The following is a 121,896-nucleotide window of genomic DNA, read 5'->3' as shown; positions in this document are numbered from 1 at the left end:
TGTATACACTTGCACGGATGTTGACTACATTACAGTATTAATAAACTCTGGTCATATACTGTATTTAATGTAACTGGCAATAAGGCAGCAGAGGGAAGGCTCTATATCTGCAGGCAGACTGACTAGAATGAAGCGAAGCATTCCTAAGCCTCCTCTTGTGTAGAAAAGCAAAGGACTGTGCATAGGTGCTTTGAAGTGACAAAAAAAAACAAAAAACAAAACAAAAAAAAAACCACGCTCATGCTGGGCACCTTCTAACATTCTGAAAAATCACTGATTTCTGCCAAACATCAAGACCTGAGACCGAGCATCCAAGCCTGGGAGATGATCACCCACAATCCCGCAGTGAGAGAGAGAGAAGAACCATTGGCTCAGTTGTGATCACGTGACATTCAGCATCAGGTACACCTCGTGTTACAAGACATCACTCGTTTATCAAGTTAAAATTTATTAGAAATAGTTGCTCGTCTTGCAGAACACTCACAGAACAAGTTACTTGCAATCCAAGGCTTTACTGTACCTAAGTAGTTGGCAGACAAGGCAATTTAAGGTGTTCTTTAAGAAAAGTGAGACAATTGTGGGGTTTTTTCTTGGTGTAGTAGACAGCCCTGGGTTTGCCTGCCAGGAACCCCTTTCTAGAAACAGCCCTCTCGTTCCACCCAATCCATAGGCTGCAGAAGTGGGCTACTGGCAGACATGTTTTCAGAACACCACACTATCCCTGCAGTTGATTAATCCGCAGGTTCTCCAAAGGGTATGGTGCCCGTGGTCCAGGTGGCCTTTCAGCCTCCATCCGTCCCTGACACTATGATGTAGCAGCTGAGCAGCTTGGGTAGGACTGACTGCAGAAGTGGGCCCTGACTGGCCAAGATAGTGAGCATAAACACATCCTCCTTGCCCATGAGTGGTTGACGAATGAGCACATGGTCTAAGTTGGTCTAATTAAAGTGACATTAAAGGCTTTTGTGCACCCATTGGAGGAAAAATAAATATTCTCTTTCTGTACAGTGAAGGCTGAAACTGCTAGGGTCCTTTTGCTATCAGGAAGAAAGGCAGGGAATGCACCTGACAGAAAGACGGAGGGAGGGCAAGCCAAAAGCATCACAGAGAAACTGAATGGGAGTCTGGATCAAACCAACCCCAAAGCCTTCCAATGCCATCGGACTTTTGAAATGTGGTTTAAGAAGTTCACTTCATTATTTAAGTCTGTTCGAATTGTGTTTTGTGCTGTATCCTGATCTGTAAAATTTGGTTCCATGAAGAGGGGAATTATAAGTAACAGACCCTAAAATGTGATCTTGACTAAGTGAAGTAAGTTGAGTGGAAAACAATGAGAACAATGCTATTTTATGTAATGGCAATCATAAATTAGAGTTCAGAAGATGTGCTTACCAAGATCTTAACACGAGATTTGGTAGAAAAATTCAACATGTTGGAGTGTCTTGATTGCTTATCGTAGCCTTCCGTAAGATTCCACAAGAAAGAGATGTGCTTAGGCGTTAGAGAAAGAAAATATTATTTTGCTAAAATAAAATATTAGTAAATGTCTTAATAGAGCCTGAAATTTAAGAGATCGGTGGGTTTCAAAATATGGAGTCTGATATGGTTGAAAAAGCCAAACTCTTTACTTCAGGTCAGCTGAGGAAAATCTTGCAGGAGAGACAAGCAGGGTTTAGGGAGGCATGATTCTGTCTGCCAAACATAGACAATGACTCTCCTTGCACGGATGGTTGCAGCATAACATCAGGGAACAGAGTAGCTGTCCCTCCCCATCCTAACTCATTATTCTGAATTTTCCTGGGGGCAGAAGCCTAGGCAGAAGCATGGTCATTAACCAAAGGCTAAGAATGGATGAAGGGGAACTAGAAGAAAGACAGTTCCCTATCTGAAGGCTATCGGGCTTTGGGTATAAGCCCATGACATTGACTATATTCTTGTTATATTTTCAGTAGAATTTCTGTAACTGCCACCTCGTGCTATGATGTTGAACATCTCCTGTTCATCTTTCTTTTAACTGGATCTAGTTCTGGTAAAGAGATAGTTTTGTTTGACTCACAGTCTTTGGCTTCCTGCTCTCAGTATGTTTTTTCTTTATTTGGTTGGCCTGGGTCATAATGCCTCCTCATATGAATGGGAAAATGAAAGATCCCCCTAACAAAGCTCTCTTTTTATTTTATTTTATTTTATTTTATTTTATTTTATTTTATTTTATTTTATTTTATTTTATTTTTAAAGTTTATTTATTTTGAGAGAGAGAGAGAAAGCACAAGCAGATGAGGGTCAGAGAGAAGGAGAAACAGAATCCCAACCAGGTTCTGTGCCATCAGCACAAATGCAGGTTTCCAACCCACAAACTCTGAGATCACGACCTGAGCTGAGATCAAGAGTTGGTCGCTCAACCATCTAAGCCATTCAGGCGCCCCTATTTTATTTTATTTTATTTTATTTTATTTTATTTTATTTTATTTTATTTTATTAAGAGAAAAAGAGAGTGCACACAAGCACAAGCAGGGGAGCGGGGAGGGGATGGGTGGGAAGAGAAAGAGAGAGAGAGAGAGAGAGAGAGAGAGAGAATATCTTAAGCAGGCTCCATGCTAAGCCTGGAGTCCAATTTGGAGCTCAAGCTCACAACTGTGGGATCATGACCTGAGCTGAAATCAAGAGTTAGATGCTCAGGGTACCCAGGTGGCCCAGTTGGTTAAGTGTTCGAATTCAGCTCAAGTCCTGATCTCATGGTTCATGGGTTCGAGTCCCGTGTCAGGCTCTATGCTGACAGCCTGCTTAAGATTCTGTCTCTGGCTCTCTCTGCCCCTCTCCCACTCGTGCTCTGTCTCTAAAATAAATAAACATTAAAGAAATTTTTTTTTAAAGTTAGATGCTCAACCAACAGAACCACCCAGGTACCCCCAAAAATAGCTGTCTCAAAAGTGCCTAATTTGGTCTTATTTCCTGTTGTTGTACATTTGTAACAGCTAAGGAAGCAGGTAGAATGTTTTTGCTGATGCTTATTTTTTCCCATAATTTCTATGTCTTCAGTATCCTAAGCAATTGGTTTTTAGATAATTCTAAAGTGTTCTGGGGTTCCGTGAGGTAGGAAGCCAAGATAGGATCTTCTGATCTTTGCTGATTTGTGTATTATGGGACTCGTGTAATTACTTTTTCTAAAATGATTTCCCTTTTAAAAACCAGTAATAATGTTTGAAAACTGTTGTCCTAGGCACTGGCCACAAGGATCTGTTCTTAGCTAGTAGTTGTGTTGTTATAGTTAAAAATAAAAATGAAAATGAAAAATAATAATACTAATAGTACCAGAAGGAGAGAACTGGGTAGAAGGAGGAAGTGGGGGCATCAAAACACAGGAGGGTGGGGGCACCTGGGTGACTTAGTCGGTTGAGCGTTCTACTCTGGCTCAGGTCATGATCTCGTGGTTTGTGAGTTAAAGCCTTGCATCGGGCTGTCTGCTGTCAGCACAGAGCCTGCTTTGGATCCTCTGTACCCCTCTCTCTCTGCCCCTCCCCCAGTCACACTATCTCTCAAAAATAAATAAACATTAAAAAAAAAAACAAAAAAAACCGGGGACGCCTGGGTGGCTCAGTAGGTTAGGCATTTGACTTCGGCCCAGGTCATTATCTCACAGTTGGTGGGTTCAAGCCCTGCATCGGGCTCTGTGCTGACAGCTCAGAGCCTGGAGTCTGGTTCGGCTTCTGTGTCTTCCTCTCTCTCTGCCCCTCCTCAACTCAGGTTCTGTCTCTCTCTCAAAAATAAGTAAACATCGAAAAAAAAATTTAACAAAAACGAAACCAGAGGGGGGTGTGGCCCTGTATGCAGAGAGGGGCTCATACCCAGAACAGAAGTAGCCCGCCTGGACTCTGTGTCTTCTGGGGTAGCAGCAAGGCGTGTACGTTGGCTCTCGAGGTAAGGATCAGGGAGAACAGGAGTTGCTAATACTGAGCCATTTAAGGGATTTAAAAAATTGACCTCGCAAGGACCTGAACACTGTAACTCAGGAACGGGAGAAAAACATGCAGAGAGAGAGGGTCGCCATTTCTAGAGCTCATCGGATGGTTTACTGTCATCACAGAACAAGGAGCAGAAGCCCCTCAGAGGTCACGTGGTTCAGTCTCCTCATTGGCAGACTTAATGAAAAGACTGGACTGAGGGAGGTTTCACTGTCCGCGTAGAGGCGGTCTGCAGCTGTGACAGGCGGTGATGGCCGGCCAACCCTCTACAAACGGCTGTCCTTTAAAGATAGAATCATTTGGGGGCCTTCAGAGATAACACATCAGGAACTTGATCTACCTGGTGAATTTCTTCCCCTGCTCTTTGCCCGACATATGGATTCCCTTGCACAACCTAGCGGAAGCATTCAGCAGCAAAGATATTTGGGGGAGTGATGGCTGAAAATATCTATGCATAAATTATATGTTGCTATTTTTAAAGTGAATTTGCATTAACTAGTCTCCGTCCCCTTCTTTATTGGAGAAGGCGGGTGAATTCCGTTAAGCAATATTTTGCTGTTGAATAAGAGTTCGATGTAGCCCATCTTTAACTTTCCAGATTTTCTAATGATTCCTCTCACGTATATCTACATCCTTAGGGGCTGAAGTACCGGAGGAGAGACCCTCTAATAATTGTGTATCACGTTTTAGTTCATGTGATATCATTCAATCTTTAGCGTCATCTCTCAGCGGGCAGCGAAGAAAGGCCTGTGGTAACAGAATAATCACAACAGGTTTCTGTCCACAGTGCTCCCTCACACCAGCAGTCATAATGTCAAAGCGTAACTTGCAGTTATGTTGGTGATCCTCTCACCTTGTTAGGACCATGAAAGGTGAAGCAGTTTTCCTGTGGGTTGGGGCTTTCCCTGTTGTACGTTGTTACAGCTGTGCTGAGGCACAGAGCTCAGAGACAGACGTTTTAAGGCATTCCGTAGAGCAAACCAGTCAGCCCAACATGAACAGAGAAATGGACCGAGGTCTGGTATCCATCGGCATTGCGCTCCTATGTAAAAATGATATGGGGCAATAAAAGACAGGCCATTCCTGTCTGCTGTAATAGCCTTGGGGATGAAGGACCAAAAAGATGGGCTGGAGGACCTAGGACGTGAGAAGAGTTCTGTAGGAGGGCTGAGCCCATGCAGGGCTGCCTGCAGCGATGTCTGGCTTATTCAGATGAAATTTTGACCTTCTGTAAGAACCAAAAACACCACTGAGTGGAGGCTCAGGGTCAGCCAAGTCCTGGCTTAAGACAGTCATTGGTATTTCTGTATCCTTTTCTCACCAAATCCCTCGTGAGGGAAAATGCCCAGCCTTTGAGGACATCCTACCGTGGGACCGAGGGTTATGAAATTAAAAGTGCCTATGTTTTCATTTGCAATTTGTATCTTTTCTTTTTGTTCATATACGCTTAAATAGGCTTTTTCTTTTTCTAAAGCCTGGTGCTGAAGAACGCTTCGTTTGATTCAGTCGCTTGGTGTATGAGGGAGAAGTGATTGGAGGCCTGTAAATTATTCACGGGAGCCCCCCAGAAGTCACCCCGATGCATCGCAAGTCTGAGAGATGCCACAGTAGGGGAGTGCAGAATGTGCTGGGTGACGGGTCACACTGTCACAGCTACTGCAAAAGAAAATGGGCTGTGATTTAGGCTATCAGTAGAACAGGTAATTCAGAAAATTCTGATGTAAGTAAACCTTCTTCCAGCCTCTCTATCCGCTGCGCCAAGGGTTTATCTTCATAGGCAGACATGAAGATCACCCTCTAGCTTGTAAAAGAAAGAGGAACTGAAAATAAGATGTAGGAACACAGAGCTCGTGGACACAAGAGATGACACTGACAGTCCTTTCCTGGTAATCAGCAGAAGGAAAGGCATTAGAGCCAAAGGTTTGTAGAAGCAGAAACTGCCCCTTAGATATCCTACTTACTGGCAACGATTAAAGGTAGAGACCCAGTCAGATGCTCTCAGTTCTTAGAAGGATCACTTCAGTTGAATCAATGTAAGACAAGCAGCATCCACTGACTTAAGAGAAAGGTCTGGTAGGACCTGGTATCTTGGGCTTGGCAAAATTGCCTTCCTGGGGAATGGTCCCATCTACATCAGGTGCTAAGGCCGTATGAGAAAACTCACACCCCAATCCCTTCTCTGTGGTATTTAAACAGACCTGACAGACGGGTCTGTTAGCTGTGAAAACAGCAGCAACAACAACAACACATAGGAATAAAGGTCCATAAGATCTCTGAAATAAAGTGACCGTGAGGATTGAGAGAAACAAGACCACAGTGGGTAGGCTATCGCTTTGGGTCAGGAGGGGGAAATCAAGGAAGGAGCACTTCTGTCCATGAAGTGGCAGAACTTCTGGGGGCAGGCTGACATTCCAGGGGAGGGGTTGACGGAGACAACCCCGTGTGTAGACCCATCCTGTCAACAGCAACAGGGAACAGAATTCCCTCAGGGCACCCGTGGGAGCAGAGAGGTGCATTCTAAAGTAACGACTTCCAAGAGGTATTGAAACATTCCCCAGCTCCCTGTTTGAACGCCGCCCCTGGGGCATGATGGGGTGGGGCAGGCAAGTCAGGCCCTGAGATTCCCAGCTACAGTGAGTCACATAGAAAGACTTAGAGATCAGGACAGGTTAGATCTTGCCCTGCTTGTCGCGTCACATGGGGTGCAGAGGGAGCATGGGGACCCTAGGCAGGTGGAGGGCATTATTTTGTAAATCTGAGCGGAAATAAACATCTTCGGGGACCCTTGAGATTTGGGGGTTGGGGCGAGTGGTATACTGTCTCTGTTGGAATCCAAAGATGGAAATCTAGGATGCCAGGGGTGGGAAGGGGCCAAGGCAGGCTCAAGGGGGTCCCTTCTTCACATCAACATAGACCAGGGGGCGCAAACAAGGAGAGCCGTCGTTTGTAACGCTTCATGCCGACCTGGAAACAGAACACGGCCTTCACAGGTGTTGCCACCAGGCGAGCTGCAGGCGTTCTACCACTTCCTGGACACCTGCTCTCTGCCCAGGCTTCTGCCGATAATGCCGGGGCTTTAAATCCCCTCAAAGATGGGCCGCAGGGACGCCTGGGTGGCTCAGTTGGTTAAGCAACTGACTTCGGCTCAGGTCATGATCTCACGGTTCGTGGGTTTGAGCCCCATGTCGGGCTCTGTGCTGACGGCTCAGGGCCTGGAGCCTGCTTTGGATTCTGTGTCTCCCTCTCTCTCTGCCCCCCCCCCTGCTCAGGTTCTGTTCTCTCTCTCAAAAATAAATAAACATTAACAAACAATTTAATGAAATTTTGTAAATGTCAAAAAAAATTTTTTTTAAATAATAAATCCCCACCAAGGGCTCATTTGAGACCTTGTACATACAGCCCATGACCAAGTACAGTCACTTGCGCGGTGACTCACAGGGAGGACCCGTGGAGCCTGCACCTAAGAGAGAACTGTATTTGCTGGGACATGTCCAGTAGCCAGTTGCACGGCCAGCTGAGGACCCAGCGATGTTCCCCGGCCTGTCCTGTCAGAAAGCAAGCTGGAGAATGCAGAACAGCAGGGGGGATGCATCTAGGCTAGAAGAGCAGAAGCAAGGAAGCGGCGTCAGGTTCTGAAACCCAGGATTGAAGCCAGATGCAAGATGCCAGACGAGGATACACCAAGAAGCCAGGAGTTCAGAGCCAGGAATTAAATGAACCTGACTCCACAGTTCCAGATCAAGGTGTCAAGTCAGAGGCAGGCCCTGGTGAGGAAGCATGAATGCTCAGGCAGGAGGCAGGCAGTAAACTGAGCCCACACTTTCGTCTCCACTCATCCACTCAGGATGGCTCGGGGCGCCTGGGTGGCGCAGTCGGTTAAGCGTCCAACTTCAGCCAGGTCACGATCTCGCGGTCCGTGAGTTCGAGCCCCGCGTCGGGCTCTGGGCTGATGGCTCAGAGCCTGGAGCCTGTTTCCGATTCTGTGTCTCCCTCTCTCTCTGCCCCTCCCCCGTTCATGCTCTGTCTCTCTCTGTCCCAAAAATAAATAAACGTTGAAAAAAAAAATAAAAAAAAAAAAAGAATGAAGGATGGCTTAGCCAGAAGTTGAAAGGGAACTAGAAATTCAGCTTTCCATCATCCCTTTGGTCAGGCTCATCTGTGCTGAAAGCAAAAGCAGGAATCTGGAAGTACCAGCCTGTTCCTCTTCTGCTAAAAGCCCGAACAATCAAAGGCTCTAGGCCACAGTGGGAGAACCCACAGGAGAGCCAAACAAAAGCCTGAGCTTCACCATGGTCAACATCTTTTTTTTTTTTAATTATAAAAATTTTTTTTAATTTATTTTATTCATTATTATTATTATTATTATTTTTGATAGAGAGAGAGTGGGCATGAGTAGTGGGGAGGGGCAGGAGGAGAGGGAGAAGGAGATCCTCAAGCAGGCTCCACACCCAGCAAGGAGCTTGATGCAGGGCTCCATCCCATGACCCTGGGATCATGACCTGAGCTGAAATCAAGAGCCAGGCATTCAACCAACTGAGTAACCCAGGCGCCCCCCCCCCCCAGTCAATTTCACCTTTCTTTACTTTCTGTTCTGCTATATGTGAGAAATAAACCCACTTGACCCATCAAAGGAGGGACGCAGAGACTCTGAGCACAGTGAAGAGAGGCTTAAATGAATGTTCTTGCAAGAGGGGGTGTCTGGTGGACAGACACATTCAGAGCGGTTACAGCAGGCAATTAATCTCCTAGCGTGAAGTCCCTCCTCTGATTCCTCATTGGCTGCGTACTACAGAGGTTCGGCCTTACCAGGAAGTCGCCTATGCCCATGTAAGGCCATGTAAGCCTGATTGGAGCAAATGTGCATTCCCTGAGGTGATGCAGACTTTCAGTTCTTTGGCACGTGCTCATTGCAAAGCCCGGGAAAAGTAAGCTGGCAAAATGGAGAGGGGAAGAGCCAGGAAGTAAAGTGTCTAGGGGTTTGGGACTCCATTTTGGCGAGGGAGGGGTTCCTACATATTTCCAATAGGTTGTAAACCTTTTGTTAACTAGACAGCACAGCTTTTATTTGGTGTTTCTGAAAATGAAATATTTCCCTTTTCACACTGTATTTGCCCTCCAGGGAGATCTGGTCCCTGAAAAATCTCTAAAAAGTGACACCTGTCATCATTTCTTTGTACATTATCCAAGGAAGAAGCTAAGGGCAGAGGCTGGCAGGGCAACTATATGGTGACTTGAAGAATGACAGCAAGAAAGGGCTTGATGTAAAATAGTGGGATGTAGAACATTCGATCCAAAATCCACTGTTAAACTTCACATTGAAGGAAATGTAGCTTGACTCTTATGGTCTCAATAATTATTCTCCTAAGCCCCAAATATGCTCAGACACAGTTGGGGTGATGGTATGCATACAAAGATTGAAAGACTAAATACAACAAATGTACCAACCAATTCACTAAACGTGGAAAGTTGTGTGACGTCATCCAAAAGGATGATCTGAAAGCAATGTAAAATTAAAAAGCTGACTTCTCTTCGTGTTTCACCACTAAAAGGAGTCACAGACATACACATAACCATATAAGAAGGAGCTTTCTCAAATGGCGACACTTCCCAAGAGCTTCTGGCTTACTTAAATTTGTACTAAAGACTCTAAATGTTTCTGCAATAATTTTCAAACATCACTGTCTGCATAGGCTGACCCAAGGAGTGGTGTCTGGGGACAGATATGATGACCCATTGGAGATAGTGGAGGGTGGGAGCATAATGGCCTTCAAGCTTTGAATTTCTTAACATTTAGAGAATAGTTCTTGTTATCACGCCATCTGAATATTTTCCCAAGAGTTGATGTGGTTTTCAGTTGCTGTGTTCAACTACATGCGACCTGCCATGTTATTCTGTTTTGAAAAATATAGTATTTTTAGAGTTTTCTCCCCAAAGCTCTGAAAAGTAAATATACAAAAGTTTTGGTGTTGGGTTTGATCTCTAAAAGATTTCCTTGAGTTTCCTTGTACCAGACAATAAATAATTTTAGAAAAAGGAAGTACAAATTAAAGCATGAAGCATGACTGCAAGTGTTATACACTCTGATACACTGGTTGGAAAATATATGAAAAGATATACCTAGTCATATAAAGAATTCACTTAAAATTTCATCATGAATATTGGATGCACTTCTGACTTTAAAATGGTAGCATCTTGGGGCACCTGGGTGGCTCAGTCAGTTAAGCAGCTGACTTCGGCTCAGGTCATGATCTCACAGTGCATGGGTTTGAGCCCAGTGTCGGGCTCTGTGCTGACAGCTCAGAGCCTGGAGCCCGCTTCGGATTCTGTGTCTGCCCCTCTCTCTGTCCCTCCCCCACTCATTCTCTCTCTCTCTCTCTCTCTCTCTCTCTCTCTCTCTCTCTCTCAAAAATAAACATTAAAAAAAATTTCAATGGTAGCATCTTCTGCAAACATCAATAATCCATGAAAAAAAATGTATTTCCTAAACTCTTCACCATTAATTATTATAGCCATGAAATAATTTCTTTTACTGAGGAAAGGATTACATTTGCTAGTAACTTTCTTTAAAAAAAAAAAAAAAAAGATTTTATTTTTAAGTAATCTCTTTACCTAACATGGGGCTTGAACTCACAACTCCAAGATCAAGAGTTACATGCTCCACCAACTGGGCCAGCCAGGCACCCTTTCTAGTAACTTTTATATGGTTGGTTAAAATGTCAGACCCAATGTCCTGAGTAGAGAGTTTATTTTATTTTATTTATTTGTTTGTTTATTTATTTATTTTAGGTAAGCGTCATGTCCAATGTGGGGCTTGAACTCACAACCCCGAGATCAAGAGTTATGTGGTCTACCGACCGAGCCAACCAGGTGACCTGAGAGGTTACATTAGACTTTGAGAAGTCACCCTCTCATTCAGAATCCTCCAGAGCTCTCCAGGTTTCATCCTGCTGTCCTCTCCCTCCTACACTTCTCTTCTAGGCCAACTGGTCACCTCACTGCCTCCTGGACCATCATGCGGACTCTCAGACCTTGATCTCAGGTCTCAGATACCAAGATTTTCTGACTGGAGAGCCCTTCCTTTCCCTGCCCTCTACTCCCCAAAGTCCTGAAGCAAACCAGCCTCTTAGGACAACTCATGTTCCTCCCTTTCTGGAACCTCTTCCGTACCTCCCAGCCAGCCCACCCACCATGGCATGATGCTTTATGACATAGTCTATTTCAGTTGGATGACTTGCCACCATGATAAGATGAAGCTCCCAGAGGGCCAGCGAAGTCTCGTTCTTCCTCCAACTCCCCATGGTGTCCAGCTGCGAAGCCCAGCTTTGGTGCTTAGAAGGCCCGAGTTAAAATCCTAGCTCTGTCATCTCATTTATGACTTCTCTGAACTGGCAATTATTGACACTGTGTTATGTCAGCACTGTGTTCTCCTGGGGGGGATTAGAAGTTGAGTCAGACGTAGCTACCACTTTCCAGGCCCTCAGGACTGAGATGTGTCTCCCCCCATAGCCACCATACATTCCTATGGTGAAGCCAATATTCATATATTGAAGCCTCAACACCCCATATGGCTGTATATGGAGATGGGGACTCGGAGGAGGCGATCCGGATGAAATGAAGTCCTGAGAGTGGGGCAAGGAGAGGGCGTGGTCGTGTCAGTGGAGGGGAAGCCTGAGGATGCTCTGAGTTCCCCGAGTCCCTGGCCTGGGGTCGCACCAACCTCAGCATCAAGTAAAGCTCGGGTGTTTTCCAAGAATCCAAGGTCTGCTTTCCTAAGCCTTTCAAGCTTAGGGAGCAAACAGCAGCGCTAACCTACCTTAAACAGTACTCTCAGCGTGGGCTCGCTTAGCCTCCTCTCCCCTCCACCAATTCTCCCCAGAAACTATAAATGAAATTGAAAACAGGATCATTATACCTTCAGTGGAGGCAGGGCTGAGGCCTCAAGCTTATTCTATAGAGCACGTAGTAACCTAGGACGACTGGCCCCCCACCACCTCTCACCTCCGCTATCCTACCCTCCAAGAGGGGTTGGAAATTTACGGATGGGTGGGTATTCACTGGAGTCCACCTTGACGTGACTCAGCTTTTCTCTTAGCCTCCGGGTTTTTTTTCTTTTCTTTCTTTCTTTTTTTTTTTTTAATTTTCCACCCTGTGCTAAATGAAGAAAAAAAAAATCTTCCTAAATCTCCAGTTCAAATTCCCAAAAGAGAATCTAATTTGATTTTCAACCCCCCTTTTGAAGGATGTGTTCGTGCAGGTGTCTTGACGGTCCTGCCCTCCGGAGGCAGCTGCCCTGGTCTCCCAGGCAGTGAGCTGTGGGCGGGGCCCTCTCCCTCCCAGTGGGTGGTGAGCATCCAGGTGATGAGGGACCATGAACCTGGCTGAGGACCGGGCACAAGCTAGCACCTCCCCCCACTGGTGGGATAGGCGTGACAGTCCTCAGGCACGCCTGGCTGCCCAAAAACAAAGGAAAGAAAAAACCAGTGGTTAACTGATAGGGATCACAGTGGTGCAGGCCAGGAGTCTCCATCAGTTTACAGATATCTTAGCCAATTACAAGAAAAAGCCAGTCTGGGGCCCCTGGGTGGCTCAGTCGGTTGAGCATCTGACCTCAGCCCAGGTCCTGCATGATCTCACAGTTTGTGAGCTCAAGCCCCGCATCAGACTCACTGTGGTCGGCGCGGAGCCTGCTTGGGATTCTCCATCTCCCTCTCTCTCTACCCCTCCCCTGCTTGCCTTCTCCCCAAAATAAATAAATATTAAAAAAGAAGAAGAAGAAAAGAAAAAGGCAATCTTATCAATAGCCTAATCTCCAGAAACCTAGAAGACTCTGTTTCCTGGAGCCCCTAATATCACCTTCCCCTCCATAGTGATGTGAGAACAGAGGCAAGAAGGAAAAAGCAGGTAAAATTAAATTTCCTTATAACCAGCAGCCCACTGACAAATACTTGAGGGACGTTCAGAGAACATTTCTCCAGGAACCCCCTACTGTCCTGATGTTAATGCCTTACTAGTGGAAGAACAACCTTAGCTTGACAATAGCAAGGCCTCAGGTATCTTAAGAGTCCTCTTTAGCATATCAACGTCCTTCTGGAGGCCTGTCTTTTGCCTCTCTCTCTCCCAACTCCATTAGTATACAACCAGTCACTCTTGCACCCCCAGTACACCCTTTCCTGCCCCCGGGTCCTGTCCCGATGCTGGAATAAAAATCACACTTTTTGCACCAAAGACGTCTTCAAGAATTCTTTCTTGGCCATCAGCTCTTAACCCCCATCCCTCCAAAACCCCATCACAGGCATCCGGGGACAAGCCTGGCCTGCCCATATGGGATGGAATGCCTTCAGCTGCAAGTAATAGGATATCCCAATACAAGGAACCTGAAACCCTAAGAGATTCTTTTTCTTCCCTGACAAGAGGCTGGCAGGTGGAGGTCCTGGAGCTCAGAGGGTCTGTGACCCCACGAAGACCAGGCTCTTCCCATCCTTCCCCTCTGTCAAGTGGCTTCACGGTAGTTGAATCAGCTCCATGAATATGTCCCTTGTTCAGGTCTCCCCTGGGCCCGCAGGGGGCATCTTGATGTCTCACTGATAAAAGTTGTCATAGTGCCGCTTCTGGCAAGGGTGAGTAGTTGCCATTTACAGTGTCACAGGAGCAAGCGGATGCTGATGACAGGTAGAGGGTGGTGCATTGTGGACGCAAGTATCTGCTCTCACAAGCAGACAACCGCACCAGTGCTGTGAGTGCTAGAAGAATTTGCTAAGACGCTATTTTGGATAAGTTACATAACCTCTGTGAGGCTCAGATTCCTAAATGGAAAATAGGAATCATCCCTACATGACAGAGCTGTTGTAGAGATAATGTGAAATAATATCTAAGAAAGTCTCTGCCTGTATCCCTGGCGTCCAGCAAACACACATTTGTTTCACCCTCCCCGTCACCCACGGAGGAAATATTCCATAAATACTCGCTAACCACAGAAAACACTGCTTACCTGGGATTTTATCCTCGAAAGTTGTTGGATATTCGTTGTGAAAAAATCAATTTGACGTGCCAAGTAAAAGTAAACATTAAAAAATGCAAAGGCTGGCATGCTAGGAATTAATTTAAAATGCAATTGTGCCTCACTGTATTTATAAGAAAGCTGGGTAAGTAACTACATTTAAGCATCCAACACATTTCCCCTGGATCATCTGATTGTCCATTGTCACTCTCCCTCAGGCACGGCACCTCAGAACAATCTTGAATTCGTTCCTGCCACCGGCTCATTGCTGAAATTGAAATGTTGGGGGATTTTTGTTGTTGTTTATTTAAAAGTGCGTGTTTGGTTTTTATGTTTTGTTTTGTTTTGTTTTTGTTTTGTCATCTATTGCAGAGTCTCTGGGACAGACTGGGGTCGTTTCTCATGTGAAACAAGTCAGAGTAACTGGCAGTTTCGCCTCCAGATGCTGTTCCTCATAAGAAGTTCAAGACATTGTAGTTACATCCATTTCCCCCACCTGTATCTTTGACAACATAATCGGTGGGTGCTTCTGCGGTGGATTCAATTTATTCACATTTGATTTCAAGACTCTTTATCAAATTATCCTAATTATATCACTTCCCAGATCCTTTCCCTGCCAATTATGCACAAGGCATGTGGTTTCCGTCTTTCCCCTTCAATATGTCATCAGAGGCTCCTGCTGTCTACCCGAGATTCAAGAATTCTTCCTTTTATTCAAAATTCATCTCAAAGCCCATCTCCTCCAGGAAACTCATACCTGCTAAGTGTGATGTTGTATTTGTTTCCTGGGGATGCCATAACAAATTACTACAAACTTATTTGGTGGCCTAAAACAACACAAGTTTATTCTCTCCTGGTTCTAGAGGGCAGAAGTCCAAACTTAACGTGTCACCAGCGCCAAACTCCTTCTGAAGGCTCTGGGGGAGAATCCTTCCTAGCCTCTTCCAGCTTCTGGTATTCCCATGGCATAGCATTCTTAGGCATGGGACTGTATAATCCCCATCTCTGCCCCCGTCTTCACATGGCCTTCTCTCCTGGTTGCCCGTGTCTTCCTCTTCTGTCTAATCTCCCTCTGCTTCACGCTTAGAAGGACCTGTCACGGGATTTAGGACCCACCTGGGTAATCCAGGATGGTCTCGTCTTGAGCTCCCTAAGTTAATTTTATCTGCAAAGACCCTTTTTCCAAAAAAGGGCACAAATGTTCAGGGGCAAATTTTATGTTACATACATTTTACCACGATTACAATTTTTTATTTTATTTTTTATTTTTTTGAGAGAGAGAGAGTAGGGTGCAAGTGAATGATGGCAGAGAGAGAGAGAGGGGGAGAGAGAGAGAAGCGGGGCTCACCCGATGCAGGGCTTGGGCTCGTCTGATGTGGGACTCGAACTCAAGAACCGTGAGATCATGACCTGAGCTAAAGTCAGATGCTTAATGCTGAGCCACCCAGGTGCCCTACAATTTTTTAATAAAAAAAATAATAAAATATTTTGTTAAATAATAACAAGAAAAAAAAAAAAACCAATTGTTTCCCTAAGGTCAAGCTTCTTCTCCTGAGAAGTGTACTCCTGAGAGTGCAGCCATTCACTTGCATCGCCCCTGTGGGACTTGGGGAGAAGAAGAACTGACACAAATACACTCGACTCCTGCATCTTACTGTGCCGTGAGACAAAGTCCTTTGTCTCCGAACTAGGAAGCTCGTGTCTTCTAGCAGCAATAACACCGTAACAAGCCCACTTGTTAGCTTGTGAGCCAGGTAACATCTCGGACCGCTTGCAGTTCTTGACACATACTACCGCATTTCGCTCTTACCAAGTGGAAATAAAACTGTGTGTGCTGAGCCACAGAGCCCGTGCTCCAGCCTTGGAAAATTCTGCTCACCAGTCCTTGCACATAGCTCTCAGAAAATTGTGCCTGTGATTCCTGGGGAAGACCACAGTGATGGAAGGAGGCTAAAATTAAATTTGACTCAACAAAATGTCATTATGTGCCTGCTATATGCCAGGCCCCCTCTAAGACACTGAAAAGATGACCGACAACGGATCTCATTCTGAAGGAGCTCAGTATCCAGGAGAAATGCAAACACAGGACAATACTAAAGTGTGATAATCACCAAGTCCAGAGTCAGCGTGTTAGAGGGTGGCAACTGCGGGCCAGAATCAACTGCAGACTCATGCTCTCATTCACTACGTTATGTTTCCTGAGACAGGCATTGTTTATATTGACATATGATTGCTAAAATATGAACACAAAAATGTATCATCTTTATTGATAAACGAAAGAGGAACTTTGGCAATACACTATCTGGTGATGCCCCGGTGGACAAAAGCTTGGATATATTCAAGGGATTGGGCAAGCAGTGTGGTTTCAAAGACGTTCTTGTTTACAGAGGTAAGGGCACCCTGTCGTTCATGGCATGGCATCATCTCTGCATCCCCTGGCACCTTCATTCACATCGCCCTCAAGTCCCACCTTGTCCTCCTGGAGGCAAGGTGTGAAGTTGCATAATGCAGCTGGTCTGCAGGGTTCACTGTGGTCCCACCCTACTGGTTTAAGCAAGTATGAAAACTTTTCAGCAGAACGCTGAGCAGTCAGAGGTGAAAATTACACTGAGTGCTCATCAAAAGTGCTTCTCAAATGCATGTAGTCATAAGTTACTTAACAATTAGAAAGGGAGTCACTTAAAAAAAAAAAAAAAAGAAGTGAAACAGGAGCCTGAAGAGAGCAGCTCTCAGGAATAGGCAGTACGATGCAAAAGTCATGGGCAGGGCTTGGGGGGCATCGACCGGAAAGCGCGAACTAGGGATCTGGCAGCATTTTCCAAACATCCCCTGTTATACAGACAGCAATCACAGCTGGAAAGCAGGACTGAGTCTGTCTTTAAGACTGCAAGTTCTGGTCCTTCTAGATTCCTTCCAATGCTGCTTGCAAACTGGCGGCTTCTTTCCTTAGCTCATCTCTTTCTTGCTGAACCCTGTCACATGCAGTTAAGGGTAACCAACTGACACTTTGAATATTTGGCCTCGAAATGATCTTTCTTGAGTCTAACGTATATGAGACATATTTTCTATCTTGTAAGTTACTAAACACAAGAATTTTACCCAAATGTTTTGAAAATACACAACATGGGACACCGTATTGTTTTTAGCCTTTTATGGTTTCCTTACCACTTTTCCAATCTTTGCTTCCTTCTTAATTGTAAAGCCAATAGCACACATTTAGTGTGGCAACATCCTATGTTTACAATTTTTTTTGAGAGAGAGAGAGAGAGAGAGAGAGAGAGAGAGAGGTGGGGGGAGGGGTAGAAGGAGAGAGAGAATCTTAAGCAGGCTCCACACCCAGCACAGAGCTTGATGAGGGGCTTGATCCCACGACTTGAGCTGAAGTCAAGAGTTGGAGGCTTACCTGACTGAGCCACCCAGGCATCCCATACATCCCAATTTCTGTGTCAGTTACCAATTGTCATGTAACAAAACACCACAAAATTTAGTGTCTTGAGAAAACACCACTCATTTCTCACAAGTCTACAGGTCTGCTGGGCGATTCTGCTCATCTAGGCTGAGCTCTGCTGATCTTTGCTGAGATCATGAGTGTATGTACAGAGGGCAGGTGAGCTAATGGTTGGTTCACGCTAGGATGGTCTTATCTGGACGATCCCTATCCATGGAGTCTCTTATCCTTCTGGGAGGCTATCTAGGCTTGTCTTTGTTGCAGCGGCAGGATTTTTGGGAGAAAGATTGAGAGAGAGAGAGGAATCACACAAGGCCTCTTGAGCCTAATCTTGGATCTGGCACACCATCATTTCCGTCACATTCAAATGGCCGAAGCAGGTCAAAAAGCCAGCCCAAATTCAAGGGCTTTTCCTGGAAAGAGAGCCGAAGTCATACTGCAAAGGGTATAAATACAGGGGGAGGTTAAGAATTGGGTTCATTTCTAGGGCGCCTGGGGGGCTCAGTCGGTTAAGTGTCTGACTCTTGATTTCAGCTCAGGTCATGATCTCACAGTTTGTGGGATTGAGCCCCACATCAGGACCTGAGCTAACATCCGAAGTCTGCTTGGGATTCTCTCTCTCCTTCTCTATCTGCCCGCCGACCCCCACCCAATAAATTAAAAAAACATTAAAAAAAAAGAAAAAAATCTTGCTGGTAACTTGATAATACATAAATCCAAAGGTTCATGGTTTTTTTTTTTAATCAATGGAAAATACACTTCCATTACTTCCTCAAATACAGTAGAACCTTGGTTTGTGAGCATAATTCGTTCCAGAAACATGCTTGTGATCCAAAGCACTTGTATATCAAAGCGAATTTCCCCATAAGAAATAATGGAACCTCAGATGATTAGTTCCACAACCCAAAAACATCCATATAAAAATCATTATAATACTGTAGTTTAATACAAAATAATAAAGAAAATACAAAATATAGAGAAAAATAAACAAATTAACCTGCACTTACCTTTGAAAACCTTGGTGGCTCGTATGAGGGAGACGAGAGAAGGTTATGTCACAATCACTAACAGAATCGCTGCTATCTATTGGCTCGATGGAATCTTTTTCTTTTTGTGCAACTTTAACAAGGAAGCTATTCAATGACCTAGAATGAAGCCAAGCATTCCTAAGTTTACTCTTGTATGGAGAAGCAAAGGACTGTCCACTTTAAAGTGACAAAAAATACACTAGTGCCAGTTCTGAGCACCTTCCAACACTCTGAAAAATCACTGATTTCTGCTAAATGCCGTGGCCTGAGACAGAGCCTCGGAGCATGGGAGATGATCATCCACAATCCCATAGAGAGAGACAGAAAAACCATTGGCTCAGTTGTGATCCTGTGATGTTTGGCATCACACACTACTCATATTGCAAGACATCGTTCGTTTATCAAGTTAAAAGTTTTTAGGGGCGCCTGGGTGGCTCAGTCGGTTGAGCAGTCGACTTCGGCTCAGGTCATGATCTCAGGGTCCATGAGTTCGAGCCCTGCGTCGGGCTCTGTGCTGACAGCTCAGAGCCTGGAGCGTGGTTCAGATTCTGTCTCCTCTCTCTCTCGCCCACTCATGCTCTCTCTCTCTGTCAAAAATAAGTAAACATTAAAAAAAATTTTTTTTAATTAAAGTTTGTTAGAAATGTTTGCTCATCTTGTGGAACACTTGCCGAACAAGTTACTCACAATCCAAGGTTTTAGTGTCCTATCTTCCCCCATTCTTTGCTTCTGGAACTCCTTTTTTCTCCACTATCTTCTCCCTCTGGAACTCATTCTTTGCCTCTGGAACTTTTGTGAAATGAATGCTAAATCTTTTTGTTCTATCAAGTTCGTTTCTTAACTTTAAATTTTCCATCTTTGTATTTCTCTGAACTGCATTCTGGGTTATTTCTCAGGTCTATCTTCTGATTCATTAAATCTCTTTTCAACTATATCAATAGTTTCCTCTCCTCTGAAAAAATGGGATAGGTTGGGTCCTCCACTTACTACCCTTCCAAAATGAACCTTTAGATTTCGAGCGCAAATAACATGAACTTCTTGGGCTTTTCCTTTAGTCCTGTTGTCAAATTCTCTTAATTGCCTCTTTCCATAATCTTATTATAGTATCCTACAGGATACTGTAGGTATCCTACAGTATCCTATAGTATACTACATTATAGTACCCAGAGATGAAAATAAGAGACAATATTCAAATATACCTTGAGGTTAAGTATTATGCGGTATTACTTTACAGCTAATGTGTAATCTCCTTCTAATGATAGACTGACTTATGTAAGAATTTTTTCATTGTAATTAAAAATTACTAAGTTAGTCATCTCGTATTATTTAACGGACCACAGTAACTATGTTCATTTTATCCTTGTAGTGGATGTGGCTTTACAATTTTTTTTTTATTATTGTTTTGGTCTAAAAAAAATGCACTTTACAAGCAAAAACAAGGGTTCTATATAAATCTCTGGTTATATCACCTCACACCCATAGGATTACTAGCATTACAAAAAATAGAAAATAACAAGTGTTGGTGAGGATGTAGAGAAGTACAACCCGTGTTCACTGTTGGTAGGAACATAAAATGGTTGCAGCCGCTGTGGAATACACTGTGTCAGTTCCTCAAAAAACACGAAAAATGGAATTACCAGATGATTCAGTAATTCCCCTTTTGGATATATAGCCAAAAAAACCTGAAAGCAGGGATTCAAAATGATGTTTCTCATCCGCTTTTATCGCAGCATTAGTCACAAGAGCAAGAAGCAGAAAGACCCCAAATGTCTATGGAAGGAGACCTGGAGAAACAAATGTTTATATCCATACAATGGATATTATTCAGCTTTAGAAAGAAGGAAATTCTGACCCAGGCTCCAACAAAGATGAACCCTGAGGATATTACGTTAAGTGAAGCCACCCCCAGCAGACAAATCCCCCAGGATTCCGTGTATAGGAGGTAGCGAGAGTAGCGACATTCATAGGGACAGAGGGCAGAATGCTGGCTGTCAGAGAGGAGATGGGGAGTTGTTTAGTGGCACAGCTTCAGTTTCTCAGGATGAAAGAGCTCCAGGGATTGGTGGCACAACATGAGTATACATAATACTACCAAACTACACACTTAGAAATGGCTAAGATGGTATATTTTTTATTATGTGCACTTGACCCCAATTTTTTAAAAACCAAAAAGTTATAATCGTTTAAGTAAAATAAGACCAATTATACAGCTATGGTCTGGCATCTATAATAGGAGATGAGTTAGCAGGGTAGGAAATTCTCCAGGGCCTCTAACACTAGTAGCTACTCTATGGTACTCTCTTGCCCCACGTCACTCTTGGACCTGAGATTCTGGAAGATGCCCCTTGGTTCTAATTCCCCAAACTCTGGGATTAAGTCAGGGAAAGAAGCAAACATTTTTAGAAATAGTTTCTGTACATGACAATAGGATTTAGGAATCTCCCGGGTCATCTGCAAACTTTGCCCTCCTTCAAGTGATTTACAATGGCAAACATTTGTATTATATAATACCTCAATCCTGTACTGAACAGACGTCTGGGCCAACTCCTTTCCATTCTGGGGAACAGATGTTCCCTGTTTGTCATTGTTTTCCAGCGTTTAACTGATTTTTGATGCCCTCATTTTATTTCTCCAGGATTATTTTCTTATTCTTTTTTTTTCTTTTTTCTGAGAGGTTTTTAGTCAAAGCTTCTTGCAAATCCAAATAAATATGTTTGCTGAGTTTCCTTTGCTTTGTATTTTTAAAATCTCTTCAAGAACCTTCCCGATAGGTTAGTGATGGGTCAGATACACTTGCTCCTGGTCATGATCCTGCTGGTTACCCAACTAGGTTACAGTTATCCGACTGTTCATGTTCACAGGCAAAAGCCGCAGGAAGCTCTGTGATCTACATTTGCCTTTATTCCAAAGTTTGAAGCCAGAGGCCACAAGTGACTTTCTGCCTCAGAAATAGTTGCAATTGTGAAAGATAGTATTAGATTTCCTTCATGTTTTGGCCCCTTTTTACACTTCTTACAGAACCTTAGCAGGCTCAACACCATCAGTCACAAAAGGCTGATGGGCTTTGAAATCGCTCTGCAATTTTTGTCTTTATATGCTCCACCTCAGTGCATTTTAAGGGCATAGTCTCCCTTGGGGGGCGGAATGGGGTGGGGAGGCACAAAATGCCCCCAATACCTTCTGCAAAAAAACTGACGCACACCGAAAATTTCAAGTGGCTTTTTAAAGTTCTATTTTGCTCGTTGATCAGTTTCTGATAACTATCCACTGACCGTAAAACCTTCCGGCGGTCTGGGAGGACTTTTGAACACCAACCGTTACGGGAAAGCAAAGGAAGGGCTGCTGTGTACAGACTGCGTACAGCAAATAAGAGCCCGAACGTCACCTGCCTTTTATTTGGCAATCCATGCAGCTCGTGGAAACTTCTTCATTCAGGAGGCGACGAAGAACGTTTCAGCCAGAAGACCACCCACTATGGCTTGGAGGCCTAGGTTATGACTTCTCCTTGGCGGAGCCAAAGTGGCCTACGTGACACTGTCCAGTCCCCCAGCGCCACGGACAGGATTACCCCAATTCCCCCAAGATGGTTGTTGCGCTCTGAGCGGACTGCCTGTGATGTCCTCTGAAAACAGGGGCAGCTCAGAATTTTTCTGTTAAGAGTTTTAGGCCTGCCAGTCTGTTGGAATGGGGAGGTGGGGAGGTGGGAAGCACTGTTTTGACTTTGATTTTACAGTGTATTGGAAAGACGGTTACACGAAATGGAATTGTATGTATGCGTGTATGTATGCGTGGGGGAGGCTTCTAGAAATCAGGAGCCTCGGCACGCCTATTCTTGGGTTGAAGATCCCCGCAATGGTTAAAAGCGCTTCCTAACCTGTAGAGGTGTCAAATCGCGGGGACAGCGTTCCGAAACGAAGACCCACGGATTTGGGAATCTGCGTGTTGCGGCAGAGATGAGGGGCGGAGCGGGCTCGGGTTCCAGGGGCTCGGCGCCCGCGCCCTCCCCGGGGCTCGCGACCACCCCGCGCAGCCCGTCTCCGCCTCGGCCCCTCCCCCCCGCCCCAGGCGCCGCGAGGCGTGCCCACCCCTCCCCGCCCCCGCCGCGGTGGGCGGGCCCAGGCCGGGCGGGGCTGGTGGGCGCGGCGCCCCGGCTCCTGGCTCGGAGGAGACGGCGGGCGGCACTAGGGGGAGCTGCTGGCGACGCCGCCGCGCCGGCCCCCCACGCCCGCGGCCCCGAGCGCCGCCTCCCCAGCCCGCGCCGCCGCGATGGCGGAGGACAGCGAGTCTGCGGCCAGCCAGCAGAGCCTGGAGCTGGACGACCAGGACACGTGCGGGATAGACGGGGACAATGAGGAGGAGACGGAGCACGCCAAAGGGTAGGCGCGCGGGCGGCACGGGGCGCGAGGACAGCGCGCGGCGCGGGCTGCGCCCGGACGCCGGGTCCGGGGGCGCGGGCGGGGCCGGGGCCGCTCTGAGGGGGCGGGAGGTCCCCAGGCCCGCTGAGGTCCGGCTCCCGGGGGCTCGCGGGCGGCGCGGCGGAGGCGAGGCCCGGGGTGGGCGGGGAGGCGCGGGCCCCCCGTGCGGGGACCGGCGACGCCGCTGTCACCTGCCGCGGGGCCGGCCGGCCCCTGCTCGTCCCCGCCGCCTCCTGAGCCCGGCCCCGGCCCGCGGCTGCGACGTGCGGTCCTGGCCGGTGTGCGACTCGGCGGGACCTAGGGGAGGCGCGGTCCCCGTCCCTTTGTGGCGGCCCCGTTTGTGGGAAGTCGTCCCCTTCTGTTCCTTGTCATCCTCTTCTTAAGTCCTTCTAGACCTTCCCACCCCTCCCCCAGCCGCCACCACCTCCAGAAAAAAAAAAAAAAAAAAAAAAAAAAGAGGAGCTGATGGGGGGGGGGGGCAGTGGTTTGACATTTGCGCCGGGTCGGTTGCTCGCTGGAGGCGCGGAACTGCGGAAAGTTGTGCTTCGCGGCCGCTGTCCCCTCCCGCCCCGCGCGGAGAGCCCCCGCGGACGCGCGGGTTTGCCACTGCCCGCGGGTTTGCCACTGCCCGGCGTGCCTGCAAAGCTCCGTAAAGCAGGTCCGGTCCGCTGATTTGGGCTCACGCTTGGGGCCAGCTCCCGCTGGTCTGAACAGATCCTGCTTGCAAAGCGGTGTTTGATCTCCAAAGCCAGAGGCACCAAGGATTTTAGCACCCGATCAGGTTTCCTCTGATTCCTTTTCACTGGCCGGCTCCCCTTTCTCCCCCGCAGACTAGATTTGCTCTCGCTTTGGAGAAAAGATTGCTTCCGGTTAAGGGTATTGAAGTTCTGTTTTTAGAGTCTGGGAGGGGGGAGGCGGTCATTTTAAATAAGACTGGTGTCCTTAAAGGTGGTGTTTGCATTACCCTTTTACCCCGTCGGCTTCACACTGCGCTGGTACCGAGCACTTCCTGCCGCCCCTTGGATGTGAGATTTTGCAAACCGTGGTGACTGAAGAAGTGGGTCAGCTTGAAAACATGATAGGGAGGCCTTAGACACAGATGGCTTATTTATTCAGTTCATGGAGAGGATTCTTTCAGTGATTGACGATTTAAAGTGTAAAGCATTTGCATTCTGTTTAACGTCTGCTTGGAGATTTGTTTAAGAAAAGAACTTTTACTGAGCTTTTAAGGTGTTAGAAAATATTAAAAGAGATCAAGAAAAAGAAAAGCTGACTAAATCTTTCTCCCATTTGCAAGTCGCTTTTTTTTTTTTGTAATGAATTCTTGGGTGGCGCCTCCAAGTACCGAATGTTACAATTCAAGTCTAGAATTTCTTTTTTTTAAGAGGAAAGGAAATTCTTACAGATATCTGAGCCTGAGTTCTGTTTATGCAGTGATAGAAATGTGCCTGTGATAGCTAGCTAAATATAAATTTGCTTTTGAGACAATAGCATTAGTGCTAGAATGGGCCCAGGTGCACATGGGACGGGTTACCCCAATAACTTCAGCACCTGTCCATTATCTTTCTGAGGAGACCCTGGACTTTTCTCTTCTCCGCTGTAATTTCTGTTATTAAGTCTTTGGAAGGTTTGATCTGTACCTCCTTGCCTACACAGTCCAGAACATCCATGCTACAGAGAATTATTTATCTGTGTGTCCACTGATCTGGGAAGCCGTGGCTTCCTTGGCTGTGTGAATTTCCCGGATCGGCACCCAGAGGCATCTCTCTGTCCCCTTCAGAGGTTTTCAGTCTTGTACATTCACATAGCATATATTAGCACAGTTACTCGAAATGTAGGGATGCCCACTAGACAAGTATTTTAACCAAGAACGGGTAATACAACAGCTTCTAGTGGTAAGAGATTGATATAATGGATTTTTTTTTTGGTAGTCTGTTAAATGTGAGGAGAGCAGTAAAAATTCATGTTGCTGGGCTTGTTGGACTGCTTTTTTGGGGGGTTTGAATTTCGATGGTGTGTGCCAGATTTGGGGGTACTCGTGTTTTATTTGACTTGTGTACTGATGGTATGGCTCAGTGAAACCTGGATTTTTTTCTTACATCGCTCCAGTTTGTAAATGTTAACATTTGAAAAGAGGTTTTCTCTGCTTGACCTCTTCCTTCTCTACCAGTTTAAATTAAATTACAAATAAGGAGCCTTTGGAGGAATGCGTAGGTAAACACTCTACGTTTTAATGATGAATTGTTGAAGCGGCGCCTGGCTGGCTCAGTCAGTAGAGCCTGCCACTCTTGATTTTGGGGTCTTGAGTTCGAGCCCCACGTTGGGTGTAGAGATTACTTAAGAATGATGAATTATCGCTTTGAGGCCACGAGGTATGGGTCAGTACACAAAGCAGTAATTTACTAAATACTATCCTGGTGGCCAGAAGGAATTAATTTCCTACCACTATTGAGTATGCAGTTGACGCTTGAACAACACTGGTTTGAAACGCACAGGTCTGGTTATACACGGATGTTTTTCCATAAATACAGCACACTATGCAAATATTTTGTCTCTTCCTTATGATGTTCATAATAACATTTTCTTTTTTCCAGCTGGCTTAATTGCAAGAATACCGTATATAATATATATACAAAATAGGTGTTCATTGACTGCTCATGTTATCAGTGAGGCTTCTGGTCACCACCGTGTTGTTAGTAGTTAAGTTTTGGGGGAGTCAAAAGGTATACAAAGATTTCTGACAGCGTAGGCATTTAGAACCCTAACACCCCGATGTTCAGGGGTCAGCTGTCATGTATTTACTGCTTGTTTTAGACATATTAGTTGCAACTAGAGCCTTAGATAAAAGGAAAATACCAAATTAGATTCTTTTGCACCAAAAAAATGTCTTCTTTCATTTTCATGGAATTTTCTTTATGGACTTAAAAGATCATTGCACTTTTGTGGATAATATTTCAAGCCCATGAATGAAACGTTTTATGCTCTGTGAAAAGACCAATAAAGGATTACCTAGATTGTTTAAATAACTCCCTTGTAACATATGCCTCACAATTAGGGGAAGTAACCTTGTAAAGAGCATGGAAGGAACTTGAAAACTGTCAAGCAAATTGGAAGTTCTAAAGTAATTGTGTTTGTACTGTAATTTTCTTTTTTTTTTTTTATTTATTTTTATTTTTTTATTTTTGGGACAGAGAGAGACAGAGCATGAACGGGGGAGGGGCAGAGAGAGAGGGAGACACAGAATCGGAATCAGGCTCCAGGCTCCGAGCCATCAGCCCAGGGCCCTACACAGGGCTCGAACTCACGGACCGCGAGATCGTGACCTGGCTGAAGTCGGACGCTTAACTGACTGCGCCACCCAGGCGCCCCTGTACTGTAATTTTCTTAACAAAGACTTTCTAAGTAGATGAAATTTTACTTCAGTCCAGCTTTCTATGTGAATAATTAGAAAGGGTTCAGATGACTGAACGTTTCTGTTCTACTGGGGTTGACTGCTACTAAAGAGGTTCCCTTTAGGGTGACTTCCCGTGCAGCTTTCCCAGGTGGGTTTGAGGTTAGGTAAATACTCATGGACCTTTAACACTTCTCTCCGTTTGATGCATAGGTGGTTTCTGTTACTTTCTTCAGAAGGGATTTGGGGAAACTTTGAGGACAGGGCAAATTTCACTATTTTCTCATTCTTGCCCCCTTTTTTTTTTTTCTTTTAGTTTATTTATTTTGAAAGAGAGAGGGTGCACACAGGAAGGGTAGAGAGGGAGAGAGAGAATCCTAAGCAGGCTCTGCACTGTCAGCATGGAGCTCTATGTGGGGCTCGAGCCCGCGCACTGCCATGAGATCATGACCTGAGCTGAAAGTTGGACGGTTAACCAATTGAGCCACCAGGCACCTCTGGTCCTTGCCCCATTTTATGCATCTTTTCCCCATTTGTAAAGTACACTGGGTGGTGGTAATTATCTCTTACTCGGCCTGCCACACCTCACACGAAGCATAGTTATTGGCCAGTGTTGGAGGCATTGTCACACAATTGGCCCCAAATAAAATTAGCGTTCAGGTCGGCAACAAAACCAAATCCCTTTTCTGGCTTTACCAACACCGATTTTCACAATGCAAAAAAAAAAAAAAAAAAAGGAAAGAGAAAAACATTTTCCTAGACAGATTGATGGCTTTTATCTCCTTCCCACCAAGAGCGTTTTCCTCAATATTCAGTGTGGTGGAATAGGAGGCAGCTACCAGGACTATTTACCTAGGGAGTAACATAAACATTTATGAATATACTGTTGTTGGCAGATGAATGGCCAAATTATTCCCTGAGGTAGTTACGAAATAGTTGTAGTATTTGAGGGTTATTCTGAGACATTTTTAAGACTTTTTTTTTTCTCTCCTTAGAAAAATGAAGGTCTGGTATTTGGTAAAGATTAAATCTTTGGAGTGAACAAAGAACAAAGAACGTAACCTGTCTTCTCCCACACCCCATATAGGGGGGACATTGAAGTTATTCTCTGCACAGTATTTTGTTCTTTCTGACTTTATCTGTGTATCATTGAGACCGGCTGTGGGAACTTCGTAGGATAATTCAAAGCTGCCCTTTCTGAAATCTGATCTGTTATCAACTGTGTAGATCTAAATGGAAAGGTGTGTTAACAGCTTATGCCCAAAAACTCCCTCAATTCCAGTAACAGTCTGAAATCATCAAATGTCCGCTCTGACTTGCATCTGAAATGTGATATCACTTTGGGCTCAGAACAGACTTCTTCCAGAAGTTTACCTAAACTCTGGAAAATATCAAGGTATGGGACACACTCTTCATCATGCTGAAGTTGTTTGTTAACACAAGTGTCCACACTAAATATATAGGAGTAAAAGTCAGTTGCTTAGTTGACTCAGGGAGTGGAACCAAATTCTGTACCAAGTTCAAGAAAAAGTTGGTTGATTTTTTTTTTTTTTTGTTCTTGTATTTGAAAATATGTTTCTGACTTTTATTCATTTTAAGAGTAAAATATGCAGTATTAAAAATTCAAGCAGGGGTGCCTCGGTGGCTCAGTTAGTTAAGTGTCCAACTCTTGATCTCAGCTCAGGTCTTGATCTCAGGGTCATGAGTTCAAGTCCCACTTTGGGCTCTGCAGTGGGTTTGAAGCCTACTTAAAAAAAATTCAAACAATAAAGTGTATAAAGAGTTGAAGGCGCCTGGTCATCTTATTTACTAGAGAAACCACTATTGACAGTTTAATCCGCTAACATTGTAATGTATATTAAAGAGTGCATATTTAACGTAAATGAGATCAAACTTTATGTGGACTCATTTGTTACCTTGTGTTTTTCACTGACTATTAGTGTTGTCTGCTAGAACTTTCTGCAGTGATGGGAATGTCCAATAGCTGTCACTAGCCACCTGGAAGGTGGTTAGTGTGACTAAGGAACTGAATTTTAAATTTTATTTAATTTTAATTAATTTAAATTTAAATGGCCCTTTCTCTGGACAACTCAGATCATATCCTGCTTTTGACTTCTTGAAGCTTCTCTGGTACTCAGAATATTTCTTTATTCTTCTGTTGTCTTCCCTGGATATTCGACATTTCTTCCTTCTAGCTGTATACCCTACTTTTCTTCGAAACTCTGAGAATGATCTTTAAGTTTTGAACAAGTATGTTTTTATCTGTATTTCTCTATCAATGTCAAAAATTAACCATTATCTAAAATATTCTACCAAGACAAAACGCGTAGGATATTTGACTTTTCCTTCCTTTACATGTTCTAGGTTTTGTTGGAATAGTCTGGAATTTTAATTCCATGTAGCTTTTTTATTTTTGCCCTTATATTCCATTAAAACTTTTTTAACTATTACATTATACTCACATCAATATTGTCAAAAACTTCTTAGACTTTCCTTTTTTGTTGCTTATCACTATTCCTTGTAAACCATACCTTCTTTTTTTGAGTACTTTTTCATTTTTTTTAAGTTTATTTATTTATTTTGAGAGAGACAGAGTGAGTGGGGAAGGGGCAGAGAGAGGGAGACAGAGGATCCAAAGCAGCCTCTCTGAGAGCCCCGTGCGAGGCTTGAACTCACGAACTGCGAAGAATATGACCTGAGCCGAAGCTGGACGCTCAACCAACTGGGCCATGCAGGTGCCCCTCATTTTTTTTTTATTAGAGTATGCAGATGATATATTTTCTGAATTCTTGTATGTCTGGAGATGTCTTTCTTTTGTCCTCATGCATAAACCACAGTCTGGGCATGCGTGTAATTCTGTAATAATCATTTTTCTCCAAACTCCACAAATGCTTTATTATCATCTGGCATTTAGTGGCACAGATGTTATTTCTCTGCCAATCTGCTTCCCTTTCTTGTATAGGAAACCTTACTCTTTCTTTGTTTTGAATTGCTTTTAGTCTAGAAGTTTCTAGGATTTTTCCCCTATCTTTCTATAACCTGAGGGTTTCTGCATCCTTTTACATCCTAGAATCACACTTTTCTTTAATATCTGAACACAGTGGCTCAAGCTCAGACAGGATGATTGCGGTTTCTTAGAGCCTGAGGCTTTCACGGTTCTCAGCCTGCCCATCGCTAGCTCCAAATGCTTTAGGCTCCTTTCCATTTTCTCCTCAGACCTTTGACCCTGGGTCACTTTGTTGTCTGTCATCCCCTGCCCCCAAGAACCACTAAGGTAAGGCTGTTGTGCACACCATTGACTGAGGGTTTTGTGACTAATGAGGGGGAGAGGTTTGATTATAGCGTAGGGCAGAAAACAACTTATTCGCCATCAGACATCACTGTTCACCAAAGGGATTGATTTCCTGTCCGTGCCCGTCCCTGGGCCAGGGCTTCGCACATGTTCTTGGGGGTCCTCTCTCCCCGAGTGTGTTCTCTACATCTTCCCACCTTTGCCTCCTTCTCCAAGTTCAAGGTCTGGCTAAGGTTTCCACTGAAGGTGATAATCCCTGCCAGAGGCCCTACCGCCCTTCCTGCCACAGTGAGATCTGTGGTCCTTTTCAGAAAAGGAGATCATAAACAAGGCTGACACCTCCAAACATGTCTGCAGAACATGAACGTGTGTCCACCTGTCTGCTCACCAGTAGGCTGGGCACGGACGCCGTGCTTGCAGGCTCTGATTTTTGCCATATCTGGTGCACTGAACATACTGGCGGCCTAACAAAGATTTATCAAATGGATTCAGTGGTTCTTAGTCCCCCTTGACAAATTAATTTCTAATTTAAAAAGTTTCCCCCTATGTGCATTAGGAATATGTGAAGGATTTTTTTTTTTCTCCTAATTCTCATTGAAAGGACTTGAGATGTAGAATTCTCTGTTGGGTTCTGTGCTGCAGAGGATCCGGTGTGTAAAATAATTGCTAATTTTTTGAACTTCTGGTATGTTCTTCTTACTTCGTGTATACATTTTTCTTGTTGAACCTTTGTAGCAACAGATGAGGAGAAGGGGGCTTTTCCAAGTTTATGTAACTTGTGCAGGCCACATTTCAGATTCAGATGTAGGTGTTGGGCCTCTTGCCATGTGACTGTAAACTCTCGCCTGTGCACTAAACTGCGTGGACCGTAAATCAATAAAGTAGTGATTTGTTTGATAGTGTTTCACGCTTATCTCCCTGGAGGTCAGAGATTACCAACCTGAGCACCTCTTCAGTCACTTTTCTCAAGTGTAATGAGTACAGTAAATGTCAGTGAGTTTAAAAATAAATGAATGCATTTCCTCGTTTAAAAAAATTTTGCAGCTTGATTACAGAGAGCCCTCTTGAATTTCTCTTCAGGCCCGTTAAAGGACTAATTTTAATTACAGCATCAGTGTAATTTGCAGTGAGATCTTTTTTCTTCTCTTCCTGTTTCATGGCTATCTCCTCTCCCTTCTGGACCAAATTCTGTAGCTGCCCCCCCATGGCCTCCTGCAGGCCAGCATCCTTCCCCTGGTGCCCTCTGCCTCCCAGCACTGCGATGGGTCAAGCCTCCATAGTCAGTTTACCAGAAGAAGCAAAACGTGTTCGGGAGTCTGGTGTTGAGCAGCTCCCGTGGACAGCACTGCTGGAGGAATCCACTTGAGCCTGCTGGTTCCCTCTGGTTCACACTGGTTCCCAGCTCCACAGCCTGGCTGGTTTGACACTTGAGAGGGTAGTGCTTTTGTGGGTGTTTTGGGTTCCTGTAAGTTAGGAAGTTCTTCAAGCCACAGGAGAAGATCCAATGCACACATCACCCAGCAGGCATCCCAAACAGAGGTGGGATTTTAATTGTACAGTTTCTCTTTTGTGAGCACATTGTGTTTCTGTTACTGCATCAAACACACACACACACACACACACACACACACACACACACACACACACACACACTGCGGAAATATGGGCTCCTTTATTCCCACGGCAGTGTTCGTTCACTCATGTTCAAGTTCATGTAGTACATTCCAAGAATGATGGTGATTCAGTTAATATGATAATTGCCCATAATTTCTTCATTTGGTGTTTTTGGGGCATGGGGGAGGGATACTTGCTGTTTACTATCCTTTGGGTGTTGATTAACATTTTGTAGAAACTGAAGAAAAAAACCAATGAAAGCAGAGATTTTTTTTTTTTTTTTCCAAATGAAGTTCACAGGTTGCCTGGGTGGCTCAGGTGGACTCTTGGTTTTGGCTCAGGTCATGATCTCACAGTTTGTGAGTTCAAGCCCTGCATTGGGCTCTGTGCTGACAGTGCAAAGCCTGCTTGGGATATTCTCTCTCTGTCTCTCTCAAAAATAAATAAACTTTGGAAAAAACTTGCTTTTGCAAAAGCACATCGTTGTTGTTTTTTAAATTTTTTTTTAATGTTTATTTATTTTTGAGAGAGAGAGAGAGAGACAGAGCATGAGCAGAGGAGGGGCAGAGAGATGGGGAGACACAGAATCTGAAACAGGCTCCAGGCTCTGAGCTAACAGCACAGGGCCCGTTGCGGGACTCAAACTCACAAACTGTGAGATCTTGACCTGAGCCGAGGTTGGACGTTCAACTAACTGAGCCACCCAGGTGCCCCATCACGTCGTTTTTAATAGAGAATGTCGGAATGTATCATTAGGCAAAAAGACAGTTCCTTGGTATATATCTTAAAAAATGTGATCTACTCTTCTTGTCCTGGAAATTCCTGTCATTTGGTGTCCCGGGAACATCATAGCCCTCGCTGAGTCCTGTGACACGACTGGCCTCTCCATCTTACGACTCGGTGGAGACTCATCATCGTTCACTTAGTCTGCTCTTGGGCTCTCGGTCCGCGGCTGCTAGGGGGCCCCTTCTCCCAACTCAGCTCTGTCTCCTTCCTGCCGCCTGGAGTGTTTCTGTCCTCCCTGCCGTCGGCCGCGGTGTGTGTGATGGGAAGTCACAGGTGAACCCAGCAGACGTCCTGGGGCTGGCAGAGGATAAAGTAGAGGGAGCCTGGCCCCTCTTGTCACAGGACGTCCCTGTGGGGCACACGGAGACTCCCGAGAGAGAAGTGAGCTTCTGTGCCGGATGCTCTGGGATTTGGGACGTTACCCGACACAGCCCGACCCGTGTGCTAACAAATACAGCGTTGGTGTATTAGCTGTGGCTCCGTATCCACCTTAATTTGTTAAATTAAAGAATATTTTGAATAGGTTGTTGAGCGTATGGTTGCGAGATCCAAGAGGCACAAAAGGGTGTCCCGTGGAAAGGGAGTCTCGCTCTCCTAGCTGAGTGTCCCTCTTCAGGAGCAGCTGCTGTTGCCGGCCGGTGGCCTGTCCTTGCGATGGCGTATGCCGGTCCAACATACACAGGGACACGGGTGTGCGTGTGCACGCGTGCGTGCTTACACGTGCCTGTGCAGATGGTAGCGAGCTGGACCGCTGCCGCACCTCGGTTTTCCACTTCACGGTGTGTCTCTGAAATACGGGTATCGGAGCACATAGACCAAGCTCTTTTTTAATTGTTTGAAACAATATTTTTTAAGTTTATTTATTTTCAAGAGAGAGAGAGAGAGAGAGAGCACGATCAGGGAGAGGCAGAGAGAGAGGGAGACACAGAATCTGAAAGGGGCTCCAGGCTCCGGGCTGTCAGCACAGAGCCCGACGCGGGGCTGGAACTCACGAACTGCGAGATTGTGCCCTGAGCTGAAGTCGGACGCTCAACCGACAGAGCTGCCCACGCAGGCACCCTGACCAACCTCTTTTTTTAAAAGGCTGTATGGGGGCACCTGGGTGGCTCAGTCGGTGAAGCGTCCGAGTTCAGCTCAGGTCACGATCTCACGGTCCGTGAGTTCGAGCCCCGCATCAGGCTCTATGCTGACGGCTCGGGGCCTGGAGCTGGCTTACGATTCTGTGTCTCCCTCTCTCTCTGCCCCTCCCCCGTTCATGCTCTGTCTTTCTCTGTCTCAAAAATAAAAAAAACGTTAAAAAAAAATTTTTTTTAAAGGCTGTATGTTGGGGGCATCTGGGTGGCTCAGGGTGGCTCAGTCGGTTGAGCGTCCAACTCTTGAATTCGGCTCGGATCATGATCCCAGGGTCCTGCTGAGCATGGAGCCTTCTCAGGATTCTCTCTCACTTTCTCTCTCTCCCCCCTCCCCTTTCTGCTCCCTTCCTCTGCTCCTCTCCCCTGCCCGCATGCTCACTCTCTCTTAGAAAGAAAGAAAGAAAGAAAGAAAGAAAGAAAGAAAGAAAGAAAGAAAAGCTAAAAAGTTGAATGTTGTATCATTGACTAGGTGTGCCATTATTTAATCTGTCCCCTGTGAATAGATCATGAGGTTGTTTCCGTTTTTGTGTGTGTGTGTGTGTGTGTGTGCCAGTAAGCAGTGCTGAAATTAATATCTTTGTATGTATATCACTTCTCCAAAATATTTCTTTTTTTTTTTTTTTTAATGTTTTTTTATTTCTGAGGCAGAGAGAGACAGTGCCTGAGTAGGGGAGGGGCAGAGAGAGAGGGAGACACAGAATCAGAAGCAGGCTCCAGGCTCTGAGCTGTCAGCACCAAGCCTGACATGGGGCTCGAACTCACAAACCATGAGATCATGACCTGCCGAAGTCGGTCACTCAACCGACTGAGCCACCCAGGCGCCCCTCCAAAATATTTCTTTTTTTAAAAAAAAATTTTTTTTTTCAACTTTTATTTATTTTTGGGACAGAGAGAGACAGAGCATGAACGGGGGAGGGGCAGAGAGAGAGGGAGACACAGAATCGGAAACAGGCTCCAGGCTCTGAGCCATCAGCCCAGAGCCCGACGCGGGGCTCGAACTCCCGGACCGCGAGATCGTGACCTGGCTGAAGTCGGACGCTTAACCGACTGCGCCACCCAGGCGCCCCCAAAATATTTCTTAATGAATATTTTAGTGTCTTTTTTAGCTAACAAGCATTAGAGAGGCCGTGTGGCATATTGAAATTAGTATTAAACCAGAAATCAAGAAACTTCTGTCACCAAGCCTCAATTTAATTTCTCTGAGCTCTGGGGTGCCTCTGTGCTTTTAAAAAATTTCCTTGTCTCTTTCCTCTACCAGCCCAAAGTGGACTGTGACCTTTAGCTCCCTTCTGGATTGGGGCTGGCATAGCCTTCTGTGCTTGAGAACTCCCAAGTTCACTTTTGTGATTCCAGGTGATGGCCTCACCTGTTGCTATGGCAGCCGCATCACTCCTCAGACACGGGTTTTCTCTCCACAGCCGTGTAGATCTTGCCCCTCACTTCTTCACAGGATTTTTCTGGGGGAAGAGAGCAAAATATTTTGCCACACTCTGTAACTACGAGGATTTCATGTACGTATGGAATGTTTCTGTAATGAGAGATTTGATGAGGTCCGTGATCAGCATTAGGATATAGAAAAGAGGTAGAAAACAAAACTGTGTGGGGTGCCTGGGTGGCCTAGTCTGTTAAGCATCCAACTTCAGCTCAGGTCATGATCTCGCAGTTTACGAGTTCGAGCCCCGCGTCAGGCTCTGTGCTGACAGCTCAGAGCTTGGAGCCTGCTTTCAGATTCTCTGTCTCCCTCTCTCTTTCTGCCCCTCTCCTGCTTGCACTCTCTCTGTCTCTCTCTCAATAAATAAACATTAAAAAATTGAAAAAGAAAAAGAAACATATGTAAAGGAATTTAGAAATAGGAATATCATTTGAAAAGCACACTGATTTATTAACCTTACTGATGCATTAATATTAAATATAATAATGCTAATACAATATGGCAATGACTCTCAGCCAGGAAAAAGATTTATTTATGGCTTGTTAACTATATCTGCCTCTGACAGGCCCAGAAATGGGAAAAGTCATGTAAGTAGGAGCTGCTGTATATCAGTTATTCTTTTTTTAATTTTTCTATTTTTAATTTTTTTATGAGAGAGAGAGAGGCAGGGTGTGAGCCAGGGAGGGGCAGAGAGAGAGGGAGTCACAGATCAGAAGCAGGCTCCAGACTCTGAGCTGTTGGCACAGAGTCCTACATGGGGCTCGAACTCACGAACCATGAGATCATGACCTGAACAGAAGTCAGATGCTCAACTGACTGAGCCACCCAGGCGCCCCATATCAGTTATTCTGTCAGAAAAATACCATGAGCATGAGTGAGAGAAGGTCATAGGAAATAGGTAATTTTTCACTAAGTTGGACTATCTTGAGGGATACACTCTGCCGACTACCTCATGCCTTTAAAAATTTTTTTTCCACTTATGTTCATCATTTCATCTTTAAGAACAGTTTTGGCCAAGAGACAAAGAGGTAAGCATTTGAGAAATTTGTTTGTTGAGGGCCACCTGGGTGGCTCAGTGGGTTAAGCATCCGACTCTTGATTTCAGCTCAGGTCATTATATGGTTTGTGAGTTCGAGTCCTGCATCTGGCTCTGTGTTGACAATGCAGATTCTCTCTCCCTTTTTCTCTGCTCCCCCACCCAAAATAAGTAAATAAAAACTTTAAAAACAAAAAGAAATTTGTTGAATAGGTGAACAATTTGTACTTTGTCTTTTAATTTATGCAATAAATTTAAAGATATATTTATGGGGCGCCTGGGTGGCGCAGTCGGTTAAGCGTCCGACTTCATCCAGGTCATGATCTCGCAGTACGTGAGTTCGAGCCCCGCGTCGGGCTCTGGGCTGGTGGCTCAGAGCCTGGAGCCTGCTTCCAATTCTGTGTCTCCCTCTCTCTCTGCCCCTCCCCCGTTCATGCTGTGTCTCTCTCTGTCCCAAAAATAAACGTTGAAAAAAAAAAAGATATATTTAAAAATTTCATTTTACATTTTAAATATTTCTTCCCTTACTCTGATCTTGGACTGTCTGCAGACAGGCCTTAACTTCACAAACTGTAAATCACACTAGACTAGTTTCTTGCTAATGCATATTGGTAAAATTTTATTATAATTCACATTAACTCTTACCAGAATTGGGTTTTATAGGAAGTAGGCACCAGAATTGTTTGATAATAAGGAAATGATTATGGCCAGAGAACGCTAATGAGGACACATTTTCCCACGTTTACATTATGGTAAGAGTTGAAAGACTAAAAAATTTGGAAGCAAGCAGATATCTCAAAAAGGGGGATTGTAGGGGCGCCTGGGTGGCGCAGTCGGTTAAGTGTCCGACTTCAGCCGGGTCACGATCTCGCGGTCCGTGAGTTCGAGCCCCGCGTCAGGCTCTGGGCTGATGGCTCGGAGCCTGGAGCCTGTTTCCGATTCTGTGTCTCCCTCTCTCTCTGCCCCTCCCCCGTTCATGCTCTGTCTCTCTCTGTCCCAAAAATAAATAAACGTTGAAAAAAAAATTAAAAAAAAAAAGGCGGGGGGGATTGTTTAGCAAACGTTAGACCAGGAGCGAGCAAAGGAGTCATCCAGCTGCTTCCACCCCAACTGGGCCTGGGTTGAATCTAGGGCTTACTGAAGTCACTGTCCTCCTGCTAACACCTGCGTAAACATTGACATTGTTGGCCAGTCCCACTGTGACCTCTACCCAACTGCAGCCCCCTTGGCTGACCTTTATAATGATCTCTGACCTTCACTGGCCATAAACTTGGGGGGGGGCATCTTTGAGCTCTGAGCCTTCCAGAGGCAGGTCCGTGATTTACTGCTTGATTGGAGATAACGCCGCTTTGGAGAGCCTCGGACATATATTTCCTGCATCAGCCCCATGAGGAGAAGGAATGTGCTGAAAAAGGCACAAAGCCACCTAACTGATGAGGTGGCTGAAATCTTCAGGTCAGGCGATAGCACAGCCACATGATGGCAGCTGGAAGGGTGGTGACACCTCGCTCTGGACTGAGTGTTACAGTCGGGAAGAAAAAGGGTAAAGGAGTCATTCTTGGAACTGCACGAATGAGCCGCTGACCAGAACAGACTGACTCTTGAATCTGAACCGTGGGTCAAATCCATTATTGAACTGGGTGGCCACATGATCAACATTGGAGATGGCTGTCCCGATCCAGCATGAGGAGAGGCTTGAGGCCAGCGCACCCAAAGGATTTGACTCTACCTTGGCCCACTTCCCACAGCTGCGGGTGCGAATTCTCCTCTGTCTGCAGGGCACTGCTAAGCACCTGTGGGTTACTTGTACCGTTCCTAAACTGCATCCAAACCTCCTCATGCATTGTCCCCTGTAGTGCCTTTCCATCTAGTCATGGGATTTGGCATCCTAAACATAACGTACACACAGCACTAAACATCTGTTATAATTCATTGAAAAACCAAGAGGCTGATAAAAAATGTTCAAAGATCACGAATAGGCAGTTGACAAACGAAGACCTAAATATTGCCAGTGTATATCTAAAAAGATGTTCAGCCAGCAGAGATGCATGGAGGAGAGGCGTTATGGTGTAGTAATTGCATGGGCTCTGGAGCCCAGACTGGCTGGACTCGCGTCCTGGCCCTTCTTGCAACTTTCACCAGGTTCCTTCATCTCTTTGGATTTCAGTTTCCTCTTCTGTTAGACGAGAAGATCAGCATAATAGCACTTGCCTTACAAGTTGTGACTGTGCACAAGGTTGACATCTGTGAGGTGTTTGGTTAGCACAGCACCTGGCACGGTGAGTGCCCCGCAAAGCTGCTGCCGTGGCTGGTGGGGGCGAGGATGGCAGCCAGCGCTAGATTGTTCTCCAGAGTGGCTTTGTCCATTCACGTTTCACCAGTGGTTATACGGGCATTCCTTTACCTCCCATCCTTCTGATATTGTTAGACTTGCAAATGTTAAACAAATCAGCAGATGAAGAGTAGAATCTGAGGCGGTTTTGTTTTCATGTTCCTTCCTGCCAGGGAGGTGGGTGGAGCATCTTGTTATGACTTTTTTGGTGGTTAGAGATTCCTCTTTTGTGAAGGGCTTACTCATAGCCCATTCTTCTGTCAGTCTTTTGTCTCTTTCTTATTGATTTTTTAAATTGATTTCTCATTCACACAGCAAATATTTATTGAGGATCTTTTGTATGTCAGACACTCCTTTAGGAGCCAAAAATACAAAGGGAAATGCTGTTTTGTGCATCCCATGTACTAGTTAGAGGAAGAATAATAAATACATAGCACAATTTTAGCTACCAGTAAGTTACGAGAAGAGGTAAAGCAGGGCAATCATAAAGATAGTTAACATTGAGTGATTTCTGTGTGCCATCTACCGTACTAAGTTCGTACATGTATTAATTTGTTTTCTTCTTGCAATTCTTCCTGTCTGTTCAAAACTCCATCCTTTTACGGCTGTGGAAACCGAAGCACAGACAGGTTAAGTAATATATTCCAAGTCACACAGCTAGAAAGTAGTGGAGCCAGAATTAAAAACCAGGTGGTCAGACCCCTAGCTAGTGCCTGCAATCCTAGCCCGGATGTCATGTTTTCTCTCTGTGCTGTGCTGGGGAGAAAATGGGAAGGCGAAAAGAGCTTTTTGTGGATTCTGACCATTGGTAGTATTTTATCATGTGCCTTATGAATATCTTGCCTCATTATGTAGTTTAACATTTTTATTTATAATGGGTTTGCCACAAAATATTTAACTCCGATGTAGTCAAGTTATTGCCTTTTATTTATGGTTTGTTTTTTTTGAGTCCTTGTGTAAGGAATGATTTCCTTCACTGATGTTAGGAAGCTGTTATCTCATTCTTTCAGTTTTTCATTCAACAGGTGTTTACTCGAGCACCTACTATATTCCAGACACCATCCTAGGCCCTGGGTGGATGTTAATGACACTGACAAATATCACCGCCTTCAGTTTTAAAGTTATATTTTCTAACTTTGGGTCTTTAATTCATTTAACACTTATTTATTTTTTTGAAGTATATTTCTTTTGAGAGAGAGAGAGAGAGCGAGTGCAGGGTAGGGGCAGAGAGAGAGAAGAAGAGAGAAAATCCCAGGCAGGCTCCGTGCTGTCAGCGCAGAGCCTGATGCGGGGCTCAGTCCCGCAAACCACGAGACCGTGATCTGAGCTGAAATCGAGAGTCAGATGCTTAACTGACAGAGCCAACCAAGCGCCCCTAAAATTTATTTTTGTAGTTTGTGGGAAGTAGAAAACTAATTTTAGTTTTCTCCACAAAGGAAGTCAGTTTTCCTGATACTATTTACTGAAAGTTCATTTCTTCAGTTGTTGGTGATGTGATCATTGTCATATAGCAGGTTCCTGTACATCATGGGTTGTTACTGGTCTGCCTATGCTATTTCATTGATCTCTTTGTCTGTTATTGAGATCTGTGGTATTTTTTAAATGTTTCCTTTGTAAAGGCATTGTGATTATTTTTTTCAGTGATTATATTTATTTCCTTTTTATTGAAGAATACTTCACATACAACATAATGATTCAGTATTTAAATACATTACAAAATGGTCACCACAGTAAATCTAGTCACCATCTGTCACCATATAAAGTTGTTACGATATAATTGACTATGTTCCCTGTGCTGTACATTACATCCCCATGCCTTATGTATAACTGGAAGATTGTACCTCTTAATCCCCTTTACCTATTTTGGCCATCCCCCTACCTACTTCCTCTTTGGCATCCATCAGTTTATTCTCTGTATCTATGTATCTGTTTCTGTTTTATTTGTTCATTTGTTTTGTTTTTTAGATTCCACATATAAAACATACAGAACTTGCCTTTCTCTGTCTGACTTCTTTCATGTAATGTAATACCCTCTAGGTCCATCTGCCCTGTCACAAATGGCAAGATTTCATCCTTTTTTATGGCTGAGTAATAATCCATGGAGTGTATGTATCTGTGTATGTATGTATGTATATGTATGTATGTGTAATGTGTGTGTGTGTATATATATATATATATATATATGGTCACTTCCATATCTTGGCTATGATATATAAAATGCTACAGTAAACATAGGGGTGCAGATATCTTTCTGAATTAGTGGTGGTTTGGTTTTTTTTTTTTTTTTTTTTTTTTTTTTTTTTGGATAAATACCTAGAAATGGAATTAGCGGATCATGTGGTAGTTTTATTTTTAACTTTTTGAGAAAACCCCATACTCTTTTCCACATTGGCTTCGCCAATTTACATTCCCACCAACAGTGCATGAGGGTTCCCTTTTCTCCACATCCTCTTCAACACTTGTTATTTCTTACCTTTTTAAGAATAGCCCCTCAGACAGGTGTGAGGTGATACCTCATTGTGGTTCTGATTTGCATTTTCCTAACGAAGAGTGATGTTGAGCATCTTTTCATGTGTCTGTTGGCCATCTGGATGTCTTCTTTGGAGAAATGTCTATTCAGGTCCTCTGCCCATTTTTTAAATTGGATTATTTTTATTGAGTTGTATGAGTTCTTTATATATTTTAACATATTTATATATTAACCCCTTCTCAGCTATATCATTTGTGAATATCTTCTCCCATTCAGTAGGTTGCCTTTTGTTGATGGTTTTCTTTGCTGTGCAAAAGCTTTTCAAGTTTGATATAGTTCCATTTGTTTATTTTTGCTTTAGTTAGCCTTGCCTGAGGAGAGAGATCAAAAAATGATGTTGTTAGGACCAGTGTCAAAGAGCTTACTGCCTGTGTTTTCTTCTGGGAGTTTTGTGGTTTCTGGTCTTCTATTTAGGTCTTTAATTCACTTTTAGTTTATTTTCGTATTTTGAATTTCATATATGTTGTAAGAAAGTGATACAGTTTTGTTCTTTTGCATGTAGCTATCCAGTTTTTCCCAATAGCATTTATTGAAGAAATTGTCTTTTCTTCATTGTATTTTCTTGCCTCCTTAGTGGTAGATTAATTGACCATATAAGTCTGGGCTTATTTCTGGGCTCTTTATTCTGTTCCTTGATCTCTGTATCTGTTTTTGTGCCAATGCCATACTGTAGTGATACAGTAGTTTTATAGTATAATTTGAAATCCAGGAGTGTGAATCCTGCAGCTTTGTTCTTTCTTGAGGTTGCTTTGGATATTTGGGGCCTTTTGTGGTTCCTACAAATTCTAGGAGTATTTGTTCTAGTTCTGTGAAAAATGCTATTGGTATTTTGACAGGGATTGCATTGAATCTACAGATGCTTTGGGCAGTATGGACATTTTAACAATATTAATTCTTGTAACCCATGAGCATGGTGTATCTTTTTTATTTATGTGTATCCTCTTCAATCTCTTTCATTAATGCCTTATAGTTTTTAGACTATAGATCTTTTACCTCCTTGGTTAAATTTATTACTAGATATTTTATTCTTTCTGGTACAATTGCAAGTGAGATTGTTTTCTTAATTTCTCTTTTTCATAGTTACTGGTGTACAGAAATGCAGCATTTCTTCTGTATGTTAATTTTGTACCCTGAAACATTACCAAATTCATTTATTAGTTGTATTAGCTTTGGAATGGAAACTAAAGTTTTCTATGTATAGTATAATGTTATCTATGAATAATGACAGTTTTACTTCTTCCTTTCCAATTTGCATCCTTCTAATTTTTTTTCCTCACCTAATTACTGTGCCTAGGATTCTAGTATATATTGAATAAAAGTGGTAAGAGTGGGCCTCCTTGTCTTGTTCTTGATCTTGAAGGAAAAGTTTCTCTCAACTTTTTTCATTGTTGAGTGTGATATTAGCTGTGGGTTTATCATATATAGTCTTTGCTATGTTGAGATAAATTCTCTCTGTACCCACTTTATTGAGTTTTTATACTAAATATGTGTTGCATTTTGTCAAATGCTCTTTCCGTATCTGTTGAGATGGTCAAATGATTTCTTATTCTTTGTTTTGTTAATTTGCTGTATCACATTGAATCGATTTGTGAATATTGAACCATCCTTGCATCCCAGGAATAAATCTCACTTGATCATTCTGCATGATCCTTTTAATGGATTGTTGAATTCAGTTTGCTAATATTTTATCGAGGATTTTTGCCTCTGACTCTATCAGGGATATTGGCCCGTAATTTTCTGTTTTTGTATTGTGTATGTTTGGTTTTGGTATCAGGGTAATGCTGGCATCATAGAATGAACTTGGAAGCATTCCTTCCCTCCTCTTAGTTTTTGGAGTAGTTTTAGAACAGATATTAACTCTTCTTTAAATGTTTGGTAGAATTCACTGGTGACACTGTCTGGTCCTGGAAGTTTGTTTGTGAGAGTTTTTGATTACTGACTCAATTTCATTACTAATAATGGATCTGTTCAGATTTTCTGTTTCTTCTTGATTGAGCCGTGGAAGATTGTTCTTTGGAATTTATCCATTTCTTCTGTATTGTCCAATTGATATATAATTGTTCATAGTAGTCTTTTATGACTCTTTGTATTTCTGTTGTATCAAATATAACTTCGTTCATTTTTTATTTATTTGAGTCCTCTCTTTTTCTTTTTTTTTAAATGTTTACTTTTGAGAGAGAGAGACAGAGACAGAGCATGAGTTGGGGGGGGTGGGGGAGGGACAGAGAGTGGGAGACAAATAAACCACAGCAGGCTCCAGGTTCTTGGCTGTCAGCACAGAGTCTGCACGGGGCTCAAACTCATGAAGCGCGAGATCATGACCTGAGCCAAAGTCAGACACTTAACTCACTGAGCCACACGGGTACCCCGAGTCCTCTTTTTTCCTAGATCAGTCTTTCCAGAGGTTTATCTTTTCAAAGAATGAGTTCTTGGGGCGCCTGGGTGGCGCAGTCGGTTAAGCGTCCGACTTCAGCCAGGTCACGATCTCGCGGTCCGTGAGTTCGAGCCCCGCGTCAGGCTCTGGGCTGATGGCTCAGAGCCTGGAGCCTGCTTCCGATTCTGTGTCTCCCTCTCTCTCTGCCCCTCCCCCTGTTCATGCTCTGTCTCTCTCTGTCCCAAAAATAAATAAACGTTGAAAAAAAAAGAATGAGTTCTTAGTTTCACTAACCCTTTCTTTGTTATTTTAGTCTCTAATTAATTTATTTCTACTCTGATCTTTATTATTTCCTCCTTTCTAACTTAGGGTTTTGTTTGTTCTTCTTTTTCTAGTTCCTTTAGGTGTAAGATTAGATTGTTTATTCGAGATTTTTCTTCTTTCTTGAAAAGGACTTGTATTACTCTAAACTTCCCTCTTAAAAATGCTTTTGCTACTTCCCATAGATTTTGGAGTATTGTATTTTCATTTTCATTTATCTCAAGGCATTTAAAAAAATTTCTTCTTTGTTGTTTTTTGTTGTTATTGCTGACCCATTGGTTGTTCAGTAGCATGTTATTTTGTCTCTGCATGTATGTGGTTTTGTGTGTGTGTGTGTTTGTTTTTTGTTTTATTTTTTTTCCAGTTTTCTCCTGGTAGTTGGTCTCCAGTTTTAGACTGTTGTGGTTGGAAAAGATGCTTGATATGGTTTGAATCTTCTTAAATTTACTGAGACTTGTTTGTGGCCTAGCAGCCTGTATCTCTCCTAGAGAACATTCCACGTGTACTTGAGAAGAAATATGTATTCTGCTGTTTTTGGATGGAAGACTCTGTATATATCTGTTAAGTCCATCTGGTCTAACATGTGGTTTAAGGCCGCTGTTTCCTTATTAGTTTTCTGTCTGGATGATCTAAGTGGGATGTAAAGTCCCCTACGATTAATGTATTACTGGCAGTTTCTCCCTATTTATTAACACCTGCTTTGTGTATTTCGATGCTCCATTGTTGGATGCATAGATATTTACAAATGTTAAATCTTTTGTTGGATTGCTCCTTTTATCATTATGTAATGCCCTCCCTTGTCTCATGATATAGACTTTGTTTTAAAGTATATTCTGTCTGGGGCACCTGGGGGGGCTTAGTCAGTCATGCAACTGACTCTCAATTCTGGCTTAGGTCATGATCTCGCAGTTCACGAGATTGAGTCCTACATCGGGCTCTGTGCTGATATCCCTACTTGGGATATTCTCTCTCTCTCTCTCTGTCTCTCTCTGTCTCTCTCTCTCTCTCTCTCTCTTCCCCGCTTATGCTGTCTCTCTCTCTTTCTCAAAATAAATGAATAAACATTTTTTAAGAATTTAAAGTATATTCTGTCTGATATCTGTTGCTACCCCAACTTTATTTTTGTTTCTATTTGCATGGACTGTCTTTAACTATCCCTTCACTTTTGGTCTGTGTGTGCTTTTAGGTCTGAAGTGAGTCTCATGTAGGCAGCATGCAGATGGGTCTGTTTGTTTGTTTGTTTATTTATTTTCCATTCAGTCATCCTATGTCTTTTTTCCTGGAGCATTTAGTCCATTTACATTTCAAGTAATTATCAATAGGTGTGTATTTATTGCTGTTTTGTTTACTGTTTGCTGGTTGTTTTTGTAGTTCTTTGTTTCTTCTCTTTGTGGTTTTTCTTTAGTGTTATGTTTGGAATTCTTTTCTCTTTATTTTTTGGATATTTATTACAGGTTTTTGGTTAGTGGTTACTGTGAAGTTCATATATAACAACCTATGTGCATAGCAGTCTATTTTAAGTTGGTGTTTGTTTAAGTTCACATGCATTCTATATTTTAACGCCCTCGCCACCCACTTTTATGTGTTCGGTGCCATATTTTGCATCTTTTTATTTTGTGTGTTTCTTAAGTAATTCTTGTAGATTTAATTGATTTTTTTTGCTTTTGTCTCCTAATCTTCAGACTACTTTGTGAGTGATTGGCCTCCGCTACCTTCTGGGTTGCATATCCTACTATAAGCTTGCCTTTAGCAGTGAGATTTTTTTCTACTTGTGGCTTTTTCATTTTTACTTAAAGCAGTCCCTTTAATATTTCTTATAAAGCTATTTACTGTGGGTGAACTGCTTTAGCTTTTGCTTCTCTGGGAAACCCTTTATCTCCCCTTTAGTTCTGAATGATAATCTTGCTGGATAGAGTGTTCTTGGTTTAAGTTTTTTTCCTTTCAGCATTTTGACTATATCATGACACTTCTCTCTGGCCTGCAAAGTTTATGTCAAAAAATCAGCTTGTGGTCTTATGGGGCTTCCTTTATATGTAACTAGTTGATTTTCTCTTGATGCTTTTAAGATTCTCTCTTTAATTTTTGGCATTTTAATTATAATGTGTCTTATTGTGGATCTCTTTGGGTTTATCTTTTTTCGAACTCTCTGTGCTTCCTGGACCTGGATGTCTGTTTCCTTTACCAGGTTAGGGAAATTTTCACCTGTTATTTTTCAGGTGAGTATTCTGCCCCTTTCTCTTTCTTTTCTCCTTCTGGAACCCCTATAATGTGAATGTTAACATGCTTGATGTTGATGTCCTAGAGGTTCCTTAAACTATCTTAATTTTTTAAAATTCTTTTTTCTTTTTGCTGTTCAGTTTGGGTGATTTCCATTACCCAGGCTTCCAGATCGCTGATCTGTTCTGTGTCCCCCAATCTGCTATTGATTCCTGCTAGTGTGTTTTTCATTTCAGTTAATTGTATTCTTCAGCTCTGACTGGTTCTTTCTTATATTTTCTATGTTTTTGTTGATGTTCTCACTGTATTCACCCATTGTTCTCTCAAGTCCATTGGGCATCTTTATAACCATTATTTTGAACTCTTCAGGAAGAATGCTTACTTCCATTTCATTTAGTTCTTTTTTGAGGGCTTGTCTTTTTCTTCTGTTTGGAACATATTATTCTGTGTCTTAATTTTGCCTGACTCTGGGGCGCCTGGGTGGCTCAGTTGGTTAAGCATCCAACTTCAGCTCAGGTCATGATCTCACGGTTCATGAGTTTGGGCCCCGCATCAGGCTCTGTGCTGACAGCTCGGAGCCTGGAGCCTGCTTCAGAATCTGTGACTCCCCTTCTCTCTGTCCCCTCCCCAGCTCATGCTCTGTCTCTGTCTCTCAAGAAATAAATAAACATTAAAAAAAAATTTTTTTTTAAATTTTGCCTAACTCTGTGTTTGTTTCTGTGTATGAGGTAATTCAACTATGTCTTTTGGTCTTGAAGGAATGTCCTTTCATAGGAGATGTCCTGTGGGGTCTAGAAGCTCGGTCCCCCTCACCACCAGAGCCAGCTGCTCCAGGTGTGTTCTCTGTGTGGGCTGCATGTGCCCCTGTGTTGTGGCCAGGCCTCCATTGCAGGGGGCTTGCTGCTGGGCAGGGCTGGCCTGCAGCCTGGGACTGCTGCAGGTACGCTAGGGATAGCAGCCTCTGGGCTGCAGGGTTTGAAGAGGAATGGGATTGTGCAGGGCTCTTAGCAGAACATGCCTCCTGGCCTTAGCAGTCCACAGGAACAGTTTCAAAATGGCGCCTGCTAGTGCCAGGATCAGCAGAGCTGAATGAGACAGCAAAATAGCTAATACCAGTGGAGGGGCCCAGCTGCCTCCTGCCTACCTTGGAAGCCCTCAAGATTAGTAAATGAGTCTCCTTTACCTATAGTCTATGCACTTTTCATTCTAGAGCCTTTGTACTCATTTCCAGGTCTAGTGAGTCTATGCGTAAGCCCTCTAAGAGTGGGTTTTTCTTTCCCTACAGTTGTATAGTTTTTCCTGAATTTACTCCCTATTGGTTTTCAAAGCCAGGTATTAAAAAAAAATTTTTTTTAACGTTTATTTATTTTTGAGAGACAGAGTGCGAGCAGGGGAGGGGCAGAGAGAGGGGGAGACAAAGAATCTGAAGCAGGCCCCAGGCTCTGAGCTGTCACCAGAGCCCCATGTGGGACTCAGACCAGCAAACTACGAGATCATGACCTGAGCCGAAGTCAGACGCTTACCTGACTGAGTCACCCAAGTGCTCCTCAAAGCCAAGTGTTTTAGGGGCTTCTTGCTCCTGTGCAGGATCTAAGTGTTGGCATGCCTGGTTTGGAGCTCAAATCTCTTATTCCTTAGAGAAAATTTTCTTACTGTTAAGGCCCCTTCTGACTGTGGAGCTCCATGGCTGGGGGTGTGGGGTTTTTTTCCCCCTGACTGAGACCGTATCTCTACCCCTTCTACCCATCTTCGTGCCATCGCTGTTGTGGTGGGTTCTCTGTCCAGTTTCTAGGTCTCCTTCTGTATGTAGATGAAGATTTGTTGTGTCGGTGGGACTCCTCCTGAGCTCCGTATCTTATGCTGCCATCTTGAGTCCTTTTCCAGAGCCTTTGTTCTTGACCGTCTTAGGCATTGTAATTATTATAGATGATTTAGAAAATGCATGAAAGTACAACCAAGCATACCGATAATCCCATCGTTTTCTGTGCAGAAATAGTAAATCAAGGGGAAGAATTTATAAAATAACTAAAATATCAAACTACTAATGGTTTTTGCGGGGAGGAGCTCAGTGATTTCTAGTGGAATCCTGTGAAACCTAAAATTGTTATTTCGGGGATTCACAAAGCCTAAATTAGTTCCTTTGATGTCTTTCTTAAAATTAATGTATTAGTTATGATAGGCTAAACTGCTGTGTCAACTAGACCCTATTGTGTAATTCGCTCAGTGCAACCGAAGTTTCCTTATCCCCATGACAGCCGCGGGCAGGTGTTCAGATGGGCGGCAAGAAGAGTCTCCGTTCTGCCAGCCAGAGCCTAGAATTCTGCCATCACATGGCTCTCCCATCCTCTGTTGTCTCATCCTACACCCACGTCCCATCAGCACGTGGGAAGGGAGAACACCCAAGGGGGTCTCTGGGCCAGCAGGAAGGGGCGGAACCCCCCTCCCCCTCCCATCCCTCTGGCCAGAACTTAGTCGCGTGGCCATACCTGCCTGTGAGTGAGCTGCGAGATGTAGTCTGGTTGTGAGCCTGAGAAGAGGCGAGATGGATCTTGTGGTTCGCTAGCAACCTCTGCCTCGCTTGTTTCTCCTGGAGCATCTGCAGAACGTTTGCATGGCCGTATTGCCCTGTTCATTCCAGTGAGTCCTGTCCGTGGAATCCTTGAAGATTTCCTTGAAGAGATTTGCCGGCTATGCTTATGAAATATGTGCCATTTCTATGGCCGAGAAGGAGTTTATTGGTTTACCTTTTAAGGATAAATGGGGTTTGAACATGGCAAGGATTCTCTGTAGGCACAGACGGAAGTAGCTGTCCTTCCTGCAGTAAGAAAATGGAGAGGCTCTTCTTTGTGAACCTTTTGTATGAATTCTTGGGGACCCAGGAAGTGCAGCTTCTGTTCTTTAAGAACCAAGAGATCTTTATATATTGTTTTTAATTGAAAAAAAATGTCTTATTTATTTTTTGAGACAGAGAGTGTGAGCAGGGGAGGAGCAGAGGGAGAGGAGGACAGAGGATCCAAGGCGGGACTCCATGCTGACAGGCTGTCAGTGAGGAGCCCGCTGCAGGGCTCGAACTCATGAATCGTGAGATCGCGACTTGAGCCGAAGTTGGACGCTCAACCAGCTGAGCCACCCAAGTGCCCCAGCACCGAAAGATCTTTATAAAAGGGCTGTGTGAGTTCCATGGCTAAACTGTGGTTCAGTGGTCACTCTCAAGCCCTGAGAGTCTGAGTCTGTTTTTCTTCATTGGATTTCCAAGAAGAGTCTTTTTTTTTTTTTTAAGTTTATTAATTTATTTTGAGAGACAAAGTATGTGGGGGAGAGCAGAGAGAGGGAGAGAGAGAAAAAATCCTAAGCAGGCTCTGCACCGTCAGTGCAGGGCCCGATGAGGGGCTCAAACTCACAAACCGTGAGATCGTGACCTGAGCCAAAGTTAGATGCGTAACTGACTGAGCCACCCAGGCGCCCTGCCAAGAAGAGTCTTCGTGAGCAGGGCTTTTTCTTTATTATTCTGAGCATCCGGCAGCATCTCTCCTACCCAGGGGCCATGACATCTGAGTGTCACACACTCCTCTTGGTCTGCAGAAGGCAGACCACAGATATGCCACCACGGGCAACGCTTGATCTACGTGGGCCTTGACATCATCCTGACATCTCCAGCGACAGGAGTTTCACCTGCCAGTTTTTGGTTTTTTTTTAACAGTTCTGTTGAGATATACTTCACATACCCTACAATTTGCCTATTAAGAGTGTACAATTCTGGGGCACCTTGGTGGCTCAGTTGGTTGAGCGTCCCTCTTTGGTCACGATCTCACGGTCTGTGAGTTGAGAGCCCCGCGTCGGGCTTGCTGCTCTCAGCCTGTCAGCACAGAGCCCACTTTGGATCCTTTGTTCCCCTCTCTGCCCCTCCCCCCTCCCCTCCCTCCTTCCCTCTCTCTGTCTCAAAAATAAAATATTAAAAAAAAAAAAGTGGACTCTGACTGGACTTTCTGGCTCTGTCTGGGCTGTCCCACTTTTTTTTCTTTTTTTTTAAAATTTTTTTTTAACGTTTATTTATTTTTGAGACAGAGGGAGACAGAGCATGAACGGGGGAGTGGCAGAGACAGAGGGAGACACAGAATCTGAAATGGGCTCCAGGCTCTGAGCACGCAGCACAGAGCCCGACGTGGGGCTCGAACTCACGGACCGTGAGATCGTGACCTGAGCCGAAGTCGGACGCCTAACCGACTGAGCCACCCAGGTGCCCCTGGGCTGTTCCACTTTAGAATAAGTAAAGTGTACCGTTCTGTGGCATTTCGTAGATTCACAGGTTTGTACAACTATCCCACAATCAATTTTAGAACATTTTCATCACCCCAAAAAGAAACCTGTGTCACTTAGCTGTAACTCCCTGGCCCTCTTCATCCTCCCAGCCCCTGACAACCACTGATCTGTCTTGTCTCCATAGATTTGCCTGGTCTGCACATCTTGTGCAAACGGAATCCTTAGCCTGATGTTCTCAGGCTCCATCCACGTGTCAGTGTTTCGTCTTTCATTGCTGAGAAATACACCATTGCATGGATGTAACGCGTCTTCCTTATTCAGTTGTCAGTTGGTGGGCATTTGGGTGCTTTCTGCTCGTTGGCTGTTACAAATGATGCTTCTCTGAACGTTCGTGGACAAGTGTCTGCGTGGCTCGTTCACGTCTCTCGGGCATACACCTAGGAGTGGGACCACCTGGCAGTGGTTAGCATTTTGAGAAGCTGCCAGACTGTTTTCCGTTTCTGCCAACAGCGAGTGAGGGTTCGGCTTTGTCCACGTGCCTGCCGGCACTCTGTTACCTTTGGGGATTACAGTTGTCCTTGTGGAGTGTGAAGCTGTATGCCTGTCAGTTCTCATCTCCAAACTGTAATCTGCCGGAGGCTTCTGGAAAGTGGAAAAGTAGTTCTTCCTCATTGAGGGGTAAGGAAGTTCTGCTGCTTATCACTGTGTCACTGCCATCAGATCCGTCTGGGAGTTTGGAGGAGGGGATGGCTAATTTAGTGAGAAGGAGAGGAAAAGGGGGAAAAATTCTTGGTGAGCTAAAGTTAACAAAAATGATTGCAGTTTCTCCATTCTACCACAATAAGTATAATTAAAAAAAAAAATTAATGTTTATTTACTTTTGGTGGGGGGTAGGCAGACAGAGAGAAGGAGGCAAAGAATGTGAAGCAGGTTCCAGGCTCCGAGCTGTCAGCACAGAGCCTGACGCAGGGCTCGAACTCAGGGACTGTGAAGTCGTGACCTGAGCTGAAGTTAGATACTTAACCGACTGAGCCACCCAGGCGCCCCTAATTTATCTTTTATAGAACAAAATTGACACTCAGGACAAAAATTTCTGGATTCTTCATTGGTGGAGAAATTTCCATCCAATTGGGTAGGCAGGCATTCAGACTAGTCATAATCTCTCACTCTCTATCCCTCTGGATTAAAACATTTTAGAGATTTGGAGATACTTTAAAGTAGGTGTATTAGACAGAAGAGGCTCCCAGTCGTTTCCAGAAAAGCCATAACCAGCAGAGTAAAAGAATTGAGGCAGGACAGGGATAATTCCATGGGTTGGGAAGCCAAGGGCATGTCTTGATGACTTTAGTTACCACTCCCCACCCCCTGCACCCAACAAAGTATTGAGCACATAGTAGATGCACAATAAAGACGTGATGATAGGCTATAGCGTTACAGCAGATACTCGGCACCCAGGAAGAGACAAGCGTCAAGCTCTTGGGGAACCAGAAAAGACTGTTTATTTCGCACTGCTACCGGCCCAGCAGACTCATGTCCAAAGCTGAGCATCCAGCTTGGGTTTTACTGATCTTTTATACATAATGTGCTTCTGGGTTGGGCGGGACTAGTATAGTCAAGCTTCTGGTTCCTGGCTGCTGGCTCATGTCAGAGACAAGCCTGATAACAGAAGCCCAGAGCATGTTAAGGGAGTATCTGGCCTCGGACATCTGGCTGGCCCTTTTTATTTGCATTTACCAGCTTTTCTTCTCAATAGTAAGTTTACCCTGTAGGTAGGAGAACTGTAGCTTTCAGAGTTTTTTAACACCTGGCAATAGGTGATTAGAGTCATCTCAAGAGCCAGAATTATTCACTCATTGATTAACAAGCATTGGTCATGAAAATCTACTAATGTCAGGCATTAGAGCGACACAGACCTTAGGGATGCAAACATGAATAGCTTTCATCTGTTACATGCCCCCCCCCCCCCCCCGCCCACGATGTGGTACATCCATTAACCACACAGTCACAGTTCAGCAAGTTTACCACTCTACAAAGGTGCCAGCCGTACCCTCTCTATGCAGGGCATTCCTGAAATATCCAGACTCCCAAATCAGAGAATTCGCAAAACCATACTTACCCGCAGCGTACTTCCTGCGCCAGTATGTGGCTCTGATGTGTTTAAGCCCAGTTGCTAGTCAGATATTTATGGTTGTCTTTAGCCACCAGATGATTTTAAATATAAACATCACAATAGTACAAATTTGATGAAAATAAACCACTCATTTTGGGGTAGGAACGCATGGCTGTTTTTAGACCACTTGGGTGCCATTTGGCTGGGTCTTCATGTTGTCTCCAAAAATGCACACTGCTTTCTATTTTAGGATCAGGAACAGGGAACTATGAATCTGCATCTCAAGCACTGTCTCTTCAATAGTTTTTCTCACTATGGAAGATACCTTTTATTTATGTATGTTTCTAAGAATTTTTAAAATTTTTTTTTAACATTTACTCATTTTTGAGAGACAGAGTGTGGAGTGGGGGAGGGGCAGAGAGGGAGACACAGAATCCGAAGCAGACCCCAGGCTCTGAGCTGTCACCACAGAGCCCACTGTGGGGCTCGAACTCACAAACTGCGAGATCCTGACCTGAGCTGAAGTCGGACGCTTAACTGACTGAGCCACCCAGGCCCCCCACCTTTCTTTTTTTGGGGGGTGATTTTTTTTTAAACGTTGGGAGATACCTTTTATATTTCAACTTTACAGAGGAGTGAATTGTCAATTTTAAATGGAAAAGTTTATGATTTTAATACATAATAACTGACAGAAAGAAGAGTCCCTTTATGACCTTGCTATTGGGTGATAAGGCTTTGTTATCAGTTAGGATACTCTGAGGTATCTTGTGGGTTAAATAAAAAAAAAAGCTCACAGTACTGTTGTGTAGGTCGCCAAAGGTTTGTTTCCCACCCACACTGTGTGCGTGCAGGCAGGGTCCCCCACTCCTTAGAGGTATCAGGGGTGTCGCTTAGGTAGGAGGCTCCATCCGCTCCTGTGTCAGGGCTGCAGGGCTTGGCGGGAGGGTGAAGTCAGCAAAGAGGAAAGTGTAATGACTCTCCACCTTTCCCCCAGGAGTGACACCTGTCACTTGTTCTAACTTCCCATTGGCTGAGTGAACTGCCTATTCGCACATCAGTTTCCAGGGGATGGGGATGTATATGTGTGGTACTTTCCAGTGGCCGTGGGGGAGGAGATTCAGAAATACTGGTAAAGAGAGTGGCTGGCTGTCAGTAGAACATGCAACCCCCCTCCCCGCACCCCCGCAGCCCGCTTTTTTTTCTCTTTTTTAAAGTAGGCGTCACTGTCGAGCCCAGTGTGGGTCTTGAACTCACAACCCTGAAATTAAGACCTGAGCTGAGATCAAGAGTCAGATGCTTAACCCACTGAGCCACCCAGGTGCCCTGAGCATGCAGCTCTTGATCTCGGGGTTGTGAGTTTGAGCCCCACGCTGGGTGTGGAGATTACTTAAGAAAAAAATATTGGTGAGCAGGAATAATGTTTACCACACATCTGAGTAGGAAAACCCTGCTCTCCCGCTGTGTTTCTCCTTTACCTTCCCACTCCTGCCACATCACAGCACTGTGACACCAGGGGTGCGGGCTTTCCACCTAGCAGCTCTGCGACACCAGTTGGGTGCCCTACATACTAACTCCTTTCTGATATTGTCTTCCTGGAGGTCATCTCACATGACTCCCCCCCTCCCTGCTTCAGATGCCAGTCTCAGGCCCCGGTCATCACCCCTGCTTCTGACCAACCAATTATAAGTTGGGAGATTATACAACCCCTTCCTCAGGTTCAATTAGTTTGAATTCACAGAACTCAAGAAAACGGTGACTTACTGTTTACCAGTTTACTGTAAAAGGATGTGATAGAGGGTACAGATGAACATCCAGATGGAAGAGATGCATGCAGCAGGGTATGTGGAAAGAGGCATGAAACTTCCATGCCCTCTCCAGGTGCGCCACCCTCCCAGCACCTCCGTGTACTCCCAACCTGGAAGTTTTCCAAATCCCGTATGTACGTTTGGGATTTTTATGAAGCTTCGTGAGTAGGCATGATTGGTCGTTAACTCCATTTCCAGCCTCTCTCCCTTCTCTGGAGAATGGGGGGGAGGGCTGAAAATTCCAGGCTTCTTTTTTTCTTTTAATTGTTTATTTATTTTTGAGAGAGAGAGCTTGCGAGCCAGAGAGCACATGAGCAGGGGAGGGACAGAGAAGGAGAGGGAGACACAGAATCCAAAGCAGGCTCCAGACTCTAAGCTGTCAGCACAGAGCCTGACGTGGGGCTTAAACTCACGAACCGTGAGATCATGACCTGAGCCAAAGTTGGACACTTATCCGACTGAGCCACCCAGGCTCCCCTGAAAATTCCAAGCTTCTAATCATGGCTTGGTCTTTCTGATGATCAGAGACTGATATATTTTTTTCTACTATTTCATACATTTTACGGAGAAATGACAGACATTCTGTTCCTACGGAGCTTACATTGTAGTGGGAAGAGCAGATAAGAGCACCAGGTTAGAGTGTGCTACATGGAAAGATGCTCAGATGGCAATGACAGGGGGGTCATTGCGTTGGGGACACCTAATCAGATTAGGGGAGGAGCAAGAAGCTTTCTCAGAGGAGGTGATTCTTGGCGTGAATCTTGAGTGATAAGCAGTTTACCAGGCAGCAAAGGAGACACGGATGTTCTGGCAGAGAAAACAACATGCTTATCCACGTAGTAATAGCAGTCAGTACCTGCTGCTTATTGGCCGGCTTTCTTGGTACAAGCCTCTAGACTGCACACTACAGGCCCTGTCTCATTTAGCTTCCTGTGGGCCTCCCATTTGCGTCTTACCTACTGCCTTAGGATGATATGCCTCATAAGACAGGACTTTGCTCTGTTTGCTGTTGTTCCAGTAACTGGTGCTCTGTAACAAACAACAGACATCTCATGAGGCTCACAGATCCTGTGGGTTAGGAGTTTGGAAAGAGCCCGGTTGCAAGGGTTTCTCACTGGGGCTCATGCAGTCCACGTTCAGATTTCAGCTGGGGCCGTGGTAAGCTGAAGGCTCCGCCAGACTGGACACCCAAGGTGGCTCACTCGCGTGGCTGGCCGGTAGCTGTAGCTCAGCGTGTCCCTCCCTCCGCGTGCCCACCTCTGGCCCCCCCAGCAGGGCTGGATTCAGGGTCACCTGACCGAAAGAGTCTTCCACAAGAAGTGGGTGGGGGCCGCTTGCCATTCTCACTAGAATTGAAAGTCACATATTGACACATCCGTTGTGAGTGCTTGGTTGTGAGTGAGCCACAAGACTGTAAGTGCACACATTCCAGGGAGTGGGACTATTCCCAGGGCACAGGGGTGCAAGAGCACCTGGCTCGAGGGGTCCCAAATAGACCAGGGTCAGTCCCTCACCACTGACAACATCCAAAGGCAGAGAGATGAGTGGAGGCGAAACAAGAAAGGAATTTATTTCGGTGAGGCCTCAGAGAGTGTCTCCAAAGGGCCAACACTCTAAAGAGTGTCTCCAAAGTACTTCCAGGTTTGGAGTAGGGGGGCAGTCAAGGCCAGGTCGATCATTGTCTTAGGAGTCTCGCTGGTGTCTAGGGAGTCCCTATTGCTTGATTGAGAGGTAGTTTTGGTTCCTGTGTGGGATGCTTTGCCTGCAGGGTCTTTTGCCTGAGTTGACAGATAAGCTGGAAAGAAGAACTTAATCAATTAGGAAGTACTGACTGAGGCCAAAATAGAGGTAGTGGAGGTCACCTTTCACATCCCCACCGGCAGAACAGCATCCCAGTTCTATGGAAGGACAAGCCCGTTTCTTCTGTAGCCACTTACTGCTGACCAGGGATGGCGCAGGGATTTCAGACCGGAGGACTCTGACAGGGTAGGATTTCGTTACCCTAGTCCATCCCGAAATATACGGTAAGGGCGTCTCCACCCTTCTGCGAATAGCATAGGCTCCCATTTGACGAATACAAAAAAGTCAAACAACAACCACAAAGAACAAGAAATATAGCAATGCTAAGCAGGGCATGTTTCCATTTGGAAGGAATCAAATTTAGCCAAGTACTAAAAGAATCTAGAGCTAGACTGTTTACAGCAGTGATATGTTTGTTTAAATCTTCTGTGGCTTCAGTTTCGGGTAATTTGGAGTGTAGACACAACATTCTGTTTTTTTGTTTTTTTGTTTTTTTTTTACTTTATTTATTCGGGGAGAGCGAGCGAGCACAGGAGGGACAGAGTGGGAGAGAGAGAGAATCTCAATGCACGCTGATAACACAGAGCCTGATGTGGGGCTCGAACCCACAAACTGGAATCAAGACCTGAGCCACATAGGCCCCCTGACATAACATTCTGTTTTAATGAGAGTATAGGTTTCTTCTTGGGCTACAGTCATAATATCAGGGGCCATGCTGTGTTTTGTTTTGTCTTGTTTTTTAGAGTGCTAGCAGGGGAGAGGGACAGGGTGAGGCGGTGCGGGGAGAGAGGGAGAGAGAGAGAGAGAATGTCTTAAGCAGGCTGCATCCTCAACATGGAGCCTGATGTGAGGCTTGATCCCACGACGCTGGGATCATGACTTGATCCAAAATCAAGAGTCAGACTGACTAAGCCACCCCAGTGCCCCAAGGGCCATCCAGTTTTGAAGGACTGCTTTTCAAATTTATGTGGTTTCATCATTTAGGAGGGTGACTATTTGCTGGGTTTAATTAAAGGTGGCCACTGTATGCTTAGCTAAAGCCTTGTAATTCGACATTGATAGAGGCAGCTCCTGGGACAAACATGATCAAGGGTAAAACCATCAAGAAGCCCTCTTTGCCTGATGTCTAGCTTTAACAATGTCCTGATTACAAGGAATCACTGGCATGTAGGCGACAACTCCTCTGGGAGATATGGGCATCCCTAAGTGCATCATCCACTTTAATCATAAGGAAGGTGGGCCATCCACTATGTCCACAAGTCCATAGCTAACCCATGGAGTGGGGTTTGCTCCGGCTTTCGAGGAGCGTTTTGCTATCCCAGCCACGTAGTAAGTAAGCCATGTAGTAAGTCACAGTGATAGTTGACTTATACAACCATTGAGGAATCCATCCTGTTGTCCAACTGTTAAAATAATCATGCGCCCACGGGGTCCTGTTATTATCCCCGCTGAGTAATAGGCAAGAAGATTGTCTCTATACATGAGCTATTGTGGCCATTCTCTGAGGTTTACCTCAAGTTGTCTAGCTTAGGCAAGCGACAAACATCCCCAAACCACCAAAGCTAGAATTTTATATCCCAAAAGGTGTGTTACTGAAATATAAATTTTCTCTCTAAAATCACTCTATTGGGGTGCCTGGGTGGCTCAGTCGGTTGAGTGTCCAACTTCGGCTCAGGTCATGATCTCACTGTTCGTGGGTTTGAGCCCCGCATCAGGTTCTATGCTGACAGACAGCTCAGAGTCTGGAACCTGCTTCTGATTCTGTGTCTCCCCCCCCCCCCTCTCTCTCTGCCCCTCCCCTGCTTTCACTCTGTCTCTGTCTCTTTCAAAAATAAATAAGCATTAAAAAAAAAATTAAAATCACTCTCATTTTCATCAGAGATAGCCAAAGTAGACTAATCTGTAAAACAAGTCCAGTTTTAACAAACTTGTCCCAATTATTGGCATAAGCACAGCAAGAATAGTCATTGTATAAGTTCTTATAAATCTGCTTTGCTGGGACTTTTCATAATGAATTAAAAAAACATTTTTTAATGTTTATTTTTGAGAGAGAGAGAGAGAGAGAGAGAGAGACAGAGTGTGAGCTGAGAAGGGGCAGAGAGAGAGGGAGATACAGAATCTGAAGCAGGCTCTAGGCTCTGAGCTGACAGCCCAGAGCCCAATGCAGGGCTCGAACCCACCAACTTGGAGATCATGACCTGAGCCAAAGTCTGGCGGTTAACTGAGCCACCCAGGCGCCCCTGTGATGAATTTTAGATTGAACTTTTAATAGCTTCTCAGGGCCAGAAACCAAGCCAAATACTTGCCTTCAGATTTGCCTTGCAGTAGGGCACCTGGGTGGCTCAGTCGGTTAAGTGTGTCCGACTTCAGCTCAGGTCACGATCTCATGGTCTGTGAGTTCGAGCCCCCATCAGGCTCTGCACTGACAGCAGGGAGCTTGTTTGGGATTCTCTGTCTCCCTCTCTCTCTGCCTCTCCCCCACATTCTCTTCCATTCATGTGCATGCTAACTCTCAAAATGAATAAATTAAAAAAACAGTCGTCTGAAATACCTATAGATTTGGATGAATTCCTCTTCTTGAGGTCCCCAAAACATCCTACAGTTTCCTGCAGCCATCAGGAAGTGACCTTCTTTACTCACCTCCTAAGACTGCTGGGAACTCTAAGCAGGGTCAGGCCACCATTTGCAAGCGCTCTGTTGGCTGCATGAAGCCAACCTGAATTAGTTCCTTGAAGCTGTGTGGTCATATTGGAGTCTGTGTGTGTCTCTCCAGTATGACATTCCAGTCAAAACCTTGATAACGTAACCAGCATTTCCAGTAGTGTCCTGTTACAAGGAGGACAGATTTTTATTGAACTTATGCAAATAATTTTAATTGCCATGAAGGAAAGAAGGCTCGCTGAGAGTTTCCGAAATCTAGAGGGTTTGGGAAGGGAGGAAAGATAAATGTTTCAGTTTGTTCACAAAGGAATATTTTATCATGTTTATGCAAGTCATAGGTATGACAGTTTCCTTAAATCTGGAAGAGCAAACGTTAGAGAACCAGCTCAAACCAGAGTCACAAAACTGTTGTCATCTTCCTCAGTCCATTCAGTCCCTTGTTACCACTTCTTGTTCTGTTTGAGTGCAGCTTTTCCTTTAGTTCCAAAAATTCTTACCCAGTTTAATTTTACGATCTTAAAGATATCAGAAACCTGTAGTTATCAAAAGCCCTTTCAATGAATCTCCTTGAACATGAAACACACTCTCCAAAAGCAAAGGCAAAGTATAAACGACTCAAAAATGGCCATGTTTAAAGATTTGATGAGAGTTCATTATAATGCAGTTGGCAAGGAAATCAGGTTATTTCTGTGACATGCAGCGTTTCACCAATTAGAATGTCAAGGGATGGGGCGCCTGGGTGGCTCAGTCGGTTAAACTTCCGACTTTGGCTCAGGTCATGATCTCGCGGTTCATGAGTTCGGGCCCCTCATCAGGCTCTGTGCTGACAGCTCAGAGCCTGCAGCCTGCTTCAGATTCTGTGTCTCCTTCTCTCTCTCTGCCCCTCCCCCCCCAGACACACTCTGCCTCTTTCTCTCTCTCAAAAGTAAACATTAAACAAAAAAAAGAATGCCAAGTGATGACCTTATACCAAGACATATTAAAACTTGAGAGATTTTATATAAGAACAGTGATACCATTTACCCATACAACATAACCTAAGAAGGTTTATCATCATTTATTTAACAGTGTTCCCCAAATAACATTCCAAATGAACATGCCTAATTAGTCAAAAAGACTTCATTTAGATTTGAGTATTTAAGAACTTTTGTTAAAAACTTCAGAAGCTTTTAAAACACATACCCAAATAGGATTACAGATCATTACAAAACCTAATATTTAATTATCTGTTTAACCAAGGGTGGAAGGGTACCTAAGTTGTTAGCAAAACTTAGGTCCTTTAATAATGAGAAGTTTCTCTTCTCTTAAGTAATCAAAGACCTGATAAAGACAAAGCATAGACACTTTGTTTTTCTGGGCAGATAAAGAAAAAAAAGCTTTGTTTACAATCTCTTATCAAGAGGAGACCAACAATCCGAGAAAACTTTGTCTTTTTAACAGAGAGAAGAGCCAAGCTACATCCTTAATACAGGTGTCCTTTTAAAATTCACTCATGCCTGCCTGAGTCCTAACCACACATAAAATTCTTTTCCAAAGATTCCCTTCACGGGGCTCCTGGGTGGCTCAGTTGAGCATCCAACTTTTGATTTGGGATCACATCCTGATCTCACATGTCGACATGGAATCCGTGTTAGGTGTGGAGCAGGCTTGGAATTCTCTCTCCCTTCCTCTGTCCCTCTCCAGCTCGCATGTGCGCGCGCGCTCTCTCTCTCTCTCTCTCTCTCAAAAAAAAAAAAAAAAAAAAAAAACCCAAAAAGCAATGATTTCCTTCACAGACCTTCTACAACTTTCTTCTCACATTCAGATTTTGTTTTAAGTTTTCCCTCTTTAAATAGGCAGTCTCATTTTAGGACAAGTTACTACTTTTCCCTCAATAAAAATGTATTCCCATTCTTCATAACTTTCTTATAAAAGACATGTCTTACTTTCCTTGCATACAGAGTTGCTTTCCTGGTCATTTCTTGGCAGTCTCAATTACGTCAATCAGACCTTTTACTTTTAGAAACGTTAGTCTCCGGTGAAAACTAAGCAGTAACCAATTGTGAACTGTCTGTTACACCGTCTTTCATTTGGAAGGAGTCTTAAAAGTGTTGAGTGCGTGTTGAAAACTACCACAGTCCATCTTCTGGCCAAAAATTATATTCTCCCATATGTGGACTACATTTACTTTCCCTAAGACCCTTTCCAGAATCATATCTGTGTTTTGGCTTATATATCAGGCTCAAGCTTTAAGTCTAGGATCTCATCATGTAAACTAAGTCTAGGTGTGATCATGTCCACTTCCTACACATCCCTTGTGAAATGGTGGACAGATGTCAGAGAGTCCTGGTGGATATTTCCATCCCAGAGCGGGTTAGTAGAGAGCAAACCATACTCAATGGTCTGTGGCAGTTCTGAAATCCAATCAGGAGCATATTGATGAGGTTTTGGGGTGATGGGTTTGTGAGTCCCAGAGCTGATGACCGAGAAAGAATTCTCGAAGATGTCTTTGGCACAAAAAGGTGATTTTATTGAAGCTCATGGACGGGAACCATGGGCAGGAAGAGCTGCATCGGCGTTGTGGGGAGACATTGTTTTATGGAGTGGGGGGACATAGAGTCAAGAGGGAGTTTCCCAAACAGACTTTCACATGCTAAAGACTTTCTGGAGGCCTAGCTATTGTCAAGCTAAGGTTGTTTCTCCCTGTTGCAAAGTTAAGACAGTAGGGAGTTCCTGGACTTTAGGCTATGATGGGATTGCCTTTTTCTGGTAAACTGGTGGATATTCTTATCAGTTTAACCTTTTTTCTTTGTTTTTGTCCTTTCCTGTTTTTGGGTAGCCTGGAGTGTCCAAGGAATATCATACATGTCCCATGGTGAGGGGCAGGGGGAGAGGCTGCTGTTAGCCTGCACTTTGCCCTCAACCTGCCCCACTCTCCCTCATCAGTGTCTCCAGCTCCTGAATCCAAGTTCAGTCCCAGTCCTTGGGAGCTGTCCTCCGTGGCTCTGGTGTCTTGTCTTTCGGGCTCTTAGTGCTGGCTTTCCAATCACCCTTCCAAAAGAAAATGGACTTTGCACCTGAGTGAGTACCCTTTGTCTGCTTCCTGCCTATAAAAGGTTGAGGGTCCAAAGTCTTGTTTCCATTTTGTTCTGCTCTCTTTCAAGCGGGTATAATGCTTTTAGAAAGGTGTTGGGGGCTGTCCTGTAGTTTTCATTTTAATCCACTCTGTTAGACAAAAGCCACCCAGAATTCTCTTCTTTCAGATAAGCTTTTCTCTTTGTTGGGTTCCTGGTAAGGATGCTGTAGGACAGAGATTCTTAGAAGCTTTGTTTACAGAGGATAGCCAAGTCCCCTCCTTCAAGAGATTTAGAAGGCCTTTTGTCTGTCTGGAACGGTCCAGAGGCACCACCTTCAGTCTTTCTCAGGTCCTCACAAAGGGTCATACAGCTCCACCCTAGTGTTGAGTTTCTGTCCTGAGGCCATTTCTTAATATGCAAACCCCTTGCCTTCTGGAGATGCTGGGGATGAGGAACACTTATTTTTTAACCTACAAAGTACTGGGTGAGTTTATATGTTCTCTGACTTCCACTCGGAAACAGAATAGCTTATTCTTCAGTTGATCTCTCTCTTGCCATTATCAACAGCTGGGCAAAGCCAGCAGCTGCAACCCCCTGCTCAGAAATCTTTTTAGTTAGATCATCAGCTCGTAGGTACATTTTCTGTACATCATCATCCGGCCACAGCTTTATAAATGTTCCTGTAGTATGTAACACGGGTCTCCCTTCCTCGATCAGATTCCATATTTGAAAATGAAAAAGTCACTGAAAAAATCATGACATGAAATACTGTCTCCCTTTTTCTTGGCGCCCTTGCCTTGTGTTTTGGGGATTTATTAGAGTGGCCCTCCATTTCCAGGCACCGCTTTTCTGATCCAGATTTATTGCTGTGTAACAAATCATCGCCAAGGTAGTGACACAGAACAGCGGTCACTTCGTTATGCTCGCACCTGCTGTGGGTAAGGAGGTGGAAAGGCAGTTTCTCGCTTGGTGTCTTGTGCAGGTGCAGGCTTGACCGAGCTGGTGGTCCTGCCGGGCTCCCTCCCCCCGCCCCCGTTGCTGCCGGCAGCTGCCCGGAGGCAGCTGCCCGGAGGCCAGGCCGGTGCGCTGTCCGCCGTCCGCCGGCCCGGCCCTCTTGGGGTGCTTGGACCTCTTCCATGGCTCCTGGCTGCCCCCAGAGTGACATCCTCAGGGAGCCAGGTGGAAACTGCATGGCCTTTTGTGACCTAGCCTCCAGAATCACACGGTGTCACTCCTGCTGGGTAAAGAGCAGGGGTGACAAGCTTGCCCGGATTCGAGGGGAGGGGAATTGACTCCACCTTTTGTTGGGAAAAGTATCAAAGAATTTCAGACATGTTTGGAAATTGCTTGCACCCGGCATGGTATCTGGCAAAAAGAGAAGCTCACCAGGTCATTGCATCCAATAAATCGGCCGGTCTGCCTCCCTTATTGTATTTGCTTATCAGTTTTTAGCAGGTGCAGTGTGACCCAGTAATAACAAGTTATGTTACAACGGGGCTTGTGTTTATAATGTATTCTTGAAAAATAGAGACATGGTACTTCACGCTTTTATTCCAAATGAATTAGAAAGCTAAATATTATTTTCCAAAAGTCATAGAGTCAACAGAGGGACAACACAGAAGGATGATCCTATAGTTTTGGAGTAGGCAAGGTCTTTCTAATAAGCAATGTTTAAAAGCCCCAGAAGCCACAAGGGAAAATTTTTTAAATGTTAGGCTCCACCAAAATGTTAAATGTCTGTACAGGAGAAGATACCATAAAAAATACACCGGGCAGAGTATTTGCAATCTAAATTATACACAACAGCCTAGACAGTGTGATGCAGACATGAAGCAGTATTGCACAGGGCCGTTGGAAGGATGAAAGAAAAGTGCCCGAAGTAAAAATACTTAACACCTGATAGGTTCCATCCACGTGGTTCTAAAGACCACCTACAAACCAATTTTTTAAAGAGAGGGGTAACAGAAAAAGGATATGAGTGAGCAATTCATGGAAAACTAGAAGTGGTCCATTAACACGAAAAGATGTATAGCCGCGCTCCTGATTAAACAAAGAAAAATTAAATCTGCAGTGAGATTTTTCTACCTGTCAGACGATCAGGGGTGAAAAAGAATGGTAATATTTCAGTATTGGCAGAGAGGCTGGGACACTGACGTTCTCGTCTACTTACGGCTCTTTGTTCCTTTATAGGTGAGGTGTGTTTTGCCTCTGACTTCTTTCAGGGTTGTTGTTTTTTTTTAATCTTTGATTTTCAGTAGTTTGAAAATGATAACGCCTGTGCTGAGGCGGAGTGTTTTTTGACATGTATCCTCCTTGGTGTTCTCCGAGCTTCCTGGGTCTGTGGTTTGGTGTCTGACAAAATGGGGGACCTTCTCAGTCCTGTTACTTCAGATATTTTTTTCTTAATGCTTATTTATTTTTGAGAGAGAAAGAGAGTGCAAGCAGGATGAGGCAGAGAGAGGGAGAGAGGAAGAGGATCCGAAGCAGGCTCCCACTGACGGCGCAGAGCCCGATGTGGGGCCCAAACTCACAAACTGTGAGATGGTGACCGGAGCCGAAGTCAGACGCTTAACCCACGGAGCCACCCAGGCGCCCCTGTTTCACATATCTGGTTTCTGTGCTTGGTCTCTTTTCCAGCTGTGTATTTGGCCTTTCAGTACGCCTTGTAATTTTCTCTTGATAGCCAGACGCGAGGTACTTGGTAAGAGGAATGGCCGTAAGCGGGCCTTTGGTAGCATGGTGGCACGGTGTGGGCCGGGGAAGTTCCGTGGTCCCGCGATTGGGCCCCTGCCGGCCTTTAGTGAACCTGTGCCTCTGGACTGCGCACTCACTTGTGCTTTCTTCAGTTTTCTTCTCCCCCCGTGTGTGGGACAGGATGCCACAGTGGGCTGGGGTCGGGTATTTCCTTTCCCCATGTCTGTTAGGCTCTGGTCGACTGGTTTCTCCCGGGGCCAGGCCTCGTTGAGAACAGTGCACTGGCGGATTTCAGAACGTCACCTCTTCGCCTCCCACTGCCAGGCATGTGTGAGGAGTTTTGTCTGGTATTTGCTGTGGGAACCTGATTGGGCTCCTGGAGGTAAAGTGTGGGTCCCCTTCTCCACACGCAGGCCCCAGCACTTGGTCTGTTACATTTGGGGTTTTCTTTCTTTCTTTTCTTTTCTCTTTTTCTTTCTTTCTTTCTTTCTTCTTTCTTTCTTTCTTTCTTTCTTTCTTTCTTTCTTTCTTTCTTTCTTTCTTTCTTTCTTTCTTTCTTTCTTTCTTTCTTTCTTTCTTTCTTTCTTTTTCTTTCGTTTTTTTTTAATGTTTATTTTTGAGAGACAAAGAGAGACAGATTGCAAGCAGGCAAGGGGCAGAGAGAGAGGGAGACACAGAATCCGAAGCAGGCTCCAGGCTCCGAGCTGTCAGCACAGAGCCTGACACAGGGCTTGAACTCACGGACCGTGAGATCATGACCTGGGCTAAAGTTGGACGCTTAACTGAGCCACCCACACGCCCTACATTTGGGGTTTTCTTCCTTGAGCAGCGGCTCCCATGGAGATGTGCACTCCTCCGGGTTTGCTCTGGGAAGCCTCAATACCCTGTATTCACCCATCCATCTCCAGTCTTGGGGCGTCTAGTTTGCCCGGTGCCCTTGCCTTTCTCTTGGATCCAGTAGGAATTGTTGATTTTTCAGTCTGTTAGGATGGAGCAGTGATTTCTAAGCTCTTTACATGCAGAACCAGAAACTGATTTACTGTTGGTGGAGAGCCTATTGGTGCAGTTTAGTAAAGTGATCTTAATTTTCTTACTAAAACTAGAAATGTGCATGCTCTTTGACCTAGCATTTCCACCTTTGTGAAAGCATAAAGATGTAAATACCAGAATTTTTTTTTTTTTGGCAGTAGCATTTTTTAATATAGGACTGGTTAAATAAAATATATATTTACACAATGGAATGCTTTCCACCTGCTAAAAAGAAATGAGGTAGCTCGGTGTTTCCTGACATGGAAAGGAGTCTAAGGAACATTAAGTGGAAGGAGAAAAAAAACAAGCTGGCAAATGGTATGTTGTTTTGGGTTTTTTTTAATGTTTACTTATTTTTGAGAGAGAGAGAGAGAGAGAGAAAGAACACGTGTGCACAAGACTGTGTGAGTGGGGGAGGGGCAGCGAGAGGGAGAGAGGGAGAATCCCAAGCAGGCTCCACGCTGTCAGCACAGAGCCTGTCGTGGGGCTCAATCCCACAAACCGTGAGATCATTACTGAGCCCGGACGCTCTGTCATCTGAGCCACCCAGGGGCCCCAGCAAATGGTATGTTTTTAAGATTCGGTTTTTGTTTAAAACTTATTCATGATAGGGGCGTCTGGGTGGCTGAGTCGGTTGAGCATCCACCTCTTGATTTCAGCTCAGGTCATGATCTCACGGTTCATGGGGTCGAACCCTGCATCCAGCTCTGAGCTGACAGTGTGGAGCCGGCTTGGGATTCTCTCCCTCTCTCTCTGCCCCTACCCTGCTCTCACGCATATGGTCTGTCAAAAAGGAAAAAAAGAAAAAGAAAAAAAACCCAACTTATTCATAGTAAAAATTAAGCCCTGCTTAGAGAAGAAAGAATATTTTGGAAGAACATATACCAGAAAAACCATTGGCTGCCTTTGAAGGACAATGTTCTAAAGCTGTTAATATGTATCAGTAAGATTTGTGTCTTGTATGATGCATGTATATTTGATAATTAGGTTAAAATTCAAGAGAGAAAGCAGGCAGCAACAGATAATTGAGAACAATAGAATGGAACTGATTGTTTCTATCACTTTTCCCTACATCCAGGCAGTAATGCAGTAGTAATCTCAGACTCTGAATTTTAACTTACCTTTTGGGAATACTTTGGTAGCGTAGACCCAGTTAACTGGAAATTGCAAATCTCTCTGTGTTTCTTTTGCTCTTTCAGAAGGTGACAGCCATAAGTTGACAAGAGTTCCAGACAGAAATGTTTTACCAGTGAACGTTTTTTTTTTTTTCACGTAGAATTTTTTGTTGTTCATTCCTCTTGTTAAATTATTTATTAAGGACAATTTCCCTTCTGCAGAGAAGTGGTTTCTTTGGCTCTGTGGTGTTGAGACTAGTGGCTTGTTGTACCCAAGAGATGTTTATAATGGAGTTTTTTACATGTATCTCTCCCTTAAAGGGCTGACTAAAAGTAGGTTAGCAGAGCAGTGATACATGTGAGAGCTGTTTGACTTCCATGATAAAATATGATCTGTATCTACAGTCTTCCTGCTCTAATGATATCTGAGATCTAAGCACCTGTACTATGAGTGTAGACTGATGATTCTTTGTTACTTGTCCTGTTAACTTCGCATCTAAATTTCATTTCCGGCTTTACATCCTGTTGTGAGTTTCTGGATCTAATCCCATCCTGTGTGTGAGGGGGTGGGGCTTCCCACACGACACCAGGCAGTTCTAGGTCACAAGTAGAATTCTCATACAGTTGTGCCGTGATACTGTCTACCCAGAAGTAGTATCAGATTCCCTGGGGTAGGGGTTCAGTCCCGCCAGACTGCTCCCACCTACCCTGTCCCCCCAGTTCAGACGCCAGCTACAAACCCAAGTTGTCACCTAAACTTCTGACCAACCAGCTGTAAATCAGAGGTTCCCAAGACCCCTGCTCTGATTCCATTTGTTAGAACAGCCACAGAACCGAGAGAAACATTTTTTTTTTACTAGATCACCGGGTTATCAGAAAAGAAATCAGGTGCGCCCTGTGGGAGAGATACGCAGGGCCAGGTGTGGGGAAGGGGTGTGGAGCCTCTGTGCTCTCTGAGCCCGCTACTCTCCCTGAACCTCCCCGTGTTCACCAGCCCAGAAGCTCTCCGAACCCTGCCCTTTTGGGTTCTTATAGAGGCTTCGATACGTAGACGTGACTAATGAAGTCATTGGCCATTCTGCTGCCCCCTCTCTCCTCCCTGGGGGTTGGGGGCTGGGACTGAAAGTTCCAAACGTCTAACACATGGTAGGCACCGCTGGCAACCAGCCCCCATCCTCAGACGCTTTCCAAAAGTCACATCATTAACGTAAGAGACATTTTTAAGCTCTTGTCACGTAGGAAATAGGCACGAGAGCTATATACTTGGTCATCTGAATGATCGAATATCTTTGTTTCTTATAAATCGCGGTATCATGCATCCTGACAGCTTTTTTTCCCCCTGCCTGTGTCTAATTTGTGTTGTCCTAAATGATTAACTTTATATAATGATTTTTTGTTCTTGTTTTGCCCTCTGTAAATTTCCTAACAGAAGTCCCGGAGCAGACTTGGGTGCCAAAAAGAAAAAGAAGAAGCAGAAGCGAAAAAAGGAGAAACCAAATTCCGGAGGCACCAAGTCAGACTCGGCGTCTGATTCCCAGGAGATTAAAATCCAGCAGCCTTCAAAAGTGAGCCCCGTTTTACTGTCACCTCTGTGGTTTCTCAAGCACGTGAGAGCTGGTTTGTGCAGCTCGGTGCCGTGTTGGGGCACCCTTAGGGATTTGCTGTGACTGTATGCTGGAGGGCACTGTACCTGGAGGCTATTTACAGCCTCCTGAAGCTGATGTTAAGTACCTGAATAACTAAGAGGTACTGACTGAGTTTTTGTGTGTATGTGGATAGAGCCTGCAATTTTCCTTTTTCTCAGAGCAAATTAGTACGTAGATTGTAGCGAAAGAAGTTAAGTCTCATTGGGAGCTTGTTAGGTGTGCTGTTTTGTTTTGTTTTTTTTTTTTTAAGTTACACTTACTATTTAATTACTTTTAGTTCAGAAGATATTCACATTGTAATTTTTCTGGGTGTCTGTCTAATTACCTGAATAGCACAACACCATCTGGCAGCAGATTTCAGCGGGAGCAGCCACAGGTAAGTCTTCGTTGACTTTGGGTCTGACCAGTCTTCCGCGGCCGTTCTCAAATTCCATTGCCGAGGGTGGGAAATCGCTCCTAACATTCCCGCTGGAGAAACACCCATCCAGGACCAAACCAGCAGTTGTCCCGCTGAGCCCTGTGTTGGCAGATTGCCGGCCTCGTGGGGCTCTGGTGGGACAGATGGCAGGCGCCCCTTCCCGTGTGGCCAGCCGCGGTCCCCCTGGCCGTGAACACAGGCCTTGTGTGCTGGCCACAGGGACGCACAGAGCCCTCTAGATGCAAGAAACTCACAGCGTGGAAAGGGGCAAGATTCGAAGGAGGACGAGGCAGAGATGACGCGGATGGTCACAGCTCCGTGTGGGTTTCCTGGGTAGCGCGTGGTATAGCGGAAAGGGCTCGGGAGCGGACCGGGGAATGTGGGCTCACGAGACGCGTGGGTGTCACCCCCTTTGCGCCTGTGTCCTCACCTGCGGCGTGGGGGTCATGCCTTTTGCCTCCTGCCCCAACTCACGTGGCCGTGAGGAGGAGGTTACAGTTAAATGATGTCTGTATTGTAAAGTACTGCCTACATGGTGGTTATTAGCACTATGCAAGTTTCGTGGGGTTGAAAGTTTTTTTTCCTTGTGCACAGTTGACACTTTATCACGAGAAGCGAATCTTGCAGGCAGTCTCTCTTGTTGTTACTGTTTTCCTCGTAAGGACCAGGAGTCACTGAGAGGATACTTACTTTGCCCAGTTTTCCCTCTGTGGGGTGAGAAGAAAATGGGGTCTTCCCCCACCCCTCGCTCTTCAGCTCATCTCTCAGGTAATAAATACTCTGTCCACCAGGCATACTTTCCGAGGTCACTCAATTAAGGTGCACCGTAAACTCATTTTTCCCGTTCCTCAGTCGCTTCGTCGGATCCCTGCGGTGTCACTTCTGTGACACCTCCGTATTGCTTCTCCCATCACCGTCAGCCTGTTGCCCTCTCCACACCCCCCAGTGGTTTTGCACCCTTCCTTTACTTCTGAAGGTCACTTACAAGAAACTAGAGCTAGTCACCACAGGAGGAACTGCTTGCATCATATGGTAGAGAAATTATTTTCTTTTTAGGTTGAGAATACATCACAATGTTTTAACGTGGGCCTTTCTCCATTGCATTTGTTTAAAAAAATTTTTTTTAAGGTTAATTTTTTTTGAGAGAGAGACACACGCAGAGTTGAGTGGGAGAGGAGCAGAGAGAGAGGGAGACACAGAATCTGTAGCAGGCTCCAGGCTCTGAGCTGTCAGCACAGAGCCTGATGTGGGCCTTGAACCCATGAACTGTGAGATCATGACCTGAGCCCAAGTCGGACGCTTACCCGACTGAGCCACCCAGGCGCCCCTCCATTGCATCTTGTTTTAAACCGGGGCTTCTTTCCCTTACACTAGATGCTGGCTCTGGATAACCCTATAAATTACAGCGGGTGGTGTTTCGGACATGCCCTCCTCTGCACTCACGGGCCAGAATAAGATGGTATTTGTCTGGATTCTTTAGACGTCTTAGTGGTGGAGGGCCTGGACGTTTTTCCAAGGTATTAAATTGAGAAAATAAAGGGTAAAGGGCACTGTTGGTATTTAATATTCCACCGACGAAAAGAGGTGTGCCCGACGTAGGGATATGGTAGCGGGAAGCTAACATGGGGTTGATACACGTCCTCACCTCCCCTAACACCAAATCGTTTCCCCTCAGGTGGTGCTGCTGTGTGGAAGGTGGATGGATAGTTTTAAGAATATATCATAGCTGGGGATGAGTGCTGGGTGTTGTATGTAAGCGATGAATCATGGGAATCAACCCCCAAAGCCAAGAGCACACTGTATATACACTGTAGGTTAGCTAACTTGACCATAAATTATATTAAAAAAAAAAAAAAATATCATAGCTGAATTTTCCTTGCTGCTTTATGACCACGGATTTGAAAATTGTGCTCACTTGTATCTACTTTAAGAAAGCACTTAAAATAGTGAGCATTCAGATATAAATATTTCATGAATGGTCATTTTGTGGAAAGACTGCTAGTCAACCTGATGAGGCTAATGAGGTAGGGTTGACACCGCTCTGAGGTCTTTATGGAGCTGAGATAGGATTGGCTCCTTTGGAGCAAAGATGCTGATTCATGTTGGTCGCAAAACTGCTTGAGTTTGGTATGTTAGGGATTGAGAATTTAACTCCAAAATTAGGAAAGGAAAATTCGCATGACAGATTCAGTGCAGGCACTGTGTAGGTTCAAATTTGCTTTTAAAAAGATAAACGGGTGCGTGTTCAAGCATTACTGGTTGAAATATGCTGTGCTCTGAGTTCCTGGTTAAATTATAGGTCTTCAAAGAGACTGCTTTGTTGGGGGTTCAAATGCATGTAAATTTCATTTTGCTGGCAATCAGTCCCTCTTATGTTGGAGGTTCAGAAGAGACCAGAGCAAGAGAAATCTAAAAATACAATAAATGGGACTAGCCAAAGTATTTTTTCAAGTTAATATGTGTAATTGAAATCTGATCTTCGTGACTTAGACCTCTATGAAAATACCAGATAAACAGCTTACAGAATTGTGGCAGTCCTGGGTGATGCTGTTGGACTTAGAAGTGGAGACGATACTGACCTCAGCCCATCTCTGGTTAGACTCCAGCACTTTGTTTCCTTGAGTTATTGTAGTGGCAAGAATCCTAAGCAAACCCAGTGACAAATCAAAGACAGGGCAGTCTGTGTTAAATAAACCCTGTTTTGTACTGTGGCACTTGGGTATAGCTTCCCAAGTCAAAGGATCAACCCCAGACCACAGACCTCAGATTCAAAGTTGAACAGAAGTCCAGAGCCACTGTTAATAAACCAGCGAGTGTCGATGGTACCTCTCCTTTGGTGCCCATGGTGTGTTGACATACAGGAAAGCCGAAGGGCTCTGCAATTCTCGTCAACCACTTCTGAACTACATGAAGAGCATTCTTCGTGTGGCATCAAAGTTCTGAAACTAATCATTTTGTGTATTGAAAAAACTCCGTGATTTTACTATTCAGCACTGCGTGCTCTCATTTTAGGAATAGTCTCATTTTCCATGTGGAATTACATTATTTGAGGGATTAAAAAAAAAAAAAAGAGCTGGGAATCTTCAGAGATAAGAGGAATATTGGCTTCGAGGAAGGAACCTTAGAATTTAAAGATACGTTCATTTTTCCAGACTGAGAATATGTTTTACTTAAAAAGGTTAGTTTCCAACACTTGGGTTGGGGAAAACAGGCTGTGGTTGCCAAAGAGCTAAACTCTCGGAAGAAACTGCTCTTTGGAAGGTTTTGCCTCTGGGGGAGGATCGGGGCTGGGAGAGGGCAGGGGGTGGTCCAGGAGGAAGGCATACGTAGTGAGATTTTCTTTCTTGGTTAACTTCCTTCCCAGCTTAGCACTCAATTCACCGTTCTTTCTGTCTTCTTTTTCCTTTTTTTTTTTTAACTAAAATTTCCCTTTTCTGCCTGGTTTGCATCCTAGCAGTCCTTTCCTTTGTCCTCACATTGCTGCTGCCGAGCATTAACCCTAACAGTGACACCAAGGGTGTGCCTGACTGGCTGCTGTAGGGCAGTGACCCATGCATGCGTGTCACTCCTCCCTGCCACTCCTTCCAGATGAGTGATGGTGAGGACCCCTCACAGCCAGGTGGGACTCTGAAGCCAGTGGGTGGTTGGCTTTACCTCAGATTTCCAAAACTGTCAAAGCCCCATTAAAGCTACAGAGCTGTTGTGATCTTTAACATAATGCGTTCACTTCTGTTTTAGTGCGTTAGCGCTTGAGCCCAAGACCCTGACCAGGCTTAGAGGAAGATTGTGTTTTTGGTGTTGTAGTCTCCAGGGCAGATACACACGTGTCTGGCCCAGGTTTTGGAGCCATGCAAGCTTCCTCATCTTTGTGTCTGTGTGTCTTTGCTGTTATAGAATCCCACCATTCCAATGCAGAAGTTGCAGGATATCCAGAGAGCAATGGAGCTGTTGTCCGCATGCCAGGGCCCCGCCAGGAACATTGATGAGGCTGCCAAACACAGATACCAGTTTTGGGACACCCAGCCGGTACCCAAATTAAGTAAGCTTTTCTGCCTTTTCCGCGCCCCCCCCTCCCCCACCCCAAAACACAGCTGGGTTGACAACAAACAAAAAACACAAAAGGAACTTCACTTAACATATTTGCTTTATGTCACAGATTAGAAATTTACACAAAAGTCTTATTTTTCTTTAAAATATTAATATTGCGTCGTGATACTGGCTTTCAGGAGAAACAGTTTTAGAGTCGCATTCCTCTTCCTATAAAAAAAACCAGGTTTCTCACTTGAAACATTCGTATATTTTTAAAAATGTGTAAAAGGGAGTGCCTGGGTGATTCAGTTGTTTAAGCGTCCGACTCTTGGTTTCGGCTTAGTCATGATCTCACGGTTTATGAGCTCAAGCCCCACATCAGGCTCCTCACTGACAGTGTGGAGCCTGCTTGGGAGTCTCTCTCTGAGCCCCTCCACTGTTTGCATGCCCTCTCTCTCTCCCCCAAAAATAAAAAAAGTTTTAAAAAAACCTAAAAAATAAAATATATATATATATATAATATATACATATATATTATTATATATGTATGTAAGACAGTCTCAGAACCAGTTTTGGTTTTAAGCTTCACGGAAGAGTTTTCCCTGTACATAAATTTTTAGCCATCTCACATCTCAGTTATTCCAAAAGACACAGGAAATTTGCCCTATTAAATGTAATTGAAATGGAAAATGTTATGCCTCTTAACAAGAGGATTCTGCACACTCACCACTGGTGTTAATTGTTAGCGGCGGGAGAACATGGCAGCATAGCGAGGGGACGGGGCCCTCGGGCGGTCTCCGGGGGCCCCTCGGGCAGCGGGCATCGCTCTTTCTCCTGTTACATGTCCATAAACGTCGTTTGAAGTGTTCTCTTTTCACAGTAAAAAGGGTGATGATATAAATGCACTAAAATTGTTTTAACTGCATTAAAAGCTAAACCCACTGCTTACTGTTATCCTCATATGAAGATAGATGATAATTATTTCTGTGTTTCTCCTTCTTGATTGTTCAGCTTCCAGCATCTGTGTGAGGTAAAGGGTTACGTGTCATCCAGATCTCATAATAGTTCGCTTACGTACAAATAACCAGTTTTGTCGTATAAAAATCAGGGAACAATCATCTGTGCCTTCAAATAGTGGTTTTCGCACTTTTTAAAGTTACCGCTCGTCTCACAGCCACACATGTTAAAAAGCACGGGATTTGGAGTGTGAAAGATAGAAGAAAGCAGTTATCCTCACTGGTTTTTTCTTTCAGGCTCTAGAAATAAATGTATTTGGTAGTGGAGGGAGACTCTAGCATGAATTTACAGGATTTTAAATGCCATTGAATTGAGGGACCGTTAGCTAAAGCAGTGTAGGTCTATTGACTGAATGTTTTGGGTTTAGCTGAGTGCTGCTTGGCAAGCTGTTGGTGGTTTTTAGGTCAGTGCCCTGGGGGACAAGAAAGCCTCCTGTAGCCTGACTCTAAGCAGAGGTCCTGGAGGGACTCTAAGGGAGCAGCTGAGAATCTGACCACTCAGACTGGCCTGGTGGAGCCTCAGGTATTCATAGGGGGGGGTGAGCTGGTGGAGCGGATATGAAGAGGGATGTGACAAAGGCAGGGGTTAGAAAGAGAAAATGAAACCCCTTGTAGCTGGTACAGATCCTATGGCTTCCACCCCTAAAAAGGTGATGCCATGAACCTGTACCTGAGGGTCATTAATCCAGCAGGTATTTGTTCCTTGTTTTCCTTCCGGTTCTGTTTATTTATTTATTCATTGGAGTATAATTGACATATAGCATTGTTTTAGTTTCAGGTGTACAACATAAGGATACGGTGTTTGCATACATTTTAAAATGACCCCCACAGCGGGTCTGGTTACCATCCGTTACCACACAAAGTTACAGTTTTTCTTTTTCTTTTTCTTTTTCTTTTTTTTTTTTTTTAATTTTTTTTTTTTAACGTTTTTTTAATTTATTTTTGGGACAGAGAGAGACAGAGCATGAACAGGGGAGGGGCAGAGAGAGAGGGAGACACAGAATCGGAAACAGGCTCCAGGCTCTGAGCCATCAGCCCAGAGCCCGACGCGGGGCTCGAACTCCCGGACCGCGAGATCGTGACCTGGCTGAAGTCGGATGCTCAACCGACTGCGCCACCCAGGCGCCCCTGGTTTTTCTTTTTCTTATAGTAAGAACTTTCAAGATCTCCTCTCATAGCAACTTCCAAATAAATCACGGGCTGTACATGACATCCCCAGAATGAACTTGTTTTTCTAACTGGAAGTTTGTACCTTTGACCCCCCTTCACCCATTTCACACACACCCCCACCCCCCGACAACCACCAATCTGTGTCTGTGAGCTGAGAATTTTTGGTTTTTAGGTTCCACATATAAGTGAAATCATACGGTATTTGTCTTTCTCTCTCTGACTTACTTCCCTTCCCATGATGCCTTCAGGGTCCATCCGTGTTGTCACAGATGGCAAGGTTTCTTTCTTTTTGACAGCTAAGTAAGATTTATCAGTTATTTGTTGAGTGTCCATTATTAAATGCCGTGGGCAACGTACCAGGGAAACAGTGATGGGGAAGGACGGTAAAAGTGGTGGCCAGGCGGGGGTGGAGGGAGAGCATCCTCCAGGCAGGAAAAAGCTTTAGTCAGGGAAAGATGCTGTGGGGAAAGCGATGTGTAAGCTTCTATCTGAAAACACTCAAGCTGCCAGCCACGTGGCGAGCAGGAGAAGGGCCTCACGCGCAGAGGGAGGGAAGCCGTGAGCCATGAGCCTGAGGGTGGATCTGGAGAGCCAGGCCAGGTGGACGTCAGCCACAGGAAGAGCCCGGGTTCTCTTCCAGTTGCATTGGGAAGCCATGGGGAAGGAACCTGGAAAGGGCGCCTTTGTGGAAATCGCTAGTGACGTTTATGACTTTGGCTGTAGTGGCAACATTCCAGGCGGAGAGCAGTGAACAGTCCTGAAATTAGTTGTAGATTTTGCTGGGAGGGGTCAGAGATCACTGCAGCCCTGCCCCCCCCCCCCCAACCAGGTTTTTGAAGTGCAGAGTAAGAGGACACCGACTCCAAGCTGTGCGCTGTGCCGTGTGGGGGCTCTGTAATCTGGGGGTTGAGGCTCAGAAGTCCTTGTCATTTCATAATAAACACCTTGTCACTGCATGACAAAGGATTTCTCCTCTTATTTAATTGGTGAGATAGCAGCCCCTCTCCACTACCCAGCTGCCCTGTTGTCACTCCAGAAGTGGCTGAAACGGTAGCATGGTTTCAAAGATTATATTCCACCCTAGGCCCCTAAAAATGGTGTTGTTTTACGGAACAGACCATTTTGGGTCATCCGAATACTTTGTCGTTGAATATTCTGTCCTTCTGCCTTTCTCTCTCTGTGTCCCTCTCCAGATGAAGTGATAACCTCGCACGGTGCCATCGAAGCGGATAAGGACAACGTGCGTCGGGAGCCTTATTCCCTGCCGCAGGGTTTCATGTGGGACACTTTAGATCTGGGTAATGCCGACGTGGTGAGTACAGGCCTTCCGTTCAGCACCTGCCTTCGCACGAATTGCTTCCGAGTTGGTTCCGAGCGCCATAGAAAGGACGCTCGCTTGATCTTGCAGCTCAAGGAGTTGTACACGCTGTTAAATGAGAATTACGTGGAAGACGAGGAGAGCATGTTCCGGTTCGACTACTCGCCCGAGTTCCTGCTCTGGTGAGTGTCGCTGGCGCCACGAGGGGCGGCCCCGGGCGCGGGCGGTTGGGACCGCGTGGCTCCGTCTCTCCCCGGGTCCCGGGACACTAACCGGCACCTGTCTCCCTTGCCTGCATGGACTTCAGGGCTCTGCGTCCCCCAGGCTGGCTCCTTCAGTGGCACTGTGGGGTCAGAGTGTCTTCGAACAAAAAGCTAGTGGGGTTCATCAGTGCCATCCCGGCAAACATTCGGATTTATGACAGGTACGTATTCAAGCTCGTCCGTGTCAGTTTTGATGTGTTACTTTTCCAGAATTGCGGTTCCAACGGGCTTTTAAAATTACTCCTGCAGATTGTTTACGGTGGGGGCAGGGGGTTACGGGAACTCTGCTTTCTGCTCAGTTTTGCCCAACCTAGAACTGCTCAAAAAGATAAAGTTGATTTAATCAAAGAAAACTGGACCGTGAACAACAAAAAAAGGGCAGCTGTGTCTCTGCCTCTCAGTCTCATACATGCAGACACTCTGATGTTATTTTTTTTGTTTTTAATTTTTTTTATAACATTTATTTTTTGAGAGAGTTTGAGTAGGGGAGGGGCCAAGAGAGAGGGAGTCACAGATCCTAAAGCAGACTCCAGGTGCTGAACTGTCAGCACAGAACCCGATGCAGGGCTCGAATTTGAGAACCTCAAGATCATGCCCTGACCCAAAGTCGGATGCTTAACCGACTGAGCCACCCAGGCACCCCACACATTCAGATGTTTTATGTGTGTGTCTGAATAAAGATATAAATAGATATTTCATACTTATTTCTAGAGAAAAAACATTATCTTAATAAATTTTAGGAGAGATTTTTAAAATATCTTTTTATCCATTGGATAACTATGTTGAGTTTTTGCTCCGGTCTTTAGCCCAGAAAGTCAGAGAGCTAATCCATAACAGGTCTGTTTACCTTTCATTGTACTGGGTTACTTGATTTGCTGCTCAAAACCTTTTGATGTCAAGGTATCTTGGTGCCAAATGAAATGCCCGTGTATCTAGAACCAGCGCAGGAAATGGGCTTTGAAGCCCTGAAAGGTTTACCGTAGCTCAGAAAATTACCAGCTTCTGTCTGGCCAAGGTACCTGTTGGGGACCTAGGAATTGCATTAGATTCCAGTGCAACATCTTACCAGATTCTGCATCTGGGTGACCCCGTTCTTGTCCTCATTGCATTCATTACAGGAAAAACAGATGTAGAAACTTGGAGGTACATCTTATCCACTTTCTAAAGTGAAAACTTACAAAAGACCAAAGTCCTCAAGTGTCTTCAGGACAAGGGGGTCTGGGTCTCCATGGCCTATAGTCATAGTTATTTTGGCAGGGGACATATGGGGAATAGCGTATCCATCGGGGTTTGTGAAATGTCTAAACGGTGGGCTGTTTTTCTTTAATGTTCTGTTGAAGGAGGTCTCTCGGTTTCTTATTCTTTGCAATTTTATGGGAGTTGTCTTGTTTCTAAAAACGTTTTCGTCTTACGTTTGCTCTACTTTTTGACATCTTTCTTAGTGTGAAGAAGATGGTAGAAATCAACTTTCTTTGTGTTCATAAGAAATTGAGATCAAAGCGGGTAGCCCCAGTGTTAATTCGAGAAATAACCAGAAGAGTAAACCTGGAAGGTATTTTTCAGGCCGTGTATACCGCTGGAGTGGTTCTTCCCAAGCCAGTGGCCACATGCAGGTAACAGTGCCACACGCTCACCTTGAATCTTGCCTCCCGCCATGCGGCTACCAGTAGTATTCTCACATGTAACTGGGAAAGTTTGCCTTTTACCTGTTCTTTTGTAGCTGGTTTGGTAGCAGAGGTGGAGACCAGACCCAAGCACCACTGAGACCAGTGTTCTTTCCATTCTACCATACAGCCACCTGGCGATAAAAAGAGTTTTTAACATTTTCCTGCTAACAGCGCCGGTTCTGTATTCCTGCGTCTCTTCTGTTGGAAAGACTAGTGCTGCCCCTACCTTGGGGAACCCAGGGCACCGTGGTCTTGAAATTCAAATGTCCAGAGTACTACCATTTTTCTTCCTTCCAAACGCTTAGATTTACGCGTTATTTTTCTGCACTGCTCTCAGGAACTGTTCCAAAAGTTTGGTAAACACCAGTTGAGAAGCCCAAACAGACTTGCTTGCTAAGAGCAGGAAGAGCTTAAGCTCTTTATGGGAGTTCATCTGTTCTCATCACGCTTTCAGAGGTTAATCCAGGGAGGAAATGGTTTATCAGATTTCTCCCTTGACTAACCTGTTTGTGAAGCACCGGAAGGAGTTTCTCTCCCTTGACTGTTTTTGACTCAAATAAGATGGAATTTCCACTAAACAGTAAAAAATGTGAAACTGTAAAATGACTTGTCTCCCATTCAGTTAGTTATATACTTCACAGGTAGATCTTAATACAAATCATCTGTCTAAACTGGAATCACTTAAGAAAGTCAAGGTCGTTTCTCAGAAAGTTGTTTTCTTTGATGTGCGTTATAGGAAAGCAACGGCTACTAATTTAGAGGGGACGTTTTCCTGTGTTTTTAGAACTTCTTAGTTTGCTTTCTGTAGAATCAGCAGTGGTCGTTAAATACTTGCAGACCGGGCATTTTTAACTTTATCTTACGGTTTTATGGTAGCTCTTTACTGGCAGAGATGAAAGGTCACAAACTACAAAGGAATGTAACTGGAAAGCAGGACATGTTTTAGATGTAAAAAAACCAAGCTGATTATACAAGAACAGGGCCAGCATCCAACACTGCACAGGGGGCAGCAAGGGTGTTCGTTAAATGCCTCTATGACGACTGAGCTGAGACAAAGGGTAAAAGCTGGTAGAGTTAGAAAATCGATCAGATTTTAAAACCTTCGTTGTATTCCAGATACTGGCATCGATCGCTAAACCCCAGAAAATTGGTAGAAGTGAAATTTTCTCACTTGAGTAGAAATATGACTTTACAGAGAACAATGAAGCTCTACAGACTTCCAGATGTAAGTAAGAATGTTCTGGAGTTTTTCGAAGCTGTAACAGCTAAAGCTTTTAATGTAGAAAAGGATTATTTGCAAGAGTCTTAAAAACTGGCTCATGTGTTTGAGGATGTGAATATGTAGCTTTTTAGAATTCCGGGTGAGGAAAATCAGGGAGCTTATTTGAAAATACCAGGGTTTTATTTTGTTTTGTTTAAGGCTTTTTAAGTCTTCAGTTTGTGGTTGGATGGGATTGAACTCAAGACATGTAAGTTTTGAAATTTTGAGTGTTTACCATCTGTTACGTAAAAAGAAAGAAAAGTTGAGGCTTCTGATGCTGTCTTAACACAAAGGAACTAAGGAATAAGGCTTAGAGTAGAGGCCAAGGAGAGGAAATAATATTTCATTAAATTATCTTTTGAAACTAGCAAATTCTCAACATGGTAAGTTGTCTTTTAATAGGGGAAAAGTTAAATGTGCTTACTAGTGTTGCCTTATTTGGAGCTTGGATGGTGTATTAATTTTCTATTGCTGTGTAACAAATTACTGCAAATTTAGCAGTTTATTTTATTTTATTTTATTTTATTTATTTATTTATTTATTTATTTATTTGAGAGAGAAAGTGCTAGGGAGGGGCAGAGAGAGAGAGTCTTAAGCAGTCTCCATGCCCAGTGCAGAGCCTGACGCAGGGCTCAGTCTCATGACCATGAGATCATGACCAGAGCTGAAATCAAGAGTTGGATGCTTAACCAACTGACCATAAGGGGCCCCAGTTTAGCAGTTTAAAACATACATTTATAATTTCCCAAGTTCTGTGGGTCAGGAGTCAAAGCCCAGCTTGCCCGAGGCCTCTGCCTCAGGGTCTCTCGTGAAGTTCTCTCAAGGTATCAGCCAGGGCTGGGTCTCATCTGAAACTTTGACTGGGGTCCACTTCCAACTCACATGGCTGTTAGCAGGCTTGAGTTTTTGCAGACAGTGGGACCGAGGGCTTTTAATTCCTTGCTGGCTGCCAGTCAGAGGCCTCCCTCAGTTCTTTGCCAGATGGGATTCCCCATAGGGCAGCAGCTGACAACATGGCAGCTTGCTCCATCAAAGCCAGTGAGGGAGAGTCTACAGATTGAATCTGTTAGCAAGATGGAAATTAGAACCTTATGTAGTCGTTCATGAAAGTGACAGCCAACCACCATTGCTGTATTTCACTGTTTAGAAGTGAGTCACAGGTCCCACCCACACTCAGGAGGAGCACAGGGGTGTGAACACCAGGAGGTGGCATCACTTGGGGGCCATCTTGGAATCTGTCCATCACAGATGGGATCTTTTCATTTGAAGTTTTGATTTCATCAGAGCTGTTCTTTCTTTTGGGTTGTTAGAAAGTAGTTCAGTGAATATTTTAGCTTGATTGGGAGATTGGGAGGGCTTCAGCTGTCTGTAGTGGCCTTTCTGGGTTCAGTGGACCCTAGTTCCTTTTGTCATTTGGCCATTGCGTGTTTACCAAGTACATGTAATCAGTAGTTGCCACATGAATTGGTGTATTTTGTTTTGTTTTGTTTTTATGTTTATTTTGAGAGAGAGCAAGCAGGGGAGGGGCAGAGAGAGAGAGAGAGAGAGAGAGAGAGAGAGAGAGAGAATCACAAGCAGGCTCCGTGCTGTCGGCTCAGAGCCCGAAGCGGGGCTTGAACCCGTGAACCGTGAGATTGTGACCTGAGCTGAAACCAAGAGTCAGACGCTTAACCAGCTGAGCCACCCAGGTGCCCCTTGATGTATTTTTTCTGATGACAGACAGGAATCGACTAACTTCTGACCTTAAGCAGAATTTCATAAGGACAAAACCGGAGGTGAAGGAAACCCATCGCCAGAGATACCAAGATCATCATTCCAGGCTTCGCAACGTGGCAGAAGGATCAGAAGGCCTCTTCTTCCCTTGTCTTAACTGTTTTTGTAGAGAGTGGGGCGCAAGCCTATTAACTCACCTCCTCTGAGGCCGTGATGGGAGAGGAAACATAGATCAGAAGAGAGGAAGATAAAAACTGTGGCAACAGGACAGGGGAGGGTCCACATGCCCCGGGGCTGGGCTGGAGCGGCAGAAGGGAGGGTCGGCCCGCGTGTGGAGACGCACGCACCGCACCGAACTGCAGAAGTAGGAGGACCTTCAAAGATGTCACACTGTCAACATGACAGCTAATGTTTGCTGGCCAGGATTCTTCTGAAGCCAACCGCCGAGACCTGGAGTGACCCTAGAGGGACAGAGTCACACAGAGGCGCAGGCGGCCGTGAGCCCAGCACACAGCTAAGACGAAACACCCCCTCTGCGGGCACCGGCTGTCGTCAGCGTCTTCCTTCCAGCTGTTAGAAAGACTCCGCCGTCCGGGCGTTGGAGTTGGAAACCCGCAGGCATGCCTACAGTTTTCACGGGGGGCTCGTGCTGTGCTGTGGTGCTCTCCCCGAATTTCATTTTTCTGAACCCAAAGCCGTCCGGCTTGTGTGTAAGGAAAGTGCCTGCTTACGTGTAGGTTGTAGAAGGAGTTTTAATAGCTCTCATCAGGTTTTTTTCAGGGTGATTAGAATCTGAGCTGGTAAGAGGATTTTTGACTTTTGTCCTTCGTCCTTTACGTTTTTACACAAAAATCGATCAACTCAGGTAACAGCTCTAACAAGCTGGTAACAAGCCACTGACTGGTCAGGCACTGGGTTTTTGTTCTTGTTTTTTCCCAGTAAATTGAAGTTGACAGAGTGCTGTCACGCATGTCGTTCGCTGTGTTCTCACGACAGCCTTATGAAGCTGGTGTGCCTGCACATCTGCATTTTCCTGTGAGAAGATGGAGGCCCGTGCAGGTCGACACGGGCCCGTCACCGACCGGTGGGGACTCGGGGTGCGCACCCCGGACACCCGCGTTTCGCCTGTTAGACCCCTGAGCTCCCGCCTCCGTCACCTCTGACGCCCCCGGGGGGCGGCATGGCCCGGTCCCGTCGGGCGTCCCTACCTGCCGTCACTGGAGCACAGGCACACACAGGAAAGGATGGGCGACGGGGTCCGGGCGGGAGCTCTGGTGTGTGTGTCCGTCGCCCTCCCTGCATCCCGTTATAGGGAAGGAGAGGAAAAGGGAGAGTAAGATAATGACGGAAAGGAGGGCAGAAGAGGTGAGAGTACAGATGTCAGAAAACTGGAAGGTGCCCGCGGCAGCCACCTGAGGGTCTGCCTCTTGAGGGCCCGCTGGACAGTGCTGGGGCACCTGGCGGGCTCAGTCGGTGGAGCATGCGACTCTTGGTCCTGGGGTTGTGAGTCTGAGCTCCCCCGTAGGGTACAGAGATTACTTAAAAATGAAATCTTTTTAAAAAAATTTATTTGTTTAAATTCAAGTTAGTTAACATAGTGTAGTATTGGTTTCAGGAATAGAATGCGGTGATTCATCTCTTACATACAACACCCAGCGCTCAATCCAGCGAGTGACCTCCTTAATGCCTGTCATCCGTTTGGCCCATCCCCCACCCATCTCCCCTCCAGCAACCCTCAGTTTGTTCTCTGTATTTAAGAGTTTCTTACGGTTTGCCTCCGTCTCTGTTTTTTATCTTATTTTTCTTTCTTGTCCCCTATATTAATCCATCTTGGTTCTTAAATTACACATATGAGTGAAATCGGAGGATATCGGTCTTAGCGTAATACATTCTAGTTCCATCCACGTTGCAAATGGCAAGATTTCATTCTTTTTCATTGCCAAGTAATACTCGTGTGTGAGTGTGAGTGTGTTTTGTGTGTGTGTGTGTGTGTGTGTGTGTGTGTGTACACGTTTACACCACATCTCATTCATCCACTTGTCATTTGATGGACATTTGGGCCCCTTCCATAATTTGGCTATTGTTGAGAGTGCTGCTGTAAACACTGGGGTACATGTGCCCTTCAAGTCAGGAATTTTGTATCCTTTGGATAAATACCTACTAGTGCATTTGCTAGGTCATAGGGTTTAAAACTAAAATCTTAAAAAGCAGCAGCGGGGGACACTGCAGTGCTTACCACACCACGGCCGCCCCTCCTAGGGGCCCAGGTGGGTGATTTTAAGCAATCGTGTGATTTAAGAACATTTTTGTACCATGACGTGTAAGAAGAACCTTCCTGAATACACCTTTTGCTCCGGGTCAGTCTCATCTTCCGATTCGTCATTACTGTTTCCGCCTCATGTCTTACTTGTCGTATTCGTGGAGTTCTTAACACAGGAGCTAGGATTGTTATGGCGAGCGCGGTACTAGATAGACACCGCGTGTCCACGGCCTCATTTCTTACTCGGAACAGAGAGGGGCGGGGCGTTCGCCCGGTTTCACGGAAGAGTGCAATGAAATTGCTTTGCCCAGAGTCTCCTAGGTGGGAGAGAACCGCACAGGCCCATGCCATGACCTCTGCTCTCTGAGATGCTGGGGCCTTCCCAAGAGTTAAGCCTGTCCCTGCCCTGTAAACGTTGGCTTTGTTTTATGTTTGCTGTTGGATTTTTTTTTTTTTTTGGTCAGTGCTCCTAAAGGTGAAGGCACTTAATGTAGGCAAAACACTGGAGGCAGGTTAATGTCCCAGTGTCCCCCCTCGGTGCTGCTGGCAGGACACACTTAGGAAGACGTCCTGAGACCCAGTGTTCTACCTTCAGTAGCCACAGAAGCGTTCTTTGCCATTTAGCACCCTCCTGCTGCCTTTTTAAAGCCAATAACCGTAATCACTGCTTCCATCTCTGCTCTGGAATCTTGGCTCTAAGACAGTTTACACCACATAGCTCGACAGAGAACAACACAGCTTCTGTTTCTTAATAGAGCGCTGAGCCTTTTTTCTCTGATGTACTGATAAGCAGATTTTACACATATTTCAGTGAACAGAGTCCGAATGATGCATGTTAGTTGGACCCTGGGAAAGTAAGTCTGATTGAGACCACACAGTTTGCTTATGAAATGTTGGATTTTCTCAGTCACTAGAAATGTCTTTGTTTTTTATTGAATTCTCCTAAACGTGACCACCTTACTCTTTCGGGTTATGCCAAAACTTAATCATTTTTTATCCAGGCTTAGCATTCTCCCCCCCTCTTTCTGAGGACCACAGCTATAACTTGAGGGTTTATTTCACATTTTAAAATTTATTTCTTGCTTCTGTAGATGTTTGGGAGAGTGTGTGACTTTATGATGTTAGAAGCAAGTTTAGGGCCTGAGACACATGGCCATTATGAGCCAGCAAAAATAAATATTCTTCCTCTGTTTTCTGGGATCTTGCTTTTTTTTTTTTTTTCTTAATGTTTATTTATTTATTTTGAGACAGAGTGTGAGCAAGAGAGGGTCAGAGAGAGAGGGAAGGAGAGAATCCCAAGCAGGCTCCATGCCATCAGTGCAGAGCCCAATGTGAGGCACAAACTGTGAGATCGCATGACCTGAGCTGAAACCAAGAGTCGCTTAACTGACTGAGCCACCCAAGGCTCCCCTTGCATTTTTCTTATAGCTGATACTGTCTGATGTTCCTTTAAAAAAAAAAAAAAAAAATTCTGCATAAAAGCACTTGAAGTGCTTACAGATTGCCCAGTGCATATACATTCTCTCTGCCTGTTTGCCCCAACACTGTTTCCCTGAGTTTTCCATTCTCAGTTCTACCACCCCTGATTCTCACCTTTGGAGACCTGAGTCAACACTTCTCGAAGAGTAGTCCTGGGACCCCTGGAAGTCCTCGAGTCTGTTCTAGAGGAGTCTGTGATGTCAACACTATTTTTGTAATAACATTGAAACATAAAATGCATTTTTCGCTGAAATTATCCTGCAGATGTGCTGTGAAGTCTACCAGTGGTCGTATGGAATGTGTGCTCCAGTATTGTTTTAAAATTTTCTCTGTTTGAATTTCTAGTATGATAGATATAGGTAGAGAGAACCCACATAAGCAAAACTTTCTGGGAATATTCAATTTTTAAGAGGGTAAAGGGGTTCCAGACAAAAATATTTGGGAACTGCTGCTTTAAAGATGCCTGCCGGGCAAAAGATGTTGATTTTAGTGATTTTGCAGTATAAATATTCAGTGAATGAGAATTGTCCTGCAGAAGAATGTTCTGGTCTAGGAAGAAGCTGGCAAGCTTTTTCTTCATTTCTGAATGTCTGCTTAACAGATGCATGTATCCTGTTGCTTTCATTAGTGAATCTAATCGCTTGATCTTGTTATTGAACCAGTGGCAAAAGAAAAAGCAGTTTAATGTTGAGCAGGGCTGCTTAAAAATTTATCAAGGTCATCCTCATGGAAGAAAATCATCTTTTTAAATGACTTTTTAAAATACGTTCTTTCTAGGGGCTCCTGAGTGGCTCAATCCATTAAGCATCCGACTTGGGCTCAGGTCATGATCTCGCAGTTTGTGAGTTCAAGCCCCACATCGGGCTCTGCACCCACTTGGGATTCTCTCTCTCTCTCTTTCTGCCCCTCCCCAACTTGTGCATGCTCTGTCTCTCTCAAAATAAATAAACTTAAAAAAAGTAAAAATATATATTCTTTGTATATATATTTTAGTTTTCCTATTAGCATTGAGAAATATACATTGTTTAGGGGCACCTGGGTGGCTCAGTCACTCAGCATCTGACTTCAGCTCAGGTCATGATCTCGCAGTTCATAGTTCGAGCCCCACGTTGGTCTCTGTGCTGTGACAGTTCGGAGCCTGGAGCCTGCTTTGGATTCTGTGTCTCCCCCCCCCCCCCCCCCCCCCCCGTCTCTGCCCCTCCCCTGCGCGTCTCTATCTTTCTCTCAAAAATAAATAAAACTATTTAAAAATATATATATGTATTGGTTACATTTAACAGTATTTGGAAATCACATAGGTTCCATCTTCCCGTGAATCTGCAGTATAGAAATGCTACCAAACACTAAAATTGGTTCAGGGGAAACAAAAGAAGAAAAGAATTTACGCCAGGCTTACGCATAAGTGCCAGGCAAAGACATCTCATCTTTGCAGAGCAGACAGTGACTTTTTTCCCTGTCTGCAGCCTTCAGCACAGCTTACTAGGTAAATGATTGTGGTACAAAACATAGGAATGTATTCATTCATGCATTCATTCAGCACATATTCGGGCTGTTATTGCCCTGCCTGCTTGAGGGGTTAAGCGTTCGATGGAAGCTAGGACCTGGAGATTTCCCGTCCTTTCGCTTTGTGTTCCACAGAAAGGCCACATGAGTTCTCTACAGTGTTAAGGACTTATATTCTCTCAGTTTAGACCATTACACTGTATTTTAGCTGCATTCCTGTGTCTTCATAGATTACGTGAATCATAACAGAATGGCACATAGTAAGGACATTTGGTCTGTAAATACAAAGAACAAATTGCTCAACCCCACTAATCAGTAATCAGTCAGCATTGTTTGTCATGGACCCTTAGAAACCTCAGCACAGCCACTGAGATGGATCAGAGCCAGCACTCAGGATGAAAACCTATTTTCCACCATCGGCTTCTCCTGTCCTTCTGGACTAGGGCATGCAGGAACTGTAATGATCTAATTTTAGAGGCACTATTTAATTTTAAAGTATTTAAAAATAACTTAGAATAGGAAAGGTAGACTAGCAGTATTTATATATAGTTACTTACTGGTTAAAATGTACCCCCTATTTAGGGGCACCTGGGTGGCTCAGTCGGTTAAGCAACTGACTTCAGCTCAGGTCATGATCTCACGGTTTGTGGGTTTGAGCCCCGTGATGGGCTTCGTGCTGACAGCTTGGAGCCTGGAGCCTGCTTCGGATTTTGTGTCTCCCTCTCTCTCTACCCCTCCCCTGCTCATGCTTTGTCTCTCTCAAAAATAAATAAAAACGTTAAAAATATTTTTTTAATGTGCCCACTATTTCTAAAAGAAAATCAAGTTAACTGGACAAATGAAGCTATTTTAATATTTTCTACAAACAAGCACATGTAGTGGGTTTTCCCGCTTCTAGGCTCAAGTGTCCTGGTGTCCAGGCAGTTCCTAGGGAGCTAAGTGATGTCTGGAACTCTTGAGGACAAGCAGTTGAACAAATCCACATGGTGACCTGTTCGGACCTTTAGGTTAATTCTGTTCCTCACAGAAATCGTGATGCTCGGAATGATGGATTCAGTTGCCTGCTCTGATCACCTTTGAATCAAAAGATGACGTGAGAGGCCAGGGCCAGGACTCGGCCGCTCACCATTCCCCTTTAGAAAATAGCTGACTGTTAAAACGCTCTCCCTTCCTATTCTGACCAACATGATTTACTTTTATTTCATTTTTGTTGCTCATAAGAACAAAATTCCAACAGCCTTTTCGCAGGCTATTGAATAAAGTAAGATTCTTAACTGTTTTCATCTGCATTTTCAACATGTCAGGGCAGTTTTAAAGCACAGTATTCTAGAACACATGCTGATAAGATCGTTCTGCCCTGTGATGTGAGCTGTTAAAAGTCGCAGCTCTGGAACGCAGATCAGCTTGTAGTGTTCCCTCTGACTTTGGGCAGTATTGTCACGGGCAGTACTGACCAAAGAGCAGGCACACGGACAGAGGGAACAGTATGCCGTCGAACGTATATTCTGTCAGTGCTTCTCAAACTTGAATGTGTATACAGATCACCAGGGAATCTTGTTAAATTGCAGATTCTGACCCGTGCAGGTGGTGGGGGTGGTGCGCAGCACTCAGCAGTTCTGACAAGCTCCCAGGTGACGCCGAGACAGCTGGCCTTTTATTCCTCTTCTATTTAAACTTCCCAGTTTGTTTTGTTTTTACTGCAACAAGGCCACCAAGACTTCAGGCTTGAGGCCAATGGAACCGAGAGACATCAAGGCGGTTCGCGACTTAACCAACACTTACCTGAAGCAGTTTCATCTCGCCCCGGTGATGGATGAAGAGGACGTGGCTCACTGGTTCCTCCCCCAGGAGCACATTATCGACACATTTGTAGTGGAGGTAAAGATGAGGTGATAAGATAGTACAGAGAAGTGTGAAAACACCATCTGGTCAGGTCTGTTTGCTGGAAGAATCAAAGAATGCCCCCCTCCCTTTCCTTCTTTCTCTTGTGTCTCTGCTTCTAGACCAGATTTCTGCTCACCCTGATAGAACCAGACTTTCTTCTTACAGTTTCCATTCCTAGAGTAGAGCACATTTTTACTAGTTGTTACTGGGAAATTAGGATGCTCTTCTGTTGGTCCCTGTGTGATCAATTGCTTTATCCAGTTTTGAAAATGCCATCTTGGCTGACATACACTCCAAAGTTTAATACCCTTTTGTTTCAAAAAACTGGCTTAACTGAACTGCTTTTTGGTTGAGATGGCAAAACTCAGCCACTTAACCCTTGTTCAGGAAAGGAAGGAAAGAAACCCTTGTTCAGGAAGGAAAAGTGACAGTCTGGATTTTCTGTTGATTGGTTAGACAGATTTAACATGATGCTTTCTAAGCCCTCCCTCCCCCCCACCCTTTTTTTTTTTAAAGCTTGGAATTTGTTGTTCAAATGACGTTTCACTTAGAACCTCTTTTGGGTGACATGGGATTAGGTTGGAAAGTTGAGATTTAATCTGGTAAGTACCTGGAGGAGAGGAGGAGTGAGGCGGCAGTTAGAAGTCCTGGTGGTGGCCTACTCACCAGTTCAGTTGCGAGCCTTGAGCCGGAAGTGTGTTGCCAGCCCTGTCGGGCATCGGTCCGGATAGGGGATGACAGCCAAGTGAGGGCAGAAGCGGCGAAAATGGACAGGGTGAATTCAGAGGACCTTTCTGGAGAACAGCAAGCTTTTATTTCTGAAAACCGCGCTGGAGTGGACATCTCGATACTCAGATCTTTATGCACTTGTGTAAGTTTCTCCAGGTCAGCAGTTCTCAAAGTTTTTGATCTCAGGACTTCTTGACTCAAGAATTATTGAGGACCCAATTTTTTTTTTGTTTTTATTTTTCTTTTATTTCTAGGGATAATATTTACAGATATTTATTACATTGAAAGTTGAAACAAAAATGTTTATTATTTTATAAAGCACATAGAGAAAGCCAAATACTGTATGTTCTCACTTCTATGTAGAATCCAAAACAAAAACAAAAACACCTGACAGATGCAGGAAACAGCTTGGTGGCTGCCCAGAGTAGGGGGTGGGTTGAAGAGGGTCAAAAGCTATAAACTTCCAGTTAATAAAATAAGTCGTGAGGATGTAATGTACAGCATAGTGTCATATATTTGAAAGGAGCTAAGAGAGTAGATCTTAAAAGTTCTTATCATAAGAAAAAACAATTATTACTGCATGCGGTGATGGATTTTAACTAAACTTACTGTGATCATTTTGCAGTATATACAAATATTGAGTTAGTACCTTGTACACTTGAAAGTCATATAATGTTATGTGTCAGTTGTATCTTAGTTTAAAAAACGATAAATAATTGAAATATATATACTATTTAATAACAATAGGACAAGAATAAACATGTTACCTAAATAACATGATTTTCATGAAAAACACCTATTTTCCAAAGCAACAAAATTAAGAATGGTACGTTTTGTATTTCTGCAAATGTCTCTAACATCCGATTTACTAGAAGAGAGCTGGGCCCTCCCAGCTGCTTCTGCATCCCATCTATCGTGATGTGCTCTTTTGGCTGAAGCATGTGGGGAAAAATCCTTCACGGGAAGTATTGAAGAGAAGGGAAAGAATGAGTATTTTAATAGCCTGTTCAAATCATTTTGAATAGTCTCTATCTGAAAACGTGTTAATGAACGGCTCATATTCTGTTAGATTAAAACCCACTGGTGCGTCTTGTGCTTTGATCATTCTTTCCCCAGTGTATGAGTTTGTAATGTCATAGATTGGTCATTTGGGAAATAATTGGTTCGCTGAGTTACAGATCTTCCAAACTCTATACCTTCGGGCTTCTCTTTGAGACAACCTTTGTGTTTCCAGACGCAGAAGGGCTAGATGTTGCTTCCTTCCAGGCCATCACACAGGATGTTAGAAGGATGAGTTCTTAAGGGTCAAGAGCTAATACAATTAATAATTCTTTAGTCACGGACATGCTTCAGTGAAGCTTCTTTTTAATTACGAGGGGGTGGCGGTGAAGAGTAAAATGACCACTGTACAGCTTGGTGCCACTGCCTTGTATTGTGCTGAGGCACGGGGAGCTGCACCGCCATTGTTTCTGGATCCTCAGTGCCGATGTCCACACGGTGAAGAAGGCATAGAACTTCTTAGTGCTGTTAGGAAAATCGTTTTGATTTCACGGGCTTCTGGAAGGGTCTCGGGCACCCACAGGTGTTCACAGACCACATTTTGAGAACTGCTGCCCTAGGATACATACTCAGAAGTCTAACTGCAGAGTCTAAGGGTCAGACACGTCTTTAACCATCACTAGAGATTGCCAGATAGCTCACCAAAGTATCTCTTAGCAGCGAATGAGAGTTCCTCTTTCTGCACATCCTCACTAACACTTGGTTATTATCAGACTTTAAATTTAGGTTGGTCTGATGGGTAGCACATGGTTTGTTTTTAATCTGTTCTTATTACTGATGAATTTGAACATCGTCTGTTAGCCATTTGTATGCTGGTCATATACTTTGCCTTTTTTTTTTTTTTTAACATCTTGATTTCTAAAAGTTTTTGTATGTGTTGAATAATAATACTCGAATTGTGCTCTATTTCTGGGTTCTCTCTTCTGTTCCATTGATCTGTGGTGTCTGTTCCTGCCACCTGTCTTAATTACTATAGCTCTGTAGAAGCCTTGATATGAGGCAGAGTGATTCATCCCACTTTATTCTTCTTTGTCAATTATTTTGATCTATTTCCTTGACCTTTCCTTCATAAATTGTAGAATAAGCTTGTCTTTGTCTACAGAATACCTTGCTGGGATTCTGATAAGAATGTATTAACCTACAAATTAATTTGGGGAGAACTGACAGGTCTTCCAGTCCATAGACATGATATGTCTCTCTTTATTTTAATCTTTTCAATTTTATTTTATCAGCATTTTATAATTCTAAATTTTCAAGTTGATAAGAGTAAAGTTGTTTCATTTTTCTCACGTCCTTCTAATGGCTACAGGATCCAGAGTGATAATGCTTATGACATTCCTGATACTGATACATTTGTGTCTTCTTTTTTTATGTTTGCATCAAATCAACTGTAATTGACTTTTTTCCACAAAGACCAAGACTTTTGTTTTATTGATTTTTCTCTGTTTTCCTATGTTTGGTGCCATTGATTTCTGATCTTATATTTATTATTTCCTTACTTTTGCTTTCTTTGGGCTTATCATACTCTTCCTTGTCTTGTCCCTTGAGGGATGGACTTAGATTACTGAGGCCTTTCCTTGTTACGTATGAGCACATAGTTCTCTAAGTGTCCCTCCCTCCACTGCTCTAGCTTCATCCTAGTATTTTAATGTGTCATATTTTCATTTTCGTTTGGTTCTATGTATATTTTTAAATTTCTTTTGGAACTTCCTCGTTGAGCCACGGACTATTTAGAATTCTGTTCAACTTGGACACGCTCAGAGATTTCCTGTTGATTTCTAGTTTCATTCTATTATGGTTGGATAAGACACTTTGAATGATTTCAGCTCTATTAAGGTTCTTGAGGTTTGTTTTAGGCCCATGTGGTCTATCTTGGTGAATGTGTGTGAAATGTGTATTCTGCTCTTTTGAGGTGGGGTGTTTGTTCTCTATATGCCATTTAGATCCTTTTGTTATTATTTAGATTTTCTGCTTCTTGATGGTTTTCTTGCCAGCAGTTTTGTCAGTTGATGAGAGGAGTGTGAAAGTCCCCGACTATAACTTTGTATTTTGCCCATCTCTCCTTCCAGCTCTCTCAGTTTTTCTTGATGTATTTTGACGGTCTTGTTTGGTACATATACATTTAGGACCTTTCTGTCTTCTCAGGGGATCAGTATTTTTATCAACATGTAATATCCCTCTTTGTTTAAGGTAACTTTCTTTGCTGTGAAGTCTACTTGATTGGATGTTAAGATAGTCACTCCTGTTTTCAAATTAATGTTTATATGGTATGTCTCATATAGCCTTTTAACTTTCAGCTTACCCACATCATTGAATTTGAAGTGAGTTTCTTAAAAACAGCATGTCATTGAGCCATGTTTCTGTATCCACTCTGCCAGTCTTTTCATTGGTGTATTTAGATCATCTATGTTTGATAATTACTGATGTGTTCAAGCTTAAGTCTACCATTTTATTATTTGTTCTCCATTTGTTTCTTCTGGTTCTTATTCCTCTGTTTCTCTTCCTTGCCTTCCTGTGGATTACTTGAACATTTCTTTAGGATTAATCTTGATGTATTTATGGTGCATTTGAGCATATTTATATAGGTTGCATGATGGTTGCTGTGGGCATGTCTGTGTGTGTGTGTGTGTGACTTATCACAGGCAACTGGTCTCAACAATCAACATTTTACCACTTCAAGTGACATTACTTCCATCAGATCCCTTTATCTTGACTTTTTATTTATTTTGAGAGAGACAGGGACAGTGCGAGTTGGGGGGAGGGGCAGAGCAAGAGGGAGACAGAGAATCCCAAGCTGGCTCCACTGTGTCAGCACGGAACCCCATGCAGGAATTCAAACTCCTGAAACTGTGAGATCATGACCTGAGCCAAAACCAAGAGCCGGACACTCAATTGGCTGAGCCACCAGGCTCTCCATCTTTTTGACTTTTAAATATTGTCTTGAGTATCAGATGGTTTTACAACTTGTGTTTCAGTCATCAAGTAAATTTATAAAACTCATGAGGAGAAGCACAGTTTACAGCATGTACCAGGATTTCCGCTCTGTTGTTCCTTCTTACTTCCTGATGCACTAAGATTCCTTCTGTTATTATTTCATTTCTATTTGGAGAATGTCCTTTGGCCAGTCTTAAAGGTATGTCTACTAGCAGCAAATTCTTTTAGTTTTCATTTCTCCTTCATTCCTGAAGGGTAGTTTCACCAGAAGCAGAATTCATGGTTGATTGTTCTTTTCTTCCAGCACTTATAAATGATGTGCATTCCTCCTGGCCTCTGTGGCTTCTGATGAGGAACCTGCTGTAATGTGAATCTCTTGGTAATGGTAATGTAATGGTGTTCTCCTTGGTAATGTCTCATTTCTCCGTGGCTACTTTCAGGACTTTTCTTTGTCTTTAGTTTTCAGAACTGTAATTAGGATGCATCTTGGAGTGGATTTCTTTGGGTTTTTCCTGTTAAGATTCGCTCAGCTTCTTGAATTTATTGTGTGTGTTTTGCCAAATCTGGGAATCTTTTCAGTCATTATTTCTTCTGCTTTTGTAGCTCCACATTTTTTCTTTTTCTTTGATTTCTTGTGGGACTCTACTGATAGGATTGTTGGGTCTTTTGTCGTTCTCCCACAGATCCCTGAGACTTAATTCTTTTTTTTTTTTTCTTTTTCCCCAGTCTATTTTCTCTGTTTTTTTTCACACTGGGTAAATTCTACTGAATTCTTCAAGTGCAGTGATTTCTGTCCTCTGTCATCTCCACTCCACTATTGAGCCCATCGAGTGAGTTTTGTTTTTCAAGTGGAAGTCCTTATTAAAGCTGAAAATTGAGGTCTTTAATTCAACTCGAATATTGAGCTAGCTGCTAATAGAGAGCAGTAGAGAATCACTTTAGCAAAACATGGTTAGTTTCTTAATGTCTGAAAACCGGTTTCGTATATCAGAAGCATTAAGAAAAACAGTATATTCCTTATGGAATTTTCTGCCAAAAGAAATACTAGCAAGAACACATGTGTTGTCTAGTCTCTTCAGCTGTGTATAATTCAGGCATATCACAGTTTGAATTGTATGCCATCCGCATAGGCCACCAGAGCTAATGTAAACAACCCAAACAATACTGGCTAACTTTTTATATTAAAAGGTATACCAGCGATGGTGAAATCAAGACCATTGTTTGGGTCCCTTTTGATTTTTGGTTGCTTCAGATTCACAGGTGTGTCTGCCTTTCACAAGCTTCTCAGAACAGCTGCTACACTCTGTTGACCTCACTTTAAGCTGATACAATTCTTGCTCTGTGCCAAGAAGATGTTAGATTGATACAGTATCTCTTAGTTGGGGAAGATGGCCTTCCAGTCCCTGGAGCTCTTGTTTCTGCAAAAACAGTGAATCTGCTTTCATCTCTGTTCCAAGGGTCTAGGGAGACTCATTAGTCAAGCTAAGGGAAACTTCCCTGTTAGAACATTCTGCTTCTTAAGAATGTCAGGCAAATTGCCAGCCAGCACTAGGCTAAGTAGGGTCTAACTCCGTGCTGCTTCTCAGGCTCTATCCAACATACCCTAAGGGCCCCCCAGACCCAGACTGCTGACAGGTAGGAGGTGCTGCCTTTTTTCATAAAGTTCCCGTACAAGTCAGAAATCAAAAAGTTCGCTTAAATGCACGGATGCAGCGTGTTCAAGGAGGTATTTACCTGACTTACCTTTGTCCTTTAGAACTCCAGTGGTAAACTAACTGACTTCCTGAGCTTCTACACACTCCCCTCCACAGTCATGCACCACCCTGCTCACAAGAGCCTCAAAGCTGCCTACTCCTTCTACAACATTCACACCGAGACGCCCCTGCTGGACCTCATGAGTGACGCACTCATTATAGCCAAGCTGGTAAGTGACTGACTCCTTTTTTGTCTGTTTCTCCATATCTGCGTGTCAGTGTGTATAAAACCTCTTACTGTATTTTCCTCCACACGGGTGCAATTCATTAGAGATTTTTTTTTTAATGCTTTTTTTTTTAACGTTTATTTGCTTTTGAGAGACAGAGAGAGACAGAGAACAAGCAGGGGAGGAACAGAGAGAGAGGGAGACACAGAATCCGAAGCAGGCTCCAGGCTCCGAGCTGTCAGCACAGAGCCTGATGCGGGGCTCAAGCCCACGAACTGCGAGATCGTGACCTGAGCTGAAGTCAGTTGCGTAACCGACTGAGCCACTCAGGCACCCCTCATTTGAGATGTTTTTTTACTGTTGACCACCAGAGGAACAATTTTGATAAGAGTTTCTTTTAAAACTTCAGTGACTGTTTGCATCATTAATTCTATTTGCAACTTAACCAAAAACATTTTGTGCAAATTAGAAACTTTTTTGTTTTTAATGTTTATTTTTGAGAGCAGAGAGAGACAGAGCACAAGCAGGGGAGGGGCACAGAGAGAGGGATACACAGAATCCAAAACAGTCTCCAGGCTCTGAGCTGTCAGCACAGAGCCTGACGTGGGCTCGAACTCACGAGCCTTGAGATCATGACCTGAGCTGAAGTCGGATGTTTAACCGACTGAGCCACCCAGGTGCCCCCAAATTAGAAACTCCTAACCCTCATATAAGAATGCATAAAACTCATAATACAAGGAATATAGGGAAAATACATGATGCTTGATATAAGGAACATATGTGTTTGTGTTGTAGTGAATAATTAGCAACAACAACCTTTTTTTGGACTGAACTAGTCTCTGAATTTTAAAATAAAAGGCATTTTGAAAAATGAAAGGAATTAAATTCAAAATGTGCTGTCCTATATTTGCAGTATTTTTCTAGTTGTAGTAATTAGGATAATTGTTAAATTCTTGCTACAAAGAAACATTTTCTTTTAAAAGGAAGTTGAGGGGCATCCGAGTGGCTCAGTTGGTTGAGTGTCTGACTCTTGATTTTGGCTCAGGTCGTGATCTCACGATGGTGAGTTCGAGCCCCACGTCAGGCTCCACACTGAGCACGGAGCCTGCTTGAGATTCTCTCTCTCAAAAAAAAAAAAAAAGAAAGAGAAAAAAAAAAGTTGAAATTAGCTAACAGTTATTTTGACGTAATTATTAAACATGAGAAAATGTTATTTGTGAGAAACTGGGAACAACACGTGAGACATAGCTGCATTTATCTGGCATTTGATAACTGAAAACATTTTTTTTTTTAACATTGTACTCTTGGATCCCCAAGTCAACATTATCCAGATTCTTTGATCCTGTTCTTTTTCAGCTACTTCCTCCCCCCCATAAAAGGCCGACAATAAATGATTTAAAGCAAAACCCCTGAGAAATAGAAATTTAGGGCTTCATCTATACCATGTCTTTCATGGTATTATTCCTTAACATTTTTAAGAAATTAGATTTTTACTAGTAAAATGTTACTAAATTTACTTCCCAGCAGCAGCCCAAGACAAGGATACACTTGAAGTCGTTAAAGCTCTAGCTAAGTCAGAACTTCAAAAGGCCAATAACTAACAGTTCTGGAGACAGAGCCATCTGGGCAAAATGTTCCTTCTAAAACAGGGACAGAATATTCTCTGAGATCTTCATAGATTGTGTTAGTGTTAGCCAACATACTACCGATTTGGACTGAGCATTTCTGGGTAAGCCTCCTGACTCTGTCAGACTCGCTGCTAGTTTTATAAGACCATTTGAACTGAGTTCTTCACCTACACATAGATTATAGACATTAAACCTCTTTAGGAGAAATGCATATTCAAGCTGTTAGTAGATGAATTAAATATTACACTGAAATACATAATAGAGGAAACACTCTGGTCCTTTGAAATTTAAATTTTTAAATCCTTTTTATATTGGCAGAAAGGATTTGATGTATTCAATGCACTAGATTTGATGGAAAATAAGACCTTCTTGGAAAAACTCAAGTTTGGCATAGGAGATGGCAATTTGCAGTATTATCTGTACAATTGGAGATGTCCAGGAACAGATTCTGAAAAGGTAAGTGAAGTTGACGCACCCTTTATAAACTTCATACATTTACCTAGGAATTCCCATACTTGCTTCCCTTAGGATTGGTAAGGTGTTTTTTAGTAGCTTTTAAAACATACAGATCTGTTACACGATAATTTATTTTTTCTTGCTTACCTGTTATGTTTCTTCCCTCCCTAGGTTGGACTAGTATTACAATAGATGGATATTTCTATTTCTAGAACTCTGGCATCATCATTTGTTAATATTCTATTTAATGATTCCTGGAACTGCCATTCCAAAGAAGAATAAAATAAAAGCACAACTTCGGCAAAATCGATGTCGTCGGTAACAATCAGAAAAGATGAAAAAACACCCATACGTGACCAATAGTACATCTTTCTAGCTAGAATGTTAACATTCTTTTTTTCCACTGTTCACCTATTTGTAGGAGGGATGAAAGGGTACAAAGAGCACATTCCTCGAATTTTCAGACTTTTGGCTGTCTCCTGATGAAGAGAAGGGATTTTTCCTCTCTGTAGAAAAGAGACTGTTTTTCTATGGACTGAACAGAAGTCACAGAATTGTGTAAGCAAATCTTTGCTGTTGTGTGGAGATGAACTGCTGCATTTCTTTGATTAAGTGTTGGTCTGTTTGTCCATGTAACAGAATGAAGGATCCATCTGGCAAATCGGTACTTCCCCACCTTGCAGTGTGATTGAGAGCGTTTATGGAACCGGGACGTGTGCAACTCAGGAGTGGGGGGTGTCTAAGTATATAGTGAGATCAAAATGTACCGGGGACTAGTAAGTACATTTATTTCTCCAGGAGCAGAGTCGCCAAGTAAGTAAACACATAGATTTGTACTTTGATCTTCAACAGGTCAGTGGACTGGTTTCAGAAGCAAAGTTTTGTGCAAACACGGTCTCTCTGAGTCTACACCCATGGCTGACTAGACTTTGCTGCTGCTGCACATACTCGCTTCTTCTCGGCAGCAACAAGAGATGTGAGGCAAAGAAAATAAAAGCTCTAAAGCCAAAAGAAATGCTCAGTGGAATTTATTAGTGCTATCAGGACATTGATAGTTTGAATGTTTTTATTACTTATGCAAAATTGCACATGTTCCTTTATGCTGACTTTAATTTATCATGAAAGCTGTCATGCTAATGGAAAATGTTATTTGTAAATAAGTGTTCATAATTTTGTTACTGATGGTGTTTTTAACTAGAATTTGAAAACCAGTTTTCTCAGTGTACATATCTACGTGCATATTAACTGCCAGTAGTCCAGGAGGGGGAAAACGTGAACGAGGCCACGTGGAAACTGGCTTTGGCTCAAATACCACAAAGTAGATATACTTGTTCCTGCCTTTACTGTACCAGTGCCTAGGCTCTTCAGTCCAGAAAAATTGAATTTTCGACAATATGACAGTCTTTATGTTGTAAGCGGCCAGATGAAACTGGTCATACCTTATACCAGGCAGGACCTAGCAAACTATGGCCCACGAGCCAAATCCAGCCCATCACCTCTTTTTGTACAGCCCGTGAGCTAAGAATGGTTTTTACATGTTTGAATGGTTCTGGGGGTGGGGGTGGGGGGGAGGATCAAAGAAAAATAACATCTTGTGATGTGAGAATTATAGGAAATGCAGATTTCAGCATCCATATATAAAGTGTCATTGGAACACAGTCACACTCACTTGCTTACGCATTTCCTGTGGCTGCTTCACACTACAAAAGGCAGAGTTGTGTTATTCTGACAGCACTGTATGGCCCAAAAGGCCTAGCGTATTTACTACCTGGCCCTTTACAGAAAAAAAATTTTGTCAGCTCTGACTTACACTAAAGAGCTGAAAGCCACTTTCTGCACAAGATTAAACCCACAGCCGTGGCAGCCCCGAGACCACCACTAGAGGGCGCCGGGGGGGCACAGTAGTGCCTGAGGACAGGGATGGTTTTTGAAGACCAATGGTTCGGACCCAACTGCATTACCCCATTCTTCCTTAACAGGAGAGTGGCTTTGGAAGCAAAACTGAACTAATTCATTGAAACACCAAGAATTAAGTAAACGGGATTTTTTTTTATTTAAAAAAAAATTTTTTTTAATGTTTATTCTTGAGAGAGACAGAGAGAGACAGTATGAATGGGGAAGGGGCAGGGAAAGGGAGACACAGTACCCAAAGCAGGCCCCAGGCGCTGAGCTGTCAGCACAGAGCCCCACGCGGGGCTCTAACTCACGAACCTCGAGATCATGACCTGAGCCTAAGTCAGGTGCTTAACCACCCAGGCGCCCCAAGTAAATGGAATTTTAAGTTAATCTGGACTCAAGGCTCTAGCTGGGAATTAGGGATTTTAATTTAATCTGGCGTCAAGACTATAGTTGGGAATTATATTCCACTCATTTTTATGGCACAGTCTTACGTGAAGCAGGTTTTCAAATAATTGCAGAATTGCCAAATTTTATCACAAGCTCCCCTCGTGATGAGGCTATGGCACTTTTCCTTTGTTTACATAATTCAGTTGTAGAATTCAGTTTTTCTGTCGTTTTTAAATGCACTAGTTAATAAGTGTCACATCTCCCTCTTTATAATTTAGGCAGATTGCCAGTAAATATTTCAAAATTGAAAATCAGTAAAATCGCTTGTGTTGATGAAGTTATTAGGACTAAATTTTTTTTTAATGTTTCTTTTTGCGAGAAAGGGAAGGGAGGGCAGGGAGGAAGGGGGACAGAGGATCCCAAGAGGGCTCCACACTGACAGCAGAGAACCTGATGCAGGGCGTGAACTCATGAACCATGAGATCATGACCTGAGCCGACTTTGGATGCTTACCGACTGAGCCACCCAGGCGCCCCATCAGTTTACTTTTTTTAATTCTCTTCCTGACTTATTTCACCTAATTACCGGCCTACTTTGTACCCATGTTATATTTCCAAGAAAGTAAGTTAACCACATAAAGGGGTGAACTTCAGCCATTCAAAATACCGTGTCTGGCTTTTTTTTATGAACATTAAGCCTTTCTCCCAAGCTCATACATTTGCCTACCTACAAAGTTAAATCAACAGGAAGTTAAGAAAAAAAGATTTTTTTGTGATTTTTTTTTTTAATTTTTGTTTTAATGTTTATTATTGAGAGACAGAGAGAGACAGAGCATGAGCATTGGAGAGGCAGAGAGAGGGGGAGACACAGAATCAGAGGCAAGCTCCAGGCTCTGTGCAAGCTGTCAGCACACAGCCCGATGTGGGGCTCGATGTGGGGCTCGAACCGGCAAACCGCGAGATCATGACCTGAGCAGAAGTCGGTCGCTTAACCCACTGAGCCACCCAGGTGCCCCGTTTTTGTGATGTTTCTAAAGACGATGTATTGTTTGGTGTTTCATAGCTCTTTTAAAGTTGATGATGCATCTGCAGTCCACTCTCACCGGCAGCACTAACTAGAACCTGTTTACTGTGGCACACCTTCCAAGCCTGCCAGAAAGATGTTAAGTGTCGTGGGATGCAGATTTGCTTGCTTACTAGCATTGGTACCAGCCTCTTGGAAAGTGAATTTATACAAGCATGGACATTAGTCGCAATAAACTTTTGTTACAATATTTGTACTTCTGGATATTTTCTGCACTTAGTGTTTTCAAGCGTCAGCCCATCCGGCTATACAAAGAGTCTTATACGTATGAAACGGATGTTACCAAAAGTATTCAAGAATATACGTAAAAATAACAAATTTTATTAGTTCCAAGGCTTCTTCGTAAAGTGTCATCTTACAACTGTGCGAAACGATAAGGTGACCCAAGATTACTTTGAGGTCGTTTTTTTACCTTTGGGTGGTTTCCTTATCTTATTGGGGTTTGGAATCAGTTTCTTTATTTTAAGGGGTTGTAACACCACAGCCTGCTGACTTCCAACAAGCTTTCTTTTCTGTTTAGAGAGGTCTTCAAAGGACGTGTCCAAAACCTCTCTGTCTCGGCTTTCTGAGGACACGGTGTCTAAACTTGCCCCGGAGTCCTCGGGTCTTCCTTGAAGCCAGGGCACGTGTAAGCTGGGTACTCGGGGAATTATAGCTCTGACTTCAGCGTCAAAGGCTGTGGTGGTCTTTTTGAACCCCAAGGCCAGGACGCACTTCAGGCCGATGACCGGTGCGAGCCTCTCGCTGAGCCGGGGAACCTGACAAGCGGGAACCGCCCGGCTCAGACTTAACTGAATCAGGTGCGAGGTGAGGATGGCAGGCTTGGCTGACCTGCACACCAGGACCAGCAGCAGCCCGTTCCTTTCCAGAGCGCGGGTGACTTCATTGATGCCAATGGCGAGCTGCTTCCTGACGTCCACGGGGGTCCACCCTGACCCCTGCTCGCTACCTTCTGGCGGTTTCTCCTTCGGGCCCTCGCTCTTCTCAACCTCTGTGCCACACCCGTCTGGGCTTGGTTCTTTTAAAAACTGCTTTCTCTTTTTCTTCTTATCCTCCATCTTCCGAAGCCCAAGAGATTTAAATCTGTCTTCAAGCGTCTGCAGTATGAAGTGCATGTGTTCTCTCTCGAGCGCGCTCCAGCAGATGGCGTAAGGGTTGTTCAGCGAGGTCTTTACGGTTAAGGGTCTCGTCTTCCGAACGGAGCCCCTCCCCGGTGCCTGAGGAGCCGCGGCCATTCCGAAAAATCTCTCGTGGAGAAGCAAACGACAAAGTAAAACTCGTGTTACTGGCAGTGCATGTCATAAGAGTAGCCTACCTGTACTTTGGTTCTCGATGGGCCACAGCAAGCCTCATTCCACAGAACTGAGTACGTGACCATACACCAGACCTCTTTTAAGACTAAGGCATTTATTTTCCCCATTTTTTCATGACTGTCTTTATTCGTATACAGGCAATATATACATGTTTTTGCATTGCTGCAATCACCGTGACGTTCTATTTATTTATTTCCTTTATTAAAAATGTTCCATGTTTCTACCTGTTCATGGTCATTCTTTTAAGGACTGTGTGGTATTAATCTTACAATTCTGCCAACATTTTCTAAGATGCTCTCCATTCAGGCTTCATTCAGCAAACACTCCCTGAGCACCTCCGGCGTGCAGGCAGCGTTCCAGTCACTGGGCTCGGCAGGGAACCAAAACCAAGTCCACCTGGCACAGAGCTCACTGTGAGCGCCCGGAAGCCTCTGCCATTCATGATTACCGACCAGGTGTGAGTTAATCCACGCATACGGTTAAAAACTCAAATGATATTTGCGTTCTATGCCCTTTGTAAGCCTCCCTCCCTCCCCAGACCCTAAGCTTCTGGTGACCCTCCTCGAACATCTAGAGACATTCCCCCTGCCCGGTTATTCCAAGAGACTGCTCCTCCAACTGGCAATCTGCTGAAAATCAGGGGGATTTTGTCATGAAACTTGAAAAAGAAAAATAGGAAGGCTCCTTCTTGGGAAGCTGTTGCAAACCACTGATGTGGGAAGCACATCCCGGCTCTCCTTCCCAGAGCAAGCGCGTTTCTCTTCCCTCACTTTTATGCCTCCCTTCTTCCTGGGGCTCAGCCCATAGTGACCTACGTGGCAAAGCTGAAGGGGGTTAAACAAGCCAGCCCCGACGAGTCTGGCGTCTGGAACTGTCCCTGTGTTCAGGTAACCAGATGTTCTCCTTCCAGACAGTCCCTCATTCCAAACCATGTATCCCACTGAGGCCTGCCTGCCCCAACATGCCCGCTGCACAATGAGGTCTGCTCCGGTTAAACTTCCGCTCGCCCAGGCTGGCTACTACTGATGGTGACAGGCGTCTCTGTGGAGCGTGTCAGAAGCGAGAAGGCACTTTCTCCATGTATCACTTGACTGTCACACAACTCCCATATGATTGCCCAACGTGTGGGTAAGAAAATAGCCTTGACTTTAAGCGCCTTGCCCAAAGTCACAACTGGTTTTCCGGACCCAAATTTGATGCCCTTTCAATCCTGGCTGCACCTCAAAAATAACCTGTTGCCTTCTAAAACCTACGGATGGGTTGGTCCTTATACCGCATGTACTGAACTGGGGGCCCTGGGAATAGGGCCAGGGCGTCTATACTTGTAAAAAGCTGCCCAGGTGAATCTGATACTGAACAGGGTTAGGAACTGCTGGGGTAGCGCTGTGGAAAACTGGACGGCCTTTGGAAATGGCCTCCTGACCTCCACTGGTCACTCCTCCTCCTAAGTCACCTTCTAACAGAAATCCAAAACTCAGCTCCTTCAGGCAAGGTCAGACCCTGTTCGTGCCAGCTCTGCCGGAGCCTCGGTATCTGCCGCCGAAGCCCGCTGCACAGCACTCCTCGTCCTGCATTTTCCCCGTGTTCCCCTCAAGCTCCGGGAATCAGGAAGTGGGGACTGGGGGAGGCTGGCATCAGCTTGAAGGTGGTCATGAAGACGAGCCAGACAAATCTAACAGGGCTCCTGCCAAACCTCGAGTCTGTCCGCATGCCTCGGTATTCGAACAGCACAGAATACTTAAATCCTTCAGTAAATACTTACAGTTATGTGCTCCGGAGGGGAGGCCAAGACAGGCGTGGGAACTCCCACCTTCAGAATCTAGCCGGGGAGATGAGAACCAAGCAGTTCAATAAGCACAGTCTTAGGTCACATGGTCCAGAAAACAAAGTACTGACTGATGAGAAGTAACAGTTTTGGAGGAGAAAAACAGGCCTTGCCGAGGTGCCTTTTGCGCTATGTCTTGGGGGCAACCACGACCTAGAAGATGAAGTGCAAACCCTCTAAGGTGACATACAAGGCCCTCCCCACTCTGCCCCCCCCTTTCTCCCCACCAGCCTTTCACCTTCTATGCCCCACCAGGCATGATCACACCCCGCCACAGAACCACTTATTGTTTAACGAGGCCTCCGGTTCCCCAGCTCTACATGTTCAGACACACTATTCCCTCTGCCTGCCTGCAATACCCTCCCACCTTCAGCCCCACCACCGCCGTTCTTCCGGTATTTCTGGATTATCCACAATGCACGGAGCCATAAAGTACCAAGTAAAAACCATTCCTGGCCTCACTAGGCTTAGAGCCCATGAAAAAGACGTATCAGCAGGTAATAAAACAAGATGTGCACACTGAGGTCTGGAAACTGCAGGATAGTAAGCACGTGGCAGAAGCCTGCCTTAATTGAGGGGGTCAGCAAGGAAGTCCTGGAGAAAGTGACCTTTTTAACCCTACATCTGAAGAGTGCCTGCCAAAGGTAGTAGGAAGCCGAAAGAGTATCCCAGGGAACACATTCACGGAAGTGAAGTTCACGGTCTCTGGGGCAGAGATGCTAGAAACGGTGAGGTTATTAGCAAAGGTAGACAAAGACCAGAGGGTGAAAGTCCTTGCAAGCCTTGTAATGAGAAGCAACCGTAACGTTTAAAGCAGAAGAGTGGAGTGATTAGAAAGGCAATGCAGGAAGATCTTCGCGGATTCCCGGCCTGGTGGCGTCCTCTGCCAAGAGTGGAAGGGGCAAAGAGGTTCCCAGAGAAGGCCTGACGGTGACCTGCACTAGAGTCGCCGCGGAGGGAAAGGCACAGAAATACATCCTAGCTCAAACAGTTAAGAGATAGAATCTACTCGGCTTAGTGTCATCAACTGGGAGCAGAGCAGAGGAAGGCCTCAGAAATGCCTTCCGGTCTCCGGATCCGGTAGCAGAGGGGAGGACAGCCTCAGTTCCCGGGGGCTGCATTCCTGTCCCAGAGTCACCCCTTCCCCGTGCATGCCCCCCCCCCCCCCCGTATTTAGTACCCTCGTTCCTCACTACTTACCATACCGAACTGTAGTTACCTTGTGGTCCGTCCCCGCTTCTAGGCAGCGGAGCACTGAAGGACCAGGGTGGACTATGTCGTACTATTTCTCGTACCTACAGACACCAGGAGAACAGAGGGGAGTAAACCGAGGGCCGGAGGCAGGAAAGTACGCGGGTCCGGGCGAGGGGGGGGCGGCCCAGGAGGCGGGGTTCCCGGGGAAGACCTGGGGAGCTCGCGAGCCCACCGCCCCGAGGCCTCCGCCCTCCGCGGCGTCCCGGGCTCGATCCCACCCGGCGCGCCCCTCCCGTCCTCCGCGTCCCCCTGGTCCGACTTCCACTAACGACCGCGACCCCACCGCGCCCACGTGCGCCGCGACGCGCGTGCGCAGAGCCCTCGCCCTACCCGGCTCCGCCATCCAAACGCTCAGAGAGCTTCCCATCTCGTCATCCCGCCTTGACACTCACCGGGGAGAGAGTCTGCCCACAGCGTCTCGAGGCAGAAACTTGCAAAACGCCTGAGTTTGGCTGGGAGCGGGGTTGGGAGGCTTAGGACTGCGTCCTATCGCGTCAGTGCGCAGGCGCAATGTCTGTCTCGCGAGACATCACGGTTGCCGTGGTAACCCGCCGCTCACCGTCTCCGAGGCTAGGTCTGGGGGCTCTTCTACTGTAGTTGCGGGAGGGCTGGTTTTTCACTCGTCGCCCACGCCCTTCTAATCCAGTTTCTACCTTTCAGCGCCTGGCGGTGTTGGCTCTGTCTCTCTTCCCGCTTTTCTGTATTTGGCTTGCCTAAGGGGACGCAAAACCCTAGTCCTTGTCCCAGTGCCCCCATCTCCGTCGCATCCCCAGCACCAGGAAAATCAAGATAAACGGGGGATGAGGGGTGGTTTGCGATTTAAAAAAAAGTGCTTACAGGCAACAATGTAGGCGATCATGAGCCCCCTGAAAGGAGAGAGTAAAGAAGACTTTGCGTTCTGCGACAGCGGCTCAGAAAAGTCCTCCAAATGTCCGCTGTAGCAACTCCGACCAGTGGAAACTAACGGTTATGAATGGAGTCGCTAGGAAGGCACGGACAACCGCAAAACAGCTGAAGGACGTTTGCAAGGTCAGGCCTCTGAACCTGTTGATTTAGCTGTGGCGAGAACTTAGAAGAAAGTAGGTTGCTTCTGACTTAAAGAGCCTGCTCCCTCCCCACCCCATTCCTTTCTCTTTTCCAGCCCAATTTAGCGCCCCTCCCCCACTTTACTTTTCCTCTCTCCATCTTTCTCAAAAATTTTCCGTCCTCAATCTCTTCACTGCTCGTTTTGTTTTCCATTTTTTGGATCTATTTCCTGTATTTTCAGTTTTTGTCACCCACATAGCGCCCAACTGGTGATAAACAAAACAAAAAACTGTGTTCCCTTGGGTCAAAAATTATTGCAGGTTACACAGGGTTAAAGTACAGTTTGATTTTTTTTTTTAATCACAATTGAAAAGATTAAGAAGAATGAAGTTACAATGAGTTTGAGTGTAACAACAGGCTTTTGTTTCACAAAATGAATCTTACTGGTTCGTGATGAACTGCCAACATTCAGTTTTAAAGTAGTCTTAGATCTCTAGCTTTTAAGCTGTAACAGAAATGCAGACGCACATACCTAATTGAAATGCTAGAGTGATGGGAAGGAAATGTGAATAAATTTTTGTCCCCCTAAGGTTCCAGACTGTGTAGTTAGATTTGTAGCATCTTCTCAGTTTGCATTCCCTCTGTGAGTATTACCTACCATTTACACCCCATGGCTCTGGGGCCAGGCTGCCTGGATTGAAATCCTAACTCCATCCCTGGCCAAGTATCTGACTCCTAAAGCAAGCTAATTAACCCTCTCCATGAAGTGATAAAAATAGTACCTGTTGTGCTTATTAGAAGAGATCATCTCTGTAAGATGATTAGCACAGTGGCACAGAAAAAGTGCTGGGTAAGTGTAACTGTGATACATCCAGGGACAATCTGAATTACGAGTTAATAAAAATTAACAGTAGCCTCTATGATTTTAGTGCATGTGTTTTATTTTGAGACTGCCAATATAATTGCCGCAAGAATTTTGCTAAAATGAATAACCACACTTCAAAGAAGTTGGATCACACAAACATTGCAAGAAAAAAACCAAACACTTCTCCCGTGACCCAATTACTTCAAAACACATTTCCTTTCAGTGTTCCTTTCTGATTTGTTTCACATTTGTGCATGTATTTAAATTGTGAAATAATACAGATTAAATTTTGTATTCTGATTTTCTTTCCATATAACTTTTTTCAATGTTTCTCACATAGTCTTCAAATTATCACTTTAACTCACGTGGTGTATGTGTATATATATGTACATATGTATATAGAACCTTTTTTTAAATGTTTATTTTTGAGAGAGAGAGAGATACGGAGTGTGAGTGGGGGAGGGGCAGACAGGGAGGGAGACACAGAATCCAGAGCAGGCTCCAGGCTCTGAGCTGTCAGCATAGAGCCGGTCAAGGAGCTTGAACCCATAAACTGTGAGATCATGACCTGAGCTGAAGTCAGATGCTTAAGGGACTGAGCCATCCAGGCGCCCCTGTATATATAAGCTTGTAATGACAGCTATTCAGTTATTTTGCCCTGTAAAGCCTCAATTTGGTCTTTGAATAATGAAGTTTACTTTTTACATTAATTCCAGAATTGGACTATTGGTAGATTTATATGCTTGTCGTGATGTAAGAGTGGTTTAAGGGCCTTGGTGATAAGTCATGTCATTAGGTATCTGTAGATGCAACCTAAACGTGAGACATTTCAAGCCGTTAAGCGATCTCTAAGCAACAGCATGGTGACGTGCCACACATCCATAGATAAGGCCAGTAAGGAGAAAAAGAATCTAATCGGATGTAGGCCATTTGTTATACTTCTGAGACAGCAAAAGCAAGATCAGCATGTTTATCAGTTCCCTGCCTCCCTAGGCCCATGGGACATCCCTAGTCCCAGAGATCACTAACCATAGGTGTCATGAGTGATGGGGTCACTGCATTGACAAGCCAGCTTTAAACTTCAGCTGAGCAGTTTCATAGACTTACACAGAAGCCTGCAGCTATATATACCCTAAGGTGGCGAGCAGAGAGGGCAGGGGGCAAGGTGAAAAGCATTAGTCTCCACTAAAACTAGGGAAATGGAAGAGAAACACCTTTTTTAAAAAATTTTTTAATGTTTATTTTTGGGAGAGAGAGAGTTGGGGAGGGGCAGAGAGAGAGAGGGAGACAGAGTCCGAAGCAGGCTCCAGGCTCTGAGCTGTCAGCACAGACCCTGATGCAGGGCTCAAACTCACGATCCATGAGATCATGACCTGAACTGAAGTCCTACATTTAACCAGCGGAGCCACCCAGGCGCCCCGAAGAGAAACACCTTTGTGGGAGTCTTCCACAAGATAGGGACCCTCGCTGCAGAAGGGTTCTCAGGCATTCTGCCCCTGCAGTCAAGCCTTGCCTACATGGCTAGACGGAGACATGCAAGGTTGTCAGGGGGCCTTGGAGGAGAGCTGTCCTATTCAAAAAGAGATATTTGAAAGATCTTAAATGGTCAAAGAGCTGTCTGGGGATTTTTTTTTTTTTTAGTAGATTCTATTTATTAGAGTTTTGTTTTGTTTATTTTTTTTTTAATTTTTTTTTCAACATTTATTTATTTTTGGGACAGAGAGAGACAGAGCATGAACGGGGGAGGGGCAGAGAGAGAGGGAGACACAGAATGGGAAACAGGCTCCAGGCTCTGAGCCATCAGCCCAGAGCCCGACGCGGGGCTCGAACTCACGGACCGCGAGATCGTGACCTGGCTGAAGTCGGACGCTTAACCGACTGCGCCACCCAGGTGCCCCATGTTTTGTTTATTTTTTGAGGTTTTCTTTTTTTTTTTTAAAGTAACCTCTGCACCCAATGTGGAGCTCAAACTCACAACCCCAAGATCTAGAGTCACACGCTCCACTGACTGAGCCAGCCAGGTACCCTTGTTTTGTTTTCTTTTTAAGGGCAGAGGCCTAATGTGATAGGAATCTAGGCTTTAGATTTTCTATAGGTCCTAAAGAGCCAGCACCAGTAATTTTGGAAATAAAGTGTCTGTATGATACAAAATAAGCTACAGGTAACTATTCACAATGTACCATAGATATACATAAACATAAACCTATAATTTTAGACTTTTTTAAAGTAGACATTTATATTGGGGTGCCTGGGTGGCTCAGTGGTTAAGCGTCTGACTTCGGCTCAGGTCATGATCTCATGGTTCGTGAGTTCGAGCCCCACATCGGGCTCTGTGCTGACAGCTGGGAGCCTGGAGCCTGCTTCAGATTCTGTGTCTCCCTCTCTCTCTGTGTCTCAGCTGGGCTGGGTGCTAAAAGGCCTCACAGAGAGGTGCCGGTTCAACCAAGACCTGGAGGAAGTGGAGGACTGAGCCGGGGAAGAGTGGGGGAAGGTTGAGGCCCTGAGGCAGGAGTGTGCTTGACCTGTTAGAACAGGGAAAGAGACCCAAGCAGCAGGGGGAGCCCTCGGAAGGAAGGTGAGAATGACAGGAGAGGAGAGAAGTGGCTCTAGGCTTGTAGCCCACACTAAAGATAATTCTTACCCTGAAGGCTTCCTGGAGGAGGAGGTGTGAGTCTTGAAAGAGGGCCTGGCCAGTTAAGAAGATGGGAAAGAGCATTCCAGACAGTGGGATGGTAGCTAGCCATGGGCCTGGATAGCTGGGGGTGGGATGTGCATGTGAGGAAGGAGAGCAGTGAAAGATGAGGTTGAACAGGTCAATAGGACCTGAATAATCCTGGACCACCACATACACTATGCAGAGGCTATTCTAAAAGGAGAGTTAGCAGGCGCCTGAGTGGCTCAGTTGGGTGAGCATCCGACTTTGGCTCAGGTCATAATCTTGCGCCTCTGTCTCCCTCTCTCTCTGCCCCTCCCCTGCTTACGTGCTCTCTCTCAAAAAATAAATAAAAAACATTTTAAAATATAATAAAAATAAATAAAAGAGTTACCGTTTTGCTTCAGACAATAGATCTCAGCCCTGCTGTGTCACTCCTGGTGCTTGCACCCCACAGCCTTTAACATGATCTCTGGTGGCAGGAATCAGGCATTAGGTTTGTGTCTGTGGTTTGTCTTCCAGATTAAATGCTCAGCCACAATTAAGAAGTGCTCGTCTTGATAAATACTACACAAAGTGACCTAAAGAGTCATTGCAATCCCTATCAAAATCCCAATGGGCATTTTTGTTGCATTAAAAAAAATCCTAGGGGCACCTGAGTGGCTCAGTCTGTTAAGCATCTGACTTCAGCTCAGGTCACGATCTCATGGTTCATCAGTTCGAGTCCCGCGTTGGGCTCTGTGCTTACAGCTCAGAGCCTGGAGCCTGCTTTGGATTCTGTGTCTCCCTCTCTCTCTGCCCCTCCCCTGCTCATGCTCTCTCTCTCTCAAAAATAAACATTAAAAAAATTTTTTTTTAAATCCTAAAATTCATATCAGATCTCACAGAACCCCTGAACAGCCAAAGCAATCTTGGGAAATGAAAAACAAAATTGGAGGGCTCACACTTTCAGATATTAACAACTAACTACAAAACTACAGTAATCAAAACAGTGTGGTATTGGTATAAAGACAGACTTATACATCAAAGGAACAGAGAGCCCAGAAATAAACTCTCACATAAATGGTCAATTAACTTTTGACAAGGAGGCCAAGACCCTTTAATGGGGAAAGAGCTGTTTTTCAACGAACGGTGCTGGGAAAACTGGATATCCACATGCATATGAATGAAGTTGGACCCTTATACCTCATGAAAAATGAAACTCAAAGTGGATCAAAGAACCAAACTTATGAGCCAAAACCATAAAACTCATAAAACATAGGGGAAAATCTTTGTGACACTGCATTTGGCAGTGATATCTTGTATCTGACAACAAAAGCACAGGCAACAAAAGAAAAAAATAGATAAATTGGTTCTTCATCAGAATTAATGTTGTGCATCGAAAGACACCATCAAGAGAGTGAAAAGCCACAGGGAAAGATATTTTTGCAAATTATATCTGATAAGGGACTAATATTCAGAATATATAAAGAACAACAACTCAATCACAAAAAGCAAAAACAAACAAACAAAAAACCGTGGGGCCCCTGGCTTGCTCAGTTGGTACAGCATGCAACTCTTGATCTTGGGGTTGTTAGTCTCCCAAAAAGCCAACTCAAAAATGGGCAAAGGACTTGAAAAAGATATTTCTCCAAGGAAGATATACTAATGTCCGATAAGCACATAAAAAGATGCTCAACATCCTTAATCAGTAGGGTAATGCAAATCAAAACCATGATGAGATACCACTTCACATCCATGAGGGTGGCTATTATTAAAGCAACAGAGGGGTGCTTGGTTGGCTCTGTCGGTTAGGCATCCAACTTTGACTCAAGTCATGATCTCATGGTTCATGGGTTCAAGTCCCATTTTGGGCTCTGTGCAGACAGCTCACAGCCTGGACCCTCCTTTGGATTCTGTGTCTCCGTCTCTCTCTGCCCCTGCCCGGCTTGCACTCTTTCTCTCAAGAAATAAAATAAAATAAAATAAACATTAAAAAAAAAAGCAGGAAATAACCAGTGTTGGTGAGGGATACTGTGAAATCAGAACCCTACTACATCACCAGTTGGAATGTAAAATGATGCAGCTGCTGTGGAATACAGTTTGTCAATTCCTCTAAAAGTTAAAACGTAGAATGATGATATAACCCAGCAATTCCACTCCTACGAAATACCCAAAAGAATTGAAAGCAGGGACTGAACAGATACTAGTATGACAATGGCCATAGTTGCTTTATCCACAAGAGCCAAAAGGTAGAAACAATTTAGATGTCCATCAACGAATGAGTGAATGTCCTATTTACATACAATGGAATATTATTCAGCCATAAAAAGGAATAAAATACTGACACCTGCTACAACATGGATGAACTTGAAAAACATTATGCTAAGTGAAATAAGCCAGTTGCAAAAGGACAAACATTGTGCAATTATGCTGTATAAAGTCCCCAGACTAGGCAAATTCATAGATTAAAAGGTAGAAGAGAGGTTACCAAGGCTGGGGGGAAGGGGAGGAGAAGGTGTTTAATGGGCACAGAGTTTCTATTTAGGAGGATGAAAAAATATTGGAAATACTGGCGCTGGTTAACACAGCATTATGAATGTACTTAATACCACTCTAAATACTATTTTTTCACTCATTTTTCTTTACTATTCCTTTTTTTTATCTCATTTTCATTTTTTTCTTTACTTTTTTCTCATTTCTTCCTTTTAATTTTTTTCTCATCTTTTCCTTTTATTTAGTTTGTTAGTGTTCAGTTTTGTTTATTTCTATGCTCATCTAGCATTGTGTTTTGATTCCATTACAAAGATCAGCTGATCAGGTGGACTCTGGAATTTTCTTTTGAGGTGACGTGGGCCAAGCTTCTCACCAACTTCTCCCAATTTTAAGTTGGCCTTGGGATACCTTGACTCCAAAGTCAACAGTAAGTCCAACATGCCCCCCGGGCCTCTCTGCTGTCTCTGCTGATGAGGGTCCATATGGCCAGCCACCAGCTCTCAAGACCATCATCAAGGGTTAACTTGGCCAAGCTGAAGTTGGCTCGACGCATCCTGCCTTAGGAAAGAGGTGGTCATTAAAATCATTGACAAGACTTAGCAGAACTCCTCCAAATTCAAGAGACTATCCTGTGAATAAGAATCAGGAAGGCCGTGAACCATCCCAAAACAATGATTTGAAGTGATCCAGACTCTGCCTTGTCCTGGAATACTCTAGTGAAAGAGGAACTTGAGTTCCTACTGGCTCACAGCAGTCTGCAAGAAAAGAAGGCCACAGGCAAATTCCATCAGATGATGTCTGTGGGGTATGGTCACCAGGAGTGTGTTGTCCGTAGATTTAAAGGCATGTTCTTGGATGCTGACATGGTAAGTTTGAAGACTTTGGCTTCAGTCACAATTCACCTTTGGCAACAAGCTGGGTGCCTCCTTTGGCAGCGCCCTCTCCTTGCTGCCCCAGAACCCCTCCAGGGTCAGATAAGATGGAACCGCGGTGGGTGTGTGGAATCTGAGGGTGTTCTGTAGACACTGGTCAGCGGACCCCTGCCTCCAAGGAGTACTCAGTGGAATATACCATATCCCCTTGTATATATGCAGGAAATGTGAAAAACTGCTCAAGATATCTCTCATTGTCAGTCTCAGCAAGAGAGCACTTTAGAGCCCAAGATCTATGGATGAATACAGGTCATGGAGACGAACTAAAAAACCCTTATGTGGAGCCACTCCCTGACTACAAGGAAGCCTGGTTGAGTTGATCGTGCCCGGGAGTCACACAGGGAAGAGATCAAGACTCGCTGATGGGCCGTAAGCACAAGGAAGCAATGACCTCCTGTTTGCTCCTGAGTTACGAGGGAGTCGAGCTGGAGGGCCATGTCGTGGCCCAGAAACCCCAGGCTTCGGCTGAGCTAACCAACAGCAGCATGCTTTTCTTGTCTCACCAGGTACAGCGTGGAGTCTGCAACACGGAGCGAGGTAGCCGTGAGCTGGCTGTTCTCACCTCTGATTCCTGCTCTAAGAGCGCTCAGAGGAGCAACACAGAACATGGGCCACCTGACAATGGTCAGGTGTCAGGGTAGAAGTTCCACCAGTCCCCCACCCTGCCTGGAGAGGAAGAGACCACCCTCACCTTCAGAAGCAGTGGCCCCTCCACCAGCACAAATCAACTTCTGAATTCCCTGCTTTGGGAGGAGGCTGGCCTTGCCAGGCCTCCATGCAGAAGAGCAGAGACAGCCTCACCCTGCCAGAGTCTGGGGCCTCCACAGCCTGTGCTCCCCTCCACACTCCACCTCTGCACCCCAGTCTCCCAACAAGGCCGCACCCGCAGGGACCCAAGTGCCACGGCCCAGTCAGGCCTCAGGGCTGTGCCCCCCCAGACCTCTCAGGTGCCCCAGCCCAGCACAGACTCCCAATTGTGTCCCTTTGGCCACTTCTTCCGTCCACACATCAGAAGCAGTGGCAAAGCCACAGAGGGAACCAATTTCCTCCGGGGTGTGGCCGAAGGAAACCCGATCTACCTTGGCAACTTCCCACAGATGAGCCATTCCCGAGGCAGGGGGCGGCAGGGGACGACCGAGAACTTCTTCAGCCGGTTCAGGTTCAAGTTTATACTGAGACATCTGTGTTTCAGGTTTGCCAGAAGGAGCCTGAAAACAAACACTGATAGGAGACACTCAGACCTCACAGACTGAGAGCAGAAACGGTGATAAAGGAGAACTGTGGGGAGGCCAAGCCGTGCTCATTACACTTGACGTGGGGTAGAAAGAACGTGAACTTCATGCAGCCCAGTGAGAAGGTGCAGGAGACCGGCCAGGGGCTGCACACAAAGAGCGGCCAGTAGGAGCCGAGGAAGAAATTTGCCCCGCGGCGTGTGCAGCGTACTCCGGCCAAGGGGATTTTGCACGGTGGATAGAAGGGTCCACGCGCTCACAGCTCTCTCTCGGTGCAGTTCCACTTAAGAGGACAGCAGCACCTCTGCGGCATTCAAAAGCATCGCTTCCAAAACCACGGCAGCTTAACCTTTAAAAGGCTGCCAGGAGCCTCCAGGGAGACAAGGGGAGGGGCGGGCCCCGGCACCCCTACCTGGGCAAGACCGCGGAGGCCCTGTGGCCTTCTTTGTGCCGGAGCCGCCAAAGCTCTGCAGCGCTTGGCCCGCGCGGTTCTCGCGTGCTCACGGGGGAGGCCACTTGGTGTTTCCACAGGGCAGTTTGGCAGGGCGTCAGCACCCTTAATGGGTTCTTCTGGGAAAAATCTCCCGGGTGACTTTCACCGAGGGCCTCACGAGCATTAGCGCAAAGCCTGCTGCCAAAAATACTTTGGAGTTTATCATAAGAAAACTCGGCTGCCCCTGATATATGCACGCTTAATGCCGCTTGTGTTTTCGGATGCTCGTTCTGGCTGCGAGTTGGGGGATGGGTGGGGTAAGCATTAGACTCCCTTGTGCTTGGACAGTGGCTTTGACCTCAGGGACTGGAAGTGAAGGAGGCAGCAAGCAGAAAATCAGCCTTTGTGTCATTGGCTGCTGTGCGACCTTCTCTCATTTGTAATTTTCTTCATTCTACACAATTTATTCCAGAACGCAGAGACAGGAGGATGCTTTCCCAGCTCGTTTTATGTGCCGGCATAATGCTGATACAGGGAAAAAAACAAAATAAAACAAGGCAGTATGAGGAAGGGAAGTTACAAAATAAAGATGGATGAAAAATCCCTCAAAATATAACTCATAGTCCAGTCATGTATTTAAACAAAGAGAAACATTTCATCAAGTTCAAGTCAAAATTAATAAGGAATGCAAGGTTGGTTTAACAATCGAAAATCAATTCATGTAAGCTCTCTTGAAAAGATTAAAGGGGAAACATATGATCATCCCAATCCCAACAGAGACATTAAAAAAAGCTTTTGATGAAATTCTACATCCACTTATGAAAACAAGTTTTGCCAAACTGCAAATAGGAAGAAACCTCCTTAACCTACTAAAACATGTATATCCATCAAAATAAGCCAGCTGCAGTGAACATATCACATTTGATGGTGAAACACTGAACACGTTACCTTTAAGGAACCATATACTATTCCTAGCCATTATTATACTCAGGTCCTGGCTAGTGCAGAAAGGCAAGGAAAAGAAAGATTTGCGGAATGCCAAGGACTAAGTAAAACTATCATCATTCATAGACTATTGTTTGATAAATAGAAAACCCCAAATCGTTTACTGAAAAGTAATTAAAACTTAAGAGATCTATCAAGGCTGCTGGATAAAGAGTCAATAGACAACAATCAACTCCCTTTCTCTGTACCAGTTACAAAAGGATGAACAATGCAAATATTTTAAAGACTTCATCTATAACATAATAAAAAAATTACAAAGATGCTGAGAAATAAATCCCCTTAAGGGGCTCCTGGGTGTCTCAGTCAGTTAGGCATCGGACTCTTGATCTCAGCACAAGTGTTGATCTCAGGATGGTGTGTTCAAGCCCCGAGTTGGGCTCTGTGCTGGGCATGAAGCCTACTTAAAAAAAAAAAAAAAAATACACATAAGATGTGTAGACCTTTAATGGAGAAAATTGGAAAACTCTCTGAAAACATTAAAGAAAACTAATTGAAAAAGATATGAGTCATGAATAGTGAAACTCTGTCACAAAAATATCTGCTTCTCTTCCCCCACCCAACTGATGTAGCTTTTCAATGCAATTCTAAGAAAAATTCAAGAATTTTCTTTTGTGGAACATGACTCATGGATGTTAGAGTTTAGAGGGAAGAACAAAGTGCCAGAACAACGCTTTGTGAAGATAAACAAAATAGGTAGGATTTAATGATTAAGACAGTTTGACATGAGTGGAGGGATAAGCAAAGGGAGAGTCCAAAAAACGATTATATAATTGCACCTTGTGTTTTCTTTTTTAATTTTATTTTATTTAAAAAAATTTTTAATGTTTATATTTATTTTTGAGAGAGAGAGAGACAGAGTGTGAGCGGGGGAGACACAGAATTGGAAGCAGGCTCCAGGCTCCGAGCTGTCAGCACAGAGCCCAATGCCGGACTCGAACTCACAAACCATGAGATCGTGACCTGAGTCAAATTTGGATGCTTAACGGACTGAGCCACCCAGGTGCGCCACACCTGGTGTTTTCTTAAACACACTCTAATCAGCCTTTGTCCCCCACCACTGCACTGAAACTTCTCTCTCCAGGTTGTCAGTGATCTTGACAATGACCAAGATCCAATCGATAACTCTCAGTCCTCCTCCGCCCTGACATGCTTTCTCACTTGATGTGCTTTCTGGACACCACATTCTCTTGGTTTTTCTCTTACTCAATGACCACTTCTTCTCTGTCTCCTACACTCATTCTTCCTCTCCTTTCCAAGCTCTTAATGTTGGATTTTCCATGGCTTAGTCTTCAATCCTCATTCTTCATCTATATACACTCAGTTTCTAGAGTCACCCAGTCTGAGGGTTCTAAATACTATCTCTCTGTTCATGAGTACCACATTAATGTATCCCGCCCAAACTAGACTTGCTATCCAACTGCCTATTTGACATCTCCCTTGGATGTCTGATATCTCAAAACTCACATGTCCAGAACTAAACTTCTGATCTTTGCTCCCCGCCAAACCTACTCCACCAGTGGGCCTCCCAGTGACTCAGGCCAACACTCTTGGAATTATCCCGACTCCTCTCTTTCCTTCACATCCCATGTACAATCTTTGAGGGACTACTGTTGACTTTACCTTCAAAATATATCCAGAATCTGAGATACTTCTCACTACTACCACCTGAGTTTGAGACACCCCGTAAGTTCTTCCCTGGATTATAATTATGGTAAAGATTCTGCTTCCGACCTTGTTTCCCTGCAGTCTATTTTCAACACAGCAACAAGAGTGATCCCTTTAAAAAGTAGTGGTATCTTGGCAGATCACACCCAAAACTCTTCAATGGTTCTGTTTCACTCCCATTTAACCCCAAATGCCTTTGTGCAAGGTCTTGTCTGGTTTCCATCTTCTATTCCCTGGCCTCTTCTGCTCCTCTGCTCTGGCCACGCTGGCTCCTTGGTGTTCTTCACACCTGCCAGGGAAGCTCGCTCTTGAGGGTCTCTGTGTTGGATGCAGCTCTTAGGGGGTCTTCCTGATCAGCTCTTTCACCTCCTTCAAGCTTTTACTCAAATGCCATCTTCTCAAAGAGACCTGCCCTGTGTCCCCTACTCACCACTGCAGGTTACCTCTTCCATCCCACATACCCACGACTGCCCATCTCAGCAATCAGAAAGAATGAAACCTTGCCATTTGCAACAAGGTGGATGCTGAGTGAAGTAAGGCAGTCAGAGGAAGAGAAGTATCATATGATTTCACTCATATGTGGAATTTGAGAAACAAAACAGATGAACATAGGGGAAGGGAAGGAAAAATAAGATAAACACAGAGAGGGAGGCAAAGCATAAGGGACTCTTAAATACAGAGAACAAAGTGAGGGTTGCTGGAGGGGTTTGGGGTGGGGGGTTGGGCTACATGGGGGATGGGCATCAAGGAGGGCATTTGTTGGGATGAGCACTGGGTGTTATATGTAAGTGATAAATCACTAAATTCTACTCCTGACATCATTATTACATTATATGTTAATTAACTTGGATTCAAATTAAAAAAAAAAAAAGATTTACCATCTCTTTTGCTCTTTTTAAAAATTGCACTTATCAGGGCATCTGGGTGCCTGAGTTGGTTGAACGTTCGACTCTTTATTTCAGCTCAAGTCATGATCTCCTGGTTCCCGAGATCGAGCCCCATGTCGGGCTCTGTGCTGAGAGCACTGAGCCTGCTTGGGATTTTGTCTCTCCCTCTCATGCTCTCGCTCTCTCACTCTCAAAAATAAATAAACTTAAAAAAAATTTTTTTAATTGCACTTATAATCTAAAATCTTGTAATAGACTATAGAATTCACTTATTATATATGGTATTGTCTGCAATGCCCTACCAGAATGTAATGCAAGGATGGGGATTCTTGTTTGTTCTGTTGACTAATGTCTTTCAAGAACCTAAGACAGTGCCTTGCTCATAGTGGGCACTCAGTAACTATTAGAATGAATGAATGAGGAAGATAGGATATAATGGAATCAAGGGAGTCACAAAGGTAAGGATAATGTTCTATTTATTTAAAAAAAAAATCTTTAGGGGCACCTGGGTGGCGCAGTCAGTTAAGCGTCCGACTTCAGCTCAGGTCACGATCTCGCGGTCCGGGAGTTCGAGCCCCGCGTCGGGCTCTGGGCTGATGACTCAGAGCCTGGAGCCTGTTTCCGATTCTGTGTCTCCCTCTCTCTCTGCCCCTCCCCCGCTCATGCTCTGTCTCTCTCTGTCCCAAAAAAATAAATAAACGTTGAAAAAAAAATTTTTTTTAAATCTTTAATGTCCACTTATTTATTTTGAGAAAGAGAGAGGGCACGAGCGGGGAGGGGCAGAGAGAGAGAGGGAGAGAGAGAGAATCCCACACAGGCTCTGCACTGCCAGCGAAGAGCCTGGAGTAGGGCTCTAACTCATGAGCTGTGAGATCATGCCTGAGCCGAAGTCAATTTAACCAACTGAGCCACCCAGGCACCCTGGTAATGTTCTATTTCTTAAACTGGTGGTAGTTTCATAAATGTGCCCTTTATTTTTAAAATTTTACATATATATGAGTGTATGTATGTATATTGATCTGTAATCAATATTTAACAATATAGTAAAAAAAAAAAAAAAAGAACTTGATTGTCCAAATTGATTCACTTCCTAAGGGCTCCAGAAAGCTGGGTTTTCACTGTACCTAGTATATTATTATCACTGGACAGAGGCATCAATATATCCATTGTCTTTTCTTTCTTTTTGTTCCTTGGAACAAGGCACCGTGGCTCTAGCCTCTGGTCAGAGGAGGGCAACTCAAGAGAACATGCTTTGAAAAGAGTTCTTAACATTAGATAATAAAACAGCACAGTGTACCTTCCCTTTCCCCTTTTCCTGATTTTTAAAAAATGTTTATTTTTGAGAGAGAGACAGAGACAGAGATAGAGCGCAAGTGGGGGAGGGGCAGAGGGAGAAGGAGACACAGAATCCCAAGCAGGCTCAGCCTGGGAGCTGTCAGCACAGAGCCCCACGCAGGGCTCGAACCCATGAACCTCAAGATCATGACCCAGAGGAGTCAGAGGCCCTTCTTTTCCTGATTTCTTATAATGACTATAATGCCCAAATGTCTCAGCTACAGGTTCACACGGATACTGGCCCTCACCCCAGTATTTCCCTACTGGAACACTTGAGGGCTTCCCCAGCTGAGAAAGCACTCACTGTCCTGAAGCTGCCTTTCTTTTGCCTTTGTACCCCACAGTGCACCTGGAAATTTAAAAACTAAAAACCAAAAAAAGCCTGGCCATTGCGTTTCGTTAACATTAGCTTTTTGTCTTTTACTTGGAAATTCATTGATTACACCATGAAAAAATTTTCAAGGAGAAAATTTAAAAACCAAGGGATTTACACGAAAAAGAAAAGCAAATATTTTTTTTTAAATGTTGTTTTATGCAAAAACAAGCTAAAATGAAAAAAAAAAAACAAGCTAAAATGTTTTAGGCCCTCTCTTTCCCATCTCTTGCATGGTTATATGTTGTATTGTTAGACGTTTCAAGTCAGTAACTTTCTAAATCCTGAATTTGTCAGTTCTTCCGGGCACCTGGCTCCATGAAAGTTTTTTTTTTTAATACTGTTTATTTTATTTTTTTAATGTTTATTTGAGACAGAGAGACAGAGCAAGAACGGGGGAGGGGCAGAGAGAGAGGGAGACACAGAATCCAAAGCAGGCTCCAGGCTCCAAGCTTCAGCACAGAGCCGGATCCGGGGCTTGAACTCACGAACAGTGAGATCATGACCTGATCTGAAGTCGGACACCCAACCAACTGAGTTATCCACGAAAGTTTCTTTTAAATGAAGAGTTGGAGGTAGTGGTGGGCAGGGGAGGTGGGGCACCTGGGGCTCGGTGGGTTAAGCCTCTGACTCTTAATTTCAGCTCAGGTCATTATCTCACGGTTTGTGGGACAGAGCGCCTCCCGCCCCACTTGCAGCGTGGAGTCAGGTTGGGATTCTTTCTCTCCCCCTCTGTCCCTTCCCCACTTGTGCTCTGTCTCAAAAATAAACATTTAAAAATATATAAAAACATAAATGAAGAGTGGAAAATTAACTCCTCATATCACCAGAAAATGCTGTTCCAGTTCTTTGAACAATTAATCCAATGTGAATCACAACCTCATTCTGTGTTATCTGTAGACCTGCGGTGACATTGGATTTGTTCCCCTGGCGAAAGGGCTCAAATTGAATACGCACGTAGTTTTGTGCCTTTGCCCTGAGAACTAGTTAGGGTGGTTGCAGCACGTGTTCAGAACGTATTTTTGCTTTTTAAAGAGAAGACGCCTTTTTCATTGCCGATGAACTGTACCTAGAGATGGGAGAGGAGACGTGAGACGTCTCAATATACTGTCTACAGTCCAGGTTTCTCGGTTTACGAGGGGGCGGAGGTATACATATATACACAAAAAGGAATCCCCACTGATTTCCTGCCCTGCAGAGACCTCTCTGGATTTCCTGAAAACGGTCTCTTGAGAAAGAATTGGGGAGCGAGCCAAGAGCTGAGAGGAACTCATTTGAATTCCCAGCTCCTTCCCTTTCCAGTTCCAAGCTGCACCCTCGCTCGCAACTGACTACCCTCGCGCGAGGCTGGAGAGCCGGACGGCTGCCTCCTACACGGCAGGTGCGGCTCACAGCTCAGCCCCGCCCCCAGAACCAATGGCCAATGGGAACCATCCAATGGGAGCTGGCGGGCGGAGGCGCGCCGCTATTTAAGGAGCCGCGGGGCGGGGTCTGGGTGAGTGTGTGTCGGGAGTGTGGCTGCCGTTGGGTTTTGTGACCATGTCTCTGCAGGTAAGTCGAAGGCTGTGAGGGAGGGTTTGCCCCCCCCCCCCCCGAGGGGATCGTTGCAGTGGGGCGTGTGGCAAGCGTGACGCTCCTGGCCGGCGGGCCGCTCGGACCTGGAACTTGGGACAGTTGCTGCCTGCAGTCCTCTTGCCCCCGTTTCCTCCCCTTCCCTCATCCCCGCTCCCGCCCGCCCCGAATTGTCCGTTGTGACCCCAGGACACTCCCACCTGCTTCGCGAGCGTCCATTTAGGACATGGGGACCGCACCGGTGCCATCTATGGATGGCGAGCCGGGGCTCCCTATGGCAACGCTTGTGAACCCCGGGGATTGGTTAAATGCCAAGTAGGCTCACGTTCCCAGGAGGACGGACACCGAGTTGCTCCGGGAGGATCAGGCGGCCCTGCCCCTCCAGTTCTTCCCATCTGAGAAATGGAGGCGAGGGCGGCTGGGGTCCCACCCACACCGCCTCGCTCCTTGGTACAGCCAGGGGCCTCTCTCAGGCAAAAGTTGTTTTGGGCAGCAGAGAGCTGTAAAACTACAATAAAAAATACTATTTTGCTGATATGCGAAAAAAGTAAATGTTCAGGGTGGGAACTTTGGGGAAAGAGAACTAATGTAAATAAAGGCCATCAGGAATTCCTTCACCCAAATGACAACCACTGCTAACACGATGGATTCGTTTCTAGTATGTGTGAAAAATGTGTATGTGTATATATATGCCTGTACGTGCTTGCACATACAGGTGCATGTATACATAGATACATGTGCATGGTATAAGTGTGTATATACACACACTGATTCGATTATACTCTTATGTGTATACAGTTTTGTTCCTGTACCTATCACTGTATTATGAGCCCCCTTCCAAACCCCTGTCCGTCCTTCGGGTGCTGACCCCTTGGGCTTGGGCTAAGTGCCATGTCCTCTGGGAAGGCTTCTTCCACGCCCACTGACACTCTGTCCTCTGTGTCCCCAGAGTGCCTGCAGCTCCTCCACTAAAAAGTGTCACGTGATCACTGTTGACTTGCTCATCTCCCACTGGAGGCCCAGCTCCTTGGGCGCCGGCTGCCCTGTTTCGTCCCCATGTGCCTGGCAAAGGCCTGGCACACCATAGGTGTTCAGTACGTGCATTAAGTATTATGATCCAAGTGATGAGCTCTGGCTGGGCAGAGTCAACAGAATGAAATCAAGAATATGTGCTTTCTTAATGGCATTTAATCTTAACACCTTCCCCCTGAGGTTAATAGTATCATTTTGGGGGGGGGGGTGGAGTCTGAATCACAAGCACTTTGTTGCTAGCATAGAGTCCCATGGCATTGTCTCTCAAAGCTAGAATTCAAACCCAAGATCCTGATGTGAGGCCAGTGCTCTTTCCACTTGAGCTCCTCATGGTTGCACTGGGAAGGGCCCCATAGAGAGGGTACATGGGAGCCACACCATGGAGCAGGAATGTATCAAGTTGTGGCCCCACAAAATGGCACGCTGGATGGAAAGAATGATCTTGGTCCCTGCTCTGGAAT

General features: G+C 44.6%; 3 protein-coding genes across 9 annotated transcripts in view; 2 read left to right on the top strand and 1 right to left on the bottom strand.

Moving 5' to 3' along the window:
* Positions 1 to 22,589: 22,589 nt before the first annotated feature.
* NMT2 (N-myristoyltransferase 2) lies at positions 22,590 to 99,754 on the top strand. 3 transcript variants are annotated; one of them, XR_006294649.1, is made up of 13 exons: positions 22,590 to 22,808; positions 67,265 to 67,400; positions 71,794 to 71,938; positions 75,308 to 75,426; positions 75,523 to 75,614; positions 75,740 to 75,856; positions 77,138 to 77,308; positions 78,479 to 78,587; positions 87,286 to 87,456; positions 93,941 to 94,108; positions 96,052 to 96,189; positions 96,361 to 96,747; positions 99,538 to 99,754. XR_006294649.1 is itself a non-coding variant. In XM_043563785.1 (13 exons), the coding sequence occupies exons 1-13, from the start codon at positions 22,781 to 22,783 to the stop codon at positions 96,379 to 96,381; spliced, it is 1,458 nt and encodes a 485-aa protein (XP_043419720.1). In that variant the 5' UTR covers positions 22,653 to 22,780; the 3' UTR covers positions 96,382 to 97,200. The 3 variants fall into 3 exon arrangements, 2 of the variants coding, with proteins under 2 accessions (XP_043419719.1, XP_043419720.1); XM_043563785.1 differs by lacking the exon at positions 99,538 to 99,754 and adding an exon at positions 67,815 to 67,857 and having other exon boundaries at positions 22,653 to 22,808; positions 96,361 to 97,200; XM_043563784.1 differs by lacking the exon at positions 99,538 to 99,754 and having other exon boundaries at positions 96,361 to 98,816.
* Positions 99,755 to 99,863: 109 nt separating this feature from the next.
* Positions 99,864 to 104,461, bottom strand: RPP38 (ribonuclease P/MRP subunit p38). 5 transcript variants are annotated; one of them, XM_043563788.1, is made up of 3 exons: positions 104,343 to 104,461; positions 102,634 to 102,849; positions 99,864 to 100,803 (listed from the first exon to the last, which is right to left on the bottom strand). In XM_043563788.1, the coding sequence occupies exon 3, from the start codon at positions 100,791 to 100,793 to the stop codon at positions 99,948 to 99,950; it is 846 nt and encodes a 281-aa protein (XP_043419723.1). In that variant the 5' UTR covers positions 100,794 to 100,803; positions 102,634 to 102,849; positions 104,343 to 104,461; the 3' UTR covers positions 99,864 to 99,947. The 5 variants fall into 5 exon arrangements, with proteins under 5 accessions (XP_043419723.1, XP_043419725.1, XP_043419724.1 ...); XM_043563790.1 differs by having other exon boundaries at positions 102,634 to 102,690; positions 104,343 to 104,441; XM_043563789.1 differs by lacking the exon at positions 104,343 to 104,461 and adding an exon at positions 103,897 to 104,332 and having other exon boundaries at positions 99,864 to 100,805.
* Positions 104,462 to 120,258: 15,797 nt separating this feature from the next.
* ACBD7 (acyl-CoA binding domain containing 7) overlaps positions 120,259 to 121,896 on the top strand; it is a 9,077-nt gene continuing 7,439 nt past the window's right edge. The window contains exon 1 of the mRNA XM_043562113.1: positions 120,259 to 120,382. Within this exon, the coding sequence (XP_043418048.1) occupies positions 120,371 to 120,382 (12 nt within the window). The 5' untranslated portion in view covers positions 120,259 to 120,370. The remainder of the gene's footprint in view (positions 120,383 to 121,896) is intronic.

Source organism: Prionailurus bengalensis, chromosome B4 (assembly GCF_016509475.1).
Source record: "Prionailurus bengalensis isolate Pbe53 chromosome B4, Fcat_Pben_1.1_paternal_pri, whole genome shotgun sequence".
NCBI lineage: Eukaryota > Metazoa > Chordata > Mammalia > Carnivora > Felidae > Prionailurus > Prionailurus bengalensis.
Note: the sequence above shows the minus strand (reverse complement) of the source record. Positions and strands in the feature narration are given on the sequence as shown.

Coding starts and splice junctions, on each gene's coding strand:
- RPP38 (XM_043563786.1), bottom strand. Junction 100,806..102,633: donor CCCCTCCGGAGCACATAACT/GTAAGTATTTAC, acceptor CTTCTCCACGAG/AGATTTTTCGGAATGGCCGC.
- NMT2 (XM_043563784.1), top strand. CDS start 22,699: ATGGCGGAGGACAGCGAGTCTGCGGCCAGCCAGCAGAGCCTGGAGCTG. Junction 77,309..78,478: donor AAGCCAGTGGCCACATGCAG/GTAACAGTGCCA, acceptor GTTGTATTCCAG/ATACTGGCATCGATCGCTAA. Junction 87,457..93,940: donor TCGACACATTTGTAGTGGAG/GTAAAGATGAGG, acceptor TTTGTCCTTTAG/AACTCCAGTGGTAAACTAAC.